The sequence below is a fragment of the Malaclemys terrapin genome, chromosome 2 (assembly GCF_027887155.1).
Source record: "Malaclemys terrapin pileata isolate rMalTer1 chromosome 2, rMalTer1.hap1, whole genome shotgun sequence".
Classification (NCBI taxonomy): Eukaryota; Metazoa; Chordata; order Testudines; family Emydidae; genus Malaclemys; species Malaclemys terrapin.
Genome location: NC_071506.1, coordinates 226,090,229 through 226,234,407, shown reverse-complemented (window position 1 = coordinate 226,234,407; position 144,179 = coordinate 226,090,229). Strand labels below are relative to the sequence as shown.

Here is a 144,179-nt window from a genome sequence, read left to right as displayed (position 1 = left end):
CTATGTTGGGTTAAAATCACGCCTGTAGTTAAACCAGTGCAACTCTGTGTGTAGACCCGGACTGTGTGCTTTACATCTGTGCAAAAGGCTACTAAGGGCTGGGCTACTCTGAAAAGTTAGATCAGTGTAGCTGCAGCTCTCAAGGGTAGGATGACGGGACAACCCTTCCTATCATCATAGTAAGCATCAACACTGACATGTTACACGGTGCAGCTGCAGTTTAAAGGTTTAAGTGTAGATGTAGCCTAAATCAGAACTGCAGTTTTTCACACTTGTTCTGCAGAGGTCTGAATGGGCACACGTGGTGCAAGACAGGAGAATCGTGGCATTCATTTTCAAATGCTGATCCCTGGCACGTTCATGTGAAACTCTGAGGAACTTTTTAAAGGGTTTTGACAAAAATTGCTTCAGTTCTTTTGAGTTAAAGAAAAGCTTTTAAAAAAGTTTCTACTATAAAAATAAAAATATTGCCACTCCTTTTCCAGACACAACTCAGAAACCGCTTAATTTTGAAACTCGGTATGTAATGTTCACCAAAGAGCATGTCATATCTATACTTGGAGGCCAAAACACACTGGCTATAAAGTAAGTTAGAAATATTTGAGGACTGTGTCCTAGGTAGACAAAGAAGAGGGCACTTTTGAATGGATGTCAATGGGCACCAGTCCACTTCAGAGACTTAGAGCAGCTTAAGACTTTATGCCACTATAAGTTCTTAAAGCAGCTTAGAGGGTGTTTTTAGCCCTTTCCTCTTTTAAGGACATAGGAAACTAGGAAATTAAAAGCAAAACCATTGTCAATACAACGTGAAGGTTGAAAAATTAAACTAAGCAGTGTTGCCAAGTCTTGGGATTTTATTGCAGTTTTTGTGGTATTTAGTGTATCTCTTGAGGGCAGCTCTGGAATTGTGATTATGTGAGAATCTCAATTTTAATAAAAAAATAAGTTCAGTGGCTCTAATTGTGACAAACACCTTGAAAACATGACCTATGTGGATCTTAAACATTCAAAACCAGCCAGAATGCAAATAAAATTGATTTAAGTTTTTTTTAAAATCATGATTTTAAAAACCAACCTAGTGATATAATGTCCTAAATCATGATTTTTGAATGGTCATCATCATCGTGTTCCCATTACACCTCTGGCATTTAAGGCAGCAACCTCCACTGCTGTCTGTTTCTGGCAAGTCTTTCAATGGTTCCCCAGCTGTGCCCCAGGTTTTTCAGGTCAGCTTCCACAGTTCTTTGCCATGTTGTTTTCAGGCAGCCTCGTTTTTGCTTGCCTTCAGGTGTTCATCTTATTGCTACTCTGGTGGTGGAATCAGTTTCCATCCAAAGCACATGGCCAATCCCTCTCCAATGCCTCCTGGCAATGATGGTGCTCATATCCTCTTGGCTGCACTGTGTCAATAGATCTTGGTTTGAGATTGTTCTGGGCCAAAAGATATGGAGGATTTTTCTGAGGCAGGCTGTATGGAATGAAGACAGTTTAGACATGTCATACTTTCTCATTCCCCAGCGTTCTACATTATAAAGTAATGTTGAAAGTACACAGGCGTGAATGCACAGACCAGATCTTCACTCTACAAAACATAATAGAACAATTCTTAGAATGGCAACAGCAGCTCTACATAAAGACTTTGAGAAGGCTTTTGACAGCATTCACAGGACCAGCCTATGGTGCATTCTGTGGGCATATGGAATCCTTCTCCGTATAATCAACATCATCAAAAGCTTTTATTTCAACTTTACATGTAGGATAGATTACAGTGAGCTCAGTTTTGAAGTAAAAACAGGAGTATGTCAGGAGTGTGTCATGTCTGCAATCCTCCTCAACATTGCCATTGACTGGGTAATTCAGCATACAACAGAAGACGTGCCAAGAGTCATTAAATGGACACCCTTCTCATCCCTTGAAGACCTGGACTTCGCAGATGATCTCACTCTCCTATCACATATCTAACACCATATACAAGAAAAAACAACTCGACTCAATGCATTCAGCCAGCAAATTGGACTGAAAATCAATCACAATAAGACAGATATCATGACCTTTAATATTGCCTCACTATCACCAGTACGGATAGAGGATTATATTTTCACCAGTGTAGAAACATTCACATACTTGGGCAGCACCATCAGCCAGGACCGTGGAACAAGCCAGGACATCCGGAACAAAATCAGTAAAGCAAGGAACACCTTCAGGAGCTTAAATACAGTCTGGAAATCATCAAAATACAACACCAAAACCAAACTCAAGAGTTTGAATGGTAGAGGTTGGCAATGATGGAAACTTAAGATTCATATAATTAAACTAACATGGCCATGTTACATGCATGCTATATTTTTGTGATGGGATCCTTGCGGTACAACCTGGAATTGTGCAACCACTGTGCCCCCTTAACTCTCCAGCCTGGGTTGTCTCTCACAATGCTTTGCCAGTGACAAGCAGCAAACCCCTCCAGGCGCTGTTATCACTCCGTCACAAGCACGCAGAGGCACACCCAGTGAAGTTGCATGAACACCCTCTAAGCCACTCATGACCTATACATGTGGAAACATCAGCAAATTTCCCAAGCCCCCAGCCTTACATCTTAGAAATATACCATCTTACAGTGTTCCCGACCTCTTGAACAGTGCAAGCTTATTTATTAGTATGCCACTTCGCCAAAGGAACGTGGACATGCACCAGTTTTTGTAACCTGAACAGATTCCCCAAGCACTTTAGACAAACTCACTGGTAAGGCTAAAACATTAAATTACATTTAGTAACTACAGAAAGATAGATTTTAAGTGATTAAAAGTGGTAGGCATAAAAGGTCATAGTTTCCATACAAAAATAAAAAGTAAACATGCATTCTAATGCCTAAACTTTTAGACTAAGCAAAAGTTGAATCAAACAGTTTTTCTCACCTCACTGGATGTTGCAGGTAGACTGTAGTTCTTAATACACGGGCTGAATTTCCTTCTTATCCTGGGACCAGTCTTCTTGTTGCTTTCAGTGTAGGCAGGTGACGAGAGAGGTCATCTCATGATGCCACTGTCCATTATTTTATACTTGGAAAGAAACTGGCCCAGGCATGTCCTGGACGGCCTTCTTGAGTCACAGAGTTGAGCAATCCTCATTGTGTGGTGCTGGCACAACGGTCTCTTATTGGCATAAGAGATGACAGCATCTGCCATATGATGTTCTGAAACAGTCCAATGCAGAGCATTGTTTCTGGGGGTAGGCTGAAGCCTGGAAGTTGTTTTATGGGGTTGGTAATGGTGGTTGTTTAGGAAAATAGCATTATTCCAGAATTCTTTCCAGTGTGCCTCGAGTCTGAATGAAGATGCTTTAAGAGCTTTAGCCTGATCTCAAAAAGAATGCAGAAGACCTCATAAAATGGTAAGTTCAAATTGGCCATGGTTTGGTTATACTCACAAGCTGTGTGTTCTTCTATGGATTTTGTTTGGTGGTATGTATGCTAGAGTGAACAACCACTGAATAGGTGTTGATGTTAATGTTCCAGTTATGATTCTCATTGCAGCATTAGGGAGGATGGTCCTGCAATTTGTGGAGAACTGTCTTGGCTTCTGTATTCCCCCCAGTGGAATCGGATAGCGAAAGGATCTGAGTCCTTGCCCCAACTCCCTTTGCCCAGATGTCTTCCTCACCTTAAGGACTCCTCTTCTATTTTCCCATTTGGCAGAGTCCTTGTAATCCCGGTAAGACTGTCCCAGGAATCCTGGAAGGTTTAACCCTCAATCTTGTCATGGTCACTTAGGACAAGGGCTAGGATGTCCTCCACTCTGGGATACTTTCTCCTTACTGGCTACTTCCCTGACCCACTAATCAGTACATTGTTTAAACCAAATACAATTTATTAAACAACATCAGTAAGAAAAAAGGGACAAATGGAAAAGGTTAAAGGAACAAGTCTCTGAAATTTAAGAAAAGTTCACAGTCCATTCTGCACAGGTCCCAGACGTCATTCCTTCCTTCCCAGGATCTGGTTGCACTGCAGTGAGACTGCAGGTAAGACACTTGCCCTGGGGGTGGCTACATGCCATCAGGCTCTAGGTGGCAGGAGCCTTCCCTTTCCCCCCACCCCTCCCAGCATTGGCCCTTCTGTCATGTTGGGACCCTCTTGTCCGGTGATGTCTCCCTCTGCTGAGCAATAGCTGCCCGGGGTCCCACCTTGCTCTCCCCAGCTGCTCACAGCGCTTGGCTCTGGTATTACTTGGGGCACGGCCAGCGTCCGATATCCTGGCTCTGGCCCCGCAGCTCTTCGCTGAAGCTCCGATTTGGCTCACTGTCGGTGTGGCTGGTCTCCACTGCTCCAGCTCCCCAGTTCCAGGCTGCTCTAGCTCCGCTCTGCCTCAATGCTGCTGCTGCTGCTGCTGCTGTTGTTCTGGCTCCAGCCCAGCTCTGCCTTCTCTGTCTCTGGGCTGCTGCTGTCTCCCCAGTTGCTGCTTTGCTTCCAGCTCAGCTCTGGCTGCTGCTGTCTCCTTAGCTCTGCCCTACTCTGGCTCTGGCCACTCCAGCTCACGGGGAGGTCAGGCCCCGGGCTCTTGACTCCCTCATTGGCCTGCCTGCTCTGTCAATCTGGCTGACTTGGAACATTGCCCTTTCCCCATTGGCCCTGGGGACTGTCAATCTTAGGATTCTGATTTCTCTTGGGCCCTTTCTCCTGGTACTGGGTGAGAACCAACCAAAAAAGATCCCCTCGAGTTTCAGTAAGTGGCCAACAGCCCCCTTACATGTGCATCCAGAGATCTAGTATATGAGCTGCCTGCTCAGACTGGTGTGCAATATTCAGCAATTGAGTATACCAGTGCTGTTGTGCCTGCAAGTTTTTGGATTGATTTCAATGGACTATCTCAGTAATCAAGTTAAGCGTATGCTTTAGGAATCAGGCCTAAAAGAGAAAAGCCACTTGTAGGTAAGAAAAAAATGGGAAGAGATAAAAAATCCCAAGATAAATATAGTAGAAATAGGTATAAAGAACAGGAGTACTTGTGGCACCGTAGAGACTAACAAATTTATTAGAGCATAAGCTTTCGTGGGCTACAGCCCACTTCTTCGGATGCTTATGCTCTAATAAATTTGTTAGTCTCTAAAGTGCCACAAGTACTCCTGTTCTTTTTGCGGATATAGACTAACACGGCTGCTACTCTGAAACTAGAAATAGGTATATTTCTCTTGGAAACATCAGACCCTAAATATGATTAATGAAAACTATGTAGCCCTTTGTTCGATTCCTGCAAAGTTTACAATACTTTTGTTAATGCTGTAAATTTAGTAGAAATATCCATATAAGAAATTGAAACAGAATATCATTGCTTTCTGACCCTGTATAGTGTGTTTTTAGTAAGAACTTTGGATAATGCTTTAGTAGTAAATTGTTGGATTAGATATATGTGGGAATTGAGAGGACTGGAGAAGCATCAGACAGCATTAAATGCAAATCCTGCACATAGGATGTGGCATGCTTACAAGCATTTAATGTGTACACTGTGTGTTATTTCCAGAGCTGAAGAGAATAAAGTGGTGGCTTTCTGTGCCAGAATCTGTGTCTCTCTCAGTTGTAGGAGTAGGTTATCATTAATCAGAGTACATTTACAACATAGTATTCATTTGTTCCCATTGTCTGAATTTTAGCATCAGAGTGGCATTTGTTTATGAAGTTATTGTTTTAATTTTTCAACTATTTTCACATTCTAGGTACAACTGAAATACTCCTAAAAAAGGACCCTGACTGTTTTTCTAACACCTCAAACCACTATGCAAGAATGATGCACCTTTTTTCGAAACAAAATTATTTTTATGGAATTCTTTTTTTTTAAAGGGAAAATAGTGAAATCAAATAAATATGTACAGAAGGTTAGGTCCAGTTACTAATTTAAAAAAAGGAGAAATATATTCACAGTCAGAGTTCTTTTAAATGGAAAACATTTAGCTAAGAAAGGAAAGATAGTTTTGTGGAACTAGGATAGGACTCAGGCAATCTGGATTTAGTTCTCAGCTCTGCTACAGCCTTTGTGTGTGACCTTGGGCAAGTCACTTCATCTCTGAGCCTTGATCACCACCCTGTAAAATGGAGATTAAGTATACTTCTCTACCGCTTGGAGATATTTATTATCATCAATGAGGTGCTTAAATAGTATGGTGATAAAGGCTGTAGAAGTACCTAGTTGGGTAAAGTATATGGAATGTTATATATATGAAATACAGTACATATGGAAGTTGGTCACTTTGCTTCTGATACTTATTTACTAATGAATGTGACTAAAACTTCAGCCATTTTGAAAGAGGAGGATTGTGACATCTGAAAGTTGGCAGTAAAAAACTCAACCCTGGAAAGTGTTCACCAGTGCTTGAGCAGGTCAGATTCCATCCATCAGAGGGCACAATACAATGGCACTAATTGCAGTTGGCCTACATTATTTCCATATAGCTGGTCAAATCTGCCACTTTTTCAGTTTACTTTTTCATCATTTTTGCTAATAGATAAACTAATTGGGAATAGGCTCCTGCTGTGATAAGTGCCTCTGCAGCTCTGTTATGGTCAGAGATTATTATCCTGTCACTGTGTTATCATTTGGTGGCATGATCTAAAGTAAATCTAAGTTATAACATTGTAAGTAGTTGTAGCAAAAGAGGCTGGCTGTCAAATTATTCTCCAGGGCATCAACCTACCCAAGAAAAGCTTCAAATTAAGTCTCCTTTGTAAGGAGATTTGTATGGTTGGGTCTCCTTATGTAATGATATCTTAATCTAATGTAATCTATAAAGCCTTTGCAGTTGTTGTATTAAACTGGCCAAGGCATCAAGGTGTTTCTTAAAATAAGAGCACAAGGATGGTGCTACAACTCACATTAAGAGTCATTAAAAAAAAAGAGAAGCCTGAAGTTGATCTCAGAATTTTCTGTGAAGCAACCCCAATGACATATTTAGGACCAAGTCCTGTCCCCTGCCATGGAGATACGGTGATCTGACGGCAAGTGTGAAAAATCGGGACAGGGGATGGGGGGTAATAGGAGCCTATATAAGACAAAGACCCAAAAATCAGGACATCTGGTCACCCTACATGGAGAGCCACAAGTTACAACCCAGCAGAAATAGTGCTGCTGTGCTGCAGAAAGAGGGGTGGTGCAGAATTTGTGCTGGTGTCCATACACCCTGTGCCCTGTAGAGATCCAGAGGGACACTCTGTGTTGTGTATGCAACGGGCTTGGAGCTGGAGACTGACCACGTGAGATGGTGGATACAGCCCAGTCACTTGCTGTATGTTAATTCCAGGATTCGGGGCCAGATCCGTAAAGCACTGCAACATCCAGCTCCTTAGGGCCTGGAAATCCTCAGCCCCAAGTTAGGTAGCCAGACTCACCAAGCATCCTATGGGGGAGAATTAGGTGTTTAAGAAAGGGAATTATTGAAGCCAGCAAGCTGAGCAGGGAGATGCCTCAGCAAGCCAGTAGAAAATGCCTAGGCAGTTAGGCACCTCCCGCCACTCAAGCTGCACAGCTGTGAACCCTCTCCTGGAAGGTCAGCTGCTTAGATAGCCCACACCCTAGCAACGGAATGGGCAAGAGCAAACCAGCTCACTATAACCAATAGTTAGGTGTTCTCCTGGGACGTGGGAGAGCTGGGTTCAACTGCCTGCTCCAGACTATGGATTCAAACATTAATTACTCCTGGGGGAATTCTGCGCTTGTGCAGAATTCATGCCCCCCCGATTTCTTTGCTTCCCCACAGAAAAATGACTTTCTGACAGGGAAGTAAAGGGAAGCTGCAAGCGCAATCATGCATCACTCCCTAGTGGAGCAGGTACATTGTTTTAGGCACCCAGAGCAGCCGGCGGAGAGGTAAATCACCGCAGGGCTGTGGGACACCTCAGTCAGTGGCTCCTTCCCTGAGTTGGGACCAGCTGCTAGTCCTGGCTGGGCTGGAGACAGGAAAGGACTGGACTTCCTCTTCCCCTGCAAGGAGAGGCTGCAGCTGTGTCAGACCCACCCCCAGAAATTTCCCCCAGCTGCAGGGAGCTCAGCGTCCTCCCCTGCTGCCTGCCCCCATCGCTCTTCAGCTGCACAGGGAGCTGCTCCTCCAACCCCCATGCATCTGGACCTCCCATACCCAGACACCCCTGCCAAGCCTCACCCCATACACTCAGAACCCCCCTAGCCCTCCATACCTGAACCCCACCCCATTGAACCTCAACCCCTGCATCTGGAACCCCCTGAACCCAGACCCCTGCCTCCGGACTCCCACCCCTGCACCCAGACCACCCCCCACTGAGCTCTCTGCACTCAACCCCCCATCCTGATGAGCCTCACCCCCCCTGCACCACCCTGAGCCCCCACATCCAGATCCCCATGCCACTGACCCCAGACTCCCACCCCACCCCTCCAGCACCCAGCACCCCCTCTGAGACCCCTCCACTGAGCCCCAACCACTTTCATCTGGAAGCCCCTGCACCTGGAACCCCCACAACAAATCTCTGTGCATCCAAATTCTGCCACACCTAGACCCCATGTTGAGCTGCCTGCACCCAGATTGTCCCACACAGAATCCTCTCACCCCACATCTAGATCCCTCCAGACTTGGATCCTGCCTGGTGCACCTGGTGCAGAGGGGCAGGCCCAGGCCTTGTGCTGTGTCAGGATCGGATGCAGCCTCATCACTGAGTCCACGTCCCTGGGGTGGGGAGGCTGCAGGGTGATCTCCCACCCTGTGCTCCCCACTGCCATGCTGGAGCTTTTGTATTTATTTATTGACAAATAGAACTTGCAGAATTTTAAAATATTGTGCGCAGAATTTTTAATTTTTTTGGCACAGAATGCCCATAGAAGTAATGAATTCCCAGATGAATGCCCTAACTATTGGGCATACCCAGGCACACTCTCTCTCTCTCTTACTACCTGACCTGGTCTCCCTCAACTAACTTCAGGGTTGGTTAGGTGTGCTCAGATCACATCTACCAGATGGGACCCTGCAGGTGAGATAGTTTGAGAATCCTGTAGGGGTTTAGGTGTGAAGTAGTGTGGTGGCATCAGGACGTAGGCAGCTTTGTGCTTGCCCACCAGCAGAAATTTAAGCACTTCCATGGTTAGGTGGCAACTTAGGGGCTTGTTTTTGTGGATCTCAGATGTACCTAAATGTTGGGTGTAGGCACCTAAAGTGGCAGTTTGTAGATCTCGCCCCTAATCCATAATGAGACATTTGTGATCAAACTACCTGCCTGGCAGATAGTTTGAGTCATGTTTCAATATCATGGCTACAAAATTAACTGCTCATTGTGTCTTGTGAGTCTAGTAATGTGGGAACTGCTATATCAGAAGAGATCTATAGTCCAGTCCTATCTCTGGCAGTGGTCAATGCTGGATGCTTTAGTGGGCTCTTAAATCTGCCCATGATCAGCTTATATCCTGAAGCGTAAGGGCTGATAGCACTTAGAATGTTTATTCAATCTACTAGAACTGCAGATGCTGTTCTTATGCTCCTAGGATTTGTGTCTAATCCTTTTTTGAATGCTGCTAAGCTCTTTGCCTTAATAGTATCCTGAGCAGCAAGTTAAACAAGTAAATTAGTACACAGTTTACAATGTGCTTCTTTTGATCTGATTAATTTCACTGAGCAAAAAGGTCTTGTGGTTTCTCATTATAGGACTGAGAATATATTATAGGAATGGCTGATAGGCCTTTTCTATATGAAGTATGTTATGTCCCTTATCAAACTAGTTCTTCTCTTTCCAAATGATTAGTTCCAGGCTTTTAAAATCTCTGCTAGTATGTAAATAACCCTTTCAAGTCTTACATTCGTTGCCCTTCTCTGGACCTTCCTTATTTCTAAGATGTTGCTTATGAAGTGTGGTGAACAAAACTGAATGCAGTAGACTGAAGATTTTTATGATAACATAACATTCTGTATTCCTGGTGGTTTATCATCTCTTTTGAATGCTGCTGCGCCACTGAGTAGAAGTTGTCACTGATTTTGAAATCTTCTCCCTGAGAGGTTACAACTAATTTAGAATCCATTAGTGTCCAGGAGTTGTTTAAATTGTACCACCTTGCAGTGTGCATGACGTGTCTCAGTTAAATTTAATCTGCCTTTGTGTTGTCCAGTTAATAGTGTGTTATGTCCTACAGGAGTTCCTCACACTCATCCTTAGTCTTAAAAGCTAATTTAATCACCCCTTGTCTTAATAACCCAGGGCCTGATTTTGTCCACATACAGACCGGATGCACTGTATGCTGGTCTCACACTCCCATGGACGAAGGGGGCTCAGCTGCCTGCATTGCATCATTTTCCCTGTTGCCTAGAGAGTCAGAGAGCTCTTTGTGGGTCTGGGGAGCTGTGCAGGGAAGGGGGCAGGGCTGGGAAACACAATCCCTCTTCCAGTCAGCCCCGTAGGGTTCCCACACATAGATATTATAAGTCCCCAGCTGTATTATCTTCCAGTCCCCATCCAGTGCCTAAGGAAAGTCCCAAGGCAGCTGCTAGCTGCAGGAAGCTCAGTACTGGGATCATGCAGTCAGGGAGTGGGAAGGGACTGCCAGGGGCATGTACTCAGTATGGATATGTTCTGATATCCTGCTAATCTATGGGGAGCGAAGAGGCAATTCCTGTTCCTTCAATGGAACAGTTCAGCAGACAAAAGTGAAGAAAGCCTTGTGGCATCTCCCCCCTCCTTCATGTCCTCCTGGGGTCCTAATTTAATAATGCCTGGTTTAAATAACTAATTAAAAACCTATATAGGGTTGTGTCATTAGCAAATGTTGGCACTTTACTAATCCCAATCTGCCTCCTAGCTCCTTAATAAATTCACTGGGACCATACTTAACCCAGGGATCAGCACTGGAATTTCCCACTATTAATCTCTCTCGGCAGTCAGAATAGCTGGTTAGTCTTACATTTTGTGTCCTTATTTCATAGCTAGTTCTTAACCTGCAATAGGGCTTTACACTAAGTTTCCTTAATAGCTTCTCATTTTTAGGGGGGGCCACTATCAAAATGCTTCCGAATGTTTAAATACATTCTGTCTAGCGGTTTGCAATTAGCCTCTATTTTGTTAACGTTGTCAAGGATTCCTAAACAGGTAGAGAAGCACAATCCAGCTTCCCACAACAGTGCTGCTCTGTTTCTATCATATACTCTAAAGTCCTTTATAGTTTTCTCAACTGTTTTTCCAACCACTCAGCTAATTCCCATAATCATCCTTAGGCTTTATTTTAAAAACAGCTACTCCAGTAGCTCCTTGCAGCCCTTTGGTGGTTGTGCTTAATGGCAAATTACACGTTTGGCTTACTTATTCATTGTAGTGCTCCTTCAGAACTGTTGGGTGAATGCAGTCCACCCCTGGTGATTCACTACAATTTAATGTTGTGTTCCATCACCTTTGTTTTTTAAACATATCTGTGTCTCAGACTGTGGATGTTCATTACTTTACCAATAAAACAAAGAAAAGAGTCCAAAATATAAGTCACAAAACATCAGATCATAAATACAAGGAGAGGGATTGATTGGGTCTTCTTTTTTTTTTATTCAAAGGGACAAAGGCACATGTCAGTTATAGAAATAAAATGAATTGAAGCCATAGAATGTGTGCCTCCTCCCTTCATGGATATTATCCCTAAGGTCTTTTGCTTCTCCTGTAATAGAATTGTGAAAACATTTGTGTGCTCCTGTTTTAGAAAAGGAATCCTGAAGCTCGAGTAATGATGTCTGAGATCGAGGCACTCCAGAATTAGGAATCCATTCAGGCAATGCCATGTTGGACGGGTTGCCGTCCAAACTCAAAGTATATTGGGTTTCCTCTTGATCGTTGCACTCCGGTTGAAAATTTCCACCTTCTCCACCAGTTTGATTCTTTGGTACACCTGGCTTACTAAGACTAACTGGGTTGTGCCATACAATGTATTGGTCTAAATGGCTGGGTTTCAAATCTTCGTAATAAAGGGAATTCCAAGACGGTGCGGGAGAAGGTTCAGATTCAGGTCTAACTGCAAGCTGCCTTCTGTACAAAGCTTCCGTTTGCCATGTATCCGTGATTTTCTGAAATTTGTTTACTATAGGTCTGTTATCCTGACTCTCACCTCTCTGGTAACATGCTTGAGGCAGATGACGAGTCTGCAGTGAGTCCTCATCCCTTTTCTTGGCTTCATTTTCTGTATGTTTACATTGCTGAACCAAATTTGTTGCTGTTTTCCTATTGCTAAGTATCACGTCTGAGCAACTGGGTATGACAGCATGAACTGTGTACAAAACTGGAGGCACGTGAACATCTGAGGAATCCCGTTCTTGTAAAACTGATTCTCTGGGACGCCGACTTTGGAGGAAACGTGCAATGCGCCCTTCTAGGGGCCTCACTTGTGAGAGACTAGGCAGAAACGTTTCTTTCTGTGGGAGGAAAAATAGGATTAGGGTTGACATCTAAGCCTATGCATTTCACAAAGGAAGAGTTTCGTGGCTGGTGGTCCTGATCGTTTGCTTACTCTGCCGAAAGGATTCAAGTGTAAGTCTTCATCCACAGCCTCACACTGGGGGTGGTGTGGAGGCGTGCTGCCAGACACAGGCACAGAGTCAGGGGGAATATGGCCACTGCTTCACCCTTTGAAAGTGAGCAGTGAGTGCCCTCCCATAGACAGGCCAACTCTGCTGGGTGAGGGGAGGAGCCTAGACCATGATCCCACCCCTGCCCAGAGCATACTGGAAGGCTAAACTCAGAGACCTTCTGCTTGGAAGAGGACAATGAACGTATTGTGCCCAGCATCTATGTTCAGGACACAAATGGGAGGAGGTTTCTTGTGCCCTCTTCTCCCACTTTCTATGGTTACCATCCCTCCTATTTGTGATCTTATGACATCCATGTTGCAATGCCAACAAATGCTTACGTTAATGTATATTGTTTAGCTTCTTTTAATGTAATTTAGCAGTTGGAAACAATGAGGATCATTAACACCGTATGGCCAGCCAGCTCTCTGCAGACCATAGTTTGGAGAACCACTGATCTATCATTATTAATTATTTGTATTGCAGTAGCACCAAGGAGCCTCAATTAAGTCAAAGCCCCATTGTGCTAGACACTGTACAAACAGAGTAAATGACCATCCCTGCCTGGTACAGCTTGCAGTCTAAAAATTACTCAAATAACCCAAATGTTTTATTTCTGCTATTTATTATAAAGTGCTAATGGACTAATATTGTTGGGACAAAAAGGTCTGTCCCAGAGTGGACCTTTTCCAAAAACAAGTTCTGAGATCAGAGGGCAAGAAAACCTAACCTATGTTTGAAGTAATGAGAGCTGCCATTTTGGATTTTCTCTTCTAGAAGCAACTTGTTGAAAATACACTTTTCAAGCCTTCTTTATACATCATAAAGGAGCAGAAAAAGGACACAAACTATTTGTTCCAGGTCACCTTTAAGAGAAAACTCAGCAGCTTTTCTGTTTAAGATATGGGCTACAATTATTATTATTAATTATTATTATTGATTACAACTATTTGCACTGTAAAAAAAGAAAAACAAAAGATAATGCAATCTACAAGTTAAAGCATGAAGGAGCATACGAATGTTTAGCATATCTGGCACGTCAATACCTTGCCACGCCGGCTACAACAGTGCCATGCGAACGCCTGTGCTCACTTTCAGGTGACAATGTAAATAAGTAGCAGGAAGCATTATCTCCTGTCAATGTAAACAAACTTTTTTTCTTAGCGATTGGCTGAACAAGAGGTAGGACTCAGTGGACTTGTAGACTCTAAAGTTTTACACTGTTTTGAGTACAGTTATATAACAAAAATAGTTATTCTACATTTGTAAGTTACACTTTCATGATATAGAGATTGCACTACAGTATTTGTATGAGATGAACTGAAAAATACTATTTCTTTTGATTATCTTTTTAAAAGTGCAAATATCTGTAATAAAAATAATATAAAGTGATCACTGTACCCGTTGTATTCTGGGTTGTAACTGAAATCAATATATTTGAAAATGTAGAAAAACATCCAAAATATTTATAATAAATTTAAATTGGTATTCTATTATTGTTTAACGGTGCAATTAAAACTGCAATTAATTTTTTAATTGAGTTAATTTGTTTTGAGTTAATTGTTTGAATTAACTGCAATTATCTGACAACCCTATACATTTTCAAAAGCATCTAAGGATACGTCTTCGCTCCCTAAATACTATCCCGCCTCAGCCTTAAGCATGTATGCAGGTGACTAACCCGTCCTGTTTCCTGCACCATTGCAGTGACACTGTTATTTTTGGCATGCTAGCTCAATCAAGACTAGTACGTGTATGTTTACCTCACCTAGAAATTACACTTCCAGCTGGAGTGTAGACATATGCTATGTCAATAAGTCCCATTTTAAAAAGTGACACAGCCACTTAGACATTTAAGTCCCATTGACTTTCACTTAGTGACTAAGTCACTTTTAAAAATTGGATTTAGGAGCCCAAGTAACTTAAATGCTTTTGAAAATGTTATCTGTTTCTACTCTTAAAATTGACTTTGTAAAACATGGTCCCTTCTCACTCAATAGATCTGCTTCTTGTGTGTATTCAAAATCATCTGGAGCTTTTTGTGACAAAAGGAGTTTGAATTACTTTTTTACTCTTGCTAGCACTGCAGAACCAGCACAGCTGTGGGAAAGTGAATTGGAATCGGTTCCTTCTTGTGCATTATTAACAGAATACTTTACATAGTTCCAATCAATTACACCTGTGCAAACTGATTGAAGACCATGGGACTGCACGGGTGTCACTGAGGGCATAAATTGGCCTGCAGAACATTTATTATAGGTAATGATGCATGAGAAGAGAGCAATACAGCTTGATTTTCATATCCGATGTTGAGTTTGCATGGCTGGCAGTTATGAAAACATATTTTTACTTGTATCCTGAGCACATTTAATATTAAAATTATTGAGACAATAAACATGGAACCTCCCGAAGCCATTTTACCCATTGCAGACTAGAACTGCACTTTAAAATAGAATCAGAGAACTCTGAGGGAATTGTACATTCTTGATGCACCGTAAAATAAAAAGGCAAACAACTCACATGAAAGTAGCAGAATGGAAAACTCTCTCAAAAACCTCAGCTGATTCTGCTTGATAGACAAACAATAACCTGTGATGCTACAAGGACTTTTACCAAATGGAAGCCACGTCTACATGTTATCAAAAGAGACTGAGTCTGATAAAGGCAATAGGCCAGATCCTCAGCTGGTGGCTTCAATGGAGCTATGCTGATTTACACTAGCTGAGGATCTGACCCAATGTGTTTCAGCCTCTGCACTGTTGCACCACTCACAAGAGACCTCCCTTCTGATTTGAAGGGTGGCATAACTAATGTTTACAGAGGCAAAAAGTACTGTAAAATGCTGCCATATGCTGGTGACAGCTTTCAAAGATAAGAGAGAAAATGCTACTAAGCAGAGTCGCAATCAAGAAAATTAGTAATTGAACAAATCTTTGATACATTATACAACTTCTGTCTACAAAACAGACCACCACAGATTTTAACCTACGAATAATTTATCTCCAGTTTAGAGTGAACCTGATCTTGTAAACACATATTACTGGGACTACTACGGGAAGTCATATCTGGGTCTACTCCTGTCCGTGAACACTACATCTGGTTGCAGGATGAGGTTCTTAGTGATTGGAGTACTTACAAGTTCCACGTCTTCCCCTAATTCTCCAGTTACTCTGCCAATTAGCTTCATGTCGTAATCATCCAGTACGAGGGGGTTCATGGGACCTCTACCTTAATGGAAACATATTTTACTTTCTAGTCTTCTTTGGTTAGACAAATGAGAAGAAATGCTTACTCACGGGTGTGGAAAAACTCAAATAACTGTTACCCTGTGTAACATTTATCATAAATTCAGCTGCTTTTTAAAAATACCCCAAATCTTGAAACAGGACTCAAAAATGGAAAAATAAATCCATTGGCTAACCCCTTTTGCTGACATCATGTTACCTTTTCTTCTTTATCTCTATTCGTTCATATTAAAAATAATGCATACCTGTGAAATCATGGTTATATGTTGTTATCCACTGGGCCCTTTCTACATTTCGCAGCATGTTGGTTGTCCTTGGAGAGAGATTAGGTTCCAGTGGGTTGCATGTAGCATTAGGAGCCACAGTCTTTGGTGGCTTTGGATAGTATATCTGACTGTTTCCCTCAACAAATTTAGGAAACTGGAGGAAAAAAAATAAAATGGGTAAAGTATAAAAATCTTGCTGCATCTAGGTGAAGTGACTTTAAGACATGGGGTATCTGTATGTATTTTAAAGTTCTGATATGAAAAAGATTAGAAAATATGGGCTTTTTAGGAAACATTAAGTGGTAGCATGGGTGAGTTGGACGTACATATATTTCTGTAGTAAGGGCCTATGCACCCCTTACTCTTGTGAGCAATCCTTACTGATTTTACTCAGCATTAGCCATTTTCCACACTCTTCATCCAGGAATCTTTCTGTTAAGTTTATCTGATGAATTACTCATGGGGGGTAGTTCATACACTCTGCGCTACTGGAATTCAGCCCTGCATTACAATCTAATTAGAATATTTAACATCTGCATAATTCATCTGAAACAAGACACTTTGATGAAAATCTTCATGTAAGGCTCTTCCTGGCTCTCATATTTTCAAGGACACAGTAGGCTGGACCCTTTGTACCATTCCTATTAACAGGGTGCTTCACAGGGACTGTCAAGTCAAGAGGCTTGTATCTCTCAATATCCATAGGAAACTGCATCCCCAAAAGCTGTATCTATATGCTCATTTTGTTTACCACTGGCCTGCCCTATACTCTTCATCTTGTCCTAGGTATGTCTTTCATCTAACTTAAGCTGAGCAGAGACCTGGTCTTTCTATTCATCTGAAGACAAACAATAGCAGAAGCCTTAACACGAGTGCTGGAACAGGAGAGGTCGGGGGGTATGACCCCATCACCTTTAAAAGTGGGAGGGCTAAACCCCTCTCACTGTTGACCGTCTGTAAGTGCAAGCGACGAGGTGGAGAGGAGTAAGCGGGGGGTAGGGCCTCAGGGGAAAGAGGCGGTGTGGGAGCTGGTCTCAGGGGAAAGAGGCAGCACAAGGGTGTGGGCTAGGATTGCCAACTTTGGTTGGACGAATTCCTGGCGATTTCATCACATGACATAATCTATAATTAAAGATTAATCTTTAAGTCCTGGAGGATTGGCAACCCTAGTGTGGGCTCGGGGAGAAGGGGCGGTGTGGGGGTGTGGCTTTGGGGAGAAAGGTTGGTGTGGGGGCACGAGGCAGGGCCATGTTGCCTCTGCCGTTCCTGAACCTTAACATTTAGGGTCAAGTCCATCCACTCATTCTGTGTTCATGCAGGACCCCCGCAATGGAACTAGTGTGCTTCAGCTGTGTAAGGCAGAGCTGGATTCAGAGATCTGTGTAGGGGAGGGGCACTTCTTGCACGGCCTGGAGACCAGCGCTGTGGGGAGGGGCTCCCTGTATGGCAACATGAGGACAGGACCAGGGCAAGGCCAAAGAGTATCTGCTGCTACACAGACCGTCCAGTCATGAGGGACTGCAGAGCAGTGGCTCAGTGGCCACTTTGTTAACATAGCATGAGAAATTCCTTCTCCTACATGTCTCTGGGGTACTAAATTGGGCACTGGGAAATGGGTTTTTACCCCTTAAATCAAAAAGAGCCATTAGCCTGACAGCCTCTCTTAGCTTCTGATCTTATTTATATGGTTTTTTTGGTGAATGAAAGATCTTTCCTAAAATGACGGCTGTTTGTTTTGACTACACTGTGCTCTATTCAGGGCTTGAATAGGGTTGTAACAGCAATTAATTTGAAACACAGTCAGGGATCTTTATTTCTTCTAAATCAGTTTTACAAGGGTTCGGTTTTGTTTGATAAAAAAATGTGAATTTTCCTAATCACAGGAACAACTACCTACATGAAAGTATGCATGTTGTCCTGGCCAATGCAAGGCCTCCTTCTGGGAGTCAGATGGAATGTTGATGACTTCATGTCTATATGGATTACCTAAATGGTTTGGGAAAAAAAAAAGGCAATAGTATAATATCCATCAGGAAGAGCCAGGGACAGAAGAAGAGAGAAAAGTTCATTGCTGGCTGAGGTTTGTACACAAATCATCCTCTCTGGGTTGGGTTTTATTGCAAGGGCTCTTGTTTAATAAAATTGACACCAATTTGGCAAGACTCTCACTGCATTCTCCCTGTATAGTTTTACAAGTACAAAACGCTACAGGATTAGTAAGAACTGGTGAATTATAAACGTTGGCCCTCTGCCCATAAAACCACTTCCAGAGGTGGAACTGAATGCCACTGATGAATGAAGTAGCCTAACTGACTGAGCACAGGCCTGGAGCAACTGAGCCCTGGTCTACGCTACAAACGTATGTCGCTATAATGACATCACTCGGGGGGTGATGCAGTTATACTGACTGAACTCCAGGTGTGGACAGCACTATGTTGATAGGAGAGCTTTTCCCGTCAAAATAACTACTGCCTCTCGGGGAGGGGGAGTATCTACAGTGACAGGAGAAGCTCTCCCGTTGGCATAGGTAGCATCTTCCCTGAGCGCTACAGTGGCACAGCTGCAGCGCTGCAAATGTAGACAAGCCCTCAGTTTTGATCCTGGCTCTGCTGTGTGGCCTCCCTGCCTCAATTTCCATCTCTGCAAAAATGGGAATAATGTCTACCTCACAGCAACATTGTCAGGCTTAACTAATTAATGGCTGCATAGCGCTTTGTAGAGGTAAAGTGCTATATAAAGGCACAAAGGCTGGGATTCACAAAGGTACGCAGGCACCAAACTCCCCCAGAAATCAAGTCAAGTTAATGGGAGTTTGGTGCCTAATACCTTTGTGAATATCACTGTAGCAAGCAGCCGACTCACCGGCGCGGCACCTCCTGCTGGTCGTCCGGGAATTAGCTCTTTCCAGCCTTAGAGAGTCTCCTGCTGGCCGGTTTCTCCCTACCGGTATCTGCTTCCTCATCACTCTCCACCACTTATACTTCGGGCACTTCAGCCCCGCTTATCTGGGTCTCTCCTCCCAGGGGAACCCCCTCCCCCTATGCCCACCTTGCGTCAGTGGCTACTGCCAGTTGTCATCTAGCCCCCTTTCTCTGGGGGGAACTGCAGTCTGCAATGGCCACTCATCATTGGCAAGGGGGTTGGACCTGCTGCCTTTCTAGCCCCCAGCTGTCTCCCTGCAGCCCCAGTACCTCCTCTGGCCTTCCTGCCAGGCCTCAGCCTGGGAGGTGGTCAGGTCTGAGCTCCCCAGCTCAGCCTGCCCCTTCCCCAGCACTGCTCTGCCGAAGGTACCCTGTCTCTCCCAGGCAGCTAGGCCCTTCTCACTCCAGGGCTGGAGTGAGACTCTCACAGCTCCTTACTCACAGCCCTCTTATCAGGGCCAGCTGTGGCCAGCTACCTAGCCAACCTCCCTCAGCTGTTCTCACTCCTTTTATCCCAGGAGCGGGGTAACCGCCCCACTACAATCACCCAAAGTATTCTTTATATCATTTAAGTGATAAAAGCCAGTCTAGGTTACCTGAGCCCTCAGTCTAGATTTCCATCTCCCCAAATAAAACCAAACTGCAGTAAATAAGCTTTTGTCCTGGCCTGCCCACGTAAGTTAGATCATACAGCGGAACAACGAATAAAGTCAAAGAATTTTCGAAGAGCAGTCATTTGCTGCTTCTAAAGTAATTCTTAACCCGATAAGCTTTGCTGGGAATAGACCATGGCCTCTAATGATCCCCTGTTGAGCAAAAATAGGTTTTGCAAACCCACCTCCACACATCTGATTAGCATTGTTTAATGTGAATGGAGAACAGTAAAAAGCGGGAGAGATTTAAAAAAAAGTACTTTCAATGTTATATGCTTTGTGAAAAGGTTTTGTTTATGGCTGACCAAAGTAGCCCCATATCATACAACCCTCTTAAACATCACTGTTCAGCACAGTGACTAGGGATGGTAGCTAATTAATGCAAATTGACCTGCTGCTTAATGTCAGAAGCTCCTACTGAACTGAAAAGCTTCTTATCCCTCCAGCATATGCTGCTTCTCTTTTAAACAGAGTACCAAACTGTGCCTGGCTCGCATGGACAGGGAGCAGAGATGCTGGCAACTGCACCAAGAGTCCTGCTATTCTGGAAAAGAAATGTCCTGCCCCCACACCTAAATGCCACGGGGTGCTAACGACAACATGTGTGCTAGTTAACCCAGACAGGAGAGTGGCAAAAAACATACACACTTCAACACAGAGATTGTGATCTGGAGAAATGGGGGCAAAGCCAGAGCTCTACATTTTACCAGAGCACTTGGCCAGATTCTGAGCCCCTTCGTATTGAATCTCACTGGGACCACGTGTGGAGTAAGATGCTACTCAATGTGAGTAATGAGTGACAGTAACTTACTGCTTGTCTGAGCAGCATTAGTTTGCTGTTAGAAATGATTTCACCTTGGTGTGGTAAAATATAAACAGTTCAGTGACTGTTTAAACATACAGGAGTTATCCGCAAACAGTGAGTGTGGGTTTCATCTCAGCCCTGGTCTACACTACAAACTGATGTTGGTATAATTATGTCGCTCATCCACACTTCTGAGCGAAGTAGTTATACCAACCGAACCCCTGGTGCAGACAGCACTGTGTCGATGGGAGGGCTTCTCCTGTCAACATAGCAGCTACTGCCTCTCGGGGAAGTGGAGTACCTCCGGCAATGGGAGAAGCTCTCCTGTTGGCTTAGGTAGCATCTTCACTAAGCGCTACAAGGGCATAGCTGCAGTGCTACAGCGCTGTAAGTGTAGACAAGTCCTCAGACTGCAAGGGGCTTGGAAAAGTTTGCTGCATGTTTTTGTACCCCATGACCTCTCACTGCACATTCTACCATTTGTAAACATCTGGGTATCATCCCTGGTGTAACTATCATGGTCAATGGAGCTACTTCAGGGTGGAATTTATTTGGCCCAGGATTTGCAAACTTTTGATCTCTGCCATAGCTTTTTCTAGCTCCTCTCACTGACGGTTACTACCAATAATTATTTCCATGACTGGAGGACATCGTACACTAAATTTTATGCTTCACCTTTGTAGGAAATCGAAATGACGGCAGCATGCTTGGTACCCAACATGCGATGCTCCAGTTTAAGCCAAGCTCTGTCGCTATTATTTTCATGCACTGGCTTCATTTCAACAAAATCACAAACATTTGAGAACACCAAACAAATGCCAAATGCTGCTTTACCTTTGGTCTTTCTTAAAACAATCACATCATAAGCCTTTGTAGGGATGTTGGGATGAAAAGGTTGATGGCTGCTTGCTTGAATGCCAGTGTCTTGATCCTCTGGTGATTTAAAGTTTGGGAACATGGCATATCTGGAGATGTGTGTGTGGTAGGGGTGTGAAACTGGAAATGGCAGGGATAATTGTCTTGGATTGATTTTAGATGGAAAGAAAAACAGAAACAAAGTTACCTTACTTTAAATAAATATAGATTTGTCTTAATATTAAAACAATATATTGTATATCCGACTGGGCCAAATTCATCCCTGGAATAATTCTGCTGAAGTCATTGGAGTTACACCTGGGAGGAATTTGATCTTCTGTGTTTAAAACAGACATTGAGTCATTGCTTGTCAGACACTTGTAAGGAGATGCAATAATTGTTCAACTGAGAGGAGGCATGAGAGGCAAAGAGGAGGGGGTCCTTTAGTTTCTTTAACCTCTCCTGCCCTTACCTCACCAAGAATTCCCACTGCTCACCCCCAGACCTCTGAGGCGCTTTCCCTGTTCCCTCCCCTTCTTCCTATGTAAAAAAGATAAATTTTCTTTGTAGTTGCAACCCTTGGGGCCAGCATTTGGGCCACAGAGGTGCCTCTACAGGCAAAGGGACATCAAATAAGACTGTATAGTTCGCATGTCTCTAGGACAAGCTCTGCAATTGTGGGAGCATGAAGACCAAGACTAATATCTGATCTCTACTTGCTAATTAGAGATGGACTCAAATCAAGACTTTGGGAGAGGGTGGTGGTGTTTGAAATCAGAGTCCAGATCAGAATTTTGTAAGAGGCCCCTACCAACATAATCTTCATGCTACCTACAACTCTACCTGGGCCTACGCTGCCTTCCTTGGGGAGGTCATCCACAGCTTCATCCTGCAGAGTAACATTACCCTTTCAGGCTCATGACCACATAAACTTTACAACCGTCCTCTTTGTTAGAAAGGTGCTCCTGTTTCTATAATAGTACCTGATAGGAGGCTCAGCAGAGACAGGTACCCACAATAGGGTAAGTAAAAGACTGAAAAACTCATGTGAGAAACTTTCAGGGATAGTATTTTCCTACAGACTCAAGAACTGGCATAAGAGAAGGTGGAGCAGGTGGAGGACAGCGTGACAAGACAAAAACCAGACACAAGAAACAGTGACAGAAAAAAAGTATGGAGGGAGGGAAAACAGAGAGGAGAAAACCAATCGCAACAGAAATGGCACCCGCCTGCCTCACACATAAGAAGTGCAAGCTTCAGAAAAGCAAATGCAGGCCATAAGAAGTGTGTAAGAAGAGTGAAGGCACGTGAGGGGAGATGCCTTCTAACGTAGGAACACTGAAATGAACTGAGGTACTGTCAGACAGCCAAAAGAAGGATGGAAAAGAGGAGAGGTAGAAGGGAAGACAAGGCCTGTTTAGTGGCCTAGTATAGTAGTAATGCACTGCTCTGGCATGTGTGAGAGCAAGGTTCTTTTTCTAGACTTACGTCTGTGCGTGGAAAAAAGGGGACTGTAGCTGTGTTGACTGCCTCTTGCTGGGAGAATGCTACAGTACCATTGTCTAGGCACATGTAGACCTCAATCCAACAAAGCCCTTAACAAAGGCACTTAAAGTTAAGCATGCGTAGTCCCACTGAAGTCACTTTCTGGATCAGGGCATTGGTCAATATAGAGGGAACTCCAAAGTGCTTAACTGCTTTGTTGGCTTCACATCTTAACGCTACAATTCAACTAAGGTAACTGGCAATATTTTATTGGTGTAAAATAAAAAGTCAAATACAAACTGAACATGTCTTCTAATATTAATTTTAACTCAGTACTGCAGAAAAGATCATACACATTAGTAAGCAGAAGAAAGCTAGTAAATAACATGTGTTCTGAAGACTTGGAGCAACTTACATTAAAAAAAAAAAAACGCAGGAGGAATGAGGAGGTGCTGCTTCCTTACAGGCTATAATGATCTTTGGCAATAAATGAACTTATGACTTCTAAATCCAAAGATCAAATCTTTTAAGTGCATGGACTTTGTACATAATGAGTCACATTTACAAATGTTTACTTTTAGGTGGAAAAGAGGGGCAAATTCTAGCCTCAGCTCCTAGCACAGATCCCACTGAAGCTAATGGGTACTAGGCCTGTGCATCTAAACTCAAAATTTGGCCCAAAGAAAACGTTTTTTCTGGCTGGGGGTGCTAAGAGAGAGCGCCACCCTGGACACAGAGAACTGGGATTTCACTGAGTCTTTCTCATATTGCTGGGGCTGCTATTTTCAGCTTTCAGTTATTGAATGGTGAGGAAATCAAAGAACTAAATAAAAAATCCTAAAACATTGTGACAAGTGCAATAACAGGGCTCCAGGGGTCTGTCCTCAGGGAAACAAACACTGGGATTCTATTTTAATACAAGGGAATAGCATGATCTGGGTTCTCTAGAAAACTCTAACATGAAAGTTTACAGCATCTTATTGTGAGCAGACACCTTTTCCAAACTGCTTTAAAAAACACAGCCCACGCACTATGTATAGGCCAACCTCACCCCTTTTGTGGGGCTGTACTCCACTAACCAAAATATCAACAATAAGCTAACAAAGAATAGCTTGGCCAGGGGTTCTCACAACAAATTTTTGGTGGCCTCAGAGTGCAGCCATCAACTCTTGCTCTGACAATTGTTCCTAAAATACTTAATTAACTTTAGGAAAAACAAATAAATATGCACCTGCCCTTGTCCAAATCATAATTTATTTATGTAAGGTTTTTTAATTTGCAGATTTAATAATAAAAATAATGTACAGTTGTCTCTATTCTTTAATGGACCTAAACAGAATACAGGCACAAATAAGGTGCTTTGTATGTTCTTGTCTTTTTTGTTGCTGTTTCTTTTGCTTTTTTGGTTGCTTTAGTTTAGGCTTGCTAGCTAGTAAATCTGCTGCTGTGAAAAGTGATACTTGTATGTTAATTCCAAGGCAGCTACTGAGTCTGTAGTAAAAAGTGATATTAACAAATATCACTTTTCATAGCAGATTTACTCAGCCCCGGCAAGCCTGGGGATAAATTAAGCCTTGGATGGGGAGGTGGGTAGGAAGGCAGCAGAGGCCAAGGGCAATGGCAGGAGGGGGTAAGCCCAGGGCCGGAGCCTGGAGCCCGGTGCCTGGGGGATGGAACCCAAAGTCCCATGGCCATAGTCTGGGGCCCGAGGCCCAAGCCTGAAGCCCTGTGGCTGGGGGATGGAGCCCACCACCACGCAGCTGGAGCCCAAAGCCCTGTGGCTGGAGCCTGCTGCCCGCTACCCCAGGGCTGAAGTCCGACCCCATTGCCTCCAGGAAGGTGGGGAACTCACTTGCTGCCTGCTCCTCCAGTTTGTGTCTCCAGCGGGGGGCTGGGCCCAACCCCGGCTGGGGACTCTCAGGGAGGCTGCTGCTTACCTCCCCACACCTCACCCAATCACTGCCCAGGAGGCTGTGGCCACAAGAAAAATCCCAGGTGGCTGCATGTGGCCACAGTGGCTGCATCTGACAAATGATGGCTTAGACTTTCTGACCAATCTTGGCTTTAGCTAGCCTGCTATGCCCATACCCTAGATACTTTCTTCACTAAACAGGAGCTTCCCCTTCTCCCTGCCCATATATCCAAGTGGGATAATGAGGTGTGACCATAAAAGCCCTTCCGTGCCCAATAGCAAAGGGTTCAATGTCATGTAACAGCAACTTCTATCAACCCTGACAAACACATTGCTGTCATGATATTTATCTATAAGGAATGTCATGTAAGATATTAAATGAAAGCTGGTGACACAGTGGTCATTCATATCATTGTGAAATGTGTCCCTTGATACTACCTAAGGCATTATGGATACTTATTGATATTATGCTTTAACATCTGTAACCAAACAAATGGAGAAACGGGGTTTCTTCCAGACAAGAGAGAGGCTAGTTATCTCTCTGTCTCTAAAGTAAATTGAGCATGGTGATGCCAGAGACAAGGGAGAGTTCATTTGCATGGGAGGCACGCAGGAGGAGCAAATTAACGCAAGGATGTGAAATCAGGATGGGAAGACACTGGAGTAGTCTGACCCCCAAGGGTTCATCCTGACTTTGCTGACAAAAACAATAAACTTTGAGGAATTTAAAGAGAAGCCAAAAGACATTTTGGATCCATCCCTGAGGGAATAAAGAGGTCAGCGCTCTTTGCATCTATGAACGATGGATCCCAGCCATGTGGGTTGGTGACACTGAGAAATGGCTGTAGGTGAGAAAACTGCTTTTGACAATGGTTGGAGCCTGCTAAGGTTACATGTAGTCTCTTAGAAGTGAGTTAAACTTTTGTTTTATTTGTTACCATTTCTGTTTCTATTATCTTTGCTTAGTGTCACTTAAATCTCTGTTCTTTATTAATAAACTTTTTCTTGTTTTATTATCAAGTCATCTCAATGCTGTTGTATTAGAGTAAGGTGTGAATGCTCAGCTGAATCAACAGGCTGTGTATTTTGTCTCTTTGAAGACAGCAGACTTGACAGGCTCTTCCAAGGGGCTCGGGGGCTAGGGTGTATCAAGTATTAGCTGCAAGGCAAAGAGGGCTGGGAAAGGCCCTAGGGAGTTTGTTTGGCTGGCTAACAAGCTGGGGTGACAGGGAGTTGTTACTCAGTTTAACACCAACAAATCTCTTTTGCTAAAACAGAGGAGTAACAAGGTCATTCATAATCCAGAGAAAGTATCATATGTGGCACTAGCAAGAGTGAATCAGCAAAATGCATTTAGACCTTAGCCATCAGCCAGCAAGATCAACACCTGCTAAGAGGGCGGGGTGCTTTGGACAAGAACTAATAAATTTACCATTGTATGTGTTCATTCTGTAGTGAGATCTCTCTTTATTTACTAGTGCTAACTTTCCCCTTATCTATTGCCAGAGTACTTAAACTATATCAGTGAGGATATAAAATAGAGGAACTGCCTTTCTTTTAAGGCACAAAGATAAAGATACAATATAAGTGATATAAACTTACTCGACTGAATTATCTGGAGGTTTAGGAAGCCTGTATTAGAGAAAAGAAAATATTAGGTGATTAATTTGGAGTGATCCATATTCATTGTGATTCCCTCTCCCCTTTTTATCTAAATTAGTACAATCAACAAACATTAGAGATAAATTAATATGTAATAAACACAGATAATACTCTCACTGGGTCTGAAAGTCCTTTACATGTTTAGGTGCCAAAATATGAAAGCTCAATGGGTGGTGTGGGTGTGTCATTTCAGAAGAAACAGGAAAAAAATAATCAACCTCTGACACTTCCTTGTAACGAGCCCTGCCTTAGTAAACATCACTCGCTAGTACTTTTAAAAAATTGAACCCTTTTTATCAATAATGCAAAACAGAAAAATCTGAAAATATATCCACTCTATTCACAGTATTAGTGGAGAAATTATATATTCATTTTTCAATGATAATTTTTTTATTATTCATGGTAGAGACTTATTTTTTTAAAGCAGTAAGGTGGAGGAAAACACTAATTCTAGAGAGCAAAACTTTAATCACTGAGTCTCTTGGCTCTACCATCAAGCCAGAAGGAGTCCTAGACTTATTCTGCAAGAATCAGAAAGTCTTTCAAAACTGGAGAATGCAATAAATATACTGTATATATGACATAATCTAGCTGGGTGGCACTCCCTTCCTTCCCCCCATGGGGGCTAGCCTGGGTCCCAGTAGTGCCTCTTCCCCCTCCGCAATGTTCCTCAGCACCCCCTAGGGGGTGCACTCCACAGTTTGGGGACCTCTGGTCTAAGTATATGCCATTTGGATATTTCAAGGGACAATTTATTAAGTTCCCAGGTCCTCGAAATAGAGAAATGCACAAAACATCATTTGTACAGTTGATTGTTCTCTATGCCTCTCAAGGGAGTATTGTTCAGAATGAAGGGCCGAGGACAAGTGGGAGTTGTGCTGCTCGCTCCGTGGCCCAATGTTATCCTAAATTCATAATACCAAGGAGATTTTGTCATGTCAGCTTCTTTTTCAAGCAGCTACGCACAACAGGGGCTTGTGATTAAAGCACGTTTCAGAAATTGTCCACACAGGGGTGCTGGAACAATTTGTATAGTGGCGGTGCTTAGAGCCATTGAACCAAACTGTAAACCCTGCATATAATGGAATCCACTTCAAGCCAGGGGGTACAGCAGCACCCCCAATACCCCTAGTTCCAGCACCTATGTGTCCACATAGGACGTCTGTCCTTGGAAAAACAGAGAACGATTAAAGACTAACCAGGATGGTTTCAGGCTGCGGTTAACATATTTCTTCCATAAAAGAGGAAGCTCAGTGGATGCAGTATATTGAGATTTCACATCCCAACTCCTGCACTGACTTTTTCAAAGGTAGGCAGAATGGATTTTTCCCTTTTCTCCCCCTTACTTTTATCTTTTCTTTGTCTTTTCTGACCCCTATAATCTCCATTACTCTCTCTGACCGTATCATCTCCTCCCTTACATCTCCTTCTCCCCTTGCTTCTCTTCTGCTTTAAGGACATGATCTCAAGCCCATTGATGTCAGGAGAAAGAGTCGCTAAGGAGATCAGGCCCTATGCTCATGTGATTGCAATGCTACTGATATTTAGGCTTGGTCTACACTACAGTTAAGTTGACATAAGGCAGCTTATGTCGACCTATGTCAGTGTCTAAACTACCGTCTTGCTTCCGCCGATGTAAGTGCCATACTACACCGACATAATAACTCCACCTTCAAGAGAGAGATAGGGCTCATTTCCGTGTAATTAGGGCAATGCAGTGTGTCTATAGAGCTCCATAAAATTGGCAAGAAAGCTGGCTCCCAGCTCACCAGCCCAGCTGCTGTGGGGTCTCCCTCCAAGCTGGGCTGCTATCCAGGCTCCCAGCTTGAACGGCCACCCAGGCTCCCCAATGTCAGCCCTGCTGCCCTCCGGGGTCCTGGCTCTCCACTCCCCCCCAGGAGCACAGCAGCTGACCAGACTCCGGGTGCAGCTCTCCCCACTGGAGGTGAGAAGCCCCAGGTGTGGACATCAGTGTGGACCTCACTGACCACAGTAATTACTGTGGTGGCTGTAAGTCTACCTAACATAGGTGGACTTAAGATTGTAGTGTAGACATGCTCTTAGAAGTACTACTAACACTGGCTCTTGTAATTAGACAGCATGCCTGCTGTCCCAGAGCTATGTCATTACTTCACATCAGTCACTCTGGGGGTACCCATAGCCAGGTTCTACTCCTGGCTCTGCCTCTGGCCTGCTGGGTGACCTTGGGCAAGTCACGTCACTGCTCCCTGCCTCAGTTTCCCCATCTGTACAATAGGGATAAGATACTGACCTTTTTGTGGAGTGCTTTGAGATCTATTGATAAAAAAGCATTGTATAAGAGCACTATATAAGGTATTAGCATGAATTATTGTTTATTTAAATGAAGAGCTGTCTGTCAGGCAGTATAGGATCTAAAGTATATGCATTTGACTTTTGCACAGGGCTGCTGATTTCTGAAGAGGAAAAGAGAGAGTGAGAACACTGGAATATTATGGGCATGTGTATCTAGAGGGGTTTCTGGAGGGATTCCTGCTCTCTGGGCAAATGAAACCCTTTTTAGGGTTAAGTATCAGAGGGGTAGCCGTGTTAGTCTGAATCTGTAAAAAGCAACAGAGAGTCCTGTGGCACCTTTGAGACTAACAGAAGTATTGGGAGCATAAGCTTTCGTGGGTAAGAACCTCACATCTTCAGATGCCATCTGAAGAAGTGAGGTTCTTACCCAGCCATCTGAAGAAGTGAGGTTCTTACCCACGAAAGCTTATGCTCCCAATACTTCTGTTAGTCTCAAAGGTGCCACAGGACCCTCTGTTCCTTTTTAGGCTTTTCTCCCTGCCCCAGAAGGACAGCCAATCATTAAAACCCTGAGTTTCCATATTTTCCCTTTTGAGATAATCTCTGATTCCTATTAAACCTATGAATTGGAGAAGCCTGTACAATTCATCTCCTTGTTAGTTCTGTTTCATATCTTAAATGCAAAGCATGGTCAGTTATGGATCTGTTTTTAAGTCCATTTCACTTTTGATCACTAAACAGAAAATGTGGGGAGAGGGTTGTGTCACACAGTAACACTCAGTATAATCACTGTGTGATGTGATATCTCACAAAATTTCATCATAAGCTAACTCATGCCTCCACTAAAATGAACAAAGATAATTGCTTTTCTTTTTATGTGTGATAGTTACAGAGATCATAGGACTTCAACAAATGTCAAATTCTGACAATCATTTACATACTGTTATTTTTGTAATCACTTGGATTTTCAGAACATGCTTGGTAATTACAGCTCAGAGCCTGACACTGTGCCTGTGTTGGAATCTAAGCAGTGATAGAAATAACTGCATTTACACAAATGCAATTTTTAAAAGTTTATTCATCCTACTAATACTTATATTTAGTTTTTTATCTCTTCAGTTAGATAAATTAATTTTCTGGCCACAGGCAGATGGAATTGTGTAAATACCAGCATAGGGCTTGATTCTCCTTTCAGGTGCACTGGTTTTACATGAGTGTAACTCCACTGACTTCAATGGAGCTATTTCTGATTTACTCCCATGTAAGCAAGAGGAGATTCAGTCCCATATGTGCTTTGGGGAGGGAGGATTATTTATTTGTAGATGTTTCTATAGCACTCAACATTGGAATATCTAAACTCTAGGTAGTAAGAAAGTAGCAGTAAACTTGCACTTTCAATAGCAGAACGTACTTTATAGAAGCTTTTAGGGCCTGAGTACATAAACAGCCAAAAAAGCCTGAACCTCACATTTTCAGAAGTGTCCACTAATTTGGGGTGCCTTCATTTTTCAAAAACAACAAGGAGTCCGGTTAAAGTCTAACAGATTTATTTGGGCATAAGCTTTTGTGGGTAAAAAACCTCACTTCTTCAGATGCAAATCTCAAATTCGGGAACCAAACACTGAAGGCACTCAAAATTAGTGGATATTTTTGAAAATGTGGGCCTATGCCATTAAAAGAGACAGGAGGGGGATAGTAATTGGGCCAAATTTGGCTGCCCCAGTTACATCAGTATCTTCACTGGAGTTACTTTGGGTTTACGCTAGAGTTCACAAGCATTGTAACAGATTTACACAGGTGCAACCAGGAACCGAATTTGACCTTATATGTATGTCACACGTTATAGTCCTTCAAACTAACCAGCTCTATCAGAATATTAAATGCAATCTGTAAAGAAAAGTACAGTGTGCCTATTTACTCACACTCATAACAGAGGAATGATAGTTATGGGACTGTCGATTTTTACTTATATTTGTGTGTTCGTGGAGTTTATAGTCAGCCTAAAATTTACTCTGATCTGAAATTTTTGTTTAAATTATTTCTCCTTTTTTATGTTATAAAAGTGCAGAACAGAAGTTTTGCTTTCAGATTGTATTAGATTGTATATGTCTTGGGATACCATATGTTTGTGTAATCCACTGGTCAGTGCATGTTATAGGTTCCCCTCCCTCTATGAGCAGGCCACAACAGCTATGGGTCTGTTACAGCCCCCAGCTACTGGGCCTGGCTCAAGCTGTAAAGACTCCGCTTTTTAGCTCTAGAAGTCCTCAATTCAATCCCTGGTTGGTCAAGATGGATGCTGTCATGTGTGTACAGCAACGAGCATACGGGGGGCAATGAGCTAGTAGTAGCCACACCAATTTTTGTACATCAGGGCACAGACATGGTTTCTTTTCAGAGACAGTTAGTCTATTCAAAGTATTGGCTTTGCGTACTTTTGTACTTTTTGGAAACAATAATTCCTTCAGCTCCCTTCACTGTATGGTGCACAGTGGGGTGGTGGCTTAACAGTTCAGAAATACTACTGGGGGACACAGCTCGAAGGCAGCTTCTTGGGATGTCTCCCCCCAAACCCTCCCATGCACTTTGAGCACCTCTGTAGAAAATGGGCTGCCTGGAGGCAGTCAGCTGAGTATGGTAGGAAAAGGTCAGGTTGTGGTGGTGGGAGATGGACCTGAGGAATGGCCGCTCTAAGTGGTACATTCCACCACTCCTGCATACTAAGTCTGTGTGAAAAATCTAAATAGATTAGAAATGGCATTTACTCATCCTACGCACTCAGTGACCCTTTGGGATGGATCACAGGTAATAACTGGCAGCCAATGGTGTGACAATTGCAAGCTTGTGAGGCTGACACTGGTGTGGGGGCAAGACCAGAGAGGAGTGTGGTTGGACATACCATTATCTAGTGAGTCCCGGATCACTGGCATGAGGAGAAGGATTTTCTACAAGGCCTAGATGGATTTTTGTGGCCCCACCCCTTGCACAGAATCCCTTGGATTGGGAGGGTAAATGTGGGTCTCTGGTGGCACATCAAAGCTCCCGCGAGGGGCTGATTACTTTGTTCTCCTCTATATGTTTTTAACTGGGAGGGAAGATATGGCCCAGTGTTCATTCATTTTGAAAGGCAGTTCCTGTATATGCAAAGCCATTCATTGTCATGCAAAACTACATAAGGATTTGTGGTTATGACAAATGCACAGTAATCCCATTATGGTATATGACATCTAGTTACTGCAAATGCACAGTGACTCATTTTCCATGAGAGACTGTAATGGCTCAAAAGAGCCATCACAAGCTATAATGTCAATACCCCGAGTATTAAGAGCTCCCTAGTAAGTCTCCAGAGCAGCACTCAGCCAGTGGTTTTCAACACAGATTTCGCAAGGCTATCACCATCTCACAGTTTGATACCGCAGGGAGAGTACTGAAAGTTACATAAATGTCTTTGCTCTGAAAGACCTGCAAGTATGAATGTGACAAATTTTCTAGGCATTTTAAAAAAGATCCGCTCTTTCTTTACAACATAAAAAAAAATTCTTTCAAGGATGAAATATGAGTAAATATGGTCTTATGGAAACGATGAACAGAGACTGAAATATTGAAAAGAGCATAGAAACATCGTAAGCCTTCTCTTTTAGGTTACATTTTAATTTTAAAAATAATTAAGAAAATTTATCAATGCACTCTCAACTAAAACATCCCTGGGCCACGGCAGCGTTCTATTCAGTATGCACCGGGCCAGATAGCGATCTGTCCCTGTGGCAACATGCCTCCTCCCCTCACGTAGCCTGCCCAAAGCAGTCCCTGGAAAGGGGTCATGGGCCAACAAGCATGCAGAGTGGGGCTAGTACACTAAGGGGAGCAACCTCACTGCCTGCACTTGGGGTGGGCCAGAATAGGAACGACTGAATTTGGGATTATGAGGATACAGTGGAAGAGGTGGAAGAAGCTGTTGCCTGAGTAGCTGTTCTGTGCCTGGGGTTGGGGATGGATTTCACTCCACAACCCTCCCATACTTCACCTGTTGTCCCAGCCTGTATGCAGGCAGAGTCAATTCTCTCCAATAAGAATTACAATTTACAAGGCATTCATCTGGCCATCAAAATATAAGGGGCCAAATCCTTGCCTGGTGTCATTCTCGTGAAATCAATGAAGTTACATCAGAAATGGATTTAGGCCCACGAAGTGTAAAATAAAACCAAGTCAGCTGGCTGAACATTCCAGGTGAATGAGAGGCGATCTGAAACCCACCCAAAGAAAGATGAAACTCTTATTTATCTTTAATCCACTAGGCCTGATCCTGCATTTCTTGCATACCTGCTGGGGTATAGTGCAAAGGTTGGCAGGGCTGAGCTCAGTGTGCATAGATACTTGTATTACACCAGTATCCAAATGCACCAGCAATTACAAAACCCCACACTAAGGACAAATCCTTGTCACTTGTGCAAAGCTCAAGCAAACATGCTGTGTGTGTGTGTGTGAGAGGGGGGTTAATACGCAGAACTTGTAAGGTAAGATTTCTCCTCACGACCCGCAGTCACAGTTCACAAGAGCTGCACAGCCAATGCCTCTAGGCTGCATTATCGGTCAAGGCCCAGTAAAGGTGGGCTTTGGCCAACACACACTTTCAGTTTACCAAACCCACCCTCCCTTGGCCTACTTTCAAGTCCCTGTTGCGTGGTGCTATGGAGGCAGCCAGCACATAGTGCTACACCCTGGGGCATAGGGCTGCAGATTCACCTTTTGTAGCTTCTTTGTGGCCTGTCTTCACCCTCACACAGCAGAGCTGGGGTAGTTCTGCTGCCTTTCCAGCCCTCATGGGCTCACACAAAATGCCCAAGGGGGTAGCATACTTTGGAATTTGGCAGGCATTATAGATGGGAAAGGAGGGTTGCTTGCCACCTGGCTGGCTTTTAATCAGCCCAGCTGGTTTTTGTACTGCATTGCCAGTGAAAAGATTTAGTGTGCTCCCCCCCGCCCCTTGGGACCAGCATTCCCTGTTCGCTACAGGCACATGTGGCCGTGCAGTGGTTTTGCAACTACTGCACATCACTTGGCTGGGAGCACAGCTGGCACCTGCCTCTGTGTGCTGACCCCTCAACCTGCTGAGCCATAGCAGCTCCTCCTGGCATTGGGGACCAGGAAGCAAGACGGACTGAGGCTCATCATCAGGGAGGGATAAGGAACGGAGGCTCCTGAGAGGGGACAGTAGTGGGGCTCCCTCAAGAACTGAAGCTTCTGTGAGTGGGCAGGTGTAGAAGCTCATGCGGGCAGAGGAACGGGTTCCTGTGTGTCTCGGTGACCAAAGAGAGGGCTGTGACCATAGGTGTGGGGTAATAATTAGCTACTGTTGGCACTAGGACCCTTTTTGTTGTTGGTGGTGGCATGGCCAGTTTTTCGGAATCTCGGAGATGGCAACCCTGCTGAGGAAGGGGTGAGGGTGAATCACACACTGTTCCCCTGGTTATTTGGCCTGTGGGGGGAAGTTAATACAGCCTTAGCCCTAACTACATAACTAAGCATATAGGATATGCAGCACTGCTAAGTTAATGTTGTTGTGAGGACCTTAACTTGTTCATTTCCTGACTTTTGAGTGTTTAAACTCATAACTACTGTTACATTAACCTAAACATTTTGGGTTTTGAGCTGCAAGTTTCAGTGTTTTGATGGTGCCATCTCGTGGCACACCGGTGTATTGCAGATTTAACCGGCAGCATTCAATCTCAAGGAAACCAGCTACTCTTTTAAATCGTAGCAGTGAAAAAAAGGAAATAATATCTTAGTCAAACCTCCTCTTAAAATACACCTAAAGATACCAGAGAAAACTTTAATATGATGCACCCACGATGTCATGGTTAGCTCAATGCTATTCTCTGCTAATCGGGACTCCGCCTAGTAGGAGAGAATATTTCTGAGTGACACTGGTTGACAAATCAATAAAACCAATTCAAATCTCATTGCTTAAGAGATACTAAACTGAGCACCGATACCTCATTCTGAACTTCCTTCCAAACTGTGTGTGTTTTCTGTAGTCACTGACAAACCACATTTTATACAAAGGTCATATTTCATTATAAACATTAATCCACAAGGTCATTAAGGAGGAATGAATATTTAGCTTGTCATTACATTTGCCACACTAAATAAATTATCTGGTCTATGCTGTAATTAAACTTACAGCTCATCATTCATACGGACATCACTTTTTTTCATTTGCGTTACATCATAATACTGTTCAATGGGAAGACCTCTGCATAAGAGAGAGAAAGACAAAAAAAACACAGAACAACATTTTACTTATTGGTTATAAAAATCCCAGGAAACACATACTGATTTTTTTTCTTGTAAGAAATGTAGACATGGTATGTAATTTTTGCCTGCAGTCCACAGACTGCCCTTACCACCAAATTCAGAGATACTGAAATGTAGATATTTACTATCACTCAGACCTTAACATTTAAGTTACACAGGGCCTGATTTTCAGAAGCGTCAAGTACTTTTGCCAATGATTGCAATGGGCACAGGATCAAGCCCTTAGAGCCTGATCCTATGAGGGGTTGAGTGTTTCATAGAAGATGCCAAGCACCCTCTACTCCCATTGAAGTCAATGGACTGGCAGAGTCAGACGCAGTGCCGTAACGAGGGCGAGGCGAGTGAGGCACTTGCCTCGGGCACGGAAGGTGAGGGGCGCAGAAAATCTCTCCTTCAGCAGGTTCTTCCCTCCGAGAGGGACTGAAGGACCCGCCGCCAAATTGCCGTTGGTCGTCGGCAAGGGAGAGGGGCGGCACGTCCGGCTCTTCGGCGGTGGGTCCCTCAGTCCCTCTCGGAGGAAAGAACCTGCCGCCGAATTGCCACCAAAGGGCTGGACATGCCGCCCCTGTCCCTTGCCTCGGGCGCAAAAATCCCTAGGTACGTCTCTGGTCAGACGCTTAGTGTGCAGAAAAATGGGACCTTTCTCAGTGGTCTTTGTTGCTGCTGAAAAGACACATGACCTCTGAGTGAGATGACAGCATCTTAGCTGCCTCTGATGGAACAGATGTTGGTTATCAGCAGCTAGCATGGGGCTGGACAGAGAAAAGTAGAGCAAGAGGGACAGCCAAACTGAAGACCATACAGTCAGAGTAACCAATTTTAACTGGTAATGTTACCCCTGGAGTTAGAACAGCCTTGGGGCTTCTGACCTCCACCTGCAAAGGCTAAGCTTGCATAGAAGAAGAGGAGACATGGCCTGGAAGAAGAGAGAGGAAAATGTTGGTTCAGAATAGCAGGGCATGTGTTAGTGTGTTCTGCTTGGCTTAATATGGTGTTTGGGGTTGTTGGAAAGTAGACAATCATCTCTTCATGCAGTGTTGTTGTAGCCATGTTGATCTCAGGATATTAGAGGGACAAGGTGGGTGAGGTAATATCTCTTATTAGAAGTTTGTCCTATAAAAGCTATTACCTCACTCACCTTGTCTTGCCAGTAATCTCTCCATGACATTCAGAGTGCTCTGCACTCTCTCTTTTTTTGCCAAAGCCAATCTGGATTGGGTCACTGCCTTCCTTCTTTCCATTTAGCAGCCACTGCTGACACCTGACTTCTGTTTCAGAGGCCAGGATGATACTCCCGTCAGGCAATGCTTTCAAACTATTCAGTGGACTACCTCACATGCAGGGGACTAGTCTTACGGAGTAGTGATACTTGCATTAGCCGTCCCACCCGCCCACCTACCTACAAGTCTTTTCTGATAATTGGCCAAGTTGCACTCAGTGTCCTGGGATATATTAGACTTGAACACAGATCTCAATGAGAACACCACACATAAACTATCTCCATGATGTGAATTCTGTTTTCAACTTTACAATAAAAATGTTATGATGACCTGGAATTTTTATTTTGTGTCTTACTTACACTTGAAAAGTATTATGCTGCAAAGATGCATCTTTAGATACACATAGCCTTTGTAACTATTCCAGCCGAGTGGAAAAAGTCAGTAAATGAGATATGGTGTTAGGGATCAGAATAACCTTTGGTTCAATGCATCTGCAGGGAGTCATTAGTTTTGTCTGTAGAGGGAGACATCTTGGCTTCCTATGCATTTTGTGTCAGTTGACAACTGAACATTTTGTATTGGAAACTGCATCCCCCAGCACTAAGAGGATAAATAATTGTAAATAATGCAATGCTTCTGAAATATGGTCTTCCCTATATTATTAATGCACACTGACATCTGCTGGGGAAAACTGCACATTACCTCAGTTCTTTTTCCACATAAAACCAGCTCTGCCAATACATAGTTTCTCAGAAACTGAAATCTTCCTTAAAAAGGTATGCTCCATTTCACACATCAACTTCATTATAAGGAACCACCCAGAATATTTAAAAGCCAGAGATCTGCTAGACAGGAGTGTGTTGGGAAAATACTTTTTCCACTTTTTATACTTCATAAACTTTCTATTGAAATTTTATAAATTGGGTTGGGAAAATGTACTTCCCCATCAGTAGACCAAACAAATGTATAGGAGATACCAAAGTAGAAGTATACTTGTTTACAAAAACAAACAAGTAAACCAACCCCTAAATGTAGGATTAAAAAAAAAATCAAGTACTTTTATATAGGGCTCACGAACAGACAACAGCTCCAGTAGCAAACTCAGCTACCTCAGGTTTCAGAGTAGCAGCCGTGTTAGTCTGTATCCACAAAAAGATACAGCTACCTCAGTAGTTATAGTTTCGCTTGGTATTTTAAATACAAGAGAGAGAGAGAGGTAGGTGTGTGTGTGTGTGTGTGTGTGTGTGTGTGTGTGTGTGTGTGTGTGTGTGTTTTCCCCCACCATGGGCACAGTCACAGATTTCTAAAGTGCTTCCCTTGCATCTTTACTACTTTCCGCTTTCTGATCCAGACTACATTGTACTGTAATAAGTACTTAATACACTTCGAACCTGCCCTCCTGGTACATTTAATTGGAATCAACCTGCTAAGGTCGCTGCAAAGGGATGCTGCTTCAACAGCCAGAAACTAATACTCTTGGCCCCTACAATGTGGAGAAGGATATATATAAAAGGACATAAATAAAACTTTCCAGGCAATGTAGAATTAACCTTTAGGTTTCATTGCTTCTCTGTTTGGGTAGCGAAATGAATGTTTAGGGAGAATTTTTCAATCTGAGGGCCAATCCTCAGATATATTGTAGCTCTGCTGGGCATCTGGGGGCTACTTGGGCTCCTCCTGTAATTCAGAGCAACCTTGGGGCCGCTCTAATAGCACCTGTAGTTATGGCCCCCCAGGGGCCATTGAACTGGCCTACAATCACCAGATCTCCTTCCACCTTGGTACGTTCCTGAAACACCTCTTATGCTGGAGGCTAAGAGCAGGTGGCTATGCTGACCAGTTTACTGTTAAAGCTAGTCTTCTGTCCCCCTTCCACCACCAGAGTGGAACAGAATGGGATGAAGCACAGGCCAGGATCTAGCCCAGCGAGTCTATACACTGAATAAGTCTAGGACTTATATATTTAAAAAAAATCCAAGAGCAATAAAAATTCTTGTCCCGAGTCATTCCAAGGACCTGTCACCATAAAGTCAATTTCTATAAGGAAAACTGATTCCATGATGGGGGGACAGGACAATGGCTTTGTCTCCTCTTTGTCCTCCCCACCTCATTTAGCAGAGAGTAGCACCACTGAACATTACTTCATAATTCCTTTACAAAAGGGTTGAGATCTCTGAAGTCATATCTGTTTGCCTAGGCTCCTCAGCTGGTGCTGCAGACCCAGAAAGTCAGTGAGATATTCAGCGTGGATAATGCAGTTTACTTATCTTGGGTTTAGTAGGATTTTCAGAGATTTTTCTTTTTCTTCTGTTTTGGAGTAGGATGAACCTAGTGCTACTTGTGGTGGAGGCACTAAGGTCAATGAACTTCACCACACACTTCTTGGAGGTTATGCAATCTTTGGAGACACCTGTGATCTCTCTATCTCCTTTGCATTGCACACACATATACCTGTAGGAAATTACCTTTTAGAATGATAGGAAGGATAGTCTGGGAGAGCCAAGGGAATGCACCACTAAATATTCTGAGCCTTGTTCAATTTGACTAGGCAGGGCTGAATGGCAGTTTTCAGATAAAGCTAATGGGCCACATTCTGGCAGTGCAAAGCAGCCAGAAAGCCAGCTTCTCCAGCTACCTGGGCACTCATTTTGCATAAAGGGGAATTCCTATATGGTGAAGAGCAGTGTAGAATTCTCTCCCCTCTCAGCCCTGGGTGCGGAAGGCATGCCCTGTCTATCCTTGATCCCAAAATGGCTCCTGGGGTTGGGAGAAGCTGGGTGTAAGTCGGAGCAGCCTTCAGAAAAATGCCAAGAGCCTACAGTTCCCATTAACTTCAGCGGGATTTGTGGATGCTGAACGCTTCTGAAAAATCAGGCCATGAGTGAGACTTATCTAATGTCACAGAGGAAGTTTAGGACAATAGCTAATAAATACTACACCATTACCGAACGATAGGAAAAAATAAACTAAATGAAGAGATCCAAAGCGCCAAGAGTTTCAGTAAATGATAATGGGCAGTACAGCTCAGGCACACTACAGGTTAGAGCATTGTCCAAAGTGGGGGTAACTTAAAGTCTATCTCCAAAATGCAAATTGTCTACACAGTTCAATCTGCATTGCTGTCCAGACTGTCCAAATATATTGCATTCCATTAGCTGTTTCTAGGTTACAACACTTTAACAAATCGGAATGTATGAAGCATTCAACTAATCTACCTGGGCCAGGAATCTCCACCATAACCATAATGTTGATGTCCTTTAGCAAACAAACAAGGAGGCTCATTCTTTGGTCTATGATCTTCTGGCAATGAAACCGGTGCAATTCCTCCATATTCTCTTTCGGTTCCCCACGGAAGCCTGCACCACTGAAGTGAATTTCTTAACTCCTCATATCTGAAACAAAAAAATAATATTCTTAAACAGCAGCAGCTTTTTGACCAAAGCTGTCATAATGAGCCTGCTCCAGTTGGGAGAAGAAGCAAGTCCAGTATATTTTGATTGGCTGGAGGAAGAAGATAGGTGCATGCATATGCCAATATGCTGCATGCATGTCTGACCTCCTGCAATATACATTGAGTGTATGAGCTGCTGAAACATGGATCACCTGCCTTGTCCTCTAGGTGCTAAATGCCACTACCCAAACTCATATGTGATGGATTTTCAAAGAGCCAAATGGTAGCAAGGCATCTAATTCTCATTGACTGTACAAATTAGGTGCCTAAGTACAATTGTGCTTTTGAAAATCTTCCCTGACATCTCTAGAGAGTGGATGAGAGATGCCACTCTTTAGAACCTGCAGCCCACCAGGGCATACAAGCTCTATCAGATATGTTACCAGTTTCTGTGAACAGTTGAACAGTTCCAGCATAATTCAGTGTGTCTATATCACCAACAGTTCTGTAGTATTATGTATGTTGTTTACTTCACTTGTTTCATGAAGATGAGCACCAAGCAGAGTGAACATTTTACACACTTCCTTTTCCTCTTGTTTTTTTTTCATCTGGCAGGAATTTCCCAGGTAATAATGCAGGCATAAAGCCTATCCTATCATTCTTACTGGGGAGAGAGGCTGGAAAAACGTAGACTCAGTTTCCCTCAGGTATGGTGGTTTCCTCCAAAACCTCTCCATTGAACAGACCCATAAAAATACTTCTAAAATTGCAGCAATAAACAAATGTGTGTACTGGCCCTGCGAGCAGGCGGTCCAGAGATCCCTCCCAAACTCAAAAATGATTGGCTGTACTGCTGTGCTAAGGACCAGCCATCTTCATCTTTTGAGTTTATGTTATGTCCAGTTGGCAGGGCAAAGGACTCGGAACCAGGTCTCCGGGGTCCTATTTACCGCCCTGTTGCTAACGAGGTGGACATGATTCTTCTCTCACGAAGGCTGTGTCTACACTACAGACTTCTGCTGGCATAGCTATGTCAGTCAGGGGTGTAACTGTGACCAGGGTGGATTGATTCAAATCAAAGCAATTTAAATCATGATTACATCACCAAATAGAAAGCCTGGATTTAAATCAACTTTTCCATTTGTACTTCAGTTATTTTCTAAAGACTGCTGCACTCTCACTGGTTGATATAACCATTAAAACATGTTGATTTACAACTAAATATAAGCTTTACACTAGATTTTGTACATGTTTTTGCTGCCTAGGAGGGTACACGATAACAATATACATTTATTTAAGCAATTATAAAACTTAATATGTTCAGATTCTTAACTGTACATTTTAGTATGTTAGAAAATGGTGAATGATATATTGCTTATTTACTAGATAATTAATTTTTTGCTCAGGATTTGTGTCAAGCTGCATTAGGGTGGTAACTGGAATTTAATTAAACACAAACAACAGCACAGAAAACTTATTTTTATTAAACAACCGGAACTATTTTGGATACATGAACTTCTCTTATCAAAACATGTTTCACTTTAATGAGTAATTGTTTTATTAAACAGAGGAATTAACTGTAGTCAGTGAATAAAACTGATTATTTCGGGTCAGCTTGGGAAATTTTCAAATATGCCTAAGGGAAAGGGACTGGAGCTTAAGTTCCTACTTGTCTGAGGGAATGTCCACTGCAATAAAAATCCTGCAGCACCAAGTGTCAGAGCCCAGCCAACTGACTTGAACACATGGTGCTTGGGCTGTGGGGCTAGACATTGCAGTGTAGCTGTTCAGGCTCGGGCTGGAGCCCAGGCTCTGAGAGACCTACCCCGCGCACAGGGTTTCAGAGCATGGGCTCCAGCCCGAGTCTGAACGTCTACACTACAATTTTCAGCTGTGCAGCCCAAGCACCATGAGCCCGAGTCAGCTGACCCAGGCCAGTTGCAGCCATGCCTGTTATTGCAGTGTAGATGTATCCTAAGTCTCTGGACCATGAGACAGTCTCGTAAGTTACTTAGGCTGTCCTACTGTGCCATATTTATAAAACTTGGTCTCAAAAGTTGGATTTTTCCCCTGATTCTTTCTTTTCGTAGAAAGGCAGCCTTTAAATCAAAGTTGTGAACAGAGGCTCATAGATTCAGCATATTTATTTTTATTTAAATGATTTAAGAGATTAGAATAAGTTTAGGCCTAACCTATTTTGTGTTACATTTAATGCCATTTTAAGCAGGTTTATTTTTTCAAAAGAAAAACTTCTTATAATTTAAATAACAAAATAAGAAAAAACAATTTAAATGTAAGAAATCTGATTTTTTACATTTTTTCAAGAAAAATTATTGATTTTTATCCACCCTGATTGTGACTGGCAACGCTGGCAAAAGCCCCTAGCGTAGATGTAGTTATACTGGCAAAGATGCCCTTTTGTCAGTATATCTTATTTCATTTGGGGAGGTGTTGGGGAAGGGAAGCTGGAATAAACTATGCTGGCAAAAGCAAAGTTTTGCTGGTATAAGCTTTGTTCACACTAGCAGCGCTTTGCTGGTATAGTATACTGAAGCAGTATACCAGAAAACGCTCCTAGTGTGGACCTGGTCATAAACTGGTATGATTCAGAAATAACTTCACTAAAATCACTGGAGTTACACCAGTGAGAATGACAGGAGAAACAGGCCAATTATTATGTAACTTTCAGTATCTCACTTAATCTTGATGTGCCTTGGTTTGTCCACCTGTAAAACAGGTAATAATAATCCTGATTTAACTCAGAGCTTATTTATAAGGCTTAAGTAACTAATGTTTATAAATTATGTTGCAATCTTCTGATGAAGCGCACCATAGAAGTAGTAAGAACACAGTATTCTTATTTGTTGATGGAATAAAATACACAAACACGGGGTGAGTAAAAAGCAATCAGTGCTTCACCGAAGTGGAAAATACATGCAAAGAGTTTTTAAACAGCTCAGCACTCCCAAATAAAGAAATTGTAAGTGCTTTCCAAGGAGAACTGATATTGTTCCCAAAGTACACAGGATCACAGTGAAACCACAGAAAGTTCAGTAGGGCATACGGTACCTTGTAATATAAGGGCCAAATTGCCCTCTTGCACATTTAAACTAGGAGGAGGCTTTGAGGGAGAAAAATCTCTACAAGGATTTTCTTGCAGAAATTCCCTCAAATCATCCAATTAGGAAAGGCCACAGGGTGCTGACTGTAACCCTGGAAGATGCCTAGGCATCTATATAGATCCCGTCAGGGTGGAGATCTCCCTGAAGGTTAGAAGCCAGATATCAAATCATTGTGTATGCTGGCCATGTCAGTAGGTGGTAAACTGAACCCAAAGGAAACATTAATGAATTATTCATGCTGACTTCTATCTACCTGTTACTAAGATGCAGAACAACCACTTAACCCGAGACAGAAAAGACAAACATTGCTCACAAAGGTACATACATCTGATTGCCCACCGAAACCAAACAGGGCTTTGTTAAGCTTCTGTTTATGGTCTTTCACACAAAGGAACAGTTATAGTCAATATCAATCCAATTGGATTACGGTTTTCAAGGACACAAACAAAACTGTGTCTCTGCAAGAGAATATCAAACTAAAACTATACTGGACAAACTGTTAAAAAGATGTAGAGTAGGAAACAATCCTGCACCAGCACAGAAATGAACTAGACGGCTTAACAGGGATTTTCCCTCCTTAACTTCAATGATTCTAGAATTATATTAAATTCTGATTGTCAAGTTCTGGAAGAGTAACACTTAGAACTAAAAACGACGTTCCTTGCGTTTGATCAAATGAAGTTGCCAAGTCAGCCATCAGTTTACTAGTGCATCCTTTATTTAAACTGTATTTTTGCCTGCAAATTTTTCTTGTTTTGTGGCGCTCATGCCAACAGTGTATGAAAATTGGGCTATAGGATGTGAGCTCATCAGATCTCATAAACAAAACCGGTTCTGACTTGCTCCGTACTTGAAACTGAGATCTCCAAGGGAAACCCAAGTGCTGCAGGAAGCTGTGTTGGGGGTGAGTCTGTCTGGGGTATGATTAGGGCCCCAGCCTTGGGTGTCACTCACACTGATTTCTAATTCAGTGGGCATGACTCTCCGGTGCTGTGTGCCTTGCATCATCATTTACACCAGTATAAATCAGAATGACAGCCTTTTATGTCCAATTTGCACTGGTGAAAGGGAGTGGCGAATTGGCCCCAGTGGGTGTGCAAAACAAGTGTAATTTACACACTGAGTGGCATATGAGGGGCATATGCATTATGATCCAATTTGTGCTTTAATCTGAAAATCAAGAGGCGTATGTAAGAGCAATCAGAGCCCCCGCACTTTTATGCCTGCACCAGATCCAACACTCCTATTGTAGATCCACAGGGCCTGATTTTGGGGGTCAGTGAGCTGTTCTCAGTGCAGAACCCAAGGAGGGTGGAATAAAGTAGTGGGCATCCTGTGGAAGAAATAGTATGTGACCACATAAGTGAAGACTCCTCATCCCAGCTCCTCCCCCAGGGACCTTCCCCAGCCAATTTCAATCTCCTCATCCAATTTCAGTCTTTGGCTTGCTCCCAGTCCCACTCTCCTTTTCCCAGTCTCTCCACACCGCCCCACCTTCTCATCTGCTTTCAGTCTCCCCCACCCCACACTGGTTACCAGTCCCTGTTCCCCCCTCACGGGCTGTCAGTCCCTGTCTTCCTTCCCTCAGCCCCTTGTAGCTCCCAGCCCAATTCTTCTCCCTGTGCTGTGCTGCCCCTCCACCTCCCCTGGTCTTCTCTGCATCCGAGTCAGGCTACTTTGGTGCCAGGGGTAGGGGGAGAGGGAGGGAGAAGATGCTCTTAGTTCCAATGCCCAGCACCTCAGCAGCCTGCATCAGCTGGAAGGAGCAACTGTCAGGAAAGTCCAGCTCTGCCCCCACTTCTCCAGTACAGAGAGAATCTTCAGAGACTTCAGCTGCCATCCTCTAATAAGTCTTTACTGAGCATGTGCAAAGCAAAATTTTTCAGAGGCTTATAACTTGGCCAAATTTGGATTTTTTTTTATAGTAACAGCAAATGGCACATCTATGGAACCAGGGTGACCCTTCCTACCAAGTTTCAAATTCCTGTTCCAAACCATGGCTGTGATAGAGCTTCTCAATGAAGTGGCTGAAATATTTTTTTTAACATGGACAAAACATCATATTTTTCTCTAATTTACCAAAAATCAGCCTGAGGAAGACACGTTGGCATGGAAAATTTTAGACCAAATGGTTAAAGTTTGGCAAAGATATAAGCAACTGAGAACAGGGTCTTACAATGGCAAGTGTCAACCAACCTTAACTATAGACAGCACTACCAACTCTGCCTGTAAAAACCTGCTTTGTGTCCACTTATCCACTGAATCTATACAACAACACTGAATTAACCCTATTGAATGCCCAGTACACCATTACTGAAACTGATTATTTGATCACAAAAGGAAATCCTCAGGCTCTGGTTTCTAGGGGGGATATCAATTGTCCATTAGTTACAGTAAACATACAAACACAGCCTTAGAGTATTTAGAGGCAGCTTACTAACCCAAATATTGGTGACAAACATTAACCATAGATAACAGTACACCAAAACTACTCAGCTGCAATTAGGGTGACCACACAGCAAATGTGAAAAATCGGGACAGGGGGTGGTGGGTAATAGGAGCCTATATAAGAAAAAGACCCCAAAATCAGGATTGTCCCTATAAAATCGGGACATCTGGTCACCCTAGCTGCAATAGACATATAGTACATATATTGATATATATGAAGTTCAACACGGTAAAGAATGCAGACTTTTAATAATGATTAAAATTCAGATTACGTATTGTTTAAAATAGTTGAGGCCAACCATTTTCTAAGATTTTTTTTCTTGTTAGAAAATACCTATTTGCATCATTTAAAAAAAAAAAACTGTATTACAACCCTGATTGATATATAGGCTAAGAGCTGGTGCCAAATTCTTTTCTGGTATAATAGGGGACTGAGTTCAGTGAAGTCTGCACATCTATATCAGCAGAGAATTTGGCTCATGGTCCCTTAGTGTGGACGCAACCATTTCTTTATCCACAGAAAATGACTTATTATAACATGGCTGGCGTCACGATCATGTTTCTTTTCTATGCTTCAGCATTGTAATGTTTTGTACTGTAGAAAGGGCCTAAAAATGGTGCTTATTTTTAACAGTAAACGTTACTTGCTTTTATAGTGTGTGTGCCCTTAGTTTTTTGGCCTTTGTGCCCAGCCAACTCATCCTATTGTGGGGCACTGTCCAATCAATGGGCGTCTTTCCTCTGAGTTCAACGGGATTTGGATAAGAAGGCCTATAATTCTCCTAGATTTTAAGTACATCAGCCATTATAACATTTCATATGCAGATTCATCTAACCTTCTAGAACATTATACGTTCACAATGCAAGCCATGATGATAGTGAAACAGCCAGCACCTTGACTAGGGAAGATACCTCAATCAGGTGACTCAGCATACAGTTTGAAAGACAGGAATGATCCAATTACATCAAATATGCTCCTGCTGAAGACTTAATAGGGCATGCTAGCCTTCAAAGGACAAAATCAATGAAAACTAGTAAAACACAAAGCTCTAAGTGATATGGGAACTATAATTTAGTTTCCTATTTCTGTAGATAAAATATTATGTAGAGGAACAGTGGAGAACATGAGGACCTGTGTAAAGGTGAGAAATGTGGATCCAAAAAGGATCACTGTCCTAAATAATCAGCAGCTCAGATGTATGACTTCCGAGAATTATAGAGCCAAATTCTGTTTTGTGTGGCACCCCAACTAAGGCTGTAATTTGCCCCATAATTTGTCTCTGTAAAATATTGACTGAGGTAAGACAGTTTCGTTATACAATTTATGGCAAGCCACAAAAATTCAACCTATGCAATCTATTTTATAGATACAGATACTTAGAGCCAAATTTTGTAACTTCTTTGAAAGCAATGGTGTTGCATTAGTGTAAGTGGGAGCAGAGTTTGGCGCCAATACTTTAAAATTTTCAGCAAAACACATTTCCAGCTATTTCTTACCTATCCTGGGACACAGTTGGGCGTGAAGGAATTTGCAGCGGAGTCAGTGCCTCATTAGACTCTAAGGTTTTCGATAATATGTCTGTTCCCTCCCTTTCTCTATAGTAGTACGGCAGGCCGTGTAACAGCTCCATGCTTCATATTTGCACTTTGAGGTCTGCAGGGAAACTACATGGATAAAAGATGAACTCATCAAAAGAATCAGTCAGTGCATCTGGATACAGTCTGAGCAAGTAACATGGGTAGCTTCTGCTGAACTCTGATACCATTCAGCCGAGGAAACAGTGGCCACTTTGATACTGCAACTGATCCCTTGTATCAGATTACAATGTAAAACAAGAACAAAAAGATTGTTTACAGACAGAAGTATAGCACTATGGCTTTGTTCAACTAATGAACAATAGCTAGAAATACATTTTAATCAAATGGCAGGGAAAAGAAAATCTTCCCATGGAATATGGGCTCTGAAAAGATTCAGTCGTTATTTTTCAGATTTACCCTTAAAATTCAAAGTCTTGCTTGCTGTGTGTAGACATTAATGATCCCATGACACATTTCACAACAGAAGGAGTTTGCTCCCTTGCCAAGCTTTTCCTCCTCCCACTTTTGTGCAGTGTACTGAGTGGAAGGCGTTTTGCACCCTGCATTTCAGTGATGCTGAACATACCGTATAGACTATAGAGCATGGAAAGCACTTTGGGATGAAAGGTGATGTAACAGAATTAATACAGGAATCTCCACTGCCTGGAACCTTGTGCAGTCATTTACAGAGAGCAAAGCGCTACGACGCGGATTTCATAGGAGCAACTCAAGCATGCAGGAGAAGATGGCAGGGAGTATGCACCTGTGCTTCCCTTCTCCACCCAATGAAGCTCACAGCGCAGGAATCCCCTCTGAAAAGCAACAAGTCCTTCCCCCCTCCTTCTTGGGAAAGATGGTCTTGTCATTAAGGCACTGACCTAAGCCTCCTGAGTTGTAGGTTCAATTCCTGGCTCCTATGTCTATACTGCAATAAAACACCCGTGGCTCGGCCATGTCATCAGGCTCAGATGTCAGGGCTCTAAAATTTCAGTGGGGATGTTTGGGTTGGAGCCTGGACCATGTGAGGTGGGAGGGTCCCTGAGCCTGGGAATCTACACTCAGTTTTTGGGGGGGAGGGATAGCTCACTGGTTTGAGCTGTGGCCTGCTAAACCCATGTTATACCAATAGAATAAAAACCAGCAGGATCTTATTAAGAGGGATAAGGCAAAGATGCCACATTTATTGTAAATATACTGATAAAGCAAAAGATAAAAGTAAACAACGTTGTTTGACTACTTATTTCTTATACATACACACATACACACACACATATATATATATATATAGAGAGAGAGAGAGAGAGAGAGATTCATTCACACAATCATTCATTCAAGTTCTGTATAGGTGTTATAGTTACCAGCCTAGAAGTTGCTCATGCCAAGTTACTGGCCAGGTATCTTGGTCATGAGGATGGAGCCGAGTCTGTGTCAGGTGCACCTGATGCTCCTGGAGGCTGGCAGCAGAACCAGAGACTCGGCTCCATCCTCATGACCAAGATACCTGGCCAGTAACTTGGCATGAGCAACTTCTAGGCTGGTAACTATAACACCTATACAGAACTTGAATGAATGATTGTGTGAATGAATCTCTCTCTCTCTCTCTCTCTCTATATATATATATGTGTGTGTGTATGTGTGTATGTATAAGAAATAAGTAGTCAAACAACGTTGTTTACTTTTATCTTTTGCTTTATCAGTATATTTACAATAAATGTGGCATCTTTGCCTTATCCCTCTTAATAAGATCCTGCTGGTTTTTATTCTATTGGTATAACATTTTGGTGGAGAATTGCGAAAGGGGGAATATTGGTAAAATGCCTCAGTTATTGTGAACATTGGTGTGCACACAGCCGGCTCTAGAGAGCGGTTCTATTTTTGGTTAACCAAAGCCTACTGACCTCCGGTGGGTAGAGGCTTCATAAAAGAGCTCATAGAAACTTTAAGCTACAATTAATCTTATCCAAAGTGTTCACTGAGAAATCAGGGGTAACAAGAGCCTATAGGGCAAGGTAAATCTGCTCGCTGAACGAGATCAGGGGTAGCAGGATAAGATAATTTAGGCTGTGTCACTCGCTGCAAGGGTTCAGGGGTGACAAAGGAAACTATACACGTGTTAAAAATGTTTAAGAAAAGACAAGGGAGAACAGGAATGGAGTTTGAAGGAGCTCCAACCTCACCTTTTGTAAAAGAAATAACATCCTTTAAACAAATCCTTCAGAGATATGGGCACAGTCCTTGGACTGAACAAGCCCTTGCAGATGCTTGCTCTATTTCAGACCTGGAGGATAGATTGGCCCACTATATCCTCATATGTAAACCCCCAAATGCAGCAAAAAGAGACGCTGCAGGGATCTGGCTGCTGTGGGAGGCTTGTAATGACAGCTACCTCCGCCTAACAGCCTGTACAGAGGAAAACTTACTGTTTCTCGCTCTGATCCTGGGAAGGATTTTTATATTTGGTGGATGAACCCTCGGTGGTAAAAGCTCGAGCAATACAGAGGGAAGCTTAGCATCTCTCCCTCTGGCCCAAAGTGGGTTAAAATCATAAGATACAAATCTTGTTCTGTTAAACCAAACTCTGAAGAATATAGGAGTTTGGGCAGTGTAGTGTGGTTTATGTTTGTTTGTTTGTTTTGCTTTGTTTTGTTTTTCTTGTGAGTGATATTGTGGTCATTTCACAATATTGAAAGAAATGTTTAAGGAAATGGACCAGGAAGGGTGGGGGCTGGTTGAGAAGCCCACCCTCCTTGCTAAATTGGTAGTGGAACAAAGCTTGTGCCCATGGAAAGGAAAGGTTCTTTGGAAAAAGCAGGATCAGGCCCAGACAAGCAGGCAAGAAATTGGTTGGAAGCCTTAAGGGCATAGTGGCAGGAGCAAGAAAGCAGTAAGTACAGGCATGAATCCCTGGAACAATACTTAAAATGGTAAAATCTAATTGATAAAGGTGTCATTTTGGGAGATAAACAGTAATTTAAGGAAAGACCCTGAAAAGTTAACTCTACAGAGGCTGAACAGAATTAAGCAGTTAAACTTTGTGAAAATGCTAAAAAGTACCATGTTAAAGAGAAAAGGAATTCTTGGTTCCTTTGCAGCCATTCTGAAGGAAAAATGGGCCCTTTTCCAAAGGAATGTCTGTAAATAATCCAGGTATTTGAAATAATTTGACTATGAACAAATTAGTCAAATTTGTTAAAAACATGAGGGGATTCTATTGAAACTTAACTGACCCAAATGTATGAAGGGAATATAATCTATGTACAGCTATGTAAAAACAGCAATGTAGAAAAGATGTTAAGGGAAAGAAAATGTGTATGTATCTATTTGTCTGTGGAAATATGTAAAGTTCTAAGAACCTAAACCAACACATCTGGTTTGTAAAACTCCTGTTTTGTAAGTTTAAGATAAATTACTTTTGTTTTGTTTTAAATAATGCCACTAAAAATCCATTTAACTATTTGATTCAAAGTTGCAAAACTGACAGACCTTTTTGCCAGACACAGCTAATCAGTGTTGGCTGGCTTTTGGGATTTCGCATTTAACCCTTAAGGGGTAACTCGGTGCTTTACAAAATTTAAAATGTTTTTAATAAAAACCAACGTTGTGACTGCAGCAGGGCAGTCAAAATCAGGAGAATAGGAAAAGATTCTGGATTCTTCTTGTTTGTTTGTTTAGTTGTTTTTTTGTGTGTAACAAAATAGCAAATGAGAGCTGTAGTAAAAGAATAAGAAATTAACAGTGCCCCTCTGAAGCAACAGCAGGGGTGAGGTGCACAAAACAAAAGGAAGCAGCTGCAGTTTGGCTTCTATGGAAGACCTGTAACAAGGTATTCCTTCAATTGGCTAAAGGCAAAAATTAAAAACTGCACCAAGATTTACAAGCCTCTGCTGCAAAAGCAGAGAAATAAAATGTATGTCCATTAGTACCCAAATCCAGTTAGATGTCCTTAAGGTTGGGTACAGAGAGTTAAAACAGCACTCTCAAATCTTACAGCAGCAGTAACATCAGAAGAAGGAACATTTAAGACCCCAGAAGGGGCAGATTTTTGGGACCCCTCTGGAAATTGGGAAGGGAGATATTTGGGTAAATTCCTCCTTCCAGGGCCAGAATGCCCTTGCAACAGTAATAACAGTGCCTGCTTCTGCCTCAGACCTCCAGGCCATGGCAAAGTGGCTGGGGATTTTAAAATGAAAAAAAAAAAAAAATTTAACTCACAAGAAATGCACCACTTAATTAGCATTTGTGCAGCCCCAAGTATCAAACACACTGTGGCAGAGACCAAGCAGGTTCTGCCAGGGTGAAAGCACTGTGCTAATTTGTTTCCAAGCTTCTATCTTTCAGGCTCTGAACCAGAACATCAGGAGAGCTGGTACCAGCTGAAGAGTTATAAAAGACCATGGTTATAGTGTCGCGACAAATTCTGTGTTCAGTGTTGCATGTTCTGTGTCTGTCTCTAGTGGTGTCCTGTGCTAGCATTGGGTCCAGAGAAAAAGGGGATACTACACTAGACAAGACAAATGTCTTTTCTTCTACTTCCCCCATATCCATCCAACTTATCAATCACCACTTGTGTCCAAAAGACTTTGGTCCCCAGTGCATCAGGTTTATTTTTTGTTAGGTTCTCTAATAGTCATTTTGTTGTTAATTTTTGTTATTGATACATTTGTATTGTTAGTTACATTTGCTTGTACTGTTAATTCCACACTTTCCTCTATGCACTCTGTATTCTACTTCCCCAAGCCCTGAAGGGTAGTTCTTGGGCCCCCATAACCTGTAAGACCTTGGCCCATAATTGTATGGCCCCATCTTTCAGGTCCCCAAAAACCTCTGAGAACAACTGTTAGAAATAGGGGATTCTGCATTAAAAAGGTCCTAACCTCAGTAACTTTTATTGTTTGATGACTATTGCAGCATCAAACTTGGACCTCATTTTATTTGTCAATGTACTTAATTATTGTAATGGTTTTAGGTTTTATTGTATTCCCAATTATTATAATTATTTGGTTGCATTTCTGTTTATATTATATCTGGTGTTTGGTCAATTGTAATGATTTTAGTTATACTCACCTGCTTATAATTGTTTGGTTTGTTTACAACAGATCACCTGTGCCCTAAAATGACAACTACTGTACTGTAATGATCATAGATCAAGGGGCGGAGAGTTGTAGGAGCAGCACTGATCTGTATGCAAACGGCTATAGCTATGGGATGCACTGAAATGCAGATACTTGCCCTATCTACTTTGGAACACAAAATGTTTTGGGTAACTTTGGGTAATATTAAGGTTTTAATGCATTTGTTAAAACAAAGGAAATGATCTCTGTTTGATACTTACCAATATGACTGGATGCAGTATGTTTCCAGCACTGTGAAACCAGACTTGTTAATTGGGGAAATAATTGTAAAAATAGCACATCAACAGTCTCTGGAGGCAAAGGTATGGAAGGTTAGCCCACTCCCCATATTACACATGGGATCATTCTGGCTGCCTCGGACCTTGAGCCAGTGGGCTGGGGAGGGAGGAAAACTATTGGACACTAGAGGTTGTACCGAATGGACTCCTCAAAAGTGGGGTATGCCTCACCTTACCGGTTGCCCCAGAGCCTTGTAGTAAAGATGTTTCATTGGAATCATGTATGTGGGATGAATTGGATAATGACACCAAAGTATTGTACAATGGACAATGTGTATGTATCCACTCATGGGAGGAAGTATTTTGGGAGGATGGGAGTGTTAGCAACCCCCCCAGTAGATGAATGTAAATGATTCTCTGGATGGTCCCCGACTACCACTGGCATCCTATCAGTAATGCTACACCCCTTGATAGTAGTCTTGATATTAAATTGTATTTGTATAATTGGTATGTATGGCATGTGTTTTCAGATAAACAGAATGTATGCTAAATTGGAATCACAAACACATTGCCTCACAGTACCTTCTCTCAAACAGGTTAAAAAGAAAGTGACACTAACGATTATATAAATATCGTAGTGTCAAAAGGGGGATTATGTAGGGATATTAAAGAAGGTACTAACAGTGATTCCCCCAAGTGACAGTGACCCCCTCATAATTTGGCCCCCACACTTTAAAATCCAACAGTTTCACCAAGTACAAAAATCTCTTGGGTCTTCTGTTAAAACTTGTAAGCTACTGTCTGTAGAAACCATTGATTATATCTATCCTGTGACTACTATGTAAAACTTACAAACAAGTTAACTGACTTTGTTATACAATGTAAACAAACACTATAAGCTGTTAAGTGTCTTTCACTTCATTCAATGGCTCCTAGGACAGACCCCCACCCTCTGTGATTAAAGGGCCGGGAGTCTCAAATGAATTAGCACACACTCTGAAAGTGGTGGAGACCATAAATTAAAATATGGTTAAGGGATGGAATGTATGCTGATGAATGCTTGATATACATGGATGGTTAGGGAGGTGCCAGCCTAGAAAAGGAGTATCCATCGGCCGAAGAATGTGTCAAGTGGATGACCAGAAACCCCCGGAGGGTAAACTGGGACCCACCCCATCACCTGGAAGGATGAGAAACACAAACTTTGGACAGTGTGGAGCCACCAGGAATGTGCCACTTTGGACAGGAATGTGTGCCATCTGCTGATTGAGTCAGCAACAGCAGGATGAAACAGCTCCCATAGACTAACATAGGAATTAATTCCTATAAGAAGGGACTCTAAAGACTGATGACTTTGAGTCTCTGGTTCTGCTGCCAGCCTCCAGGAGCATCAGGTGCACCTGACACAGACTCGGCTCCATCCTCATGACCAAGATACCTGGCCAGTAACTTGGCATGAGCAACTTCTAGGCTGGTAACTATAACACCTATACAGAACTTGAATGAATGATTGTGTGAATGAATCTCTCTCTCTCTCTCTATATATATATGTGTGTGTGTATGTATAAGAAATAAGTAGTCAAACAACGTTGTTTACTTTTATCTTTTGCTTTATCAGTATATTTACAATAAATGTGGCATCTTTGCCTTATCCCTCTTAATAAGATCCTGCTGGTTTTTATTCTATTGGTATAACACCCAGGGTTGTGAGTTCAATCCTTGAGGAGGCCACTTAGGGATCTGGGGCAAAATTAGAACTTGGTCCTGCTAGTGAAGGCAGGCAGCTGGACTCGATGACCTTTCAAGGTCCCTTCCAGTTCTAGGAGATAGGATAGGATATCTTCTGCATCATAAACTACATGAGTGTCCTCTCCCTACCTGGACTCTACTGCTCCTGGCAGAATCCTCATGCCTCTCAAAAGATCCTCACTCCCCAGATGTTTCCATGCCCTTTACCCCAAGACCAATGCCAGAGTGGAGGCACTCAGCAGAAGTTCAGAAGGACAAGATGGAGGAAGCTCTAGTATTCCCTCCCTTCTACACCTGATTAACCCTCCTGTGGTTTACAGCAGCAGGACTCCCCCCAACTAACAACAGAAGGTTCATTGGGTGCAGAAGACAGTAGTGTTTCCCCTCTGCCACCTTCTGCACACCTAAGCTCTGCCAAACACCCTTTCCCCATTTGCACCCTATGCTCTTGGAAGCCCCCCAAACCACTGGGTGTGCAGTTCACAAGGGGAGAAGGCATCTGAAAGGGGACATGGGGAAGAGAGAGGATATATGCAGCGTATGAGAACTTGAGGGAGACTATGTCTGTAAAAAGCAACAGAGGGTCCTGTGGCACCTTTGAGACTAACAGAAGTATTGGGAGCATAAGCTTTCGTGGGTAAGAACCTCACTTCTTCAGATGCAAGTGGGTAAGAACCTCACTTCTTCAGATGCAAGTCTTGCATCTGAAGAAGTGAGGTTCTTACCCACGAAAGCTTATGCTCCCAATACTTCTGTTAGTCTCAAAGGTGCCACAGGACCCTCTGTTGCTTTTTACAGATTGAGACTAACACGGCTACCCCTCTGATACTATGTCTGTAGGTGGGGATCAGAGGAGTTGGGGCTATGGCAGACATGAGGGAAGTGGGTGTTCCTTGCTATGAGGAAGGGGGGAACTCTGGGGAGCAGAGGGATCCAGGCTGGAAAGGAGTGGCTCAGGCACAGCTAGAGAGGACATGGGGGTTGGAAAGCATTAGCGTTTCTTCACCTTCTCCACCCATTGTTTATCAGAGGGAACTTCTGCTGCTGAATACAGCAGGAGCTTTGCATGTTACATAAGACACATATGTGCTGCTTCCCCAGCAGCACTGTGCTGCTCCTCAGCGCTTCAACTATGCTCTTTGTACCCCAGGAATGTTCTCCCTTCTTACTCTATCACGCTCCTAGGGCTCACAGGACAAGCATAAGACCCCAGGGAGACTGTGGGGTTCCTGGAAATGTTAGAAGGCTCTGCAGAGGCACTTATCCAGGCAAAGCCATATTCCTGCACACCTCCTAAGCTCCACAGGAGACGGGCTGCTCTCCTAAGGAAGCGTACATTAGTAGGGCTCCCCAAATCAGATGTCAGGAATTCACAAAGCAGTGCGGGGGGAAGAGATCCCCATAACTTTGGTCCCCACTCTGATGTTATGATTACACAGTACACATACAAAAATTTCACAAATTCCCGATTAGGCAAACAGGGTACTGAAGGCAACCATTCATCACTTTCATTAAGGGCCAATTCTTCTGAGCTGCTGAAGGCACTGAGTATCTGACAGGATTAGGCTCTGACTCCATATAGTAACCAATTACCCAAGTGTCACTAGACACTAGCTGTCTCTGCCCAAACAATACTATCAGAGAACATACAGGAAAAAGAAGTAACATTTAGTGCTCAAATCATCATGCTTACTGAGATGTGTGTGAGGTGAATTTCTAAACCTGTGTTCTGTGGCCCCCATTTTTGATACTCTATATGTAACGCAGGGAATATGGCAAACTGACATTGTTAGGGGGCAGTTAGGATGCCTGGTTTGAGAGGTGCAATTTTAACTGCATTTTCTGATTTTCTCCTCTTTGAGAGGTTTTAACACTACTGTTCTTGAAAAGCAATATGCATTCACACCACAGACACATGTCTACAACCTTAACTTCAATTTAACAAGAGTTATTGTGGGGTTTATTTTTATCAACATGCCCTCTCTCATTTCAGCATGTTAATGAGAACCAAATATTTCACTCTTCTTTGTGAGAAACATTAGTGCTTCTCTTGTGTCTAGACAACTTTTACAATATATTATTTTTGTCTGTCTTATGGACTAGGAACATAGCGCAGGAACTGCCAGATCAGATTCATAGTTTGATATTTTTCTTCAGATGGTAGCAGATATGGTAAGCTTCAAAGAAAAACAAAAAAACTCTCCTGTAATACATATGGGGAGTGCTTGGTGTGCAGACTGAATTGGTGTGTGCACTTCTGTTTGGCATTCATGCATGAGGACCTACTTGACTACTACTGTGACCCCATGCTGAAGCATGAGATTCATTACCACCTTGCAAAGGAACCAATGATCATAGTTGTTGCCAACAACTTGTTGGTTTGAAATTTGCGAAGAGATAAGAAATAGGGGCCTGATTCTCCTCCTAGTGATACTGGTGCAAGAAGTCTGTAATGATCAGGTAAAAGTTCATGAGTCTGAATTACCAGTGGGGGAAAAATCTGGTCCCCACTTACTAGAAATGGACCCTAGCTGAACCACGCAATGTGTCCAACCCCCATGCCCTTTCTGGGGAACTATATGAAGGGTACTTATGTGCCCCGCAGAGGCTACCACTTTCTCACTTCTACCCACTGTGAAGACTGGTCACGCACAACCTCACTATACCCAGGCTCGTGCTACCATGCCCCACCCTGCACTGCACTGACTCAGCCTGGGCTCCATGACTGACAGCCAGTCCCACAGCAACAGCCCACAGCACCCGGCCCCGTGATCGCTACCCCCATCCAGCCTCTTACCGGAATCAAAAGCACCAGCCCCATACCCACTTGCCCCACCCCTCGCCATGCAGCCTCAGGTCCCCGGCCGGCACCGAGCCCGAGCCCGCTGGGCACCCGACCCTCCACGTGGCGGGCTAGAAACCTCAGCGGCGCCCCCTGTGACGCACCACCCCTTGGCTCCGTTCGGCTCACGCGCGTCAGGCCCCGCCCAGCCGACCCACTCACTCAACTCTCGTTTCATAGGAAGCTGGATCCGCCTTCCCTAGTGGAAGAATCCAATCAGATTTCAACTCGGTGAGCCACCATGGCCAATCAGAATCGAAGATTTGTTATTGACGGGCAGGCAAGGAACGCGGAGACAAGGGGCGAAGCTAGTACTCAGTCCGCATGTCACTCGCTCACACCGCCCGGGGCGGGGGCGGGACTCCGGCAGTGCTCCTCAATAATAGGGCACGATGGAATTAGCATCACGCTCCCGCCCACAGAGGGGGAATCCCCAGTCTGACCCCTCCAGCTCTCATTATCCATGGGAAATCTAACCCCAGCACGGCAGCCACCCCCCCCCCCCGGCCCTGTTGTTTCCGGGGAACCCAACAGCGCTCACAGTGTCCACTCAAGGCCCTATTGTCCCTGGGGAAATCCCCCAACACTCAGTGTCCCCTCAAAGTCCTATTGTCCTGGGAACCCCCAACACTCACAGGGTTGCCTCAAGCCCCTAATGTTGGGGATCCCCACCCAACACTCACAGGGTTCCCCCAAGGCTCTATTGTCCCTGAGGAACCCCCCAAATACTCACAGTGTCTCCCCAAGGCCCTATTGTCTCTGGGAAACCTCCCAACACTCACAGGATCCCCCCCAAGGCCCTATTGTCCCTGGGGAACCCTAGGGTGACCACCTGTCCCTAATTAGGCAGGACAGAACGGAAAGGTACATTTCAAGTCCTGGTCTTGGGCTGAATGACTCTTTGGGACAGCAAATGTCCCGGATTCCCTGCAATGCCACTCCGCACGTGCCTGAGGCTCAGGGGTGGTGCCCAGGGCTGGCTCCGGGCACCAGCAAAACAAGCAGGTGCTTGGGGTGGCACACTTCTAGGGGCGGCATTCTGGCACTGGCCATCATAGGCGCCGACTCCGGGGCATGGGGGAAAAGTGCCCTCGCCGCCCCAGCTCACCTCCACCCAGCCTCCGCCTACTCCCCCGAGTGCGCTGCCGCCGCTCCGCTTCTCCCCCCTCCTTCCCAGGCTTGCCACACGCAAAACAGCTATTTTGCGCAGCAAGGCTGGGAGGGAGGAGAAGCCGAGCGGCAGGCGCTCGGGAGAGGCGGCAGTGGTGGAGCGGAGGTGAGCTGGAGTGGGGAGCAGTTCCTCTACCCCCGATTACTTCCTGCGCCCTGCACCCTAGTTCACCTCCGCTCCGCCTGCTCCCCTAAACGCGCCGCTGCTCTGCTTCTCCCCCCTCCCTCGGCTGAGAGGGAGGGGGAGAAGCGGAGCGGCGGCACACCCCGGGGAGCAGGTGGAGCGGAGGTGAGCGGGGGGGCTCCACAGGAAGCAATGTGTGGGGGGGAAATGCGGCACGCCCGGGGGAGGAGGCGGGGCTGGGTACTTGGGGAAGGGTCTCAGAAGGGGTGGAGTTGGGGCGGGGCCGGGAGCAGGGAGGCACAAAAAAAGGGAGGAGGGGTGGCCAAAATTTTTTTTGCTTGGGGTGGCAAAAATCCTAGAGTTGGCCCTGGTGGTGCAAGCCTTTTCCCAGTGGGGGTGAAGTGGGCGTTAGCCCCCCCCTTGCCATGAGGCCCCAGCCCATGCTCCTCCTCTTCCCTCCAAGACCTTAACCCTGTCCCAGCCAGAAGCTGGAGCCAGGCAGTAATGAGAGCCGCCCAGGGAGCCAGGACCACTGTGCGGATTCCCAGATTTGCCCTGGGTGGCACGTCCTGGGGGCTGGGGACACAGGCCGGGGGCTGCTCTTGGGCACCCCTGCCTCCTGCCCAGGGCAGGTGGAGGGTCTGGGATGCTACACAGCAGCCCGGGCTGCTGGGCGGTCTTAGCAAGGCCTGGCTCCATCATCCAGCCTGGCCGGGGGGCAGGACTTTGGGGGAAGAGGAGAGACTGGGGATGGGGCCATGGAGGGGGGGTGGAGCTGCTGCTTGTGTCTTGCTTTTCCTTTTGGAAAGGTGGTCACCTTAGAGAACCCCCCAACATTCACAGGATTCCTGAAGGCCCTATTGTTCCTGGGGAACCCCCAACGCTAACAGGGACCCCCCCCCCAGGTCCTATTGTCTATAGGGAATCCTCTAACACTCACAGGTTTCCCCCAAGGTTCTATTCTCTATGGGGAACCCCCCAACACTCAGAGTCCTGTTGTCTATGGCAGTGGTTTTCAACCTGTGGCCTGCAGACCCCTTGGGGTCTGTAGACTGTCTAAGAGTTCCAAAGGGGTCTGCACCATTTGAAATTTTTTAGGGGTCTGCAAATGAAAAAAGGTTGAAAACCACTGGTCTCTGGTGCCCCCTCATACACAGGGTCCCAAGGCCTATTGTCCATGGGGAATCCCTCTCCCCCACACATATACACTGGGTCCCACCAAGGCCCTATTGTCCAACAAGGGCAGCAGGGTCCCCTCCAAATCCCCATTATCTGGGAGGAAATCCCCGGCTGGGGCAGCAGCCCCTACTCCAAGCCTCTCTAGTCCATGGGGAATTCTCAGCAAGAGGAATTGGGCCTCAATCCCAGAGTCTATGTAGGAGCCCCAGTAGGGGACAGCACAGTCTCTACCCCATATTCCCTTTTTTCCTCTGCTTCCCCATTCCCTCCCGCCAGATTCTCATTCCTGTTGCTGAAGACCTCCCTCATTTACAATATTGCCAACCCCAAGGGTTCAAAAATCATGCCAGGCTCTGCAAATCATGAGATTGGCATAAATTTAATGAGATCTTAAAAAAAATAATGTTGGGTGCTTTATATTTACCTTCTGGCTTTGCACATGAGTCACATGAGCTCTTCTCTGCAACTAGGTGGGCTACAAGGTTACTTTTTTGTTAAAATGAAGGCTGAGATTCCCACTTAACAACCTTCCTCCAGGAGCTGGGACTTTACAAAACCACCTAACATTGTAAGACTCACGATAAAATCACTTTAGAGAGAGTTAAAAATTGTATTAGTTCAGTGTAAAGTAATACCTCAAACCAACTCCTTTGCCTAATATTAGCTCCCATCTTGTCTACCCATTCTGAGTCACTGAGCACCTGTTTCTTGCTCTCCCCCAATCACTGAAATCCTGGGGAAATCTGGTAGTGTATAACACCCAGTCTACCTAGTGGGGATGAGACTAGCTTTTTCCCCAGCTCCTGGGAGTTTCTAGTGACTTTAGAGAGGAGGATAGTAGCTTCTTTCTTTCATACATTCACACACTGTCCCCTCCCCTACATTCCAGGCTAGTATTTTCTTCCTTAGGGTGGGATTGGGCTACCTGGTCTGGGAGATGTAGCTGCTGCACCTTGGACCTCCTTATTATAATTATTATTTATATTCCAGTAGCACTGAGATGCTCCATTGAATGATGGATTGTACAACCACACAGTAAGAGACAGTCCTTGTCTCAAAGAATTTTCATTCTAAATAGACAAGACAAACACAGGGTAGGAGGGGCCCCTTAGGTAAGATTCTCCCCCGAGAAAAATTGTATGTGGGAGTAGTGTTGTTTAAGGAAATTGATTTGCTGGGGGCAAAAGATGGTTTGGTTTAACTTTTGCCTGGTCGCCTCCCATGCCTTTTTTGTTTTTCACAAATATAATGGGCCCACTTCTGATCATACACACCAATCTTATTCTGCCTAACCTCATTGATGTCACTGGTATTACTCCTGATTTACACCAGCGTGAGAGAAGAGAATCAGGACCCGCATAACTAACAGTATTACCATCTGCACTGCCCACCAAATAAACATCAGTCTGTTTTACAATCTGTTTAAAAAAAAAAAAAGTAGCCCAACATCAACAACCTGGCATTTAACCAACCATACTATAATAAACCAGTGTCCTCCCCTGACAGAATAGTGAAAGAATTGATTTAAAAAAAATACAATTGGTTTCAGGCTTCCTTAATCTAAGGGGTTGTTACAAACAGCACAGAGGGATAGAAATTATACTGAACATTCTGAAGAATGCTAAACCTGTTGTTTCCTTTGACTGAATACAAAGATCTGTATGAATTTAAAATGTAGTAGGTGTTGCGAAATTTGTGATAACCCATTCTCCAGGGAGCTCTCAGTCCAAGGGGCCAGTTTGCAGTGATCAGTCCCCCTTCTCCCTAACTCAGTGTCTGTCAGTCTGCAGAATGAACGGCTAGTGGGCAACGGAATGGGGCAAAACTGTAAACTCAAGCCTACCTTCTGGCTCAGTGCAGTATCCTGTGAGCATATTCTGGCCTCCATTCAGGGTAGGCTCTGACATCACAATGACAGATGGTTGCAGCTTTTGGATATATACTATAGTACAGCTTGTGATGTAGGCAGCATCACTGTACTAGCCCCTGCAGTTTGAAGAGGCATGTGTTGCAGCAGTCTTTCTGTAGGTGGTTACTGGTACCCTCAGGATCTGGAGAGAAGGATGTAAAGGAAGGGGTAGCTGATGACCTGCTCCACTTCTCCTGAGACAGTAAAGGTTATGATGTTTGAACAAATTGAAAGCATCAAGTGGACAGACCTGGTGCTGACTGTGAGCAGTTAGTGTAGATCAAAACAAAATCATGTTCATTACAAAATTCTACCATGTTTGAATGACTGAAGAATCAAGTGAGCTGACACAAGGCGATTCTTCACAAATGGGATCAGGTACACACCACTTTGTAATATAGGCAAGCCCCAAGACAGCAAGATTTCTGATAAGCATTATTCCTTATAGCCTGGCCCCAGAAACAACAGTGTTCTTTCCTTCTGCCTACTACAGGAATCTTATGCCATCCTCTGAAGGACCATGTGCTAGCCACTGTCAGAGACAGGATACTGGACTAGATGGGCCCTGTGTCTGAACCAGTATGGCAATTTCCTATGCTTGGCAGAGCTCCAGTGGTCTCTTGATCTGCTTTGCTTTCTTTCTTCAATGTTTGTCTTGTAGTTGAACTGGAGCCAAAGTAATCTGATGTGATTAAGAAGAAAACTGTTGTTCTGTTTTGTGTTTAACGGACAGGGTAGGGATAATAGGAGGTTCTACTTTTTTTTTGGAAAAGAGGATGGAAGAAAACTGGAAGCAATCCTTTGGCAAGGGATAATAAATAAGCAGCTCCTCTTAAGGCATAACAATTACTTTTATGCTATCATTCAGAAGAACTAGTCGCCAGTTCACTGCAGTTTTTGGAACACTGTATTACTTTTCACCTGGATGGATTGGTGAACTACATTATAGTATTTACTTGGTAGTGAATGCTGTAGTTAAAGTTACTTGAGACTTTCATTATACGTTCCCACAATTCACATGTTAATTACTTTCTGAAAAGTCCTTATTTGTGGTGCAAATTTTTCATGCTTCCTCGGAGCCTAAAGGTAAACTTGTAGAAAGTTGGAGCAAAATCTGTTCACCTATTTTTCATTATGCAGTGTTGAAGAACTATGCTTTTCCTACTGTAAAGAGATTATAAAAGGTTTAGATTTGGTATTTAAGATATTAAGTATATAAACTGTACTGGTTTTTTTTGTAATGTGCATGTTGTTTTGAAAAAATACGCCCAGATTGTGCCCACTTCCCCCCTCCCCAATCCACATATAAACAAGATCCTCCACATGTGGATCTCGCCAACTCCTGCACAGAAGTGGGGGCGCAGCTGCCTCCATGACTCCAACCCCTTAAGAGACCCCAAGGTCTCTTCAGGGATTAGCAATCTTCTCTGGGGGATGTAACTGCTCAGGAGTCAGGTCCAGGGGAGAAGTGAGCAGGGCCAAGGGGATACACATCATTCCCATGCCCACAGAGAATCCCCGGAAAAGATAGCACAATCCAGAGCTCCCAGGGAAAACTCCAGCCAGGTGAGACTGTGGTAGTAGTGCTCCAATGGAGGAATGTTACCTGGGGGTGCCAGGGTCAGTCAGTCTCTAGAGTCCCATGGATCTCCAGGTTTGTCGCTGAGCTCTGTCTGGGGCCTCTTCTAGGGGAGGTGTCGGGGGGCCTCACCCCCTGAGTGGATGATGTGGGGAATTGCTACTAAGGGATTTGTGAGGACTGCAGATACATCTCTTAACCTGCTCTAAAACAAGCTTCACTTATTGTTTAGAGTCAAAGATTTGTTCTCCTCACAGGATTTTTCTATTGGATTGTTATTTCAGGGGAAAGGTTTGCCTGCCCATAAATGACCGTGGCGTTCAGCTCCTTAGATCCCCCTCTGCAATGCTTCTTGGCCCCCTTGGACTTCATCAACTTTCCTGGCAGCACAACGATGGTGGTTATTCTCTGCTAGATTGGCAAAGGAATGATGCCACAGAGAACACTGGCCCATGCCAGACCCTGGGAAAAATCAATCCTTTGTAGGTCTTCCCAGGATTGTGGGGAAAAGATTGTGATGCTACCCCATTCTGGGCCTCACCTTTCAGATCTGTTTTTTTTTTTGCCATCTCAACCATCTCCCCTTCCTACTTCTCCACATGGGCACCAATGATACTGCCAAGAATGACCTTGAGCGGGTCACTGCAGACTATGTGGCTCTGGGAAGAAGGATAAAGGAGTTTGAGGCACAAGTCGTGTTCTCATCCATCCTCCCTGTTGAAGGAAAAGGTCCAGGTAGGAACCATCACATTGTGGAAGTAAATGTGTGGTTGCGCAGGTGGTGTTGGAGAGAGGACTTTGGATTCTTCAACCATGGGATGTTGTTCCAGGAAGAAGGATTGCTAGGAAGAGATGGGATCCACCTAAAGAAGAGAGGGAAGAGCATCTTCACAAGCAGCCTTGCTAACCTAGTGAGGAGGGCTTTAAACAAGGTTCACCAGGGGATGGGGACCTAAACCCTTAGGTAAGTGGGGAAGTGAGATACCAAGAGGAAACACAAGGAGGAGGGTGCAGCAGGGGAGGCCTCCTGATTCATACTGAGAAAGTAGGGCAATCAGCTAGTTATCTTAGGTGCCTGTACACGAACGCAAGAAGCCTGGGAAACAAGCAGGAAGAATTGGAAGACCTAACACAGTCAAGGAACTATGATGTGACTGGAATAATAGAGATTTAGTGGAGTAACTCACATGACTGGAGCACTGTTCAGGAAGGACAGGCAGGGTCGGAAAGGTGGAGGAGCTGCACTGTATGTAAGACAGCAGTATAATTTCTCAGAGCTCCAGTATGAAACTGGAGAAAAGCCTGTTGAGAGTCTTTGGGTTAAGTTTAAAGGCGAGAGCAACAAGGGTGATGTCGTGGTGGGCGATGAGGAGGATGATGAAGTAGACGAGGCTTTCTTTGGATCACAGGCCCTGGTTCTCATGGGGGACTTCAATCACCCTGACATCTGTTGGGAGAGCAATACAGCAGTGCACAGACAATCCAGGAAGTTTTTGGAGAGTACTGGGGACAACTTCCTGGTGCAAGTGCTGGAGGAACCATCCAGGGGCCATGCTCATCTTGACCTGCTGCTCACAAACAGAGAAGAATTGGTAGGGGAATTAGAAGTGGGTGGCAACCTGCGCAACATGACCATGAGATGGTCGAGTTCAGGATCCTGACAAAAGGAAGAAAGAGAGCAGCTGAATATGGACCCTGGATTTCAGAAAAGCAGACTTTGACTCCCTCAGGGAACTGATGGGCAGGATCACCTGGGAGGCTAATATGAGGGGGAAAGGAGTCGAGGAGAACTGGCTGTATTTTGAAGAAGCCTTATTCAGGGCGCAGGAACAAACCATCCCAGTTTACAAGAAGTGGAAACTTGGACAGATGATTAGGGAGGAGTATACAAATATTGCTCGAGCATACAGGGGTGTAATCAGGAAGGCCAAAGACAATTGAAGTTACAGCTAGTAAGGGATGTGAAGGGTAACAAGAAGGTTTTCTACAGGTATGTTGGCAACAAGAAGAAGGTCAGGGAAAGTGTGGGACCCTTACTGAATGGGGGAGGCAACCTAGTGACAGATGATGTGGAAAAGGCTGAAGTATTCAATGCTTTTTTTGCCTCGGTCTTCACAGACAAGGTCAGCTCCCAGATTGCTGCACTGGGTAGCATAGTATGGGGAGGAGGTGAGCAGCCCACAGAATAGGTTAAGGACCATTTAGAAAAGCTGGACGTGCCCAAGTCCATGGGGCCGTATGCAATGCATCCAAGGGTGCTGAGAGAGTTGGCTGATGTGATTGCAGAGCCATTGGCCATTATCTTTGAAAACTTGTGGTGATTGGGGGAAGTCCTGGATGATTGGAAAAAGGCAAATATAGTGCCCATCTTTAAAAAAGGGAAGAAAGAGAATCCGGGGAACTACAGACCAGTCAGCTTCACCTCAGTCCCTGGAAAAATCATGGAGCAGGTTCTCAAGGAATCCATTTTGAGGCACTTGGAGGAGAGGAAGGTGAGCAGGAACAGTCAACATGGATTCACCAAGGGCAAGTCATGCCTGACCAACCTGATTGCCTTCTATGATGAGATAACTGGCTCTATGGATATGGGGAAAGCGGTGGATCTAATATACCTTGACTTTAGCAAAGCTTTTGATACAGTCTCCCACAGTATTCTTTCCAGCAAGTTAAAGAAGTATGGATTGGATAAATGGACTATGGTGATGAGGCAGCATTTTCAAAGAATATGAAAATTTGAGGATTTCTTCCAGGCTATTCAAAAGACTCGAGAAATCGTGCCTTCCACATGATTTTGAAACAGTGTTGAACAAACTGACAGCTGTCCCGCAGGCTACAGCACTTAATGGCTGTAGTGGGATTCCACAGCAACTTTTCCAGCTCTTATTTCCACTTAGGCTCACTCTGGCTCTTTTCAGGGGCTTGCTCATTTGGGGATGCTCCATTCTTGTGGATTACTTAAAGAGATGTTTTCATCCTTCATCTCAGGCCCTTAGGGCTTTGCAACTTTTGTCTTCCCACAACCCAAAAACTACTGTCAAATTGCTCCCCATACCGGGCGCAACTCAGTGGAAAGGGGAAAAAAGCAGGGCAAAGAAAAGGCAAAACCATGGCTCCAAAACCCAAGCGTGCCAGACAGCAGAGCAGACTGACTGCTCTGGGCAGTGGGGAAGGAGGAGCCCCATAAGGAGATGTTGCAGATTGCTCTGCCCACAGCCCAAGGAGACATTCTGCCTCCCTGTGCCATAATGCCTCCTAGTGGCTCCTCCATGTTAGTGTAGTTCCACATCACCCCTTCCTATGGGCTCTGGGCTATTAGCATCATCTAGCCTGTAATGCTGAAGTGAAGCGATCAGGAAAAAATAAAGAGTCTTAGCAGATCTGAATGGCAAGTAGAATAGTCATCCATCTCTGAGTAGCAATAACTCAGGCACCCTGGCAGATGTATCTTCTCAGGTCCCAGCCATTTCAAACTCACCATTATCTAATGCAGAAAAGATCAAAAATTGCCAAGAAAGGAGTGGTGGCAGAAGTTAAATTGTCACCCAACCTGATTAAAACTGAACGAGTTTAATGTGGCGTAATATATTTTAATCAGTGGAAATAGAAAAAAGCATGATCATTTCTCATCAAACAAAAGAATGTTTCTGTTACTTAGAAGGAAATGACCGAATGGGGAAAACAGTTTCTTAAATTAAATCAAGAGAAAACATATTTTGCAAACTCAGATTTATCCCTAGGTGTGATAAAAGAAACAGGTGAATGTCAGGATTTAGATGGGAAACTATTGAAGTGTCATTATCCTGCCCTGGTGCTGATTTTTTGCTTTCTTTATGTGGAGAGAATCATACACACTTCAGTGTTCAAAAGGAAGCTGAAACAGACTGCTTTTTAGTGAGAAAAGTGGTATTACACAAAGGTGATATACATTATTATATTTATGCCAGTGGCAAAAGATAGAAGATAGACAGCATTGCCGAATAATCCCTACAGGTATGTAGCCAAACACAGTGGTTCTGCAGCCTATATTTTTTCAGTTCCAGGTTTTGGGAAATGGTTTTAAAGTGTAAGAATGTAAAGAATAATATAACTAGACTTCATTTATGGCAAAGTCTTAAGCTAGCCAGTGTAAAAATAACTTTATATGTGTTAGCATTTTCATAAGTCAGGGGCCTCCATCAGCAGTCTTCTATCCCAATCTTGAGTATGAGGTGAAAATATTTTAAAACAATACTTCATTCTGTCTGAAATAGTAACTGGATGCTTCAAAAGCATTTCTCATGTTTAAAAATAGTGCGACTTCTGCCCTCCTGTGGCAGTAGACTAGTTTTGCACACAGCTTGGAATCATGACTGCAAGTGTCTGTATTAGATTTTATAATCACAAAGTCCTTTATTTTTCTTTGTGGAACAGACATAAGAACTGTGTTCACAACCCGCTCTGCTTTATAATTATTTGATTTTAGTTCAAGCTTCTGGTATTTTATTGTTATGAAAAAGGGAAATTAATTAAATAATTCGGTACCATTTTCTTAACCTTACTATAAGAACACAGAGTCTGAAAGTGTGAAATTTATATACGAATAAATGGTTTGGGCTAATTTTTTGTGGTCATTAACATAATTTTAGCTTGAATGTCTATGTCCACATATTGGATAATTTGCACAAAGGATAGGAGCAGCTTCTATGCTATCCTGTTTAATTATTCTATAGTTTATTTAATATAAAAGCCTTTTCCTTTAGAAAAGATGTCCGGTATTAATGTTTGGAATACCAGGGTCTGATTCCTATCTTGCTTTTACACCAAGGCCGCTTCATTGATTCCAGTTGAGTAATTTTAGCTCTACCCATGTGTACATGAAGAGTCAGTCCCATGCCGTCTATTTATGTTAAAAAAATCATTAGCTGTAGCCCATTAGGCAGTTTTAAATATATGGATTTATGCATAAGGTGAATCAGCCTTTCAAACAAGACTTGCACATGGCTTGACTTTCATAGGTTCTGAGCACCTGAAACCTCAACTAACATCAATAGGGGCTGCAGCTGTTCATCACCTCAGCAGGTCAGGCCCATCGAATATATTCATTGGGAAAGAGGGTGAAAGCAAAATTTTACAGAAGTAGATGGCAGTGGTCACCTGAGAGACCCCAGGAAATACACGCTGACAACTGTTGCTGTTTTCTCCACCCTTTGTTTCCATGAAGCAGCTCTTCTCGAACACAGCACAAGCTTCCAGCCAAGGCGCAGATGTTCAGCACCATCTGCATTCACACTTCTCTATTTCAAGACCCAAACAGGCCAAATTAAAGCCTGGTTTCACCACACTGAAGTAAAATTTACCCTTGGTGTATCTTCATTTTGGTTTAACTCATTTCTTCATATGCATCTAAATCAAACCACTTTCTCTTGTAACACTACTGACATTGGAAATCAGTGCCCAGTTTTATTTGAAATGCCCAACAGGAGAAATATCAGGGTTCCTTCTTGCACTTCTGGTGGCCTCTTATTTCCTAGCAAAATCCCAGCACTCCGAATTTGATTAAAATCCCTAGTAGCGACTATGCATACACTTCAAAACACAGCTACAGCCAAAGTATAAGTCAGTACCAATCACATACTTTTATCTTGTTTTTCATTCCCTGCGCCAATTCTTTCTACACCAGGGGTCATGGGAAAACAGTCCCACTTCCCCTTTCAAATCAATATCTACGTGTTAGTAATACAGTGTAGCTTAAGCTATGCACTTTTAGGAACCTTTTTAATCATCAGATGAAGGTGACATTTATTTTCAGCAACCAAAGAAGAGGTATTTCTTATATCAGATGTTTTTAAAACATTTCTCTCTGCACTTGCTCATGAACTCCTGCAAATAAAACTCATCATCGGCCCAATTCAGCCCCACTGTGAGTGAGTGCCATTCTAGGGATACATTTGATCCCATGTCTCTAAATCATTGCCTCCCTGAATTGCTAATACATTAGGCTACTACCGAAGTATTTCTTATTTTAAAAGCCAAATCAGCTATTCTACACCAGGGATAAAGGTGATGTGCATACATCTGTAATGTGGTCCTCAGTAAGGTGAGATCAGGATGGTTATGGAGGAACTTCTGTAGTTAAATGTCAATCCTGGCACAGGGTTTCTAGGGATTCCCCTGTTCCTGCTGCAGAATACTGTGGGCTGGATCCAGAACTGTGTTACTTCAGTTCTATGTTGGTGTGAAACCACTGATGTCACCCCTTCTGTGATTAAATTAATCACTGTTGTGTTGTAAATGATTTTTCCTGCTCCTACTAGTGGCTTTCTCTTCTGCACTTTTTAAATCTGGGTCACTGTGCCACAGCTCTGGGCACCTCTCCAGAAACAGGTGATTCCAGCAAACCTCTTCCTCTACTGCACTGCTGCTCTCCCTTTCTGTGAACTTGGAAAAGAATAAAAAGTTACAGTATAAAAGCATGTGAGTTAAACATGATCTTTCATAGACTGCACACTTGGATGTAACATGAGCATGCAAAATACAGAGTGCAAGATTTTGCTTCTGTCTCTAATATTGAGCCTTTTAATAATTAATTGGGAGGAATGGGTCTGTGGAGGGCAGAAGAGGAGGAATTTTTGAATAGATGGAATGTGGAGATTGTGGTGGAGAGGATTATAAATATGCTAGATTTCCACAGGACTCTCCGCTGTCTCTCCCCTGCATTATAGGGATCTGAGGCCTTGTCTACACTACGAGAGTAGTTCGATTTTACTTAAATCGAATTTTTGGAATCGATATTGCAAAGTCGAACATGTGTGTCCACACTAAGAACAGTAATTCGACTTTGTGAGTCCACACTAACGGGGAAAGCGTCGACATTGGAAGCTGTGCACTGTGGGCAGCTATCCCACAGTTCCCGGAGTCCCCGCTGCCCATTGGAATTCTGGGTGGAGCCGCAAATGCCTTCTGGGTAAAAAAAATGTGTCCAGGGTGCTTTTGGGTAACTGTCGTCATCCGTCCATCACTCCCGCCCTCCCTCCCTGAAAGTGCCGGCGGGAAATCAGTTCGCGCACTTTTCTAGTCAGTGACAGCGCGGACGCCACAGCACTGCGAGCATGGAGCACACTGCGACCATCGCTGCAGTTGTGGCCGCTCTCAACGCCTCGCAGCTTATCATACACCTTTCCCTGAGGCAGATGCAGATAAGTCAGGCGAGGAGGCTACGTCACCGCGGTGATGGCCTGAAGTCTGAGAGTAGCACAGACCTCTCAGAAAGCAGGGGACCCAGCGCCGAGGACATCACGGTCGCAATGGGTCATGTTGATGCCGTGGAACGGCGATTCTGGGCACGGGAAACAAGCACTGAGTGGTGGGACCGCATAGTGCTGCAGGTCTGGGATGAATCCCAGTGGCTGCGAAACTTTCGCATGCGGAAGGGAACTTTCCTGGAACTTTGTGAGTTGCTGTCCCCTGCCCTGAAGCGCAATGACACCCGGATGCGAGTAGCCCTGACTGTCCAGAAGCGAGTGGCCATAGCCCTCTGGAAGCTTGCAACGCCAGACAGCTACCGGTCAGTCGCGAACCAGTTTGGGGTGGGCAAATCTACTGTGGGGGTTGTTGTGATGCAAGTAGCCAAGGCAATCGTTGATGTACTGCTGCCAAAGGTAGTGACCCTGGGAAACGTGGAGGCGATCATAGATGGCTTCGCAGCGATGGGATTCCCAAACTGCGGTGGGGCCATAGATGGAACTCACATCCCTATCCTGGCACCGGACCACCAGGCCAGCCAGTACATTAACAGAAAGGGCTACTTTTCCATGGTGCTGCAAGCACTGGTGGACCACAGGGGACGTTTTACAAACATCTACGTCGGATGGCCGGGCAAGGTTCATGACGCTCGTGTTTTCAGGAACTCTGGTCTGTTTAGACGGCTGCAGCAAGGTATTTACTTCCCGGACCACAAAATAACTGTTGGGGATGTGGAGATGCCTATAGTCATCCTCGGGGACCCAGCCTACCCGCTAATGCCCTGGCTCATGAAGCCCTATACTGGCGCCCTGGACAGTGAAAAAGAACTCTTCAACTACCGGCTGAGCAAGTGCAGAATGGTGGTGGAGTGTGCTTTTGGCCGTCTCAAGGGGAGATGGAGAAGCTTGCTGACTCGCTGTGATCTCAGCGAAACCAATATCCCCATTGTTATAGCAGCTTGCTGTGTGCTCCACAATCTCTGTGAGAGCAAGGGGGAGACCTTTATGGCGGGGTGGGAGGTTGAGGAAAATAGCCTGGCTTCTGATTACGCACAGCCAGACAGCCGGGCGATTAGAAGAGACCAGCGGGACGCGCTGTGCATCCGGGAGGCTTTGAAAGCTAGGTTCCTGAGTGAGCAGGGTAACCTGTGACTGTAAAGTTTGTGTACAGAGAAGCCGAACCTGCCCCCGTTTCTTTACCCAGTTAATGTTGACTATCCTCTCCAGTTACATACCCCCTTCTCCCCCCCTTCCAACACACGTTTCGAAATAAAATCAGTTCTACTTTGTTAATGAACACCGTTTTCTTTACTACTGTTTTCGCGGGAATTTTTTAAAACTGGGACGCGGATTGTGGTGCGGAGCGGGTGTAGTGTAGTGACGCAAAGAAAGCTTCTAAACTCAAGGATTGACAGGCTCCGCTGTGGTGGGCTGGTTCTTTCAACGGAGCCTGTCACCCCTCCTGATCGGGACTGTGTGTATGGGGGGGCTATGTGACTTTGTGGCAGGGGGAGGACGGTTACAGATCTCCTGCTGTGTGGCTCTGTGATCCTGCATAAGGACCGCCGCTTAAGATCTGTAACTGCCCTCCCCCGCCACAAAGTCACAGAGCAACCCACCCCCCACTACAGAACATGAAAACCACCTCCCAGACTGACCAGGGCAACTAGTCACTGCACTGTGTATGTGCCCTGCTGCTGTACCTGCCCCCGCCTATGTACCCTGCCAAAGGTGACTGTCCTGTCCAATTACCATCCTCCCTTCCCCCCCTCCTCCAAAAGAACATGATGGAAACATTAGTTAACAGAAACATATTTTTTATTATCAACTACACATGGAACTGGGAGGTGAAACTTGGACGGGGGCTTGTGTCAGGCGGGAAGGAAAGAACTTGTCAAATTTTGGGGAATGAGAGCCTTCTGCTACTAGAGCTCTCTGCAGGGGTGGAGTGAGAGTTTGCGTGGACTCTGCCGCCTCTCCTTCTGTGCACTTTGGGTGAGGGGGGTATGGGACTTGGTGGCGGGGGAGGGCGGTTAGAGATGGACTGCAGTGGGGCTCTGTCCTCCTGCCTCCGTTCCTGCAGAACATCCACAAGGCGCCGGAGCGTGTCCGTTTGCTCCCTCAGTAGTCCAAGCAGGGTTTGAGTCGCCTGCTGGTCTTCCTGCCGCCACCTCTCCTCCCGATCCATGTTTGCTTGCTGCATTTGGGACAAGTTCTCCCGCCACTGGGTCTGCTGTGCTGCCTGGGCTCGGGAGCAGGCCATAAGCTCTGAGAACATGTCCTCCCGTGTCCTCTTCTTCCTATGCCTAATCCTCGCTAGCCTCTGGGAGTGTGATGCCAGGCTAGGTTGTGAGACAGTCGCAGATGGGGCTGTGGGAATGGGAAAAAGGGAGTGAATTCCTCAGAAAGATAAATGTAGTTGTGAACAAAGAACATAGTCTTTCTCTGTGAACAAGACCATGCACAGCACCTATCACATGCGCACTCAGCACAAGGTCGAATTCTCGGCCTTCGCATTCAGTGCCTGGGGTCTTGCACAGCACATTTGAGAACCGTGTCAGGACAACGGAATTTCTGTTGCAGGCAGACATGGTAAGCCGTAGACTCGTGGCAGCTTAAAACTTTAATATTAGCAATGGCCTCATTTCACATTGAAATCAATGTCGGTCCCTGCTGCCAGCAATCCGGCAAGCAGGAACTCTGCTCCTGTCCCACACCCTCGCGGCTGTCCCCGGGAACGATCCCTTTCGGCTGCCCCTCTCCCGCCTCCACCGCGTGGCTGCAAACCAGCGGTTACAGTTCTGTAAAGGAACGGTAAAGCAGTCCCAACACTAACATTCCCCTACCTCATTCAAAGCAGGTCACCATGAGCGACATCACCCTCATGAGGATCTCTGACAGCGAGAAAGAGAGAAAGCTCCGGGAAAGCCTCCAAAGACCAGGGCCGTATGCCGCCCTGCTGTGCAGAGCAATGATTCCCGAGTACTTGCTTGTCTCGTGGCGCGGCAACGTGTCGTACTACGGAGGACCCAATAAGGCCGCTCTCCCCAGGAACCTAATGCAACGGATTTCCAATTACCTCCAGGAGAGCTTCCTCGAGATGTCACAGGAGGATTTCTGCTCCATCCCCGGACATATAGACCGCATTTTACTCTAGCTGCTGTAGCAGTGACTAAACAGTAGAGCGGCTTGGGCAGGACAATCATGCAAAACTGGACATTGCTAGATTTTTTTTTCAATAGTTGCACTGCCCATGACTGAACCGTTAAGCGCCTAGGGCAAACTAATCATGAGAAACCCATTTTTTTAATTGTTAATATTCCTGTTCTGTTAAAAATAAATGTTTAGATGTTTACAACACTTACTGGCTGATCCTTCCCCAGATTCTGTGTCCGGGGTAACAGCTGGGGACGGTTGGTAGGGGATCTCTGTAAGGGTGATGAAGAGATCCTGGCTGTTGGGGAAACCAGCGTTGTGAGTGCTGTCGACTGCCTCGTCCACCTCTTCTCCTTCCTCATCTTCCCCGTCCGCTAACATGTCCGAGGATCCGGCCGTGGACAATATCCCATCCTCAGAGTCCACGGTCACTGGTGGGGTAGTGGTGGCGGCCGCACCTAGGATGGAATGCAGTGCCTCGTAGAAACGGGATGTCTGGGGATGGGATCCGGAGCGTCCGTTTGCCTCTTTGGTCTTCTGGTAGCCTTGTCTCAGCTCCTTGATTTTCACGCGGCACTGCGTTGCATCCCGGCTGTATCCTCTCTCTGACATGTCTTTAGAGATCTTCTCGTAGATCTTTGCATTCCGTTTCTTGGAGCGCAGCTCGGAAAGCACGGACTCATCACCCCACACAGCGATGAGATCCAAGACTTCCCGATCAGTCCATGCTGGGGCCCTCTTTCTATTCTGAGATTGCACGGCCATCACTGCTGGAGAGCTCTGCATCATTGCCAGTGCTGCTGAGCTCGCCACAATGTCCAGACAGGAAATGAGATTCAAACTGGCCAGACAGGAAAAGGAATTCAAATTCAAATTTTCCCGGGGCTTTTCCTGTGTGGCTGTTCAGAGCATCCGAGCTCGTACTGCTGTCCAGAGCGTCAACAGAGTGGTGCACTGTGGGATAGCTCCCGGAGCTATTAGCGTCGATTTCCATCCACACCTAGCCTAATTCGACATGGCCATGTCGAATTTAGCGCTACTCCCCTCGTCGGGGAGGAGTACAGAAGTCGAATTAAAGAGACCTCTATATCGAACTAAATACCTTCGCGGTGTGGACGGGTGCAGGGTTAATTCGATGTAACGGCGCTAACTTCGACATAAACGCCTAGTGTAGACCAGGCCTGAGATTACCTTCTAGTTTTGGCTGAAACTTGGTAGCTCTGAGATGAAGCTCAAGCAGGAGGTTTTTTCTGGTCATAGTGTTTTCAGTCCTTCTGTTAGGTGGTTCATAAACTGGCTTTCACCCTACTGAATTACACTGCTCCTTTTCAGTCTGTTGCAGAAAGGAGTGTGGATGGATGCCGTTGTGGAGAAGATGTGAACGGCACTTGATAAGTAGTACACTGGCTCAGCACATCACCTTTGATTATCCTGAGCACAGAAACTTCAAAGCTGGAATAAATACTCTGAGCACAGAAGCTTCAAAGATAGGTTGAGTACGCACTGTTCTAAGTGTCACAAAAAGTGGATGAACCCATTAATAACAGTCAGTGAATTGCTGAAGTAAAGAATAATTAAATTGCTTTACCTTCCTACATTAGAGCTCTTCTGTTCATTCTATTACTCAGTTTCTTCTGTAGAGACTGAACCATACCAGTTTGGGAAGGGGTGGGGGGGAGTTTAAGGCCCACAAAACTATGTCATGACACGGAGATAATGTAACAATCTTGCTTTAGTGCCACATTTTCTAAACATAAGAAAATGAGTAGAATGATCCTTCTTCTGTATGTTTCTCTTGACCTATATCAGTACTAATCATTTTGGTGGCTTTGGGGCTTGGCAGAGAAACAAGACCAACTTAACCCATATCTATCTATAGCTATGTAAAGGATAAATCAGACAACCTGTGGGTCAAAGGTTCAAAAGAAGGGATGGTGTGTCAGCTGGGCTGGAGCAGAAAAACCTGTGCTGGGAGCTTGGCCTGAGTCTTAAACAGTTATCAACAAACTCAAGATTTGTCTGTCTGCCCCTCTAAACTAACAACACAAAAGGTAACTATTTAGCTGCAGTGCTTAAGCAAAGAGCCTGGCCTGGCCTTGGTGTTCTGGGCTAATACTGCTGTGCTGTGCTGTGCTCCTCTTCTGCCTCAGTCCTACTCAGCACTGACCTTCAGAAGAAGCAGGCAAACTTTCTTAACTGGCCTGTTGGCTCCTTATTGGTCAGTGTCTCTTCTTAGCCTTTCCACTCCCCTGGAAGACTCAATGCCATTGGTAACCTGGCCTGAATGGATTTGCCTGGATTCCCCCCACATCCCCCCCATCATGATACCTGATGGAGGGGCTGCCAGGCCAAATTTGAGTGAGTGGTGTTGCGACCTGACACACGGGATTGCAATGCCAATCAGGTTTAGCCCAGCTACCCCTCTGTCATGATGTGGGGGGGGAGTTAGTTGGGCCAAATTTGAGTAATGGCATTGTGGCCTGGTGCATTGGGTTGCACTGCTGTTCAGGGCTGGCCTAGCCACCCACCCATCATAACAGAGGGACTACTGCCTACATCAAATCTGAGCAGTGCTGTAACCCTGTGTGCCAGGTTGCAATGCCACTCATCATTCAAATTTGGCCCAAGTTGTTTGAGTGCGGGGCAGGTGATGGGAGCAAGTGGAACCACTGGGTGGCCGTGATCGGAAGGCACAGCTCTAGCCCAGGACAAGACTGGGATGCTGAGCCTGGGGGAGGAGTCGGTGAGTGGCCAGAAAGGTTGTGGGAGTAATGAGCGAGGGGCTGGGAACAAGTTGTTGGTGGGCTACAGGGTGAGTGGGGAGTACTGGGGGGTGGGGAGGGCTGTGGCTCGTGGGGCTGAGATGTTGGGGGCTGTGGTGAGTGGGATATATGTCAGGTCTACTGGGATGTTGTGGGGGGGGGCAATCAAGATAAGGGGTGATCAGCCAATTAAATTGGGGTTATGTAGTGCCCAAAAAGTAGCTGGAGCATACAAGTGAATCTTGCTCTTATTTGAAGTTTGCAGAGAATATTAATATTGTAAAAACAGTATTTTACATGCGCCACCAATGGGCTTTTTGACTAATTACATGTCCGCTTTGGATGTGACTTGCTACTTAGTTTAAAGTTTGGCATATAATTGAGTTACAAGTATTTTATCTTGATATGGTATGTGTATTTATTATTAATGTCTGAAATCTCATATTTGCTGTTTCACAGATTGTTGATGAGATAACATTTACTGGTAAAGTGTAAGTTAGGGTTTTAATATGTATACTTTATCTTATGACATCACTCATAAACTAGATTGTGGAAGCACGTGCAATGGCATTACCAACTTCAGATCACTTTTGCAGGGCTCCTGCATTATAAAATTTAGCACTACATCACTTGTTAAAAGGACAATGCCAGGTTAAAAAATAACGTACTGTAAAAGAACCATGTGTTAGTGTAGTAACTGCTCCAATTAGTAAAACTGAAACAATTTTTAAAATCTTACTTTCTTTTCACTGTTTTATGCTATTTGTTACTCCCCTCCCCCCCCGCCCCCCGCCCCACCCCACACACATTTTTCTTTGGTTGGACAAAGAGAATAGACTAGGCAATTTCATTTTTGTTTTTTGTCATTTTCGAGTCAATTTCATGTTAAGGTTTTATGCAGTAGCACAATGTAATGATATCTGGATTACAATGACAACAGTGTAGCAGAATGGTTATTTATTTAATTAAATAGTTTTGTCTGGAATTTTAAAATTTCTGTTGATTTCACATTTTGTGAAAACTTATTTTTGTGAAACCTAAATGTTAGGCTGTGCCACCCTTTAAAAAAATCTAGGTTGTTGTATGCCAGCTTTGCAGCTGGTGTAAATCATTGGGGCTCCAAAGACCAGAGGAGAGTGACTGGCCCTCTGCATTTTGAGAAGTGTGAGAGACTGGTTTCCTGCCCTGATGAAAAATGCTTGAGAGTCTATGGCTTCTTCTGGGTACAACTGTTGTTTTTTTACACTCTACTAAATCTCTCCAAACAATACATGGAAATCAACCACATGCTGAGGCCTCAGACCTTTAAATTTGGCAGTAAATTGTCACCTGTCCACTTTATAAGCTCAGGTAGGAATTTCAAGTGAGCCTGTTGGTTTTGCCTGGTGAGTTTAATGATAAGCATAAATATTGTTTGTGCAGCAGGAAAGGATAGGAGCTTCTGAACCCTACTAGAATTAATCCCTGTGAGTTTGGATGGTCTGCTACTTGATTTACTTTAATCCCTTTCTTGCTTTTTCCCAATTCATGAATAATATCAATATGTGGATAATAAATAATCTGGTGAGTAATAGCTAGAGCTAAGTATGTAGCTCCTTCTCGTCCCTTTACACTAGCCAGTGTTTGTTTTCTTGGCTCACACACTCTCAGACCAAAGCAAAATTTTGCATAGCATCACATAATTTCTCCTTTATGTACTTTGCTCCTAGGTTTTTATCTGCTGGGCGGAAATAAATCAACATCCCTCCTCTCTTGGATCTGTGCTGCAGAGCCTGTAGTTAGAATGCATCCTATTTATACTTGTAGCAGGGACTGCTTTCAGGCTACTGCTTTTCTCCCATTGCAGTCACTATTAATACCAATCTGACCTTGTTGCTAGGTGGTATGTCCCTTAAGCAGACAGTTGCTATTGCTGCTTAGGGATTCTTGCAAATGTTGTTTGCTCTTTGTTCACCTGATGTGCCAGAAGTGTTGAAGGATCAGTACACAACTCAAAATTTTAGGAATTTCAGTTCCAATGCTGATTCACTTATAAATCAGTAACACATTCCATGGTTTTCCTGACTACAGAAAGGGTGAAATTCTGGCCCTTTTAAAGAGAATGGCAAAACTCTCTTGGACTTCAGTGGAGTCAGGATTTCTCCTTACGTGTACACTTTGCTGACCAATGTCCTTAACTATGAACATGGCAGAATAAGTTTCTATGACAACTCTTAAATCTGATACATTTCTGTGCTGTATGTCATGACCAAGATTTTGCTCTCCCAGTAGTTTGTAGATATATTTCATTTTAAAAAAAAACACTGCAAAGATCAGAACATTTATATTCTTTGATTCTACAAGGAGTTCTACACAATGCCTGGGGAAGATCCCCATTGACTTCAGTGGGAATGTTCAGCATAGCGCAGAATTAGAGGTGTCCAAACTGGACAGAGAAGCCTGACTTTAGGCTCCTCTTTTTGAAAATCTCAACCTACAATGTTTTGCTGCTGACAAAAATACCCACACACGCTTTGACTTTCAAAGAGTTTATTGAATTTGGATGAATTTATATGTAATACCTAAATATTCCTCACTTTGCAGGGGCTCTGTTTGTTTAGGGTCAGATTCTGCCACCCTTGAGGTAAGTAGAACCATACTCTGCAAGTAGCCCCATTGAATTTGGAGTGGTGCAAAGGGGCTGATTGCAAGTCAGAATCTGGCCCTAACTGTGAAATTATCAGAGCACAAATAAAAGGGATCCATTCTTTTTCCTATTCATATAATTAGAATGTTTCAACTGATGTTGTTCAAATGTGGCTCAAACTGAAATGTCAGATTAAAGTCTAAGCAAGAAAATGTACAATGTGAAAAGGCTGGGTTAGAATGTAATAGCTCTTTCCAACTGTGCGTCTGGTAGTTCTAAAGTGATTCAGTCTGGCAGAGGAAACAGAATGTTTACAGTTCAGATTCCTCAGGATATTTGAGAGGGTATTATCGCAAAATATTGTCAAAATTGTAATTGCATTATGAAGAGACAACAATAGATGCTATTCCTCTGTGTGGATCTAAGAAACTAGCATTTAATTTACAGCAAAAATGTCAGTGGTCACCTTAACAGTTATATCCAAATAGGTCTCAAACAACAACGATGGTTCCATGTATATGTTTTTTTCATTCACTTCTTTGGCTACATAAGACACTATGGGTACGTCTATATTTACCTCCGGGTTCAGCAGTAGGCAATCGATTTTCTTGGATCGATTTATCGCGTCTTGTCAAGACGCGATAAATCGTTCCCGGAAGTGCTCGCCGTCGACACCGGTACTCCTGCTCCACGAGAGGAGTATGCGGAGTCGACGGGGGAGCCTGCCTGCCGCATGTGGACCCGCGGTAAGTACCTTGTAGTTCGAACCAAGATACTTCGACTTCAGCTACATTATTCACATAGCTGAAGTTGCGTATCTTAGTTCGAACTGGGGGGTTAGTGTGGACCAGCCCTAAGATGGCAATAGGCTTTTTTCCTTCCAGCATTGTTTCTGTTTGCTAGTCACACAGTAGGCTCCTTCTAGTTGTAGTATACCTCTTTTTATTTGCTTAAAATGCTTCCAGTTATACAGTACAATTATTCGTCAAAAATTTACAACAGACAGGACATCAACCAGGCAGCAATCATTAACATTTATGATATCCTGCCACTGAAGTGAACTAGTACAACAACCACTACCGTTATCATTGCAATATACTGCAATTGTTTGCACAGCAACAGGCACGGTACAATAGTATTAATATTATTATGAAGGTAAGTCTGGATTTCTCTTTGCACCTCTGTTTCCTTTACATCATCTTTTGATTTAAATGTAGATCCCAGCTCTTCTGGTTTGAGTCTTCATCATTTGATTCCTTTTCAATATAGTTGTTTGAATACAGATTTCTAAAAGGTCAGAAATACAAAACAAAATCTGCTATAATCAGGTCAGACAATCACAGAAGAATGAAAAACGGCAGATGCAGAAATACTGGCTGTCTTGTTCTGCAGTGAATGCTTCTGAACTGGACTTCTCTTCTGCTTCATGCAGGCAAAATATGTGGTTTCAGAGCAAGACAATTGAAGCAGAATCAGGCCCCCAAATTAACAAATAGTTTGGATTACAGGTATTTTTAAGGAGTTATTATTGTGTGTAAAAATAAAATTCACAGTAGAAAATAGTTGTTCCAAATAATAATAAGAGTTGGGGAGGAAATGACTTTCTTGCCACAGGAAAAAATTAAAATTTTGAAAATAATATTTCCTGTCTTGAATCAGGATGAAAAGTTGAAATCTCAAAAGTTTTCATAAGTCACCAAACCAATCTTTTTATTTTTGGGGTCAGGTCAATTGAATTTTTTTTTTTTTGACATTTTAAAAAAAATTTGGTTTTGACTTTTAAAAACAATTTTTATGATAACTGCTTAAATACCACAACAACACATTGTTTCAAAAGGAAAACAATGGAATTTTTCATTTTGAAAATATTGCCATGGAAAGCTTCAACAATTTCAAAACATTTTAAAATGAGAAATTCATCAAAACTGACACTTTCCTTTCAGTTTAGATGAATTGGCATTTTCCAACCAAAAACCCCAACATTTTGTTGAAAAAATCCCGACTGTAATAGTAATGCTTTTTAATTTGATGAACTTTGGGCCTGATTCTGCTCTCCATACTTAGGCAAATCAAACTCTCACTCAAACACCCAGTTGAGATTGCTTGAGTAAGGCTGGCAGGATTGAATCCTGGCTAATTTATCATTTGGAGGGCGTTCAGCATGCTTTTAAACACTTACCTGTTATTGCCTTGCTCAGATTCTTGAATGTCTTGTGATAGGTGGGCAGGTAGTGATTTCCCAAATCTTTGTGGCAAGTTGGCAAGTGACTGAATGGAACTTTTAACAAACGGAGATCTGCCGAACCTGTGTAATAAGTTAGGAGCACATCTAGAAATACTGCCTTCAAAAGCTCTCCCAAATCTCAGAGGCAAATTAGCCACTGGCTTAATGCTTCTGTTTTCTTGAACATTTCTTCCAAACCTCAGTGGTAAATTAGCAAGTGAATTTGGCATCTTGTTGACCGTGGGAGTGCTCATTTTAATGATGTTTTTTGATCCCCAGTCTTTCAGTTCTTCAAAATTCAGACTTCTCTGCTTTTCTTCTAAGAAGTCTTCACTGGACTAAAAATAGAAATAATGACACAATCATCTTTTTACACTGATGATAACCTGTCTACATATAAATCACATACAGGAGGTTGTTAATTGTCAGGTTTCTGTAGGCACAGACACAGGGGAGAAGAATATACTTTCCTAACGCTTTTAGAATGCGAATTCCCCAAACATTTTTCAGAGTGTGGACTCTTCCTTGTAGATTGATTGTCTTGTAGACTATTTCTTCCCAGAGAACATCCCCGTGGCAACTTCAGCAGTTGTTTACATGGAAAAGTAAAATTAGGAATGCATTTCTGTACCTTTATCTGCTTTAGTGATACCCATTTTTGTCCTAAATGTCAATCACAGTCTCCTTTTGATCATTTTATCTTCCCCTTCCATCTGTTCTGTTCCTTTCCCTCTCTCCCTACTCCTTGCACTTGCTTTTCTGCTGTCTTGTCCTCTTCTCCTCCTCTTCCTGTACAGTTGTTTCCCTTCTTATTGGTCTCCTTTTCCCTTGGTTCCCATCTCCCCAGCTTACTGGCCACGCTGCCCAGCCATTGGAGAATTCCCCTGGCCTAAGGGAACTTCAAATTATTGTAAAGCTAACAGAACCACTCCTCCATTCCTGGCATACGTGGTGTGCCAGGAAAATGCTCTCTTCCGCTACATTGATCCTCTACTGGCATAGGGGCATTTAGGACCTTGAGCTCCTACACTGCTTTATCTCATGGCCGAGCTGACCAGTACAGAACCACTTCTATTGCACCCAATCCCTGTGCTTGGACACAATGGAGAATTGAGTCCAGTATATTAATTGTTTTATGACATAATTAAAGTGCAGGTGTTCCCTGAAAAGTGGCTATCTAAAAATTATTTTCTTACGCAACAGTGTTCTCTGCGCACAGTTAAAGTCATATCTTATTTTTGTGAAATTGTGTTGTTAAGTTTCTCGATCTTAAAAGCAGATCACTGCAAATAAGGTATTAAATTTAAGTTAAAAAACAGACATTAACATTGTCTACTCCAGCCCATAAGTTTTTATGAATGTTTATTTCTCTCAGTACTGCAGGAGCAAGCATAGCTATTGGAGAGGGAGCTGGAGTCTATTCTAGTTCAGACATCATTAGCAGAATTGTTCACTTCTAACTGTGGGATCAAATTCTGTCTTCTGTTACACCTGTGCAACCCCACTGAAATGTGTAAAGACGGGGCTAATCTGAAGACAAAGGGGCTGCACAGGCAGGGGTGCTGGAATAATTTTTATAACACGGGTGCTGAAAGTGGAAACCATATATTTGGTTGTTATTTCTACTTCAAGCCAGGGGGTGCTGCTGCACCTTCAGCACCCCTAGTTCCAGGATCCCTGTGCACAGGTACAATTAAGGTAATATTTTTGCTTGCAGAATTTTTATAACTAGCGATGGTGCAGAAGGCAAAAATAATATAGACTCTCAGGTCCCAGGGACTGCTTCTAGGGCAGTTAGAAAAAAAAATCACTTTATATATATAAACTGTGTAAATATAAACCAGGTAAATTTGATTTGGTAGCTATTGAGACACAATAAATATGGACCCCACAATGATATTTTATAGTCACTTTTCAGGGTAGAACTTTAAGTCCGTTTACCACATCAGATTTATAGTATTTTCCGTTTATCATTATTATTTGAACATCACAAACATTCCTTTATTAATTTGGGATTAGTAATGCATCTTTTATAAGAATAAAAAGTATGACAGTTTCTTACTGCATAAGTAAAAATCAATTCAAAATAAACATCATCCTGAATCCCAAGGTTTTACTGCACAAAAATCAAACCATGAATTGCTTTACACACTACATATAAGCCAGTGGATAGATTTCATGAAAGTTGTCTCAACAAGCCGTCTTTATGCTAGTGATGTTATAGGACCTGATCCTGTGCCACTGAAGTCAATGGGAACTTTGCCACTGACTTCAATGGGCACAGGATCAGACCTGCAATTCTCAAAATAATGTCATACCAAGGTAAATCTTACCTCAGAATATTTGTCACCATAATCTCTGCTTTGCAGACTGGACATTGCTGATTCATCTAGGCACAAAGTATTTGATGTTAAAAAGACAAATATGGCTAAAGTAAATAAAATAAACCTTTCGATTGAGATGATTTTCATTTTCTCTTAAATTAAGTTTACATAGAGAGCTCAGAATCCGTACAGCAGAGGAAATGATCATCTTTTTATATGATTAGAAAACAAAGAGATTCCTTAAGCTGTGACATCAACCCCAAATGCTTTATTTCTTAATATTAATTAGGGATGCAGTTTTAAATATATATTTGAAGAATGTTGGGCATTTGTTTTGTGAACATATTTAATAAACACTGCTTCCTGCTGAAAACACATTGCCTTTACAAATATTTTCCTGGCTATGAAAGAGATTTTAATTAGCTAACTTTGTACGCCTCACCAATCAGCACTCATAATAACCGTGTTTCATTGCTACATTTTAACAAAAGCATCTTGTTCCTGTTTCTCCTATCAACCATCTGTTAAGGACGTAGATACAAGACTTTGCATTCTTCTGATTACATTATACTTGGAGGATGGTTATAATGCTTGTTTTGAGACGAGCAAAATTGCAAACATAGGACCCATTGAAATCAATGGTTTGTCTTTCTATTAACTTCAGTGGGAATTGGATGGGTCCTGAGAGACACTTAGAACCCACAAGTCCCACTGAAATCCATGGATGTTTCTTTCAGGATCTGGCCCATGTATTAAACATATTTATCCATATTAGAGCTAAACAAGGAGCATGCCATTAATTACCAGGCCTATCTGTTGTGTTTTTAAAAAGTTTCAGGAGGACATGTTGGTTGGGTATGGTGCAATGATGTTTTAGGGCCAAATTTTTCAAAGCCTACCTTTAAAACTGCATCCATAGGTTTATTGCACACACTTGGTTGTATACACTCATTGGGTAGACAGCCTATTACCCAGTTTGTGCACAGACATGACTATACCTGCACTAGCCTTGAGGCTGATTAAAATGTGGCCTGTATCCTTAAGACGTGTATGGAATCTTCTAATGGACATTTTGACGAACAAGCATGCACCATAAAGCCTGCAAATATTTCACAAGCTAGAGGCACATGCATGATATGTGCCCAATTCTTGAATATGAGCTTCTATATAGATTGTACAAATCCTATATTTTTGGGGTTTAAATTGATAAATAGGCTCATTAACTGAACATCCAGGTGCATAAGTAATATAAGCACCAATCTGAGGACACAAATTAGAAACTCACATTGGAAAATTGGACTCTACAGGAATAATTTTTGAAATTCTATGCTGTGGTTGTGAAGATGAAAAGTTTCTTCAATTCCACCATAGTATCTGCAAAATTCTAAGAAGAGAAGTTGTTTTATGTTGTGAACAACCTGGATAATCTGGACTGTTTACATCCACTACAGTTTTGTGTTCTTCACTGGGAAGTATTTTTGAGTTTGCAAGTAAAATCACTCTGATTAGGACTAAGCTACTTATTTTCGTGGGCGCAAAGCTGTGTGTGTGACAAATACAGAGTCTTCTCTGATTTTAGTTTTTGTGGGAGCTTTGGATTGCTTCAGCCCACAGGATTTGCATCTGCAAGACTGATGGATTTTCTAAATTCTTGTTCTTTATGGTAACCATTCGGAGTGGATTCTCCATCACTGGGAATTTTAAAATTAAGATTGGATGTTTTTCTAAAGATATATTCTAGGAATTATTTAGGGGGAGTTTTATGGCCTGTGTTATACAGGAGGTCAGACTAGATGGTCACGATTGTCCCTTCTAGCCTTGCCACTTATGAATTAATAACAGGGAATAACGACTGCACTTCAGGTAGTAATACACCTCTACCCCAATATAACATGACCCGATATAACATGAATTCGGATATAATGTGGTAAAGCAGTGCTCCGGGGGAGGGGGGAGGGGGGGCTGCGCACTCTGGCAGATCAAAGCAAGTTCGATATAACACGGTTTCACCTATAATGCGGTAAGATTTTTTGGCTCCTGAGGACAGCGTTATATCGGGTTAGAGGTGTATCTAACATTTAGTGAGAGTGCCTGTCACGTTATTAATTTAAACTGGGACCATGTAGAACATGGTTGCAACCAAAGTCCTGTAGTGGCACCAAATCTTGTATAAAGGGGGTCAAATGAGGTGTCTAAGACAAGGTTATGGTTTGCTGGTTATAATTATGCTGTCTATAGGTGTGTATCAATTTTATAGTTGAAGTTATGAATATTGGCTCTATACTGTCTGTATTTCAAACTTATGCTATGCTTCTGGGAGACATCCCAGACAAGTTGGTGTTAGCTCTGCCTAGCCTGCTTGATGGCCCATTAAGGGCCATCAGCTATACAATTGACCCATTGAGAGAAGGCAAATATGCCCTGCAACTCAGCAAAGTATGCAGGGACTCGCCCATGTGATTCCAGACTCCATTTTGCTGTAATTTTCCACAGTAAGGACAAAGAGGTTCTTACACCTGGAAAAGACTATAAAAAGGCTGATGCCTCTCCTCCATCTTGTCTTCAATCCTGCTTCTGACCTCTGGAGGGACTTTGCTACAACCTGAAGCTCTACACAAAGGACTGATGACCCATCCCAGCTGTGGATGTACTCCAGAGACTTGAGTTAAACCTGCAGTTTATTTCATCACTGCTACAAGCCTAAACCAAGAACTTTGCCATTACTGTCTGTGATTGATTCCATTTAACCAATTCTAGCTCTCATCTCTATCTTTTTCCTTTTATGAATAAACCTTTAGATTTTAGATTCTAAAGGATTGGCAACAGCGTGATTTATGGGTAAGATCTGATTTGTATATTGACCTGGGTCTGGGGCTTGATCCTTTGGGATCAGGAGAACCTTTTTTCTTTTACTGGGGTATAGGTTGTCATAACCATTTGTCCCCATAACGAGTGGCACTGGTGGGGATACTGGGAAACTGGAATCGTCTAAGGGAATTGTTTGTGTGACTTGTGGTTAGCCAGTAGGGTGAGACCAAAGTCCTCTTTGTCTGGCTGGTTTGGTTTGCCTTAGAGGTGGAAAAACCCCAGCCTAGGGCTGTAACTGCCCTGTTTTAAGCGATTTGTCCTGAATTGGCACTCTCAGTTGGGTCCCGCCAGAACCGCATCGTTACAGTGCCGTCAAATTTTCCTTTTATTTGGCCATTGGATTTTGAACATTTCTTTCTCAAATGGTCTTTCACTTAAATGCTGAGAGATATTCTGTCTCTTAATTCAACAGACTTGGCAAGAACCAGATGCTTCTGAAATACTTTGAGTGAGAGTAAGGTCCCATTTTCTCTAGGCAGGATATGGACAGTTGGGCTGCTATTGTCCATGCTGCAACAAGTGTCTGTGAATCTCTCAGTTTCAGTTTCTCTCCTACCCACCCTCTCTCTCTCTCTCATGTGAGAGTTTGTTTCTTAAATCAATTTAGAGGGGAGTTCTTAGGTATGTTATGCGCAGGGCAATCAAGGAGTAGCTGGCTCCTGAGGGCTTAACTTTCCTCTCCTGGTTTATGTTATGTTCATGGCATACACACAGAGAAGTTAGATGCAAAACAGAACACTTGTGCTGGCAGATTGGAACTATTTTATTTCTTAGAATTCAGAATGATCACACACACAAGTAAAAACAAGCAGACTGCTCCCTAAAACAGAGCCACAACTCATCCTGCCTTGCTATAAGCTGACTTTCTGCAGACTGACAGCTACTAGGCCCCATCACACACATCCCTAGAGGACCCCCCCACCCCATCCTGCAAGGAGGAGCTGGAAAACCCTCTGAAAGTGATAGCTTACAATTTTAACAGTTTTCAGTACACACTGTTTAGGCTTGCCTTTGACACAACCAATTCCTGAGCACATGGGGGCCACTGAGCACTTTTTAAAACATTGATTGAGTTCCCAACCTTTTAACTGCCCAATTAACTCGGGCTCAGTCCCAAGTTTTAGGCGAACCCTTCCCCCATCCATGCAGAAAAACTTCTGACCTATGTTTGGAGGTGCTTTAAACATAGGGGATAAGTTTAAGGGTTGCCATCTGACTGGTTTTTAACTAGCCTGGGTGGTTTTTGTACTATCTTTCTGGTTAAAAGATTCAATGAGTCAGAGGTTTTTCATTTGGGACACCTTAAAGTACTCTACAATTCCCATCCCCAGATGTTACAATAAGATAAGAAAAACAATAAAATAATAAAAATACACATAGTGGGGTTTTTGCTGTGTGTGTGTGTGTGTGTGTGTGTGTGTGTACAATGGTTCTCCAAAACATTGTAGTAGTAATTAGCTATAGTTGGCATTTAGGACCCATTTTGGTGGGAGGGTGGCCAGTTGCCATTCTTCAGCATCTCAGATGTGGCAATGAGTTAGAACTCAGGCTCTGCTTTAACTTGAGCTGGAACCCACCCACTTTGTAACGGGGAAGGAGGCAACAATCATTTGAGTACCAACAATCTTTCAATGCACTTCCCACAGTTCCCCACCTAGGACAGACAATTGTCTGGGAAAGAGTCCTAGAGTGTCTCAGGACAGAGTACAATGGATTATGCTCCCAGACACACACAGGTGAGTGCAGGACATAGGAATGTGGATAGGACTTTGCAGAGGGGATGCTCACACCTGGGCTAGGCTAATCTGGGTAGCTCAGACCCAGCGGCCAACCACCTGGGTTAACTGTGCAGTGAAGACATACTCTGAGAGCATTCAGCACCCAGAGTGTTCAGGGGCCCTGGCTAGGACTAAACTCCTATTCTGAAAATACTTGAAGTACACAAACATGCATTAAGCTCCCCATCTCAGTGCCCATCAGGCACTTGAGCTAGGGCAGGCTTTTGAAAATGCTGACAATAGTGTGTGGGCCCATATGCTGGGATAGTTCCCAGTGCTTTCCTGAATGCTAGCAGTGATCCTTCCTTGCTGCTTCTGCAGTGGGAGTGGGCATGGGAAAGAGTTCTCACATACCACATACCTGTGGAACAAGGAGCAGGATCTACTCCATGATAATTATCTGCACTGGACTAGAGAACATCTACTTTGATATTTGACATTAAAATGTGATTAGTAGTAATGGCGTAGAGCATCCCAAACTATAAGCATCTCAGTCCACAGTAAGTTACAGGATTCCAGTGAAAGAACAAACTTTATATTATATGAAATGGAATGAACAATATTAATGAAAACCCTTATCCATTATTAACAACCTATTGTGTGAAAATTACGTGTTACATGACTCATGTCACCAATAAGCATCCAAGCATTTCCATGATGATAAAATCATTCTTAGCACATTCATTTGGCCATTGCATATTATATGACCTTTTTAATGGCTCATTTTGAATAGCAAGGTTTAAAAATGTATATTTTTTCCATTGAAACAACAGTCTGATCATCTTTCAATCATTCTGCATGATAAGCAATACGCTGTTCTAGTTACACTGTGTTCTAGTTATGCTATCATGTACAACAGTTTAGTACAGGAGGCACCCAGGTATCTTCAATAAAATCAGATTTTTGGTAGTGTTTGATACAATGGGCATGATTTTCCTCTTACACCAATATAAATCAAGAATGACTCTACTGAAGATACTTTGGTATAAAAACCTGTGTAAGTGAGATCAGAATTGGAAGCGTTATTTTGGCGATGATGATCATTTCCATCTTTATTAAGTGCAACATTGTCCTGTTCTATCTGCTTGTGCAGGAGAAGAAAGGAGCTTATTCAGCTACCTGCATTGTGATCACAGCACAGTGGGGAAAGCAGCCGCCCCCTCCTGCTATGCTGAACCTGGGCCTCCATTTTAAAATAATCCCCCTGCTGTACATAGCTGAGAATTTCCATTATTCAGGTAGTCTTAGGTGAAGAATTGATACAAATAATATTATTTTAAACACTGCACCTTACGGATCAGCCTTCAGTTCAAAAGGTTTTTTTTCTTGATTAGCCAAATCCAGCAAATGAATGCGTAATATCACATTTTAATATGCTTTTTCCTGGCTGCTGGGGCAACCAAACAGCCCAGGAGACAGAAAACAATGGGGGTGGGCATGGGTTTGAGTTATTATAGTAACAAGCTGAAAAGAACTTTATTCTCTTGGTAAATAAGGTGTGAACAATAATTTCAGGTTGGACGGGTTCTTCAATTATACATTCATTGTAGTAATAAAATAAACATGTTTCCAATAACATTTGGACTAGATTCCTGTTTTTTACTAACTACTCTGCAGAGTATAGTACTGTACTTACTACACACAGCAGTATATTGGTATCTCTAAACCATTCTTGTCTATTAAAAATTAAACCCTTTTACCATAAATTATTAAAAGTACCTTCACTGGCTGCAAATCAACAAAGGCTTTATAAAGTCTTACGAGAGAGAGAGAGAGGGGGGAAACTGATTAAATCTGGATCGGCAGGCAATGACTAAAGGCGTCTGAGGAAAAAATATTACATTTAAAAACTCTTTCAGGACTTAAAAAAATCATTAGTAGCTTTCGTTCAAATTAACTACTAGGCGAAGGCCTTTCAATTTATGCATTATTCCACAATTTATTAGAATTTAATTCTACACTCCAAAACTGGCATAATTAGTATTCTTTTTATTTAGGTATTTCCACCTCCATTTTACTGTGTAATCCTTATAGAAATGGATATCACTGGACCCATCTTATCCCTTTAAGCATGATTTTGCACTTGAAATATTGTTCTTGTTTTGTCCACACATGTCCAGTGGAGGGAAATATGTGGAACAGAATGAAGACTGAATTATTTTCACATTGGGTAAATATGAGAGTATTTAGACAAAACAGTTATATTTCATGGAGTGAGAAAGAAGCTGCATTCATCTTGCCACCAGAGCTGAACAAAACATATCAAGTTTTCATGTGATGAAGTTCATTCAGACTGCTTTTAATGTAGGTTTGGAATGAATGGGGAGAGAAATCCTCTTTTTGCCCTGTGCTGTTTTGTGACATACGGGGAAAAGGTTGGAACAGAAAATGGCATTTTACTGAACAGTATGGAAATTCATGTGTCATAGGTGAAGGAGCTGATTGTTAAAGTGGCAATCCATCTTGCATTATCACATAGCCTTGATCTGAATGTTATGTGCATATTCATCAGCACAATGGGAAAATTACAAGGAGGACGAAGGAGCAAAGATATTACAATATGGTCCTGGTCCATGACTGGGTCTCTTATGCACTATGGCAATAAAATATATAAATAACAAATAATAAAAAAGACATTTAAATGGATATCCTCAGGAACTCAGCTGCCTGCGGGCTCGGTTGCCTAGCAACCCAATGCGCTTGGCTGGGCCCAATAAACCCTCACTATATGACTATGCTCCCTGACTGGTCAGTAAAACCAACAGATCACCATTTAAGCTCTGTAGCGCAGTGACTGCTCAATGCGTTCCTTGCCTACAGCTGCTCCAGACTTGCTTCCTGTCTATCCCTTGCCTGCTCCGCTCCAGTCCTACTCCCTGTCAGCCTCTAAACTCCTGATTCTTAACTCCTTGTTTTGACTACTGGCTTGCCTTCTGACCACACCTCTTCTTCTGCCCTCTGATTATGCTCCAACCACTAGGTTGCACTGCCTACACCTCAGTGCATGACAGTTTGAGCAGCTACTAGAAGATAGCAGGGGCTTCACTTCATAGCATGGAGCTAACCTCCGGAATGAACCCTATCAAGACTCCGTCAACATCTGAAAAGGGGGTGGGAGTCCTGAAAGGCTCAGGTAGCCATGCTATGCGACCAGAATGCAGCCCTCCAGGCTCAGGTACTGTTACCTGCACAATTTACAGTTCTACACCTATCCTCCCTCATGATTACTCAGGGTGTAGGGCTCCCACCTCCTACCTATCCTTGTGGGAACTCAGGGTATAAGGGACCCAACTTTATCCCTGTGTGGGCTCAAGGGAAATACCCGTTCCCGGTGGACTCAGGACTCTACGGGTCTGCTAGGACTTTTCCCAGTGAAAGAGCCCTCACACAGTGAATATCCTTAAACATGTACAAGTATTTATTAACAAATCAACAGAATACCACACCAAGCATCTTATGCTCGCCTCTCCCAATAAAACGAACAGATGTCTCCCGATGGCCAGTCAGGGTCATGTTGTCTGGGGCTTCGGCTTCTACACAGTCTGGTTGTGCAAGGGTTAAAAAGTTCTAGCAGCTTTGGTCTCGAACTGTATTCTGGAGTTAAGTTCCAATGAGTTTGTTTTCTGACCCTTATTATATAGTTAAAATGAAGATTTCTTTTATCTATGGCGTAACCAGTTATTTTACTTAAAATGTAGCTATGCAAAAACACTAACCAATCATTTTCACTATACAAGAATTCACATGCCTAGGACTGCCTACTCATTAACTTTTGTATTTTTCAAAGTTAGTAAAAACTTCTTAAGGTCTCCTTGTCTTTGCTTTGTTAGCAAAAACCTCATACTTTTTATTATCAGGAAGAAGCTGCAGAAACTCAAGGTTAGCTTGTCCATTCTCCTGACTTTGTGAATATCCATCTATCTCCTGTTAGTAGGTCTTCAGCTGCAGCTAATGCTTTTCTATCTGTGTGCATGATCTAGCTCCTGAAGGATTAAATCACAAACCAATTTGTTCAGCAGTGCCTGGAATCTGCTAAGTACCTAGGATATACCAAGGTATTTGACAACCAAAAGGTGAACATGCTACCTCCTCTCTGCAGTTATGATTGCCCAATTTACCTTTAAGTGGGAACAGAGGTTCCTTTTGGATGCATATACATCCTATCCAAACCCTACCTGCATGCCCTCCAGGAGTACCTTAAGGAAAAATCTCCAGAATGGGTTCATCCATCCCTCAGCTTCCCCAGCAAGTTTACTTACCTGCTTTGTGGCCAAGAATGAAGCCTCCTCTGACTTCATGTTGATTATCAAGCCCTTAACAAGATCTCCATCCACCTTCCTCTCATAAATGAATTCCTGGAAAGACTCCATTCAGCTCAGGTCTTTACAAAGACCTGCATGGAGCATACAACCTGGTCAGAATCTGAATGGAAGATTCCATTTTGAACCAGTTACAACTATTTTGAATATTTGGGCATGCCATTTGGTCTATATAAAACTCCTGGTATTTTCCATCATTTCATGATTGAAGTCTTCAGAGACATCCTTGACCAATTCATAATCACTTACTTAGATGATATTCTCATTTTATCAGAGAACCAATAATTCCACGTGCACACTGTTTTTGATCAGCTTCACCAAAATGAATGTTAAGCAAAACCTGATAAATTTGAATTTGACAAGGATATTGTGGAGTATCTGGGCTATGTCATTTTCCTGCAGGACTTGCCACAGACCCCAGCAAGGTTACAGCCATCACCAAGTGGAAGGCATCTTCAAATATATTCAGGAGGCAGTGGTTCCTTGGCTTCATGAATTTTTACCAGCGATCAATCCAAGAATTATCTAACCGGATAGCTCCTTTAGCCCCCTTCCTGCAGAGGGATGTTAAGTTCATCTGGTACACTGACATGCAAGCCTCTTTCAACCGCGTGAAAAAGACTTTTATTTCTGCCCTCAGTTTGACCTATCCAGACTCCACAAATGCCTTCATAGTGAAGACAATGCCTCATACTTTGTAATAGGCACAGTCCTCTTGCATTTTACCTGCCCTCACCAGTTGCTTCATCTCTGCGCCTTTTTCTCTTGGAAACGGACCACCACTGAGAGAAATTATGACATGTGGGACAAAGAACTCCTGGCCATCAGTGGAGCAGGAAGCTCTCACCACTGTCCGTAAACCCTCTCACTTTGTATGTGGGACTATCACTAGTCACCTGATGACCACTACCTAGTCCTTGCTTCCAAGTGACTGGTTTGCAGCCCCAATCTGCCAAACTCTAAGAACCACACATGCTTCCCCAGTTTCAAAGTTTCATCTACAACAAGACCTCCTTTATCGCAGGGATCATCTCTACATTTCTGAGGGCAGCTCCCAGCTTCATGTGATAAAGCTGTGCCATGACTTGCCCATGGCAGACGTTGTGGCCAGTTTAAAACCTGGACCCTGATTACTAGGTACGTCTGGGGCCAACCCTATGAACGGATGGTAAAAGCTATGTTAGGTCATGTGACCTCTGTGCCCATATGAAGAAACTGCAAGCCAAGCCTGTGGGCCTCCTTCAGTCCCTCCCCACACCTCTGCATCCTTGGTCCACACTTCCAAGGGCACTCAATTATCCTGACCATAGTGAACCTCCTAACCAAGTTGACCCATTTTATTCCCTGCTGCACTGTTCCATCTGCCCATGAAACTGTGCAAGCCTTCCTGCAGCACATCTTTAAGTACCACAGAATGCCAAAATGCATCATTTTGGATCAAGGCCCTTAATTTGTTGCTTGGTTCTGGCAGAAATTTCTCCACCTTCGTGACACCAAGCCCCTCACCTCAACAGCTTACCATCCACAGGCAGATGGCCATACTGAAAGAGTCAATCAGACCCTGGAGCGGTACCTCCCAGGTTCCTGAATTTCCATTAGGATGATTGGCTTCCACTTCTGTGTTTAGCTGAGTTTTCATACAACAACTCTACCCATGCTTCAATTCAACACACTCCATTTTTCCAAACTTTGGTTTTCATGCTGGATTCCATCCCAGCAGCCATGGAGCTGGCCCGCCATTTCCAGAAAATACCAGTAGGTCAAAGAACACTTATTTGCCTCTAAAGAAACATATAAGCATTACGCAGATCAAAAGTGACAAGCTGTCCCAACCTTGCAGTATGGGATAAAGTTTCTCTCTCGACTCAAAACCTGGGAACAGACCATGCTTTAGCTAAGCTTGACCACTACTACCTTGGTTCTTTTTGGATCATGGAACAAATAAACCCTGTGGCCTTTAAGCTTCAACTCCAAGAATCCCTCAAGATTCACGTCTTTCATGTTTCTCTCCTCAAACTGTTCAGCAACCAGTCTTTACCTGACTGGTAGACCCGCCCCCCACATCCCTAGTAATTGCCTATGGGCAGGAGGAACATGAAGCCCATCAGGTCCTCAACTCCTGATGTGTCAGAGTCAAACTCCAGTATCTGACAGACTGGAATGGGTATGGGCCAGAAGAGAAGCCCTGGGAACCAGAAGAAAATGTTCACATTCCCGATCTCCTGTGGCAATTTCACCAAAGGTATCTTGGCAAGCCAGGGCTGAGAGGCCCTAGGAGGAGCCCTCAGGAAAGGGGTACTATCAGGAAAACAGCTGCCTCAGGGCTTGGTTGCCTAGCAACCCAAGGAGCTCAGCTGGGCCCGATAAACCCTCACTAAGTGATATGCTCCCTGATTTGTTGGCTTTTTTGACCAGTCACCATTTAAGTCTGTAGCAACAGCAGCACAGTGGTTGCTCAATGTGTTTCACACCCATAGCTGTGCCATACCTGCTTCCTGTCCATCCCTTGCCTGCTCCATGCCAGCCCAAGTCCCTGCCAGCCTCTGAATTCCTGATTCCGACCACTGGCTTATCTCCTGACCATGTGTAACGATGCTGGTTCTGGTGGGACCCAATTGAGAGTGCCAATTTAGGACAAATTGCTTAAAGCAGTGCAGTTACAGCCCAAGGCTGGGGTTTTTCCACCTCTAAGGCAAACCAAACCAGCTAGACAGAGAGGACTTTGGTTTGCCCCACTAGCTAACCACAAGTCACACAAGCAATTCCCTTAGACACTCCAGTTTCCCAGTATCACCAGTAAGATGCAATACAGGCATAATACAGTATTTGCTTCTTTTTTGTTTTTGTCTCTGCTGCTGCCTGATTGGTTTCCAGTTCCCCATGGGTTCCGGTAGACTGGTCATTCCGTAACTCTGGTATTCGTATCTTTGAGATTCTACTGTATCCACATTTGATATATGCCCCATGCCTCAGATACTTCCCTTATTAACTGAGAAAAAGTAAATCTCTCTTCTCTAGACCTTATAAAAGGATATTGGAAAATCTCATCAGAAGTGGTATCTAAAAAGAAAACAGCAGCTCAGACATCATGAGGCTTGTCCTGATTCAAAGCCTTTTGGTCTTCATGGAATCACAGTAACATTTCATTGCCTGATAGACTGTAGGAACAGTGAGTCTATAGACTATAGTACAGTCTATCTGGATGAGGTCTGCATGCCTGTTTGAACAGCATTTTGGAAGTGCCATGAGCATAGACTGAAAGCAGTTAATCTCCAGTTTACATAGAAAAATGATCAAAATATTTTATTTGAAAAAGTTTGAGGAAGCTTCACATTTGAAAAACGAGTGTTTCTAAACAGCGAGTATTTCTGTAGGCTAGATTTCCTCAGAGAATTTGGATAAAATAAATTATCTAGACTTACTAAATTTCCTTTCCTTACAGACAGGTATTCAGATGTATTGGCAAATATATCCAACCTCAGCAAAGTAAATAAATCCTAGAAGTAAGCTATCAACACACTTAGTTAAGCTATTAAAAATATTGTGCCACAATGACACACATTGATGCTCTAATGTTACAGTAGGGCCTAATCCTGCAACCATTTTCTACTTATGTTACCTCAGTGGGTCTGTTCATATGAGCATAAGGGACGTGTTATTCTACTGCTTGAGAAACTAAAGCTGGTGTGTGTGTGTGTGTGTTAAATATATTAAAAGTTTACACAAAGTTGTTTTAACTTGTAACATTATATAACAGTATTTCAATCTTCTAGAATTCAAGAGTCTACAATTCAGAGTAGTTAGTTAATTATGCTATTATCGTTAATGTTTCTCCGTTGGGTTATAAATATATAGCTCTGGGATCAGGACAATGATCTAACTTTACCAAACAATAAATCAGAATTTGAGACTCAAACTACATCCTTTGTTTTTGGGCTCACAGGATCAGTATACTGTGGAAGTGTGATGGCCACCACTTGGAAAGGAGGATGGTATGCATGTATTCATATATGCACAGAAGTAGGTATATATTTATGTATACAATACATCCCTCATCAATGTTTTATCAGAATTAAAAAATAGTATTTAATACAGATCCCCTATATGTTACAGATAATCTATTTTTACATGGATTTAAAAGGCCAAATTTATCACTCCATAGCAAGTCTCTTCTCGTTCTTCTGAAATTGGTTGGGTTTTTATTCACTTAGTGCTTTCTCTCTATAAATACACATCATGTTGATTGCCAAACAACTGTACTAACAGCACTATGCGTTTGTGTTCTACAATTGTAGTGTACCCATTTTTCATTAGAAAAACCTTAAAAAACTGCATAAAAAGCTAAACTTGATATTAAAATGTTTTTAGGTTTCAGAGTAGCAGCCGTGTTAGTCTGTATCTGCAAAAAGAACAGGAGTACTTGTGGCACCTTAGAGACTAACAAATTTATTAGAACATAAGCTTTCATGGACTACAGCCCAATAAATTTTGTTAGTCTCTAAGGTGCCACAAGTACTCCTGTTCTTTTTGCCAAAAAATAAAATGTGCATTAAGACCGTGGATTAGAAACGAACCCCCCAACATATTCAAAACATTTTAAAAATGTTACTTGCCTTCAAGAAAGCCTTCCTGAGCTTAATGTGACTTGATTGCCTTTATATGTTGTTATACATTTGCTGGGTGAGGTTCTCTAGTCTGTGGTATACAGGAGGTCAGAGTAGATGATCATAAATCACAATGGTTACTTTTTAAAATCTAGGCACTTGTTATGGAAAGAATCCTTGGCTGGGAGGCAGGAACTCCTGACTTCCGATTCCAGCTCTGCCATTGTGGGCCAACCACTTCATTTTTTTGGCCTCTAAAGGGGTTGAATCAATGTTTAGAAGACATTATTCAGCTGAAATAACTTCTCCCAGTGGTGCAGTTAAGACATCATTTTCTTTCTGTGAGAAAGAATGGAAGGATACAAGTTTTTAAACATCTTTTTAAAAGGGATGTTATGGCTGATGCTGTTAACTGTATAAAAGGTGAACATCTGAGACTTACTCCCTAGAAAAACCAGCCTGCCTTAATTTTCCCAATTGGGTGATCAATAAGTCCACTGTGGCTTTTAGGTATCAAACAACACCCTCCCCCCTTCTGGAGAAGCTGAATTTATCAGCAGGAAGTTCAAACACAAGAAAGACCTTCACCCAGGCTTCTAAACAAAGAGACAGATTCCATCTGAGTTTGTCAGTCTCACTTGCAGGTCCACTAGGCACTCCTGACCTTGATTCCTTCTCTGGAGTCAGGACCTTCCTGCCAACCATAGCTCTTCTCCTGGTGTCACAGGCTGAGCATCCTGCAGTTAATCTGGGTGGTCCCTCCCAGAGTTCCTCCCAGCCAATTAACTGCAACCCAGTCACCTAAGCAGTTCATTACTTGCAGGTGGGCTGAGATGGGCTCATTCTCCTTAAAGTAGTTTGTCATGGGTCAATTGGGCCAGCCACCTGTGACATAGTGTTTTTTAAGCCTACAAATTAAAGACTAGCATTTTAGAAAAATAGAATATTTCCCTAGTTTGCAATGTGTTCGGAGAGCCCCATCAGATCAATAGGTCAATCCCGTGTGCTCTAGGTGTGAGGTACAAATGTTGAATGTGGTATATGACAGAAGGCTATCTATGCAGGTTTTCATAAGCAGCCATGTTTTCCTGTAGTCAAATCATGTCAATTGGAGAAAAGGCTGGGATGAATTGAATGGAAAAAGTGACTAAAATTTCTGAGCTACTGGGATCTCATAGAGATACCCCCCCCAAACACTTGCTCTTTAAATGAACAGTTAAAAATAGGACTCTCGCTCACTATAAAATATAAAAGTGAAATATACAATTTATTTTTTATAAAAATATAAAATATAAAAGCTCATGTGTTCAAGTTCTGACTTGGGCTAGTTGGGACAATTTTTACTCTTTGCTCATTTCTATCTTTGCTCTGCTTCTATCTGCCTTTCTACTCTTGATAAGCAACAACAAAACAGGCCAACAAAAAGGTAGTCTGTCTTTCTGCACCAAGTCCAAATATGCTTTCTGAGATACGATATTAGCCTGGTTGTCAACAACACAGTAACTCCAAAGATGGGATGAAATAGATTCTCTCTGTAGTCATCTCACTTGGGAAAGAAACTAAGACCCGCAGATAGCCATGGCACAGACAACCTAAAAGAAAGGTGGAAGAGACCCATAACTGCCTACTGGAGAGTGGGTCTGATCCAATCTGGCAATTCCTATGTTCCTATCAAAATGAATTGATTTCTTTTCCTTCCTCTATATTTCTTTGTGGTTTCCTTGTTGTCTGTGTGTCCCTCTGTAATCTGCAGTACTGGTCTTTGTGAATATATGAAATATTAGTAAGATAGGATCATGGCACCAGTATGCTCCTAATGGAAAATGTGACCCTGAGTCCTACGAATGCAAGTGAATAAAGGAACACTTGAATGATTTTCTGAGGCGGCTCTGTGTTATACCAGGGAAGCCAAATCCTTTCATAGGGAAAGGATCAAATGAAAGATGCAAAAATGCTGAAAAAGAAACCCTCGTGTTACATTTATACAGGAAATAATTGAGTATTTCCAGCTATGCATTGAAATCAATGAGATTACTCACATGCTTAAAGCCATGCACAGTGAGGGAAGCAGCAGGAGCATTGTGTGATAACTAGGAAGAAAGAGGGAAAAAGAGGCAGAAGTGGAAGCAGACGGAGAGGCAGCAATAGCAGGAGTGAGAAGCCCGTACAAGGCTTTGATCCAAAGTTCAGATCCATGCACTGTAAAATGTAAGAAATAAGTTAATTTTGAATTATGGGACTGTAATTCCATCTCAGTATTGTAGTAACTACATAAGGCCACTTGAGCTTTGTTTTTATAGTTTATGGTATCACCACAAACCCCTGGTGGATTTATAGCCCTGGCATTGAAAAGTAGGTTGTTTATTGTTATACAATACGTCACAAGAGATATTGATAACAGTCACCTATTGTACAGCACCATGTTCCCCATGCTGTTGTATTCGTCTCTGGAAAATCAAAGTTATACTTTGAGACCTGGCAACCACAGAACAGGTATGCGTTCTGCCTGCGACTCTTTGTCCCATTAAGGGTGTGTCTTTAATTTAGCAGTGATCTGCCCAGACACAGAAAGGCATGTTGATTTCACATCATTACGTGACAAGCAACCTTCTAGTTCCAAATTTTCACATTTCCTTTTCTCTTTTTTTTACCCCTTGCAGTATACTAATTTCTCATCTTAGTCTTATTCCACCAGCTCCCTGATACAATCTATCAACCTAATACAAAGCCAAGTCTCCTAAAGCAAAAGTGAAACAAAAAAAGACACATTCATGGCCACAGTCACTAGCATATAAAAAGCTATGCAAACTGCTAGCAGTGAACAATTCATTCATCACATTTAGTCCCTTTTTTATATTCTCAAATTATTTTCAGAAATATTTTGTTTTTTACAAATTTATTTATTTGAAATGATTGAACAATTGGATTATGAGAACATATTTGACCCTATAGATTGTTTGTGAACTATCCACCTTGACCAATGCTTTGAGTATTCATTATCCATAATTTCCTAGTTGTGCTGTGTGATTAGTAAATGAAGTTTCATGATATTGTGTCTGCTCTTGGACCGAATGTCTCCAAAATACAATCCATACAAATAGATCTAGGCCAGGGTCAGATGCAGGAAACAGTTCATCTCTGCCTCTTAAAAATTTAGTCCAACTGATTATAGCTATTTTACTTTATTAGCAAAATTTGAAGAGGTCCAGGTGGCAGGTTTGTCACTGTCCTCTTCTGAAGTAGTAGCGGCGAAGCTTCTAAACTAAGGATATGTGGTTAAAGCACTTGATTGGTAGAGCCTTCATCCGCATCTGATCCACGATCTGCAAAAATGGTCCATGGATATCCGTGGATATAAAGGGGATATCTGTGGATTTGCAGGACTCTATTGATTGGGTCACAGTTGAATTGGGTTCACTTCCTGCTTATGCCAGAGACTTCTGGTGTGGTCTTGGTCAAGTTATTTAATCTCTCTTTCTGTGCCTCAAATCTCCGTTGCAAAGCAACATTTTCCTACTTCACAGAGGTGCTGTGAAGGTAAATCCTATAGTGTGTATGAGGTGTTCAGACATTACAATGATGTGCGACATAGAAAATACCTTAAAAACAAAGTCACACAAACACTTCTGATGCCAAAACATGCATGAATATGTATTCACACAATGCTTTCTTTCTGCAAACATTCTTGGAAACAAATATTTGCTCATACAAGTATTTAGAGAAAGCAAACAGAATGGGTCATGTATATCAGCAAAGTGAAACCGCATTCTGGTTCCAGTTGGTTAATGTGCAGAATCCACTCAACTTTAATTCAAATCCTGGAAGTTTCAGAGCATCAGACAGCGCTTTAAAGGGATACTGTCAGTTTGAAATTTTTGAAAATGTCTCATCTGAAGAAGCATGGCTTCTTGGGTCTGGCTCCGCTCCTGTCCCAACTCCTGTGGAGAGGGAGGGCTTCCTCCGTCTCCTGCTAACATCTCTCATTCTAGCTCTTTCTATTGAGAGGTGGGATGTTCCTCCAACCACCACTCTCTTGTGGCTCGGATCTTTTCTCCCAACCATTCATTGATTTCAAGGCCAGAAGGAACCATTGTGATCATCTAGTCTGATCATCTCTGTAATACAGGCTATAAAACTTCCCCAAAATAATTCCTAGAGCACATCTTTTAGAAAAACATCCAATCTTTACTTAAAAATTCAGCGATGGAGATTCCACCGCAAACTTTGGTAAATTATTTCAATGGTTAACTACTCTCACCGTTAAAAATTTTCACCGGTGTCTGGTAGAGGGTCTTTTGTCTTGAATTCATCTGTGGGCCCACAGAGGGATCTGGAGGTAGATGCTTGCCCCCACTGCTACCAGGTGCTCCTTGGCTCATGCAGGGTTGTTCAGTGTTTCAGATAGTGGTGGTTGTTTTGTTCCTGGTGCTAACATGCTGGATTCGAAGAAAGATTGATTGGTTTCAAAGCCTGCACATTTGCAAACCATGGGTACTTCCCCAGGGAATCTACATGAGGTCTGGTCTATAACGAGGCAGAATCAGGGGTGAAAACTGAGAGTGCCACTGAGAAGATTATTGCTCAGTCTCATTCAAGAGCCTTGAGCAGAGCTGGCGCTTCCATTTAGGTGACCTAGGCAGTCGCCTAGGGCACCAGGATTTGGGGGGGCGGCATTTTGCCGCCCTTGGCGGCGGGGGGTCCTTCCACACTCCGGGTCTTCGGCGGCAATTCTGCGGCGGGTCCTTCACTCGCTTCGGGACCTGCCGCCGAAGTGCCCCGAAGACCGGGAGCGCGGAAGGACCCCCCCGCCGCAGAATTGCCGATGATGACTGGGAGTGCAGAAGGACCCCCGCCTAGGGTGCCAAAAACCCTGGCGCCGCTCCTGGCTTGAGGCTTATGCTGGGCCTCACTAGTAACCCACTGAACTTGTTGTGTGTGTGTATGTGCAGATCTTAATATTAAAGATATATGATCTGCAACGAGGGGAGTATTACCCCGGAATTTGACATTCCTGCCTGTACCCTAGAACTTAACAGTACTGCAGTCAGCCATTTTGTATGTTCAGCCACTGCTGGCTGAAAACCAAACATCCCATAGCTAGGAATAATCTTAGGCCTTTGTGAGACAAGGTCAGAGAGCTGCATACTTGCAGTTTGTTAGTGACAATGGGAGGATGGAACAGAAAGTTATGGGAGACCTTGTATTAGGTGCTCTGCATGTAGACAAGAACAGTGCACACAGGCTGGGGAAGGTCCTGCTCACATTTGACAGTAGCACAAGAGACAGTTTGATATCTGGGGAGGAGATGTAGGAGAAGGATGGGGACAATGAAGAAGAATACAAGGAAGACCTCATAGAATGTTAATTTAACAATGCAGTGTTCTCTCCTCCTTGCCCTAGTTATGCAGGAACTGACTGATAACTATCCTTCACTGATCTTATGCTACTGCTTAGTATTTGGAAGCCATGACTGTGGCTGGTGCAATTGAGTTAAATTATTCATGAGTGGGGGGAGGGAGGGAATCACAAACTTCAGCTTATGACCAACACTCCTTGCCCTGTGAGGTGGTGGGGGAGGACATAGAACTCCACAATACTTGGCAGCTGTATTTGGGACAAGTGCTCAAGCGGATTCGGGGAGTGTGACTCCATCAAATCAGGTCACTGATGGGTAACAAGGTCATAATGTGGTATTTTTAAAGCATCTTTAAAAATTAAATTTTAAAATAAGGTACTGGGGGATGGGCATGCTTATCAATCAAGCACTTTTCTATGCTATGCTTTAAGTAGTAATGTTATACACGTTTTATAAGTAAAATATCTAAAACTATCTATTTAAGTCAGTCAAAATGCTTCATTTGTGTGTGAGAGATACTGCAAACATTTTGTATGCAAATAGAAAGAAAAGGAAAAACATCTCTTATGGACTTGCCCAGCAGCCTCTCAATTTAACCACAGGAGGGCATGAGATATTTATTTAAGAGAAATTTTGACTGGAAATTATACAAGGGTAGTAAGCCTTATTGCTAAATAGGGATCTGAATAGCCACCTGTTCTTTAGCCCCTTGCTGTCAAACAAGAATACTTGGCTAAAAATATTTAAAAATTAGACTTGTCTGAAATAATTCTAAAATTCAATACACTGTGGTGCTAATACAGTTGGACTGGGAAGAATATCAAACAGTTTTTTAAAATGCTGATTAATTAACCTAAGTCCCAGGTCTACATTTTTCTGACACTATTTTGAAATACAGTGGTTCTGTAAATAAAATCTTAAATCCTATATATAACCCAGTACATCTGACTTTTAGATAACCTGTACATTTTCATATATTTGAATTGAATGGTACAAATTCTTTTTTTTTTTTTTTATACACCAGTATAAATCTGGAGTAAGTCCACTGAGTTCTTAGTTATTCTGGATTTACTGTGGTATAACTGCCAATTCTGCCCTCACATGATATGTATTCTATTTGCTATTATCTATTGTTTTAATTGCTGTGGAAGGATTTTTTAAAGGAGAGTTTTTCGTTCACTAGTTGCTTAGGAACTAATTCTATCTCCTTTACTCTCGGTACAATACTGGATTCATTTAGACCCCAGCCCTGCAAAGCATGTAAGTACTTGAGCAATTTTGTTGTCATCACTTAAGCATGTGCTTAAAATTAAGTATGTGCTTAAATGGATTGGGACATACAGTACCTCTCAACATGAGGAAGGTGGCAGGATGAAGCTCTTAATTAGTTTACAAATATAATTCAACATGCAGTGCAATTCTTTGCATTGAAAAAAGTGCATGTGGACAAGTCTCTCTTGACACAGAGGGGACTAAACCTATTTATCTACTTTGGTTTCCAAAGGGGGTGGAAGTGGGGCTGATTGCTGTTGTTTTTCTCTCCTAAATTTGTGAATTTCATTTGTTAAGTTCATTTGTATCAGAATATTTGTACCAATGTTTCAAAGTCTGTTTGTCTATGCACTTTTTTACTTAGAAGACAAATCAGTAAATTTTGTTGTTAGTAAAGATGAGATATTTTTACTCCTGGTTTATTCAATTTGAAATAAAACCGAATGCTTAAACAACACCAAAGTATCATTAACAACAAGTGGAAGTTTGTGTAATTTTTAAATTATAGGCTATGCCTGTACGGTAAAATTCTGATCCAGAGCCTAACACCCATAAAGTGCAGAGGAGTTTGAATCCAGGATTGTGGTTTAAACCTTTATTAATGGCCCATTATGGAGTTTCTTGCACCCTGCTTTGAAGCATATGGCCAGTATATGGGCCCCCCACTACAGAAAGGATGTGGACAAATTGGAGAGAGTCCAGTGGAGGGCAACTAAAATGATTAGAGGGCTGGGGCACATGACTTACAAGGAGAGGCTGAGGGAACTGGGCTTGTTTAGTCTGCAGAAGAGAAGAGTGAGGGGGGATTTGAAAGCAGCCTTCAACTACCTGAAGGGGGGTTCCAAAGAGGATGAAGCTTGACTGTTCACAGTGGTGGCAGATGACAGAACAAGGAGCAATGGTCTCAAGTTGCAGTGGGGGAGATCTAGGTTGGATATTAGGAAACACTATTTCACTAGGAGGGTGGTGAAGCACTGGAATAGGTTACCGAGGGAGGTGATGGAATCTTCATCCTTAGAGGTTTTTAAGTCCTGGCTTGACAAAGCCCTGGCTGGGATGATTTAGTTGGGGTTGGTTCTGCTTTGAGCAGGGGGTTGGACTGGATGACCTCCTGAGGTCTCTTCCAACTCTAATATTCTACGATTCTATGATTCTATCAGAGTCAGGTGACTGCACTACTATATGAACTATAGGTGTGATCCAGTATGGCAATTCCTATGTTTCTGAGTGAGAAGGGCCAACTGCATTCAAGTCTGAATTTCAATCCAAACTTCACCAAAATCCAGAATTGTTTGGTTCGAGAGTTTTGGTTCAGGCTCATCCCTGATGAAAAGCTATTACTGCAGGAAATCAACATGGTAGCAAGGGCGATAGCAGAAAGAGACAGCCACTTGCACAAAATTGTTTTTAAACATGACACAGTCAATACAATAGAAGGCATGACTGGACTAATAAACTGCAGTTGCCACATATTTTTTTCTATGCTTTGAAACCCTATTATTTCAGTGCCCAGTATTAGATTGGTTAATTGGTTAATAATAAAATCACACAGTGTTTTAATATCATGTGCTGCAAAGAGCCGCAGGAGACACATTAAAGAGCCACTTGCAGCTCTCAAGCCTCAGTCTGAGAATTGCTGCTTTAAACAGTGTTCTACTGAAAGTTTGAATGAAGGAATAATCTTTCAAAAACAAAAAATCCTGTGCATTAAATACATAAATGCCTGGAGGTTGATGATCAACCTGCAAAACAAAGAAACACAAATAAATTCCCCTCTGCACTAAGTTTGAAAATTGAAATGAAATGACTCTTAAAAAAAGGAATGACCCAATCCTTCAGTCTTGCTCAGGCAAAATTCCCACTGACAACAGGATTGCAGGATCTGGGTCCAAGTTCTTGGTTGTGGGTAAATCTGGCCACATCTCGTTCATATTCGCTAACATGTCTATCCCTTGTTGGCAATGAAACATTTGTAGGTACTAATTAAAAAAGCTATTATCCCATTTACATTGTCTGTGAAACTGACAGTGCAATGAATACAATGTAGGATACTGTTTGCCTGTAAGCTTTTCTGATCCACTAATGAATCAAATATATTTGAATTTAGAACTCTCATAACTTTTTATGGAACACTATTAAACCAATTTGGTTGATAACCACTGTAACCTTTGTAATATACTGCAGCAGCAATAAGATTATTATTCCCGGATGTGGTTTCCTGTACCATGAGCTGTATGCCGATCTCCTGAAGTCCTTGCATGAAGGAAAATTAAAAAAAAAAGATTTTTTAAAAGGTTGCTTGTTCTTAAATAGAGATCTGATTAGTAAGAATGATTTAATATCTCCCTGCCTTAGAAGCAATGGAAATTTGGGACAGGATCAAACATTCCCTCCAAGTTGGCTACAACCTTCCTTGCTTAATATTGTTTTTAAATGAAACATCTGACACATTTTCCAGCAGGGATGTTATTTTGCTCCTCATGCTGAAATGTTTCAAAATTCACTGAAAAACAGACTGAATGGAAGAATTTTTCCCCCCATAGACATCTGGAGCTTTCTTTCAAAGCTGATGTGATCTTTCATCTGGACAAGAAAGGCTTTGATCCAAACTCTAAGATCCCCTATCTCCCAGTTAATTGGTGTTAGTGAGGTAGGTTTGACAGCCTCTGACACCAGTCTCTGGAATGCCTTACTCTATTAAGACCTGTCGGTTGTGACTCAGTCAACTCAAAGACATCAGCATTCTCTCATTTGACTTCTGCCCCTCTGGGGATGGCTACAGGTTTTACCTGCTTTCATTGTTTTTTCTCTTAAAACCATTCAATGTCAAGAACTAAATACATTTTTGAAACCAAGCACAAGGCACTTAGAGGCACATGTGATGAGCGATGTTTTTAACAAACTCTCCCAGTTAATAAGCAGGAGAAATAGCGTAAGAGAGAGGGAGGTGGAGATAAAATCCAAGCATCCATTTCTTTAGGATCTTACAATTCCGATGTGTTCACGTGTATTTTTCTGCAGTATGTTTATTGAAGGATAACCAACAAAAGTGTTTTTGGTGGGGAAATATGCACTGATGATTTCCTGTATGAGTTATAGTGTAAATCATTCAAAAGCATCATTCACTCTTTGATGTGTTATACTAAAATAGGGTTAGAGAATTTAAGGCAGGATTGTGACCAGTCCTTATGATGCAACACAGGGGAGTAAAGGGAACATGGGCTATTTGCATTGTGGGCACTAGCTTGGCAAGGACAGTATCTCCACAGGACAGCTATTCCTGAGATAGGATGGGAGTGACTGTGGTTCTGTCCCACCCAGTCCATGGATCAGTAGAGATGGGCTGGCCTGGAGGGGGAAGTAATCTGTTCCTGGTATAGGCTTATAACAGATTACTTTCCCTCCAGAGCCAGGGAAGAACCAGGGAATGCATTGCAACACAATGCTGTGGCAACACAGCCACATGCCACCCCTCACTAGGGACAGACTACAATGTCACCATCTAGTCTTTAGATTGCAATGTGTTTTGAAGATGAGTAGTGCAACTCATAGCTTCTCATCAGGGCGGGTGCAAGGATGTTTCACACCCTAGGCAAAACTTCCACTTTGCGCCCCCGCCCTCCCTGAGCCCTGTGGCAGCTCTCCGCCACCCCCTCCACCCTAAGGCACCCCCCCACGGTAGCTCCCCCCCCTCTGCCCTGAGGCGCCCCCCCCCGCAGCAGCTCCCCCTGGCCCGAGGAGCTGTGGGGCAGCTCCCCGCCCCAGCTCATCTCTGCTCCGCCTCCTCCCTGAGCACACAGTCGTCGCTCCACTTCTCCTGCCTCCCAGGCTTGCGACGCCAATCAGCTGTTTGGTCCCGCAAGCCTGGGAGGGAGAGAAGCAGAGCGGGATGGCGTGCTCAGGGGAGGAGGCGGAGCAGAGGTGAGCTGGGGTGGGGAGTTCCCCTGCGTGCCGCCCCACTCTTACTTGCTGCAGGCGGCCCTCCCCGCACCCCCTTGCCCCAGCTCCCTCTGCCTAAATGCCAACGACGACCAGGGCGGCCGAAGATCCGGCTGCCGTGGTCACTGCCGAAGGACCCAAAATGCTGCCCCCCAAATGCTAGCGCCCTAGGCGACCACTTAGGTCGCCTAATGGGTTGCACCGGCCCTGCCTCTCATTTCCAGAGACACAAGGCCTAATTTCCCAAGTGCCTCGCCCCCTTTTCTGGGAGTATGTACAGTTCTCAAGCTCCTGCACCTACATCTACACCTACATCTTCATGCACAGGTGTACGACTCCATCCACTGCATGTGGTTTTAGGGCTGTCTCCTGTGAGATGCCTAGTGCCCCCAGACTATGTGGGAACCATTTGGAGATTGTTGTTTTGTCTCACTGAGATACTGTCTGGAGAGCCACATCATCTTCCTGAGGGTCTCTAGGAGAAAACAATTGGAGAATCCTTCAACATAAGTTAGTACCAAAACCAGTGAGATGCTCCCTTTTAAATGTCAGGTATCAGGCAATACTGAGCAGTCCCAGTATCAATTCAGTTCCTTATAGTCACATCCCAATACTAAAAGCTCCTGGATGGACTCTAACACTGAAGAGGGCACCGGCTCCGTAACATGTTGCCTCAACATTACAATTTATGGAAAAGATATAAGATCTGTGAGATGTGTTGTGTGCTAAGCTGGGGAAAGAGATTATTGATTATTATTAGTCCTGATATCCATGAGTGTACATTTGAACTGCAAGGTTGAAAATATCATGGATGCAGAGATTCCTGGTCCAACAGAGTTAAAGGATGTACAACGAAACCATTGTTGGTTTGTACTGCTTAGAAAGTATGTCCAGTTGTACATTACCCTGCAACTGTGATTGATCTGGAGAGTTAGAGGTTTAATATTGATTAGAAATTGATATACCACTGCCACTTACATGTCAGTCTTTCTCAGAAAGTGCAGCCCATCTTTGTACTTTATAGCAAAGATCACAGAGTTCACTGAAGTACTCAATACTGGGTTCTCTGTATCAGTTTCCTACACCTGAGTTGCGGCACTTACAGCAAAAGCATATTAAAATGCAATGGCTTTGAAAGGCAGCTTCAGTGCATGTGTGGTTGGGAAGTGTAAGGTTTGACAAAATAAGGATGAATCTTTGGTGATAAAAGGTGGAAACAAATTGAAAGCAGGATGAAAAATCCATTTTACAAGCAGAAAATGTAGCATAAGTAGGTGAGCCAGGAAGTAAATAGATGCATTACCTTACTGACAATTGTTTTTGATGATTAGGACTGAAAAAAAATGTTTGAAAATGCCAATCCTCCACTTGGCTAAGAATAAACAGACATTCAGGGCCCAGACCTGCTCTCCTTGAAGTCAGTGTCTCAGTCTCCAGTATCCCAGTTCCATAGACAGTGGGACTGTGTTGATTCCCCACGGTGTTACTCCAGTTTTGCAGCAGTGTGACTCTGTTGAGTTATGCAGCGAATCAGGTCCAGCACTGCTCTAGAAAAAAATAAATCAGCAATAGTTCAATGGCTTATGCAGACATTTAATGGCTATTATTGGTGCCCAGGCCTCTATGTTTGTTAGTTTTTTTATCATGAATGAAATACTGACTTTTTTATTTTGGTGCTATGCAGTCCCCCGCCCCTCCCAGCCAATATATTCTTTAGGGAAAGGATTTTATTTAAATATGGCAAATGAAAATACCAGAATCAAATGGAAACCTGTTTTCCACATCACTAGGGGAAAACAGGGTAGGGAGGTCAGTTGTTAAGTTATATCCATTAGCTCAAAATGCTCTACATGAGCTCAGGCTGTTTCACATGTTTAAGCACTGAGCGCTGAGTCACAGTGACTTTGATGGAATAACCAGGCTTTATGCATTAGACTTGAAAGGCATTTGAATAAATTCCAGGTCAGTGTTTTAGGTCTGGCATTTCCAAGATTTACCCCTTGCTTGCTTCCTTTCAAGAGAATTGCAACGGCTTTCCCCAGCTTCTCAAACATTCCCAGAGAAATACCTCTGAAAAAGAGAAATCTGCTTATAAGAACTTAATCACTTCCTAGATTATTCATCATTCAGCAACAAATGCAGGCAGCTTTTTATTTTTAACCCTAGAAGCACTGCTGGTGTGAGAAAATTCATGGCCCCAGCTGACAGGGCTTTCATTTACTCTGCTCTAACAGTATTAGATTGGCATGGATGTAATCTCATTAGATTATCCATGGAGACCTACTGGCACAGGAAAACAGCATCTATTGTTTTCTCACACAGTATATGGGGATAATCTGAGAGGGCCCTAATAGAGTTGTAACTATGCTGATTGGAAGCATTAAGAAGATTCACATACAGCTCTATTAATGGCACCAGGGAATCTGAATAAACAAATAAGGCCACACTGAGCAATAAATGTTAGCCTACAAGTACCGCATGACTTTCCTCATAACTACGCTAATTAATTGCTACAAAATGAATAATTTTATGATACAATTTGGGCATTGGAGGGCATGGCTTAGTGGGCTAAGTATTATGTTTGAAAAGACTGCAAGACACAGATAGGGTCAAATCCTAGGGAGACTGCTTCCATCCTTCCATGATATAGTAGCTACATTGAATTCCATGCCACTAACTGTATGTGGTTCCTTGGGAATAAAGGACAAATCCTTTCCCTACAGAAGTCAGTTGGAGTTTTGCTCTGGATTTCAATGGGAACAGGAGCAGGTTTGTGATCTTTGAAACAAAGGACTTGTTTGCTCTGCATTAAAGGAGCCAAGGCACTTCTTCTTAAGAGTTAGCGTTTACACCAATGTTCCTGGCCAAAATATTCCTTTCTTCCCCACTGATGTGCAGGCTGTCCATCTGGATAATGCCTTCCACCGAAGAGGTGGCTGAATTTCAGCGGTGCCCTATGAAACCTGCTTTAAGCATAATGGAGTTGGCCACTGAATAATGATGGGACAGAATTGTGTTCAGTGGATTTGGGGACACTTTAGAGCAGACTCTTAAGATAGGCTAATAAAACTGATTGATTGTATAAGCTCTGTTTTGGTAGCCTGTCTTCTAGATGAAGATTGCTGGAGGAGATTTCATGTAGAGCCTATTATTACTTTTCCTCACTTGGTGAGCAAGGTCACGCCGAGTGAAGTCAGGTAGCTTCTTCCACTCCACGGCTAGCTGCCCTAAAATGAAACATTGGATTTGAATCAAAACTTGGTCTCTTAGATTGAAGGGTAGAGCACTAGTCACAGGGTCATCAGTCATTTCAGTGAAGAAGGATCAAATAACACACTATCCTTGCACTTTTAGATCCTGTCTGGCCCTGTTAATTGTGTTAAAGTTTGCCTGGTCTTTTCCCCCCAAAAAATTAGTGTTGTGTCACGAGTATTTGGTACCCAAATTATTCTGAGTCTAAATATCCAGGGTTTATCTTGACAGGAGAGTTTCCAATTACTTTCCCATCTTTATTATTTATGTACTTTGATGAAGATTTTTTTTTAAACGAATGGCTAAAGTTAGGCTTCAATGTCTATATTTAGGCACTAAATAAGTGTCCTGATATTCAAAAGTGCTGAACATCCAGGATTAGTAGCTCACTTTGGACACTCATTTTTTTAAAAAAATTGGCCTTTATAACTGTTACTATTCTGATTATTTATCATTTGTATTGCAGTAGCACATAGGACCTGCAAATCATGGACCCATTGTTCTGGGTGCAGCACAAACACAGAAGAAAAAGTACTATATGATACAATTCTAATTACCACGTTTCTAAATGGTTATACACCCAGCAGAATATGTTCAGATAACACAGCTACTCCATATTTAGGACTTGCCTGTTTTCTGTAAGATATTCAGTCATCAGCGCTTCAAAAGTAGTTAACAAATAGGCTTTGATTAGACAAAATGACAGTGTTGCCCTTCCCTCCTGGCCCCTTCCATCATTCTTTGATGATTCTCTGGCCCCATGGCTAGTGCTTCTATCTGTTGCTCCCCATCATTTGGTATCTCACATAGTCATTCAGTATGAGTTGAGCGTGATTTCCCAGATCAGCACTAATGGCTGTTTTGGCTAAAATGACAGGCCCACTTATGCTCAAGGTTTTTTTTTTTCAAATGTGCTCAAAAAGAAAATGTCTATGAAGGTGCAGCCCAGGGATGGGGCAGAAAAGAAAAGAAATTCAATTTAGTTGGGAAACAATTTAAATGCTTAATTAGTAAGGGGGGGGAAAATCCAAACCCTGAACAGGTGGTGTATTATTCTGCCAGGGATCTTCAATAGGAGACAGTGCATATTGTTAGCCTGATGCAGAATGAAAAATGCGAAGACCTGCAGTACATGGATACATAATGGCATGTGAGCTGCTGAGATGAGGCCATGATGATGTGAAGAAATTCAATCTGTACAGGAGAAAACACTCCTTTTTGCCCACAGTTCTACTTTGAGATTTACATGGATGTGGCATTAGCAGGATCCTCATTTAGCTGCACATACCCAAAGGAACAGCAAAAAATGATGGCCCAGAAGAAAACTGCCACATTTCAAACACTCCAGCTGTGCCCTGCCACCATCTCTGCCTTCCTCTGCCAAACCCAGTAATTTATGATTTTGTCTTTTGTATCTACAAAAAATGTTAATTTTATAGAATGAGGGAAAGACGTGGAAAAGAATAAAACAGTTGGTGAAGGGACACTTGTGTTTCTGTTAACTGCATTACAGTTTTTACCCCAATCTTGTAAATATTACTAAAGTTTACATGATCATTACTGTTGTGTACATGATGCTGTAAAATAGAAAAGCAGTGCCAGCAAATAACAGTCTCTGTTTCAAAGAGATTGTAGTCTTAAAGGCATACTAATCCAGCTGGCACTAGAGCACAACACAGTACTGAATAAATAAATCATGAATTTTGAATCATAATGATTTTCATTATTGAAGCCCAGAGAGTGTGCTCTAAAAGAATAATTATTGTTGTATTTGCATAAGAAGGTGATGGCAAGGTCATTCTTGTTCTGTGGGATAGAACCCATAGGTGCTGGAATTAGGGGTGCTGGGGGTGCTACCGCCCCCCCCCAGCATGAAGTGGTTTCCATTATATACAGGGTTTACAGTTTGTTTCAATGGCTCAGCACCTGCACTATACAAATTGTTCCGGCACCCCTGATAGAACTGTGTGTATATATATCTGTATGAAACAGCATGGTCCATATATTTTGGGGGGGAATTAGCTGAGTGACAGGAAGACACTGTAACCTCACTGCTACAAAAAGAAAAAAATGTTGCAGTTCTATGCCTGCTTTGTGATTAAGTGTAGCTCAAATCAACATTTCACCCCGTGAGAAGGCTCCTTAGTGATCTTTTCTCTAGGCTGTATAAATGATTTTTTTGGGGTCCTCTCAAGGTAGCACTTTACCATGCAAGCGCCCAGGCAGCAGTACCTCCCCCTTCACAGCGTCTCTGCAGAGTTTATGGGATGCTGGTTGGAGAACGCAGCCAATAGTAGCATGTGGCATAGACAAGAAAATAGTATCCTGGCAATAGCAAGTGTTTCCATTGCTTCTAGTGCTGCCACAGCCCTGCTTCCAATGGGGAAAATGTAATGGAGCAGCAAAGGCCAATGAGCTGAGGATCTGTCCTCCTCCTCCATGCCCTTTAACGTGTAAAGGGAAGGGTATGGGCTCCAATGTCTAGTAATATAAAATGTATGCTGCTGAATACACAAAACTGGGAGCTATGTGGGTGAGTGGCTATGGTATAATCACCAAGTATAATTATTTTTGGATTCAGGATCTCTCTGTGCAAATACCACTATATCTAATGGTGCTAAAGTTTCAAGAGACCAGACCATCTGATTGCATCCTTTTAAATCATGCTAATATTTCTCCTTGTGCTTTATTCTAGAGGCTACACATGAGCTTGCTACACAGAGAGCTGCTGCCTGATGTAAACTGAAGGAGACCAATATTTCTTGTGGGTCCCAGGGCTAACTTCTCAAGTCCTGGAGGCTGCTTGTGATACAGAGGGTTTCCTGGCCTCTCTGCCTGCTACTCATGCTTCATCCATTCATCTTAGAAGACCTGGACAAGACCCTATACACTAAATAGAAGAGCTCTAAAGGCAACAAAGTCCTGCAAAGCTGTCTGCTCTGTCACAGTATCAATCCCACTGGAAAGGTTGCTGAATCAGATGGTAACAATGAGAGCTGACTGATGACTGTGGTACACTGTTTGTTGAATTGAAGTCATAACAGTCCAGCTGGTTGGTGATGTTACTGGCTCATACCCTGTTTCCCCGAAAATAAGACAGTGTCTTATATTAATTTTTGCTCCCAAAGATGCGCTAGGTCTTATTTTCAGGGGATGTCTTATTTTTCAGAAATGAAAAATGCCTTATTATCGGTGGATGCCTTATTATCGGGGAGGTCTTATTATCGGGGGGATGCCTTATATTACAACGAGAGGCAAAACTGTAAGTAGGCCTTATTTTCGGAGGATGTCTTATTTTCGGGGAAACAGGGTAGCACATATCCAATAATTCCTTACATTGTGCAGGCGGACACATCGGCACTTGGCACCCCTCCTGCCACATTTCCATTTACTAACATATCCCCATTTTGAAATGCATTTACATGGTTTTACAGGTTCCTAAATGTAAAAGTATGATTACAAAGCCCCTCAAGATTTGGTTACAACTGAAGATTTTCTTGTTGAGGTTCTGCTTTTATTCTCTGCTGAACCACGACAGTGAGTTACTACCTTGCAAGTGACTCACAGGTATTTATTATCCCATGTATAAAAGGTCAGGTTTTAATGTTCTATGTGATATATGTACGTGGCTCAAGATCAGGCAGTCTTGAATGATAGATCTTAAACTATGTTTCAGGGGAAGGGGCAAGAAATGAGAAATCACAACGTTCGTTAAACAAGCCTGAAAAACACTAGCACATATGTGAGCTGGAGATGGAAACCTGCCAATTTCAGCTGGCTTGCTGAGCCACATTCTCACCACTCATAGGCTGAGAACTGAACTGAAATTTGAAAAGCTTTCAGACCTTTTCTTTTTCCCTAACGAAGTCTTCTGATTGCATAAGATGCAACATTAATAGATAAAAATAATAATGCTTAGGGCTAACTCCTCACCCTGGTCCAGCCATTTTGTGACACTGAAGCAGTACGCAGAGACCAGAAAACTGCACCCAGTTTAGTAGAGTCCTTAGGTGGCATAAAGCTGGCATTGCTGGGGGCCAGGCCAGACCCCAGCACCGCTTGCCTGCTAACCTAGAATTGAGAAAGATGGGACACGGGACATGGCCTTGGAAGGGGTAGGACTAGAGCATTCCACTCCGCCTGATCCTCTGTTGCTGGGGGAGCATTGCTGCCAGTGTAATATAGAACAGCCCCTTGCATCACAGGCTAGATGGAGCTATGGGGTAGGGGAACTTGGTGGAGAGGGAGGGCCGGGTTCCCCTACCCCATAACCACCAGGTGGGGCTACTGCCAATGCTACGTGGGGAGGCCACCCTACTGACAGTAAAACATTTATGTTCTGACTTAAGCCTGTACAAAGTTTGGAAATTCAGTTAAAGTCCCCTCCCACCCCTGGCAGCTTTAGCCCTGGCTTATCCCTCAGGTTACAACATGTACAAAATGTGAGAGCAAGGATTATGCCCAAATAACATTCAGTGACATCAGGCTGCAGCTCCTACTGACAGGGGCACTGGAACAATTTGTGTAGTGGGGGTGCTGAGAGCCATTGACCCAAACTCTAAACCCTGTATATGATGGAAACCACTTCATGCCAGGGGGTGCTGCAACCCCAGCACAGCTAGTTCCAGCACCTATGCCTACTGATGTCTCTGAGAGTCTTTCCATTGACTTTACTGGGAGCTGAACCGGATTCTAGATGAGGATAATCATTCATTTGATGTTTTCACTTGATTCCCTCACTCTCAAAATATCGTTGTTATTTGCCCTCTTACACTTTTGCTTCCTTTATTAGTTATTGCTATAGACTGAGTCAGAGTCATAGAAACGACCACCAAATCATCTAGTCTGACCCCCTGTACATTGTGGGTGGAGGGATAGCTCAGTGGTTTGCACATTGGCCTACTAAACCCAGGGTTGGGAGTTCACTCCTTGAGGGGGCCACTTAGGGTTCTGGGGCAAAATCAGTACTTGGTCCTGCTAGTGAAAGCAGGAGGCTAGACTTGATGACCTTTCAAGATCCCTTCCAGTTCTGTGAGATAGGTATATCTCCATATATTATTATTACAGGCCACTAAGCCCCACCCAATAACCTGTGTATGGAGCCCAGCACCCTGGATTAGACTAAAGTATTACAGCCCTCTGGAGACTCAGCTATTGTGTGCCACAGGCAGAGGACAGGAGGGACAAAGGTGCACCAATGCCCGAGGCCTCTGCAATGGCAGGGAATTGATTTGGTGAGAAATTCCCAGATGATTCTAGCAAGACTTGATTTTGGACTTGAGTCTCTCCTGCTCCTAAATTCTTCATTGTACAGGACAGGGGTGACCTGGGAGGGAACATCAGGGAGCTGGTTCTAGCTCCTGGATTCCCAGGCTAGCCCCAACCCCAATGTGAATAAGAACAGCTTTTGGGCAGCTCTAATTTGTGCCCTGATTGCAGGGTCCTTAATCAACCCTATGCCAGACGAGGACCACTGCTGCAGAGCTCCACTCGGTCATACCCCTTCCTGACCCTCACATGCCCTCTCTCTGCCCTGTACCTGCGGAGAGGGTGCAGGAACAGAGGTGAAGGGCCTCACTGCAATGCAGATGTACCAGGAGGAAATTCACCTGTACCAGGGGAATTCTCTGCCGACAATTGGAAACTTGTTTACATCCCTTTATCATAGGTGCTGGAACTAGGGGTGTTGGGGTGCTGCTGCACCCGCTGGCTTGAAGTGGTTTCCATCCTATACAGGGTTTACAGTTTGGTTCAATGGCTCTCAGCACCCCCACTATAAAAATTGTTCCAACACCACTGCCTTCCTTTCACACCACTAGAGTGGAATAAAGAGGCAGCTTCAGAATCTTGCCCATTACTTATTATTAGGCACCAACCGTGCTCTCAGCCCAGTACAAAATGCAAATTGAAGACAGTCTTGACTCACCAAATAGCTTTTCACATTTGCCATTGTGCCTAAGAAACATTATTAGATCATATTAGGAAGTACTTGCTTGCTGCAGTCTGTTATGTAAAAACAAAGCCATTTTTGAATCAGCAGAGTACAAAGATGTCTGGACTCATCAGAAAAGATGATTGGACCTGGGAAATGGAAAATTGGATTGCAAAAACAATTTCATTTAAAAGTTTTTTCAATACTTTTGTATGATATTTTTTGTTATGTGTGGCTTTGGTATTAAGAGGCACCATCATTCATTGAGGAGATGCAATTCCTAGCATTAGCTGTGCTCTCACTTCATTAGTAGAGTGCATGCATTGATAATCTCATGAGGATCCTAATGACTCAGTATAGCAGAAAAAAAATACAACAGCTAAAAGTTGGATTTGAGAACATTCTAGGTTGGTGCTTTTTTTGCGGAGACCCTCCCTCCCACCCGTTTCATACCAGAATGTTTTGTGAATTCTTCTCTCAGCAGGTTCTGAACATGAACTAGCCTCACTGTTCTTAGAAAATAATAAACAGCTTTAGGCTATAAAACCTTTCAGATTGTTTTCTAAAGAAGGAATTTGCATGCTGACTCATTCCTGCTATATTTATAACCTAGTGCCAAACCACCGCACCGGCAAGATTTCTAATAAAGCTATGGAAATTACATTCATTGCAATGGGAGTTGAATAAATTTACATTTGTAGTATTTTACCATTTCACAATTTATGGCAGATTACCTTGTTTGTGCATGTCTGGGTTTTAATGGTTATTTTTTATAACAGAAAATTGTAGTTTACGATGGTATTCCTGGTAGAAATTTATGATGCGTCTAGCATATGGAGTATTGTGGTTGTTTTATTGTTATGTAAGATGTACTGTACATTATTGGGAATTAGTGATTACAAAAATGTTAGAAAAGTTGAAATTTTATTAAAATGATATTTTTTCACAAGGATTTTTAGCTCAAGTTAATTATAGACCAAATGCCTCATTCCTTCTCAGGAAAAATCCTCATTGACTTCCACGTGCCCTGTCCTGAGTATTTAAAACTGATAGCATAGGTAGTATTTAACACACTACATACCTTCTCTTCAGAGTATCTTGCATGGATTCATATTTTTCAGGTCAAACTGGCCTATCTGGGATCTGACTCAGGAAAGAACTAAGGAGATCTAGAACGCTTTTAACCTCTTCCACAAAATTTAGCATTATACATCCATGCACTCCTCACCACAGCTCAGAGCCATCAGTTCTTTTCGTCTACACCGAAGGTGGAAGATGTTACCAGATATCATGATATGGTCTCTCTCTCTCTTTCTCTGCACTGTCTTTGCCTGCCTTACTTACTAGTTTAGTATGTTATGCTCTCTTGTGCTCAGTGTTTCCAGAAGGTGGCTGCTGTGAGTCCGAAGAAAGGGAATTTAAAATGATCCAGAGAGGTATGGATAAATGCAGACAGCTTTCCTTTTGGCCACCTTTCTCTGCTAATGGAAAAAAAATCCTTTGTTTGGGAAGTGAGGAAGTAGTAAACACAATGGAGATGTTAAAACATTCTGGCAATAAAAAGCCCCATTTACTACTTTTGTACTGTCCATCCCAGTTTCTCAAAATACTTTCCCAGCATGAATTAATTAAGTCTCACAACACCCCCGTGGAGTAGATAAATATTATCTCCATTTTAAAGATGAAAAAACAGAGGCACAGAAAGAATAAGGGCCAGTTTCTGTGGTCCTTTATCAAGCAACATCCCATTACAGTCAGGATGACAGAATTTGGCCCTAAGAATTCAAACTTGCCAGGTGCATGGCACACCTGTGAGGTGTTGAGCCCCCTCAACTCCCATTGACTTTAACGGAAATCAGGGATATTCACCACCTCACTGAAGTACTCAACATACTTCAGGGTTGAGCCTTAAGTGACTTGTACAAAGTCACACATGCAGCTTGTGGCAGGGTTCGTAGGAGAGTCTGCATTTTAACCACACTATCCATATGCACAGTCAGCAACGTACTATAATGTCTGGAAGAAAATGGTCAGCCTTGTGCTGAAACACCCTGAAGATATGGAGCTTAGAGATTATAAACTGAGTTCTTCTTGATCATTACTTACCTTTAGTAGAGGTAGAACACTCTGTTACTCGCTCAGTTTAGAGCACCCCATCTATACCCTCCCAAGGGCTCAAGGCATGACCCAGTCAATTTAGGGCACCCCACCTATACCCTACCGAGTATACCCTACTCTAGAAGTCACTCCATAAGGAATCCTCAAAATCAGACATTGATTAAAAAAACAATAGTTTGTTTTGTTTTGCCACATATAGGCTATATTTGCTTGTAACTAAAGTTAGTTCAAGCATGTTTATCAAGGGATGCCACTACGCATCCAGTGATCACATGGTCACCAAAATCTTCAGTGGCATGATAAGCGTGCCAATGCTAGACATAAACTGAAAATCCAGCCAGACCACCTTAAGGACTTAGGTAGAGATTGAGCCAGGTGGTGGTCAATCTGCCAGGAAGCTATGGCCCTTTGGGATTTGCCATGGTGATGGGGAAAGTTAGTTCAAAAATATTCATGGACATTCAATTGAATAAGAAATAGAAATTCACTTTGATGCTATCATGACCTGTTTTATTTGCCTCTTGATAACATTGATGGGAGCAGATTTTTGCTGGCAAAATTGTGGAAAAGGAAAATTTCACAAGGAGGCATACAAATATGTATTAGTATGTGAATACTTTTTCAGTATGTATTCACCTAAATATTCACACCAGAATTGAGTTTGCGCAGCTTTCTTGAAAGCACCTGGGGGATTTTTGAGTTCTCCAGCAAAGAAGCAGAATCACAATGTGACACAGTGAGAGTGGCAAATGGTGAACTCATGAAGTAATGGTCAGAACAAATAGTTTTTGAATGCACTGTAGGCTGAAATGCATTTGCTTAACTCAGGTGTCTCATAATTTGAATAGTAAACAAATTTGTAAAAATCAATGTCTATTCAAGAATAAGTTGCAAACAGGCAAAGGGGCTGCATTTGTTAAATAAAATTGTTCACTCCAGACAGTTCGCCCCCTTCTACTTGTAAACCATGGAAAGAGAAACTTGTTACTATTCTGTGCAAGAAATTAAAACACCTGATTTTTTAATGTACATATTCCATCTTCCCTTTAGTACCTCAAAAGTGAAAAATTCTGGTGAGCCTGCAGAGGACTGAATGGTCAATCTAGTCTTGCACTTAGGCCTCCATTCTTGCCTAGACATGACAGGGAAGTGGGGAGGGGCAAAGGAGCCTATTGTGGCTCCCTAATCTTGGTACTAGTTCTGTGCTGTTCCTAACCCTGGCCAAAGGTGCTATAAAGTACACCAGCCAGCTATGGGGCCAATACACCAGCCATGAATAGCCAAGTAATGGTATCACTGGACATAACATGCCCCTCATGCTAGAGGTTGTAGAGGAATGGCTGTGTAGGAGCCATCTATGCTATGCTAGCTGGGGACTCCTCTACATGAGGGAATTTTCAGCTAAGGAGATCCATGAGCTTTCTGGCAGTGTGAATCATAGAATATTAGGGTTGGAAGAGACCTAGGAGGTCATCTAGTCCAATCCCCTGCTCAAAGCAGGACCAACACCAACTAAATCATCCCAGCCAGGGCTTTGGCAAGCCTGGCCTTAAAAACCTCTAAGGATGGAGATTCCACCACCTCCCTAGGTAACCCATTCCAGTGCTTCACCACCCTCCTAGTGAAATAGTGTTTCCTAGTATCCAACCTAGACCTCCCCCACTGCAACTTGAGACCCTTGCTCCTTGTTCTGTCATCTGCCACCACAGAGAACAGCCTCGCTCCATCCTCTTTGGAACCCCCCTTCAGGTAGTTGAAGGCTGCTATCAAATCCTGCAAGTGGCCAAGAAAAGCTGATGCTTATGTCTGGAAAACTGTTTCTGTAGAAAATGGTTAAGGATAGTCCCATCCGAGTATAAGACGGATTTGATGATGCAGTTGCAGGTTAGTTTATGTTGACAAGCCAGAATTTCTCTGTCTTATTGCTTTCCCATGGGTAGAATTCCAACAGTTTTTAGTTGACAAGGTAACTGAATGAGTGTCGGTTATTCATAGATTTTAAGGCTGGGAGGCATCATTAGATCATCTAGTCTAACCTCTTGTATAACACAGGTATCTTTACAGGTTTCAGAGTGATAACCGTGTTAGTCTGTATCAGCAAAAAGAACAAGGAGTACTTGTGGCACCTTAGAGACTAACACATTTATTTGGGCATAAGCTTTCGTGGGCTAAAACCCACTTCATCAGATGTATGAAGTAGAAAATATTTTATATATATATGAAGAAAAGTACTCCTCGTTCTTTTTACAGGTATCTTTGGGTCCCATAGTATTCCCTACTCCCACTGTTCACTTGATTCTTGATGAGAACCTGGGCTAATCTACATTATGGGGCAGATCCCCTGCTAGTATGAACTGTCAGAGATCCATTGATGGAATTCTGATTATTTACACCAGCTGCTCCTATGCTTCTCAGATTACTTGAATGATAGTTCACGTGGTTTTTCTATTGCCTGATGTATCATAGTATTTCAGCGGTCTTCCCTTGATCTAAATTGGACATGAATACTGTAGGTTATTGATTAAATGAGTCCACACATGTCTTTTTCATATAGTATGTGTTGATCAGGCTTCACAGTTAATATACAGCATCTTCAGTGGTGGAGCTGGAGACGAGCCTTCAGCAGCCTTGTATCAGTCCTTGCTGTGAAACAGAACACTAAATGAAGGCTGCATGTAATCTTTATCTTAAATAGTGTGTCAGACTCACTAAAAGGTGTGCATTGAGGGATAGGGAAAGAGAAATGATCTCACCAGATGCACTGAAAACCTCCCAGTGTGTTATTCATTCACAGCTTTTGACTTATCTGTTCACTATTGCTGACTTGAGCTTTTACAACCTTGGGAAAAATCTTCTTTGGTTATTGCTATTGTTATCCCCTGGAATATTGCAGAGCTGCTCTCTAGTAGTTGAACTAGGATAGCTATGATGTGAGCTTTCCTAGAGAAGGGCTATTTTAGAGCCAAAGTTTCAGAGTTCATAACCTGTTGCCTTCTCTTTAATGCTATATGCATGGGATCATTACAAATTACCTTTTCTCAAGCACAAAATGTAATGGTAAAAAATTATATACCTTCTGGCTGTTTCACTGTAACCCTTTTGCACTATGGGAACAGAGTTCAGGAATGAGCTCGTGATCTGTTCGAATTTGGTAATAACATTTTTCCTTTTTCTTTCATTTGTAAAATCAAACTTCCCCTTGCTATTGTTCTCCATTTGTCTGCAAAGTTAATATTAGTCCATTTACGGAATGTTTTAGGAAATGTGTCTCTGTGTGTTACATTCATCTGGTTTCATTCTAGTCTAAACAATGAGCTAAAAGTAAGACCTTGTGTGTGGTAGTTTACTGACGTCTGACATCTGAGTCAAGATCTGTGTGCCTCGCTATGAAAAGCATTATTTAAATGTAGAACTCTACTCAAAACTCAAAATAATTATGTGGGTGATTTGTGATTTTTGTGTGCAGCTGCTGTGAGTGAAGTGGACTTTGCCTGGTGTACAAACACCAAAATGGTATGGGTCAAGATATATGCAAGTGCTTTCTTACCACACCATCTCTCTGGCCAATCAAATCTGATGAAGATCACAAATACTAATCTTTCCCTGTAAAAATCCTGTCATTATTCATATTAAACACAGTGTAAAAATCAAATGTAAACACACACACAAACAAAAAGATGCTTTATGGGTCTCAGAGCTGATCGTATCTAAATGCCCTCAAATCACACCTGAGCCAATGGAGTTTTGAGAGACACCTAGCACCTGACAAGATCAGCTTCTTAGCAACATTCTCTGGGATGCCAAGAGTGATTTTGTGTCCACACTTAAAAAAAGAAGGCAACGAGAAGAGAGAGAGTGCAAGATCCAGAGGGAGAAAATGGACAGATTAAAAGGAGGTAGTGGCAGCTGTGCTGAGAAGGGACCAGGGTATAAGAGGGCATTGGAAATGGGCATGGAGTGGTGGCCAGCTGCTGAATGGATTCCACCACAAAAATGTTGGGATCCCCTGGCTCATGAGAAAATAGATTTTACGCACACCACAATAAAATACTCACAACCTTTATGTCACCCAGATTTTCCTAGATAATCAGACATTTAGAAAAGTGCCCTTGCTTTCACTTTCCTTCTGTAAGGAGTTCTGAGTTGAATGTTTGTAAGTATGGATACTTGTCAGATCCTTTGAATCAAGCACTAGCATGGCAAAGAGAGAGGAATTGTGCCATTCTTTCCCGGTGATGATTCAGCAAGGAGAAAACACAACAGCTCTTCTACTATGGCTGTTACACATATCACTCATCTCTTACAGCCTAACCACTCACTGGTTCAGCATGTTAATGCTCTGCATATTGTGCTTAATAGAATTTTAAATTATTTTGATTAAAGTGTCAAGGGCTGAGGATTTAAGATCGATCAAAGCTACTTCCTAGCACTGTGCCAAGCCAGTTTCAGAAGGTTATTGCCCAGAAGATTCAAGTGACGTAACACCCAAGACACAGAAATTCTTATAGCAGGAGGAAATATTTTTCTGATTTTATACATGGGCCTGAGGTGGTAAGAAAGATGGACTGTGCTGTCCTGTCCAGCAAATGACTTGGGCCGCAATCTTCCTCCAATTGAATAAGGATCAGAACTTTGGTTAACAACAATAATAAAAACCAAGGGTGGAGCATCATGTGAAGCACTTTTACTTCACCGAATAGGACGTATAACACTGTGTTACAGTCAGCTAGTGGAAGAGTACTCTACAGGTGGACTGACTAGCTGAGGAGATTGATAACTAGCATGAAAAGTCACTCAATAGTGGGTTACTGGTTTGAATCCAGCTCAGTGTGCTAGAGGCCAAAAAGGCATTAACTAACTGACAGCTGTTCGGAAATGAGAGGGTGGTTTCGGTCTCTTAGGCCCTTGTCTAGCCAAGCACTTATACACATGTATCTTTAAACATCTGAGTAGGCCTATTGGAGTTAATGTGGCCGCTCAGGTTCTTAAAACTAGGCATGTACTTAAGTGCTTGTTTGGACTGAGATCTTAGAGTGCTGGTGTATGTCTCACCAAAACTATCATCACAAATGGTTAGCAGTTTGAGCTAAAAGGCCCAGGATCAAATGGGCATTAAGTGTGAATCATCTCAGCTTGATAGCCAGACCCTGCCATTTGGGCTTGAGGCACATTGGCAATGTAGTGAGAGTAAGGCTTGTCATTATGCTTTTCTGGATGCACCTGTTCTGTGGCTAGATGAACAATTTGGGTTTCCAGAGCTGTCAGTCTAGCACCTTTTATTAGCATTTAAGTTAAAAATTGAAAAAACTAGGGAACTAGGGGCTGGTGTGAAGGAATATGATATTATCACAGCCTACTCTGAGAAATTTGTTCTTGCAGGCCTGTTTGGTCTCAGCATTGCCGGAGAAAGGGTAAACTTAATGGATTGAGGTCTGCAGCAGAGCTCTGCAAAGGAAATCCATCAGATGAAGTTTGTTGTAGACTGTGATTATGATATGAAGCTCTTCTCAAGCCATAACCAGTACAGTCCTATTTTAATCATATTCAGTGTGATGCAGTGCTCCCAACTTTGTATCTAAGATAAAGGAGAATAACCATCTGTATTGCTTGCCACAGTAACTGACTCACAGATAATTGCTCTAAGTTTCAACAGTGTTTGCATCCATGTATGAATGACCATATGGTACTATAAACTAGACTATCTTGGGTCAGACTCATTGGTATCTTCCAGCTACTTTGTGTTGCTCTGGCAATGCAAAGCAGCTATCAATTCAGCGTCACTGAACTGGTTGGTTAAACTAGGCCTGTAACTGCTCTGAGTGACATAAGCAGTCAGAGTACTGATGAATCTGGCCTCTTGTATTTAAGTTACTTCTTAATACCTCATGCTGTTGTTTAAGCTAGGGCTTTATCAAAAACATCAGATTCACTAATCATGATCTTTACTTTGTATAATAAAGAGCAGTGTAGTTCTTAGGGATTTTATTGAGTACAATAATTCTCACTGAAATAAACATTTTGATTGCAGTTCTGTTTAGCTTAATGGTGAACTAAAATAACTTGCAATAACCATTTACCCCAAATGAGATTCATTTAGCTTGACAATTATTCTAGGTATTTATTGCCACATTGCTTGCTGAGAGCTTCACAGAATACAACTGTAAGTACATCATATGTTATGAAAATTGTATAATAGATCAAATTAAACAATATAGAAGATTCAAGCACAGAGTATGGATATATAGAGATGGGCCAGATTCTCAGCTGGTGTAAATTAGCATAGCTCCATTGACTGAAATAGCACAATAGCAGAAGAGGAGCAGAAGGCAAAACTGGATACATCTTTCTGAAGACCCTCCAAATATAAGTGCAATTCCCTGCAGTTCCTTGGTGTTATTCTACTTTGTTATTTACATCAGAAATGTGTAATCATGAAACTGAACATGTAATAAAACTTGATTTATGTTAAGGAAATTAATTTAAAGTTTCTGTTACTGCTATTTTTTATTATATTCATTATGGTGAGGCCCTGGGCTGGATTTATCAAAAGGGATATGGCACAGATTTTTTAATGAACATTCATGGCCCCTATTCATCATTTATCGGCTTTCACAAACACTGTCGATTTTCTGATTTCAAATAGTTATACTTCATATACTATATATAGAAAACAAATATTTAATACAGGCTCAACTGTGATATTATCTAATTGTATGCCAGTTGTCTAAAATACTGAAATTTAGAAATGATCACTAGATAAAATTCATATGTAGAGAAACAAAATCTAGGAATTGCTTTTATTTACTGTAATTCTACACACAAACAAATCTAACAGTTATTTTATGAATCAGGGTGCCTGAATGTCCCTTCTTGTGTCATGGATCTGAGAGCCTTAGCAGGCTGAGAATTCTACATCCAAAGTACAGGGTCTAGTTTTCTTTCAATGGACATACAGAATTCTTATTAACCTTCAGCCTGCAGCATCATGTGCACAACCATCTGAAACTGCCGAAGGTACAGTACTAAACACTTATGCATGGGCTTATCTTCAAGTGCCTGAGCAGTTCAATTGACCTCACTGGAACTTGGGCATATGCCTTAAGTTAATCATGTGCTAAGTGCTTTGCTCACTGGAGGATTTAGAATGTAAGCTCCTATTTTAATATTAATATTAATATGTATTATGGTAGTGGCTAAGAACCAATTGAGAACAGGTCTCCATTGCGCTAAGCTCTGTATAAATGGAGACACAGATGGTTCCTGCACCAAAGAGCTTACAGTTTAAATAGACCAGACAGACACAGGCTGGGGGAAGGGGTAAAACACACCAAGCGAGTGAATAATCTAATAGCAGCATACAGCACATTGGTTCCACAATTTTTGGTGGGTTTCCTTGGGAGGGGATTGTAAGGAGCATGTAAAAGTGGCAAAGTCTAAAGTGTCTGTAAAAGCTATAACACAGGAACAGTGGTGGGCGAGTGCACATTGACACTTAAATACAAAGGAAAAATGACATAACCAGAGAGTGTGATAGAACATAGAGTCAAGCAACCAGTCCTGGGCTTACCTACGTGTGAGGTGCTTTGTCTCATTAAGACGATGTTTGCCATAGAGAAACAAAGAAGCCCAGGACAGGGTAGTCACATGCTGCAGCTATACAGATTAACAGGATGTTTTGCTACCTCATTGCTGTACATAGTTTCTGTTCAAAATAAAGGGTTTACCTGGAAGCAATCTGTTCATCAGTAAGATACTTCAGGGATCAACTAAGTGGAAAGAAAAGTAAAGGGAAGGGAAGGGTGGACATGGGACAGGGCAGGGGAGAAGAAAGTACGAGGGGCAGGTGTGGAATGAAGCTGAGGTGAAGAGGCTGTGAGCGAGAGGGTTGGAATAAACAGCCAATCAGCACTGGGCAGAGAAAGTAACTGTAGAATGTTCTCTGAATGTCCAAAGGTCCCTGCTTTGGCTCCTCCAGGAGCTGTTCCTACTGGTTGGAGACTCTGGCTGGTAACTCCCTGAAATTTTCCCCCATGGTCACAGGGTGGGGAGGAAGGACACTACCTGGGTCCTAGTTTCCTTAGAGTGTGTATATGAGGCCTCCCCTGCAGCCTACTAGGGCTCATCTTCAGTGCAGAATTATCTCAAGTAATCTACATTAGATTTCCTTCTCTCAGTTAGCTTAGCCACACTGCAAAATAACAGTGGGGTTGCTGTAATGCCCCGTACTCATTTGTATGTGGTGCTAAATCTTCTGGGGGCACATCCCATATTGTATCGTGATGCAATCAGCTGAGTTGCTCCGTGGGTATGTTGCAATTTATAAATTGGGCCATGGATAGGGTGCAGCATAGAAGAAGGTGTAAAGATGCTTATGGGAGATATGGATAAATGGGTTGTTTATGCTGGCATGGGGGCTGGAAGGATGCAAAAAGAATCATAGAATATCAGGGTTGGAAGGGACCTCAGGAGGTCATCTAGTCCAACCCCCTGCTCAAAGCAGGACCAATCCCCAGTTAGATTTTTGCCCCCAATCTCCAAATGGCCCCCTCAAGGATTGAACTCACAACCCTGGGTTTAGCAGGCCACTGAGCTATCCCCACCCCCAAGAAAGAAGAGTGGAAAAGAAAAAAAAGAGGTGAAAAGCTGTGAAGGGCCTTGAAGATGAGAGCAAGAAGCTTGAATCTTGTATATTGTGTTTAATAATAAGGAAGCCGTTTCCATCACTGCAGAGTTCCCAGGGATTATTTAGCACACGGTGCATGACCTTCAAAACAATTGCTGCTTGTGCTATTGGTATCAATACATCCTCTGCTGTTGGTGCTACTGCACATGCTCAAGCAATTGGCAAGGGGATCACTATGGAGCTGCATACAGCAAGTGAATCAATTAGGTGTTGCATATTACTTATATATCTTGCCTCATGGCATAGTCCAGGGGTAAAACAGGCAAATTCAAATAACACAGCTCAAAAAAGTTGCACTGTAATTTAAAGTGTAACCTTTACACTGTGAGGAAAAGATTTTTTCTTGAAGACAAAATGCAGAACCCTGGATCTCATAATGAAATTATCCATTCCTTTTATTTCTGTTTTCATTTAAGTGAAATAGGGGGCCTCATCAGAGCCAATACAATTAGCTAAATGTCTCTCATATAAAGGCTTCAACAAAATGTAGTCTTTATATTATCTCATAGGAACAGTTGCCCAAAGTGAATTTCCAGATTAATATCCTATTACTGCCCTTTTCAAATAAAGCAATTAAGAGTAATCATCTCAACAGAATACAGCTAGGAGTATAGTGACCTAGTAATTGCAATTCTGGATCAGACCAGTGGTCCATTTTGGCCAGTATCCTGTGTCAGACAGTGGCTAGTTCTAGCTGCTTAGGTGAAGATGCAAGAAACCCTGCATTTTGTAATTGTGGAGCAATCTGCCTACAGAGAAAGACACGTAACCCCTATAAATTAGAGCTTTTTTATACCTTCCAAAATGTTTTTTTTAATGCCTTGCTCTTGTAACTCTGGTTGCTCTCATTATACATATAAATGCCAAATCCTTTTTTTGAATCCTACCAAACCCTTGGCCTCAATGATAGTTTGTGGCAATGAGTTCCACTGGCTAATTTGTGGGTTGTGTGGAAAAAGGATTTCCTAGATAAATATATGTTGCTTTTATCAACTCCTATGAACTGAAAGGCAGAGGTAAAGTTACACAGATATATTTGATGTAAGTGCTAAAAGGCCTCAGGGGAGCACATACAATTTCTTAAACCTTAATTTTTTCACAAAAGCTTTTTGTGTAAATTCCCAGAATAACACTAGTTCTCTGCTATATGTAGATCTATGCTACATAGGCAAAAATCTGATCTAGCAGAAACAATATAATGCCTCTAGGGGAATTATTGTAACATGTGAACTAGAAAGCATTACTTTCCCCTTGTAAAATGGCATGGCTGTGTAATGTGTATCCTGCGCCAATTAGACATTGTCTTTTTTGGATTAGCTTCTTGTCAACTTGTACTTGTGAAAACATTTTTGACAGATCTAGAGCAGATATAAAAGCAAAGGAAACAGCTAACGCTAGGATTTATAGGTAAGCATCAATTTTGCAGAAAGGATACTTTTCATATGTTTATAGAAGATAAAGAGCTAAACAAATCCTTTTATTTGTTCTGGTTTGGTGGATAAATGCAGATCTGTTTTATTCAGCTACTTCATGGGATGTATTGGACATGAGAAATGTAAAAAATTCTGATTTGGCAATGTTCCCGTGTGCTGAAATCTCTGAAAAGGTCAGATATGTATGATATTTTTCATAGGTTAATACTACTGCCTAAGCACCTATAATTGCAAGTGTGCTGGGAAGATTTTGTTGAAAAGGCTTCTTTGACTTCAGTCTGCACTTAATTATCAGTCATGGATCTCTTGTGATAGTTCTGGCCTGGGGACTTTGCTTTCTGATACTTTATTTCTGATCTGGATCTACAACAGGGATTTTTGAGCTAGACACATAACAGTTAGAGAGAGAGACTGTTCCTACTCATAGGTCTTATGCATGGGCAGCAGGTATCAAAGGCCAGGGGAGGCTGAGCCTCCCCAAACAGGCCCATGCTCCACCCCTAGACCCCTTCCTGCTTCCTGCCAGCGCTCTGCGGCTCTGAGTCTTCCCCCATGGCAGGGCCTGGAGCTAGTGGGGGCCAGGCTGTGGCTAGGGACTCAAGGCGGCTGGAGCCGGTGCTCACACTGCTGGCCTGCCCACCACTCTGAGGCTGGGGACACTCGGGCGGCCCGGGGCTGGCTGCCACCTGGGGGGGGAGCCTCTGGGTTCTGGAGGGTGGTGGTGGTAGAGGCGGGGCCTCAGGCAGAAGGGGTAGGCCGGGCTGTGGGCTAGCCTCCCTGAACCCGTGGTTCACCCGCTGCCCCTGGTCTCATAGATAACATTTAGATTGATTGGAGTCTCTGTTTTAACATTTCCTATTTCAACAAAACCCTCCCACCACTTTGGCCATGAGCATTTTCTCACCTTTTCCTCAAAGACCTGTGGAGATTAGAAAATCATTTTCAAATCTCCAGTTTTATTGAAATAATTCGTAAAAGGCACCACAAAGTGAAAAATAGGTGCTGCTACTGAATACTGTGTATTTGTATATGCCAGAGGAATAGGGTGACTGTACTTCCTAAAGTAAAAACGGGACGGCCCTGGGGCTCGCCCAAGCATCCTCTCCCCACACCTGCAGGGCTTGCCAGAACCCCCCCTGCCACATAGGACTGGGGCTCACCCTCCTGAGCTCCATGTCCCATGCCACCTGCGACGGGGGCTGGGACTGACGCCCCCTGAGCTCCGTGCCTCCCATGGCTGACCCCTTAGCCCCACTACCCTGCACCTCGCATTGCCACTCCCCCCGATGTTCCTCCATGCCCCCCAGCCTGTCTGTTTTGGTAAACTGGGCATTTGTTTGTTTGCTCTTGTCAACTGATTAGTTGGGAAGAGAAAACAGGATAAATGCCTGTTTTTGTCAAAAAAAAGTCGGGACAGCCAGGACAGAGCTTAAAAAGGGGACTGTCCCAGCCCAAACAGGACGTATGGTTACCCTACAGAGGAATGCTGTGTGACACATACTGAACCATAGTAGCAGTATGGGGCCAGCTGGGGAGAAGGGGAAGCTCTCTACCACTGTATCCTGGAATGCCAGTTCCACAGCGGAAGGGAAAGCCCCCCTTTAACTGGAGTGAAATAGGCAGAGCAGATCTGGCAGCAACACTAGCGAACATGAAGTGAGCAGGAGGCAGCTTGAAGGAGGAGGTAACTACTAGGTCAAACTCCTAAGGCCCACAGGAAGGGAGCTCCGTTACAGCTCAGATAAGGAGCTCTGCATAACAGCAGCTTGTGCCTCCTGTACAGATCCTAAGTTGCCCTCCAGTGTGTCTTTGGGACAGTGTAGGACGAAAAGCAATGCTGCTATGCAGAGCTCCTAAACTGCACACAAGTGAAGCTCAGCTTGGCTTCAGCACAGTTTTAGGAAATTTTGTGGCTCCTTTAAAAAAAAAAAAGTAGTAGATTGTACAGCCTTTTGTGGAGGTGCAGAATTGTGATATACAGGGGGCCTGCTCTGCAGGTGCCTCCCCTCCCGCGCAGTCCTACCACCAATTGCTTCCATAACTCATTCTCTTTTATGGTCTTAAAGGTAAAGTGTATCTTTGCCTAAGTGTATCTTGTAGCAAATATATATCGCACGAGCAGGTGAACCAGTTTTAAGCAATGAGAGCCTCCCCTGCTCGACTCTTTGCCCAGGTCTGGTGGAAATGAACAAAACTTTGTTTTGAGGGGTGAAAAAATGTTTCCTTAAATCCCCCATCACACTGTCACCAGCTCTTTACATTTATTTACCCCCCGACTGATGTAAAGAGATCCTTGTATAAACCAGAATCAGACGCTAAACAGTTTGTTGATTTTAATCAATATAGAGTCCTTAATGCTTGATGAAATTCATACTTTAAGGTAGGCCTGCACAACATGCAGCCCGCGGGCAAGCAGTGGGGTGGGGCTGTTGGGTTCGGCCAGGGCCGGTGCAACTACTAGGGCTGGTGAACTAGGCAGTCGCCTAAGGCGCCAAGTGGTTGGGGACATCCGGGATTTTTCCTCCTTCCCCACCCTTCCCCTCACGCAGAGTGCGGTGCGGCTGACTGGGCACCTGGGCTTGATTTAGCTGCTCCCATTGGCCTCCAGCAGGCAGAGTCCCTCTCCCCCTCCCTCAGTGTCGCATTGCAGCACTCTGCGGGGGAGGGGCTGTGTGCTCCACAACTTGTTTGGTTTAGCTCCACGTGGAGCGGCATGGTGGTAAGGGGAATCCCAGGGAGCAGGAGGAGGGTTGGATGGGTCAGGAGTTCTGGGGGGAGCTGTCAGGGGGTGGGGAGTGGTTGGCTGGGACGTGGGAGTCCCGGGGGTCTGTTTGGGGGTGGGTGTATGGATAAGGGTTGGGGCAGTCAGGGGACAGGTAGGGGGTAGGGTCCTAGGGGGACAGTTATGGGGGGTGTCTCAGCAGGGGGCAGTCAGGGGACAAGGAGCAGGGGGGGTTGGGAAGTGGGAGGGAGTGGATGGAGGCGGGGCTCGGGTGGGGCTTTCCCCCCATCCTCTTTTTTGATTGTTGAAATATGGTAACCCTAAAAAAGCAGTGCCCTGGCTCAGCAGGGAGGAGGCGCCTTCCGGAGACACTGGAGAGCCAGAGCGTCGGCTTGCAGGGGCAGCATGCCCCAGCCATGGAGGAGTCGGCGCAGTGCAGGGGGGCAGCAGCCCTGCAAAGGCGGCGGCATGGCTAGCGGGGAGCAGCCACCCCCCGCCCCTCCTGCCCAGGCTGCGGCCTGGCGTGCCCCCCGGGGGCTCCTGCAAGCTGCAGCGGATGCATGCGGGCGCTGGCCCCCCATATGCCCTCCTGCGCCCCCCAGCTGCCCCCTCACCGTGCTCGGGCTCTGCGGCTCCTGGGAGTGTGAGCCACCACCGCCACTGCCCCTCCCGGAGCAGCGTGCCCCAGCCATGGAGGAGCCGGCGTGGCACAGGGGCAAAGGCGGCGGCACTGCTAGCGGGGAGCATCTGTGCCCCCACCCCTCCTGCCCAGGCTGCGGCCTGGTGCCCCCCCCGGGGGGGCTCCTTAGGCTGCAGCAGATGCATGCAGTCTGCGGCCTCCGTGCGCCCCTCGGTTCCGCCCTCAGCACGCTCGGGCTTTGCAGCTCCCGGGCATGTGAGCCGCAGGGTGCGGGGCCCTGAGCCTGCTCCGGGAGGGGCAGTGGTGGTGGTGGCTCACACTCCCACCAGCGCAGTGAGGGGGCAGCCATGGGGCGCAGGGAGGTGCAGGGGGGCCAGCGCCCGCATGCATCCGCTGCAGCTCGCAGGAGCCCCCGGGGGTGGGGACACGCCGGGCCACAGCCTGGGCAGGAGGGGCGGGGGTGTGTGGCTGCTCCCCGCTAGCCACGCCGCCGCCTTTGCAGGGCTGCTGCCCCCCTGCACTGCGCCGGCTCCTCCATGGCTGGGGCTCGCTGCCCCTGCAAGCCGACGCTCTGGCTCTCTGGTGTCTCCGGAAGGCAGCTCCTCCCTGCCGAGCTGCTGCAGCGGCCCAAGCCCGGCAAAGCCAGTGAGTGGACTCGGGGTGGGGACCGCTGGGGTGGGGTGGGGTGGGGAGGGCTTGCGGGGGGGCTGAGCGCCCGCCAGGGGAGTTCAGGGGGTGGGGGGGGAACCTGGTCTGGGGGGCAGCCTCTGGGCATGGCTGGCCCCTGGGCAGGCTGGCCCCTGGGGTCTATAAAGGCTTGTTGGGATTTGCCCCTCAATGAACTGATGAGCGGGGGGAGGAGGGGTGTTGTGCTTCGGGGGACTTGGGGGGGTTCGGTGGCGCTGGGGGGGGTTTGCCCCTCAACTGTTTTCTTTGGAGTAATATGGCCCTCGCCGCTTTACGAGTTGTGCAGGCCTGCTTTAAGGACTAATCTGTAGCCTGTTGAAGGCAAATTCTACTGACTTCAGTGGAATTTAGATCAGGCTCACGTTGAGCAAAAATGAGAATGTGATGTATTTTAGGCTATGATTTTCATTGGTGGGTGAAATTCACTGATGTGCAGAGGGCCAGCACAAGGCCTCAGAGATACTAAAGTCCCATTTCAACTCTATTTTGAAAATGTAGTTGGGGGGCGGGGAGGGGAAGAGGACAGTCTTTGGGCAGGTATGCCCCATGAGTGAAGTTTACTGACTGTAAAAGAAAGCGGGCTCCATTCTGCTCAGCACAACATTCTACCAGCTCATTTCTCGCCATCAATAAACGATAGACTGTATTTCAAATGAAAGTTTTTAATTAAAATTGGCATATTGGAGTATTGGCAGCCTCAGGACTGCTGAAATGTGACATCATTTATGACACCAGCAGTTAAGGGGCTCAGAGTCCGAGATCGTAAAACAGGTTCCAGGCCTGATTTGTTATTGATTTAACAGTCAGGATAACTTTCCCCTTTAATATTTAAACAAAACATCTCATGGCTAAGCATTAAAGATGTACTTTTCTGCAGCTTCGACCCAAATTTTTCTAAGTCACAATAATCTCCAATGAACAATCTTTTGACTTTTTTCTACCGAGCAATGTTTTCTGTAACACTTCCTGATTTACCACCCTGCACAGTACAATGCAGCTACAATAAGGAATCCCTTAGCAACCCTTTTTGTCCTTAACTCTGATGCATGATGTTTCTGTTGTGGCTGCCAAAATTCTTCTAATATCAGCAGCTGTCAAATTTTTGTGGATATAATATTTAATCTCCCTCTGCAGACACAATATTATTATTCACTTATATTGCTACCTCTCTTCTACTGTGCTGATTCTCACTTCTTTAAACTCTTTTCTTAAGTCCCATTCATTTCTCTGGTTCTCTCTAACACGGATGATACATATCCGGCTTAGCCATCTTCTTTTCCATACTTCTGATATCCATTCAAAAGATAGTTAGACACTTACCTTTCCAGTTACCTTTCTTTGCTTTCCGCTCTCACATCAGACACAAAAGTACAGAGATTGGAAGAAATTATTGATGAGTCACAACTGGAAGCTCACATCCAAACCCCTTCAATTTTAAGATTCTATTTCCCAGACCCACTCACACCTCTATGGTTTTGTTCTTGGTGTTGGTTCAATTTCCTTCTTTTCTTTCCTTCTTCTATTTCAAATATGACCAAAATCTTGTGAAAATTGTTGTTCTTGTGAGATTTCAGGCTAGGTGATGGCAATCTCATGTAGGATCTCCACAATTAAAGCTGAGACACATCTCATGAGATCAATTGCCAGTTTTGTGAGGTAACTGCTGTTCTGGGCTGACTCTCACCACCAGAAGTCGGTCCAATAAAAGGTATTACCTAACTCAGCTTGTCTCTCTAATATCATGAGAATGTGTCACAAGATTTTCTCTCAGTTCTGAACCCAATCCTTAGTCCTTATGTAGCAGAGCCAAATCTTAACCTAATCCAGATCCAAGGACCAGGTACCATATCCCATTGTCACTCTCTGTTTGAAAGGGCATTCAGTGATGGCTAAAGAAGACGGGGGGTTTTCTTTTTATTGGAGGAGTATATTAGAAGTTGGAAAATTTGATTTGTGTTATGTTTGCTGACTAGCAGTTGAGATGGAAATATGATGCACTTTGGAGTTTCCAGTTATTTTTGCATTGTATCTTTTAATTAATAGCAACAGTGCTGACAGCTCAGATAAGCATTCTTTTATTTTATAGTATTAAAATCTAAATAAACGAATAAATCACCAAAGCTTGTTTTGGAAATACATGGCCATACTTTGCATACTTTAAACCAGTTCTTTTTTTTTTTACAACTCTGGATTAATTATTTTAAATAAAAGATTTGCTGACAGCACAGAAAATCCCCTGAGGTGGCCTTCCTAAAGATAAGCCTATTCACTTTTAAAGGGCTACTGTAAACTCAAATTTGGCCTCAAATTTATTTTTTATTAAAAAAACAAGCAAAATTTAAGACCAATAGAAATAGTTTCATGCCTGATTTTCCCCCCTGAATTCCAGTGGAAACAATTGTTTTTCTATAAACATTTTTCCTATAGGGTTGCAAACCCAAACACACTGCAGCTGTGAGAAGCTGAAAGTGAAACTGACTGTCAATAAAAGTGGAATCAATGTTTCATTGATTTTTACTGTCCAGGTTGAGAGACATGCAAAAGCTAAACAAACAGCACAATCAGATAAAACATATTGGGTTTTAAAAATAGGTTCCACTTTAAGAATCTGAGATCTTACTAGTAACCTATACAAACACATTCATTTGTTTGCAATATGTGGGCTCTGAGCACCATCCCACTGGGTCCGTTTGTGAAAAGTCAGCCAATCCAATCTGTTCACTGTTTGAGGTGTTCGGCTGGATACACACCTGAGTTCTCTCATGTGCATCAGCAAAACAAATCAAAGCTTGGTGGAGCAGACTCATTGCTGCTGGTGTCTCAGCCCCAAGAAGAGCAAGTGGAGTTATTGACAAAGGAAGGCAGATCTAGTTTACAGATAGATCCTATCAGAACCCCACCCCAAGAGAGGCTGCAGAGGAATACCTTTATCATAGAATCTCAAGGTGGGAAGGGACCTCAGGAGGGCATCTAGTCCAACCCCCTGCTTAAAGCAGGCCCAATCCTCAGACAGATTTTTGCCCCAGAGCCCTAAACGGCCCCCCTCAAGGATTGAACTTACAGCCCCAGGTTTAACAAGTTAAGGCTCAAACCACTGAGCTACCCCAGTCCCATCCCATTTCTAGCCAGTACCCCTGAGTTGTTGGGATGTGCTGGCTCTTTACTGCTCTTGCACCACTGTAACTTCCTCCCTTGGTGAACTTTCTGCTGCCAAGGCTCTGAGCAGACTCTACCCCAGTTAATGCTGGCATAGATGCACCAGTGAATTGGGGCGGGGGGGGGTCTAATTTTAAATCTACCTGGCTTGAGGAAGTCCTTTAGCACATTTCACACTCATGCTGTTCGGGTCTGACATATAGCAAAACATTTTCACCAAAGTCAGGGATTTCACTCGTTCTTATTAATCTATCCCTAATGGGTTTGGATCTCTGTGGACCGGTAACTTACCCTCCTCTAGTGAAAGGGAATGTGCTGTTTGTTTGCAGTCAAACCACCTGACGGCGGCTGCATTCATTTGTTTCAAAGTGTCCGTCATATTCCCAAACTGGGGAATAAGTTCAACCATGTTCCCTGATTACCAATAAGTGATTTCCGGAGAGTGACGCCCATCAGTTCTAGTCCTATCGCCCACCTGATGACAGCTTGTGATTATTTACATGTAGCACCATAGTTCGGAAAGATCTCAAAGCAGGTGAAAATAAAAGTTTAATGATTGAATTATATATTCTCTTCTTGTGATTGAAAATAATAGAAGGCAACTGACGTGGCTACCAGACAGATTACATAAGCACAAGTTAAGTGGTAGAATAAAAATGAGTGATAGTCCTCCTTGACTTAAATACACCACTAAGTAGTATGCCCTTGAATTCAGCATAAAGCAATTTCCTCCTCCTCAGTAACAGCTAGGGGGCATTCCAAATGCAAATAGAGTCAGCTTTGCATTTTTAATATTTCACAGATACATAATTCACTGCCTCGGTTTAGAAACGTTATTGCTACCTCTTCTGCGCATTTAAATTATTTTGCACCTCCGAACTTTCACGTTAACTTTAATGTCAGCTCTTAAAATGTATTTTGTACAGACTAGCCTGTGCTTGTAGCTTTTGAAAGTCACCGCTTGCACAAATGCAGACACGGGCACAAGTAGATAGTACTATTGAACCTGTATTGTTCCACTGACACAAAAGTCTTGTTTACAAAGGGTTTTTACTAAAATCAGCCTTGGTTATCTCAAAGCCATTAAAATCAATAGATAACAAATGGGAACAAAGCAAGCGCAATTGTTATTACAATACCACATTTGTGGGTGGTGTATTCTGCATGCTATGTAACCCATGGGTACAATGAAAACTCAGGCTGATCAATATTAAAGAACTGTATTTCATAAACTGCTTTGGTGATCATAGAAATTAGAGACGGAAGAGTCCATCATGGGATAAAGGCCATCCTACTGCTAATACAGGATTAGTCCCTACAGCTATATGCAGTAGCAGAAAGATTTTGTGTGGGAGCTGGACATGAGCAGTTTTAATTTCATTTGGTGTCACAGATGAGATGAGATGTAAATCCAGAGTCCGCTCTAGTGGCCATTAACGTCCCCAGTGGTATTTGTCACCAAGGAGGAAGGTTTGTGGGACCAGGTTTGTCAATGTTTTGGAAGCACGGACTGAGGATTTCAAATGCATCAGACCTCAGATCCAAGGCTGGGTTTTTGATTTGGGGCGAATATTGTGTGTGGGTCTATTCAGAGTGTTCATTGGGTGCAAGCGCTGCCTAGTGCTCTCACAGTGTGACTTGTGAAGGCTCCCCATCACACCCCCGTATAAGAGCCAGGCAGGAATCAGTGCAGGGACAGCCTCCACTCTCACCCCGGCGGAGCGGAGGTGGGGGGGAGAGACATGGCACTCCAGAAAGGGGGGTGGCTATGCAGAGGGAGTACACTGTACCCCATTAAGTCTATGCACCTGGGAGCTCTGGGAGGCACTCTCACTTCTTGTGGTAACATATGCCTTCTGGTCCTCCTGTTCTGGGCTGGTGCAGTTCCCCACTGCCCCATACTGCAATCAAGCCCTAAATATCATCACAATAGCTCAGTCTGAGGCTATCGTTTTGTTAGCATTTCTGTTATCATGATAATAAATTCCTTTTCTGAGGGAGAATGAGTCTATGAAAAGGCAGGGTCAATTTTTCCACTGATGTCACTCCATTGACTGTTTCCTCACTGCCAGCCCTATTCATTTAACTTTGAAACTGAAAAGTAAGACTCCCTTCTTCCACCAGTTTACGCCAGTGTAATTCCATTGGCATCAACGAAGAATCAGGTTCCCTCTCTTTAGTAAGCTTGCACAGTTTTTATGCTTTGCACTCCTGCTATCGTAGCGCACAGCCAATGCAGGTAGGGAGAGTGTAATAGACAGACTCATGGAAGTGCTGGGAAGAGATTTATTTCCTTGGCCCAGAGGCCCTTGTTACAGAAAATGTGCAGGATTCTATGCTGGTTTGAGCATCATTGAACAGACTTGTCAACTAAGAGCCTAGTCCTGCAGTCCTCAGTAGCAGTTTTGTCTGAATAAGGACTGAAGGATCAAGCCCCAAGTTCTTTTTTCACACTAATTTTATGACTGCTGAAGTGACAGCTGGAAAGAACACAGCCCAATGTTTACATACCTGGTTGAGTTTGCAGGGTTGGTAGTGAGAAATCCCATGTTTTGACTGGTAAATTGAGCAAATGTGATACAAGTGGTCACTGAGACAATACGTTTGGCATGCTGCAAAGCTAGTTTTCAGGAAACATTTTGGAGCAGAACATCACTTTAAACATTTAAGAAAATCATTTGTGTGTTTCATGATCCTTCAATGCACAACACTACTGGTAGGGGGTCAAAGTCTAGTCTGACTTCCTAGTGTCCTAGCATCCCTGCTGTGTAAGCACTTCTGAGGTGCTTTCAAGACAGAGCCTTAACATAATGTATTGTGTTGGCTGTAAATTTCATGCCCAACCTTGGACAAATAACTTAACCCATCTGTGAGTCAGTTTTCCCATTTGTAAAAAGAGGCAAATACCCTCCACCTCACAGGGGTGTGGTAAGAATTAGTTCACTAATACCTGCAAAGCTCTATGAGACCTTTGGATATACATCGCTCTATAAGTACTAAGTATTGTTTTTATTATTCTGTTACCTTTTGGGTAAAATTGCATGTAACATGGTATATGTATCAAGTTGCATTAATGCAATATATTAATACAATATAAAGCTATAACGTAGCACAAATTTCTCACCAGATTTTAAGTCCTGCATTCGTCCTCATTTTCCTCCACCCTAGACAAGAGGTGGAATCCTTCAAAGAGTGACCTCCTTTAGAACTGGCTCTCATCTTATTTATTTCTAGATTCTGCCCCATTCATTACATTAAAGGTTATTTTTTTAATGAAGCACTATGGGTAGGAGAAATAACTTTTACCTTCTGCTCTAATTGATGAATGATGTGTGAACTAATCAGAAAGCTTTGCTGTAGCCACCATTAAAGCAACAGATGTATGTGGCTCAGGAGAGATTTGTTGAATGGCTTCAACCTTTAAGTGCAGAGGATAAATGGATGGTGACATCATTATGCCTTGACAAATAGAAATTATATCATTCTCTTTTTTTCATTACTGAAGGATGATTTATTTCTATGGCTTTCATTTTCATAAGCCCATCCATTGTCTGTAAAGTTAAAGCCTTTTAAAATTGCAATATGCAACTAAAGTAGCTAATAACGTACCACACATGATCAAAGAGCATATTGTTTTCTGAGCTGTTCTCGTGGAAAATACTTTTAATAAAACAATGCTATGATTTACAATAATGGAAGAAAAAAGGATGTTTGCATCCTACACCTGGGTTTATTTTAAATCAACTACAATTCAAAAGTATAACAAACCAGAAGACACTTGACCTAGTGATATTTCATCTTCATCAGCTGCTAAAGGATGCTGCTGTGTTTGGAGGGTTTTGGAACCGAATCCTAAGAATAGATAGGATTGTTCTGCATAACAGTTTTGTGTCATAATAAATGGGCAAATGTTCTCCTGTCATTGATGCTCTACCTGTATATTCTGGGCTGGTGTCTTGTTTGATCATATTTTCATACTAATTCAGATGGACTGGAATTTCCATGACATTTTCAGTTATTATTGAATTATTATTATTCACCTGGAGATGAATGCCTGGCTGCACAGATGGTGTCACCAGGAGGGCTTTGGCTTCCTTGACCATGGAATGCTGTTCCAGGAAGAAGGACTGCTAAGCAGAGATGGTGACCACCTATTGAGGAAGGGGAAGAGCATATTTGGATACAGATTGGCTCACCTAGTGAGGAGGGCTTTAAACTAGGTTCGAAGGGAGCAGGTGACCAAAGCCTACAGGTAAGTCAAGAACATGGAGACCTGGGAGAAGGTTTGGAATTTGGGGGGAGCATGGGCTGTTATAGCAGGAATCAAGGAGAGACAGACAGAACTGCGGGGGGGGGGGGGAGAGAATCAAATCAGTATCTTAGATGTCTGTATACTAATGCAAGAAGTATGGGGAATAAGCAGGAAGAACTTGAAATGCTAGTAAATAAACACAACCATGACATAGTTGGTGTCACAGAGACCTGGTGGGATAATACACATGACTGGAATATTGGTATAGAAGGATACAGCTTGCTCAGGAAAGACCAGCAGGGAAAAAAGGGAGGAGGTGTTGCGTTATATATTAAAAATGTATACACTTGGATTGAGATTGAGATGGAAATAGGAGACAGACTTGTTGAAAGTCTCTGGGTAAGGATAAAAGGGGTAAAAAACAAGGGTGATGTCATGGTAGTGGTCTACTACAGACTACCTAACCAGGTAAAAGAGGTGGATGAGGCTTTTTTTAAACAGCTAACAAAATCATCCAAAGCACAGGACTTGGTGGTGATGGGGGACTTCAACTACCCAGACATCTGATGGGAAAATAACACAGCAGGGCGCAGATTATCCAATAAATTCTTGGAATGTATTGGAGACATTTTTTTATTTAAGAAGTTGGAGACAGCAACCAGGGGAGAGGCTGTTCTAGATTTGATTTTGACAAATAGGGAGGAACTGGTTGAGAATTTGAAAGTGGAAGGCAGCTATGGCTGCCTAAAACTAGGCACCTTAAATCCATACTTAGGCACCTAAATAAGTGACCTGATCTTCAGAGGTGCTGAAGATCCACAAGTCCCCTGGAAGGAGTGAAGGTGGGACTTATTTTAAATAGGTGCTTGTATATGGATTTAGGTAACTAAGGGTGTATCTACACTTAAAATGCTACAGCTGTGCAGTGTAGACACTACCTATGAGGACAGGAGGGGTTCTTCCACTGGAGAGGTATTCCACCTCCCCAAGAGGTGGTAGCTATGTCGACCAATGAATTCTTCCATTGACCTAGCACTCTCTACACCGGGTGTTAGGTTGGTATAGCTACATCTCTCAGGGAGAGAGGTAGCTACATCAATGTAAGTTCCTAGTGTAGACTAGCCCTAAGCTTGAAAATTTGGGCCTTACTCCTCAGTCCCTTTCATGGATGTAAAATTCAGTTCAAGGTGGGAAAGGCAATGAAGTGCAATTTACTATAAATATGCATGTGCTGTAGTTCACCTGAAGTGATGAGCTTGATGCCGGCACCTTTGGCCTGTGTTATGCAGGAGGTCAGATTAGTTGATCACTGTGATCCCTTCTGGCCTTACAATGTATGAAATTACTCATTTCGTCAGATCTCGCGGTCTAATCCATTAAGAAATGTAATACAAATGTTGAAATAATCACATTTTCCTCTGCTAAAGTGTGACACCCATTTTAATGACCTGGATTTTGTTTAAACCCACTAGAAGAGCAGCATTTCTTACTAGAACTTTTTTTTTCATTTCCACCTGTTCCCAACAAGGAAAATCTCCTTCTGGCTGTACAAAATTATTGAGAGTAATGCACATGACAGTAGCACATTGTGTAACACCCCGAGAACACTGGAGACAGGCAGCAATTACACAAAAAGAGGGATTTTACAAAAATAGCAATCACTAAAATAAACATGAATAAACACACACTCAAATGTTTTAATTTGGGATGGGATAATGCAATTTAGAAGTTCTAAATTATTTTAAAATTACTTCAAAGCCATTAGAAGTTATTCTTAGATGGTTCATGAAACACGGGATCATTTTTACAATGTTTTCATGTGAAACAGGTGGTTCCTCCTGGAAAATGGCTGATGAGGGAATCCCACTTGTGTTTGCTTGATAGAAGTTGTTATGATGCTAGTGGACCAGGTGCCTGCTCTTGCCAAGGCTGTAGGCTCAGCCTACAGCTGACAAACTCATAGCTGGAAACCAGATCGGCTCATCTGTATGTTAGTATTGTTCAAGATACATGTTAGACTTGTAAGGATGTCTTTAGTTTTTAGACTCTGTAAAATGCTTGTAAGTTGCTGCATGCATTAATCTTACTTGTAATGCCTGTATCCCATGTTATAAGGTAATATGTATGTTTTGCTTTATAACTTTACATATGCCTGCTCTGAACTTGTGAACTCAGGCAGGAGAAGGGTTCCCACACCCATCAAGAAGGATTATCAAAACTAAGGGAGCCATTGAGAAGCATCAGAATACATAGACTGGGCTATGGGCCTCTCTCGCCCATGAAGGTTGCTTCGTGCAAGAAAGCTCGTCCCAACAACTTGAGTACTGGAAGAAGGAAATACAAACAGCTGACATGAAAATTCTTCATCTCTTTGCTGTTTGGACACTCACAAAGCTGGAACTGGGAAACAAAAGCAGAGAACCCCAGGGTCAACCCTAAGAAAACATTCAGTGCTGGTAGATTACCACATCTCTGTCACCTTTTGGAACCATAGATTGTGACTCATTTGTGTATATAAGTTGCCTGCTTTAATCTGTAAATAACCCTCTCATTTCTTTTTCCTAGTTAATAAATGCTTGGTTAGTTTACTATAGGATTAGCTACAAGCATTGGCTTTGGTGTGAGATCCAAGGTACAATCTGATGTGGGGTAAGTGACTGGTCTCTTTGGACTGGGAGCAACCTGAATCTTTTGTGATCTTTGGTGTAAGTGACCATTTATCATTAAGCCCAGCTTGCCTGGGTGGGAAGATAGATTGGAGAGCTCAGCGGGATGGTCTGTGACTCCATAGTAAGACTGTTAAAGTGATCCAGGAGTTCACATTTGTTACAGGGTTGGTGAAATCTAATTATAGAATGTACCACCAGTTTGGGATGTCTGCCCTGCTTTTTGACAGTCTGCCCTGAGGCGGGCACTCACAGCCGTAAACCACTGCAGACAGCATGACAATTATATCTTTACTCGCTACACAAAGTTAACAAAAGGAGGAAACCACATAGAGACAGTTAGGTTCCAAATAACCATGTTAACTAACTATATTCAAACATATACGGCCAAGCTAAATATATACCTTGTTGCTTGCCAGCTGACAGGGACAGATGCAGCCAGAGCAGGGACTGCAGCACTGAGGGGACAAGGGGTAAAATGAAGCCCTGTTGGGGTTGCCACTCTCTCAAGCACCTCTCTGGACCAAGTTCAGACCTTCACACACTCTGGGGACACTAGGACCCAAATGGTCTCTCCCCGCTTGTGAGAAAACTACAGAAAGGAGCGGCCAGAGATTCCAGTCAGTAGGGGAAGAAGCAGCCAAAGCAGGGACCTCTGGATCTCCAACCATTCATAGAATTTTCTACAATTTTGACTGGACTTTCTCTGCCCAGTGCTGTTTGGCTGTTTGCTCCAACCCTCCTCTCTTCTCTCCTTCACAGTCTCACTCTACTGCCCCTCTTACCCTCTTCTCTTCTCTTTGCCTCTCCCCTTCTATTTTCTTTTCATTTAGCTGATCCCTTCCTAAGAGCAACTCTCCCTGCCCTCCCCAGCAATAAATAAATAAATAGAACTAACATGCTGTTTGCTGCCATCACATTGTTCACTCTGCTCATGCATTCTACCCCTTCCCCCAGCCCATGTCTATCTAGTCTATTTAGGTTATGAGCTCTTTGAGGCAGGGACCATCTCCTACTCTGTCTTTGTTCGGTCTGAGCACAACAGGCTTTAGGCACTCTGGTGGGCCTTTAGGCCCTACCACAATCAACATGTGAAATTATAATGCTTCTGCAACAGTAGACAGGGAGGCCCAAAAAAGAGCTCACAAACTATTGAAAGGGTATTACCCAATTCCTAGTCATTACAAAGTTTTTTTTTTTTTTTAATTAGATTTTAAGTTCTTTGGGATAGGGACTGTCTTTTATTTTGTGCTTCTCCAGTGTCCAGCATAACAGGGCCCTATCCTGATTGAGGCCTCTGGGTACTATTGTAATACAAATAATAATTGAATATGGCCAATTAGCCTTGTCATAGTGTGTGTGCTGTAAAGTCTGTACTATGAATTGGAATGTTGCAGTCCACTAGAATTTATCTCCCATTGGATGAACATGTAGTGATGTACTGTTTCTCAGAATTATTGTAGGTCTTGACTCTCTAAGGAGACACATCCAGGAGAGGAATAAGTACGTTCAGAAGAGGCCAGTGGTATGAAAACATAATATTTTGTTCCTTTCGTATTGGATCATTGTGATGTAGGACTGAAACTAAATAGAACAATTTGT

General features: G+C 43.2%; 2 protein-coding genes across 7 annotated transcripts; both read right to left on the bottom strand.

The window, feature by feature from the left end:
* Positions 1 to 11,369: 11,369 nt before the first annotated feature.
* On the bottom strand, positions 11,370 to 56,637 carry C2H7orf31 (chromosome 2 C7orf31 homolog). Its single transcript, XM_054020450.1, has 10 exons — positions 56,583 to 56,637; positions 46,606 to 46,773; positions 39,363 to 39,539; positions 34,794 to 34,865; positions 26,279 to 26,308; positions 21,259 to 21,443; positions 17,943 to 18,031; positions 16,025 to 16,199; positions 15,671 to 15,762; positions 11,370 to 12,381 (listed from the first exon to the last, which is right to left on the bottom strand). Exons 2-10 carry the CDS (start codon positions 46,737 to 46,739, stop codon positions 11,548 to 11,550), a joined length of 1,788 nt encoding a protein of 595 aa, XP_053876425.1. The 5' UTR covers positions 46,740 to 46,773; positions 56,583 to 56,637; the 3' UTR covers positions 11,370 to 11,547.
* A 22,707-nt stretch (positions 56,638 to 79,344) lies between these two features.
* On the bottom strand, positions 79,345 to 134,342 carry NPVF (neuropeptide VF precursor). Of its 6 annotated transcripts, none has more exons than XM_054019219.1 (7): positions 133,824 to 134,342; positions 110,202 to 110,263; positions 108,340 to 108,583; positions 96,479 to 96,808; positions 82,910 to 82,965; positions 80,532 to 80,914; positions 79,345 to 79,639 (listed from the first exon to the last, which is right to left on the bottom strand). In XM_054019219.1, the coding sequence occupies exons 5-7, from the start codon at positions 82,952 to 82,954 to the stop codon at positions 79,543 to 79,545; spliced, it is 525 nt and encodes a 174-aa protein (XP_053875194.1). In that variant the 5' UTR covers positions 82,955 to 82,965; positions 96,479 to 96,808; positions 108,340 to 108,583; positions 110,202 to 110,263; positions 133,824 to 134,342; the 3' UTR covers positions 79,345 to 79,542. The 6 variants fall into 6 exon arrangements, with proteins under 6 accessions (XP_053875194.1, XP_053875195.1, XP_053875196.1 ...); XM_054019220.1 differs by having other exon boundaries at positions 108,440 to 108,583; XM_054019221.1 differs by lacking the exon at positions 110,202 to 110,263.
* Positions 134,343 to 144,179: the final 9,837 nt, after the last annotated feature.

What these genes read in the sequence shown, in the direction of transcription:
- C2H7orf31 (XM_054020450.1), bottom strand. Translation starts at nt 46,739, where the DNA reads ATGGAGCTGTTACACGGCCTGCCGTACTACTATAGAGAAAGGGAGGGA. An exon ending in CCTCCAGATAATTCAGTCGA is followed by an intron (nt 21,444 to 26,278) that starts GTAAGTTTATAT and finishes AATCAATCCAAG; the next exon opens with ACAATTATCCCTGCCATTTC. An exon ending in TAGGGGAAGACGTGGAACTT is followed by an intron (nt 12,382 to 15,670) that starts GTAAGTACTCCA and finishes TTCCTCCCACAG; the next exon opens with AAAGAAACGTTTCTGCCTAG.
- NPVF (XM_054019218.1), bottom strand. Translation starts at nt 83,047, where the DNA reads ATGAAAATCATCTCAATCGAAAGGTTTATTTTATTTACTTTAGCCATA. An exon ending in ATGGTGACAAATATTCTGAG is followed by an intron (nt 80,915 to 82,909) that starts GTAAGATTTACC and finishes TTCTATTTTTAG; the next exon opens with TCCAGTGAAGACTTCTTAGA. An exon ending in TCTGAGCAAGGCAATAACAG is followed by an intron (nt 79,640 to 80,531) that starts GTAAGTGTTTAA and finishes CTGACCTTTTAG; the next exon opens with AAATCTGTATTCAAACAACT.